At 42.9% G+C, this 144,179-nt stretch overlaps 3 protein-coding genes across 11 annotated transcripts in view; 1 reads left to right on the forward strand and 2 right to left on the reverse strand.

Annotated features, from left to right (window-relative positions):
• Window positions 1–19,936: 19,936 nt before the first annotated feature.
• tagln (transgelin) lies at window positions 19,937–25,903 on the forward strand. Of its 2 annotated transcripts, XM_060905699.1 has the most exons (6): window positions 19,937–20,130; window positions 22,511–22,553; window positions 23,289–23,480; window positions 24,206–24,377; window positions 24,540–24,642; window positions 25,333–25,903. In XM_060905699.1, exons 2-6 carry the CDS (start codon window positions 22,542–22,544, stop codon window positions 25,478–25,480), a joined length of 627 nt encoding a protein of 208 aa, XP_060761682.1. In that variant the 5' UTR covers window positions 19,937–20,130; window positions 22,511–22,541; the 3' UTR covers window positions 25,481–25,903. The 2 variants fall into 2 exon arrangements, with proteins under 2 accessions (XP_060761682.1, XP_060761683.1); XM_060905700.1 differs by lacking the exon at window positions 22,511–22,553 and having other exon boundaries at window positions 19,938–20,130.
• Window positions 25,904–29,744: 3,841 nt separating this feature from the next.
• pcsk7 (proprotein convertase subtilisin/kexin type 7) lies at window positions 29,745–115,635 on the reverse strand. Its single transcript, XM_060905701.1, has 16 exons — window positions 115,537–115,635; window positions 102,818–103,275; window positions 92,288–92,422; window positions 92,034–92,199; window positions 90,827–90,917; window positions 87,187–87,241; window positions 80,590–80,728; window positions 80,396–80,496; window positions 68,632–68,799; window positions 58,554–58,658; window positions 58,341–58,443; window positions 39,485–39,641; window positions 38,900–38,994; window positions 38,715–38,808; window positions 38,501–38,618; window positions 29,745–30,678 (listed from the first exon to the last, which is right to left on the reverse strand). The coding sequence occupies exons 2-16, from the start codon at window positions 103,223–103,225 to the stop codon at window positions 30,487–30,489; spliced, it is 2,127 nt and encodes a 708-aa protein (XP_060761684.1). The 5' UTR covers window positions 103,226–103,275; window positions 115,537–115,635; the 3' UTR covers window positions 29,745–30,486.
• A 28,365-nt stretch (window positions 115,636–144,000) lies between these two features.
• The window catches only part of LOC132871503 (muscleblind-like protein 1), a 298,894-nt gene continuing 298,715 nt past the window's right edge, over window positions 144,001–144,179 (reverse strand). For all 8 annotated transcript variants that reach the window (XM_060905710.1, XM_060905703.1, XM_060905704.1 and 5 more), the window contains one exon: window positions 144,001–144,179. This exon is cut by the window's right edge and continues 4,064 nt beyond it. The gene's annotated coding sequence lies outside the window, so the exon portion shown is untranslated.

Here is a 144,179-nt window from a genome sequence, read left to right on the forward strand (position 1 = left end):
CTGTCATGAATATTTTCCGTAAAATGTGTTTGTAAATAATCCCATGTTATTTAAAAAAAAAAGCAAATTAACATAAGCGCTGGATAAAAACCCATCTATCTTATGGAAATAAAGATACAACTTTCATTTCTAGTGGTCAAGTATTTATGACATACTGTACATTGCCTTACACTTACGATCGGGTTCCCTGTGGTGGAACACATACGCCGTTCCATCAAAAATCAGGTCAATGCATTAGCTACCATATTATCTTAAGTAGAGCGCTCTGCTCCACGCACACTGTAATTAAATTAATTTCATTGAATTTAATCTTAAAATATCAAAGCAAGACCAAAACCGGACTCCTGTATATTAAAAATTGGGAAATAAATGAATCTAGGCAAATTTGAAGCGAAAAAGATAGCGTTTCCCTAGAGGGCGCCAAAATCAATAAAAATAAACCTGAAACCGACAAGTTTTAAAACTTTTGATTCATATCAGCATTTCTCAACTGCAATTCTCATCATCTCTAGCCACTTTATCCTTCTACAGGGTCACAGGCAAGCTGGAGCCTATCCCAGCTGACTACGGGCGAAAGGCGGGGTACACCCTGGACAAGTCGCCAGGTCATCACAGGGCTGACACATAGACACAGACAACCATTCACACTCACATTCACACCTACGGTCAATTTAGAGTCACCAGTTAACCTAACCTGCATGTCTTTGGACTGTGGGGGAAACCGGAGCACCCGGAGGAAACCCACGCGGACACAGGGAGAACATGCAAACCCCGCACAGAAAGGCCCTCGCCGGCCACGGGGCTCGAACCCGGACCTTCTTGCTGTGAGGCGACAGCGCTAACCACTACACCACCATGCCGCCACTGCAATTCTCAAAAAAAAAAAAAAAAACCTTTCAGTGTACTGATGTAAAGATTATACAACTTACAATAACTAAACCAATAATTTGTCATAATAAATTAATTAGGCTTTGATTTAAGAAAAAAGAAATTAATGATTGCTATGTGATGCAAAGAGTCTTTAGACACTACAGCACAGTTCATATTTGGGAAAAACTGAATTTTTCTTGAAGCAGATGCTTATTTAATATTTTTGGAAGGGGTTTGCAGTCTTAGCGCTTTGTAACAGTCAGAGGTGGAGCCGTAACCTTGCGTTAATCCATAGGAAAGTCGTCAAAAAAGAGTGATTTGTGAACTAACTTGATTGTACACTCACTGGACACTTTAATAGGAACTTCTTGTTGATTCTAAGGATTCCTGTTCTTGGCTGCAGGAGTGGAACCCAATGAGTGTGGTCTTCTATCTGCTGCTGTATGCTGAGATGCTTTTCTGCTCACCACGGTTGTAAAGAGTGATTATATGAGTTGCTATATGAGTCCTTCCTGGCAGCTCGAACCAATCTGGCTAGTTTCCTCTGACCTCTCTTATAAACAAGGCGTTTATTTCCACCCACAGAACTGTCACTCAGTCATTTCAGTGCTTTTTGTTTTTGGCACCATTCTGTCTGTGTAAACTCTAGAGACTGTTGTATGTGAAATCCCCAAGGAGGTCAACCGTTTCTGAAATACTCAAACCAACACCCATGCCACAGTGAAAAAAAGTCATACTTTGAGATCACAATTCTGATGTTTGAAGTGACCATGAACTGAAGCTCTTGATTTGCATCAAATCTGCATGATTTGATGCATCGTGCTGCTGTCAAGGGATCAGCTGATTAGAGAACTGCATCAAACAGCAGGTGGATGTATGGGTGTTCCTAATAAAGAGGCCAATGAGCGTAGACATTCATTCAATAGAATTCATGAAATGGATAAACAGTATGACAAGAAGTGTTGCTGTGGTACTCGAGGACTTCAGAACACGCTGTTCTTGGAAAATAATCAACTTCAGGGTGGTAAGAATAACTCTGCTTTGTGTCTTGGACATCACACATCCATCGCTGATCATTTTCCTCGAACAGTACATCCGATCATAATATATTCCTGAATTAATACAGCCGTATTCTGCTATTTTACTAATCACATCACTGTAATTCCTAAAAGCTCATAGTTTTAATTTTATGCACATTTGAAACTTTATATGTTAAAAAACCCTCTGTCATTTTCTTCTGGTCCCAAGAAGTATTGCGAATAAGTAATAATTAAAATAAGTTAGTGCGGATCATGGCGAATTTCTGTCGGCTATATCCGTGACCACTCGGCGCGTGACGTCATTTAAGCCAAACAAACCGCTCGAGTTGAGTCCACTTCTGTTTACTTACAGTACATTGCCGTTCGGCTTGAGTGCAGACGTGCGTTCGGGAATTTCCAAAAAAAAAAACCATGCCTTATTGTTGTGCAGTGAACTGTAACAACGGGACCGGTTCAGGAAGAATTTTTTATCTTTTTCTGAGAGAGGAGAAGAGGAAGAGAGAGTGGATTGGCTTTTTCCGGAAAAGGAGAAGAGGCGGAGTGAGAGGATTGGCTTTTTCCGAAAAAGGAGAAGAGGCAGAGCGAGTGGATTGTGTGCATGAAGCCAGAGGGTTGTTGTTTTTTTCCGGAAAAGGAGACGAGGTGGAGCGAGTGGGTTGGCTTTTTCCAAAAAAAGAGAAGAGGCGGAGCGAGTGGGTTGGCTTTTTCCGGAAGAGGAGACGAGGCGGAGAGAGTGGATTGTGCGCGTGAAACAAAATCAAGCAGTCAGAGAAGAAATGGAGCAGCAACGCTCAAGCAAAAAGGAGAAGATTGGAGGGAAACATTTTTACTTTTGCTTGCAATTGACAAGTCAAGAATCCTGAGGGATCCTGTACAATCATTGTAGAAATGAGACAAAGGGATATTTCCTCGCTTAGAGTCGGCTATAAATAGTATAATGCCGTGGATGGCAGGCTAATGTGGCCTACCGGCGCGCTGTCCAGTAATCGTTCCCTATATCCACTAGGGAGGGTGGTTTCATTATTCTTCAAAAGGGCTCTTATTTAGTATTATGACAAAAGTAGGAATTTATCATAACTACCAGGATAAATCGTTTGGGCGCGAGTCTTGTTGAGGTCCGGCGTCACCGCGATCAGAGCCGGCCGAGTCGCTGTCCGATTCCGAGGCTGCACGGTCAAACCAGTGAGCCACATTCACCGATTGCTTCACAACGGCCACAGGTTCATACATATACGGTTTCACCTCTCGATATTTAATTTGGAGAGTTCCTACTTCAAAATCACTTTCAGACATTTTACACAAACTCTCAGGACCAAAGTCCGTACACGTGTGCTCGGTTCACAAGTAAACACAGAACTGCTTCCGGTCTGTTTGCCTTGAATGACGTCACGACGACGGTCCCCTGGCGGTGAAAGTGCGCATAAGTGAGATGGAAACAAACCTTCGGAAACTGGGCAAAACAGTATATTTTAACCGTTTTATTCAATTTAAGCGTGCAAATTAGACACTAGGAAGATTGAATTCGCTTTTTGGGTCGTTCTTCTAGACAATAAAGTTGATATTTTACGTTTCACCTCCGACCGTTGCCTATGACCTTTAAGACTACGTTAACATTAATACATTTTAGTTTTGCTATGATTATTCCTGGCGTCCACATTATTCCACAGTTTCCGAAGCCCAAAAGCAGACTTTTTCCTCACAGAGGAAATGCTCCTGGCTCTGTTTTAGTTTGAAAACTCCAGGATAGCATTTTAGTGTCGATGAGCAAAAACAGAGATGTTCGGAAACGATGATGCAGACATCCATGATTGCTTCGTGATTGCGTCTTATCAGTCACAACATATCCTTCCTCCTATTGTGTGACCGTTTTCCAAAAGAAAATGAACAGCATCAGTTGTTTATACGCACGTGTGTGTGTGTGTGTGTGTGTGTGCGCGCGCAGTGTACGTGAATGTGATATACGGTTTCAGGTGTGTTAGTATGGACAGAAATTATTTCTCATATAGAGCTAAAATGTTCGTCTGGATGGAGATCATTTTTGTTTTAAAACTAAAACGTATTAATTTGGATGTAATTTCCACAATGAGAGAGAAGCAATTATAAGTTTTTCTTCCTTGGAGCTCTTGTGCCAGACTAACAAAGCAAACATTGGGTGCATTTTGGCCGAAAGCCGTTTCTGTAACATTAACTGGCTATTAAAAACTGTAATACTACAACCCTGATTCCAAAAAAGTTGGGACAAAGTACAACTTGTAAATAAAAACGGAATGCAATAATTTACAAATCTCAAAAACTGATATTGTATTCACAGTAGAACATAGACAACATATCAAATGTCGAAAGTGAGACATTTTGAAATTTCGTGCCAAATATTGGCTCATTTGAAATTTCATGACAGCAACACATCTCAAAAAAGTTGGGACAGGGGCAATAAGAGGCTGGAAAAGTTAAAGGTACAAAAAAGGAACAGCTGGAGGACCAAATTGCAACTCATTAGGTCAATTGGCAATAGGTCATTAACATGACTGGGTATAAAAAGAGCATCTTGGAGTGGCAGCGGCTCTCAGAAGTAAAGATGGGAAGAGGATCACCAATCCCCCTAATTCTGCGCCGACAAATAGTGGAGCAATATCAGAAAGGAGTTCGACAGTATAAAATTGCAGAGAGTTTGAACATATCATCATCTACAGTGCATAATATCATCAAAAGATTCAGAGAATCTGGAAGAATCTCTGTGCGTAAAGGTCAAGGCCGGAAAACCATACTGGGTGCCCGTGATCTTCGGGCCCTTAGACGGCACTGCATCACATACAGGCATGCTTCTGTATTGGAAATCACAAAATGGGCTCAGGAATATTTCCAGAGAACATTATCTGTGAACACAATTCACCGTGCCATTCGCCGTTGCCAGCTAAAACTCTATAGTTCAAAGAAGAAGCCGTATCCAAACATGATCCAGAAGCGCAGACGTCTTCTCTGGGCCAAGGCTCATTTAAAATGGACTGTGGCAAAGTGGAAAACTGTTCTGTGGTCAGACGAATCAAAATTTGAAGTTCTTTATGGAAATCAGGGACGCCGTGTCATTTGGACTAAAGATGAGAAGGACGACCCAAGTTGTTATCAGCGCTCAGTTCAGAAGCCTGCATCTCTGATGGTATGGGGTTGCATTAGTGCGTGTGGCATGGGCAGCTTACACATCTGGAAAGACACCATCAATGCTGAAAGGTATATCCAGGTTCTAGAGCAACATATGCTCCCATCCAGACGACGTCTCTTTCAGGGAAGACCTTGCATTTTCCAACATGACAATGCCAAACCACATACTGCATCAATTACAGCATCATGGCTGCGTAGAAGAAGGGTCCGGGTACTGAACTGGCCAGCCTGCAGTCCAGATCTTTCACCCATAGAAAACATTTGGCGCATCATAAAACGGAAGATACGACAAAAAAGACCTAAGACAGTTGAGCAACTAGAATCCTACATTAGACAAGAATGGGTTAACATTCCTATCCCTAAACTTGAGCAACTTGTCTCCTCAGTCCCCAGACGTTTACAGACTGTTGTAAAGAGAAAAGGGGATGTCTCACAGTGGTAAACATGGCCTTGTCCCAACTTTTTTGAGATGTGTTGTTGTCATGAAATTTAAAATCACCTAATTTTTCTCTTTAAATGATACATTTTCTCAGTTTAAACATTTGATATGTCATCTATGTTCTATTCTGAATAAAATATGGAATTTTGAAACTTCCACATCATTGCATTCCGTTTTTATTTACAATTTGTACTTTGTCCCAACTTTTTTGGAATCGGGGTTGTATTAAAGCTAGACCGCCTTTCAGATTTTTCAAGTGTAGGTCATAAAAAGAATTTTCCCCTCCGACACCCAATTATTTTTGTTTAGTGGACCACAAGCTACTGAATTCAAATCACAGACTTCCAATTTTATTATTATTATTATTATTTTTTAAATAGAACAATTAATGAATTTAAGGTGTGTGGTCCTAAATTCTCAGCTATTTTTTCCTGCTTCACCATGACCCAATTCAAGATACTACGTCATGCATCACGTAATGGGCTTTCCCTGTTCGTGCAAGGCATTGTGGGATACAAATTTGAAACAGGAGAGAAACATGGAGGACGTGAGTGTGCGAATGAAACGTGAAAGACCGACTACAGTAACGGAAAGCGAGAAGAAAAGACGTTATGTTATATACGAAGGAAAGGAAATGCAGGACCAAACTAATAAATATCGGCGGTCAGCGAGCACCTCGGCGTGATCAGCTGTTCATTTCCTGACAGAATGACGGAACTGTCAGTCAGTGCATGGTCAAAGGTAAACCTGCACATGCGCGCACACACAGACTTCCTCTGTCTGCTTGACTGCGCAACGCGAGCGATTTCATGCACATTATTTGCTTTAATCCCCTCAAATTAAATATCTTCCCAGCCACAGAACAGAACGGCCTGATATTTTGTGAGATATTACAGAAATAAACATATATCACAATGACCACATTTCAGAGAGAACTAAATTTCACAGATTTTATGAAATCGAAAGGCCGACTAGCTTTAAATTGCCGCATCACAATTAGCAATTTCAAAACATACAATACTGTTTTCACCTGGAATTGCACCTTTTGGACTCTTTTGAATCATATTTCACAAACTCCGTGTCGACTTATTTGCTTGATCACAGCTTCTCAATATGCTTTGTGTCTGTGCGGTTGGATCTGCACAGCTGTGCTTTCTGGCTAACCTCCGTCCTTCCATATGGCGGAGCATGAAACCCAGCTCATTATTTTATTTATTTAGTTATTCATCCCCCTGAGAAAAGGCTGTGTTAATTAAGGATTCTGGCCCCATCTGTACCTCTTGACTGGTCCAAATGGAGCTTTTTTTATTATCTCATCTCATCATCTCTAGCCGCTTTATCCTGTTCTACAGGGTCACAGGCAAGCTGGAGCCTATCCCAGCTGACTACGGGCGAAAGGCGGGGTACACCCTGGACAAGTCGCCAGGTCATAACCACTACACCACTGTGCCGCCCTACACGCCATAATAATTTGGCATAAAATATTTATATTGGGGCGGCACAGTGGTGTAGTGGTTAGCGCTGTCGCCTCACAGCAAGAAGGTCCTGGGTTTGAGCCCCGTGGCCGGCGAGGGCCTTTCTGTGTGGAGTTTGCATGTTCTCCCCGTGTCCGCGTGGGTTTCCTCCGGGTGTTCCGGTTTCCCCCACAGTCCAAAGACATGCAGGTTAGGTTAACTGGTGACTCTAAATTGACCGTAGGTGTGAATGTGAGTGTGAATGGTTGTCTGTGTCTATGTGTCAGCCCTGTGATGACCTGGCGACTTGTCCAGGGTGTACCCCGCCTTTCACCCATAGTCAGCTGGGATAGGCTCCAGCTTGCCTGCGACCCTGTACAAGGATAATGCGGCTAGAGATAATGAGATGAGATATTTATATCTACATTAATTTTTATACAAATTTTGTCCAAGAGAATGCACATTCACCTGTTCGTACGTCATGTTCAGGAACAAACTAACCTTAACGGCGCTAAAATGCCTGGACAGAACGGCTCTAGGATTGTCCGCTTTGCTTATACAGACTTCTCGTGCAGTGGGAAAAAATGCACTGCGATGTGTTCCATATGTAGAAGAACTATCGAGGAGACGACGGGGACAACCTCGAACTTCAATCGCCATTTGGCAAGACTCCACCCAGAGAAGGAAGTGACACGCTATGGTTATTGCTGTGTTGATAGTGGGCAGGGCTTGCTTGCTGAGCGATGAACTAGCTAGTGTTAACCCTCTGTCATGTTATTTGCCCTGTTGATAGTGGGTGGGGCTTGCTGAGCGATGAACAAGCTTTTTATCTGTTAACTAAAATGGGGCGGTTGAGCAGGAACGTTAATCCAACACAGTAGCAGAGACAGTTTCATATAAAGCCAGCAACAACCATCGTCAAATGGTGCAGATGGAGTCTTGTTCTCAGACTCGACTCGAAATGTTCTTTAATGACTTGGACTTGAACTCTGCGGACTCGAGACTGGACTCGGACTCTAAGTTTAGTGACTCGACTACAATACTGCAAAGAATACATTATTTTGGATTTTTGTGGAACCAAGTGCAACGAAAAACACCTCAGTAAAATATCTAAAATTGTATAACGAAGCATGGAGTTGGGTGGCACGGTGGTGTAGTGGTTAGCGCTGTTGCCTCACAGCAAGAAGGTCCTGGGTTCGAGCCCCGTGGCCGGCGAGGGCCTTTCTGTGTGGAGTTTGCATGTTCTCCCCGTGTCCGCGTGGGTTTCCTCCGGGTGCTCCGGTTTCCCCCACAGTCCAAAGACATGCAGGTTAGGTTAACTGGTGACTCTAAATTGAGCGTAGGTGTGAATGTGAATGGTTGTCTGTGTCTATGTGTCAGCCCTGTGATGACCTGGCGACTTGTCCAGGGTGTACCCCGCCTTTCGCCCGTAGTCAGCTGGGATAGGCTCCAGCTTGCCTACGACCCTGTAGAACAGGATAAAGCGGCTAGAGAGAATGAGATGAGATGAAGCATGGAGTGAGGATGGGGCTGATTTCTCAGTGTCACCAATAGTGTCACAAACGTCTACAGAAATCAGCTGCCGGTCTTCCTCTAACTGTGTACAAGTTTATTCTGCCATCAACATGACCTTATCATCTCATCCATAATCCATCATCCATAATCCAGCTCAATGCTAATAGCTAGTCAAGCAACTGATACAGTGCTCAGCGTAAATGAGTGCACCCCCTTTGAAAAATAACATTTTAAACAATATCTCAATGAACACCAACAATTTCCAAAATGTTGACAAGACAAAGTTTAATATAACATCTGTTTAACTTATAACGTGAAAATAAGGTTAATAATATAACTTGGATTACACATTTTTCAGCTTTACTCAAATTAGGGTGGTGCAAAAATGAGTACACCCCACAACAAAAACGACTACATCTAGTACTTTGTATGGCCTCCATGATTTTTAATGACAGCACCAAGTCTTCTAGGCATGGAATGAACAAGTTGGCGACATTTTGCAACATCAATCTTTTTCCATTCTTCAACAATGACCTCTTTTAGTGACTGGATGCTGGATGGAGAGTGATGCTCAACTTGTCTCTTCAGAATTCCCCAAAGAAAATAATTTCTTTACACCACAAAGGTGAAGGCTACAAGAAGATCAGCAAAGCTTTACTTATCAGTCAGAATACTGAAGCAAAAGTGGTACAAAAATTTAAGAAAAATGGAACTGCAGCCATCTCACAGAGACGTCCAGGTCGTCCACGGAAGTTAACACCTCGACAGGAGCGTCTTCTGATGAGAAGGATTGAAGAAAATCGGCATGCAAGTTCACTGCAGTTATCTAAAGAAGTAGAAAGCCAAACTGGGGTGACTATTTCCCGTGACAATACGGCGTACACTGCAGAGGAATGGCATGCATGGATGCCGTCCACGAAAGAAGCCTCTCCTAAAGCCCAGGCACAAAAAAGCCCACCTAGAGTTTGCCAGGGCCCATGCTGACAAAGATGAAGACTACTGGGACTCTATACTCTGGAGTGATGAGACCAAGATAAATGTTTTTGGAACTGATGGCTTCAAAACTGTACAGCGTCGCAAAGGTGAGGAATGCAAAGAAAAATGCCTGGTGCCTACAGTGAAACACGGTGGTGGCAGTGTCCTTATGTGGGGCTGCATGAGTGCTGCTGGTGTCGGGGAGCTGCATTTCATTGATGGCATCATGAATTCACAGATGTATTGCTCTATACTGAAAGAGAAGATGCTACCATCACTCCGTGCCCTTGGTCGTCGTGCACTTTTCCAACATGACTAAACACACATCTAAGGCCACTGTTGGATTTCTGAAGAAGAACAGGGTGAAAGTGATTCAGTGGCCAAGTACGTCTCCTGATCTGAACCCAATCGAACACCTATGGGGAATTCTGAAGAGACAAGTTCAGCATCACTCTCCATCCAGCATCCAGTCACTAAAAGAGGTCGTTGTTGAAGAATGGAAAAAGATTGATGTTGCAAAATGTCGACAACTTGTTCATTCCATGCCTAGAAGACTTGGTGCTGTCATTAAAAATCATGGAGGCCATACAAAGTACTAGATGTAGTCGTTTTTGTTGTGGGGTGTACTCATTTTCGCACCATCCTAATTTGAGTAAAATTGAAAAGTGTGTAATCTAAGTTATATTATTAACCTTACTTTCACGTTATAAGATGTTATATTAAACTTTGTCTTGTCAACATTTTGGAAATTGTTGGTGTTCATTGAGATATTGTTTAAAATGTTACTTTTCAAAGGGGGTGCACTCATTTACGCTCAGCACTGTACATTAGATTTCAGTCCCCCATGACCCAAGCATGACTGTCGAAAATGATTATAATTCAGAAATAATTGTACACGTCTTTCAAACGTGCAGTTCATTTCATCCCCGATAGATGGCGATAAGTAACTTTTATTGAAGCAGGATGTCTCGTTTAAACAAGTGTGAAATGAATTGTGGCTCTGGATATCTGGAACGAAAACCTGCAACTACTCTGAACCTTTTATGGATAAGACTGGACAGCCCAGGCCTTCGGTTATTCTGATTAAAAAAAAAAAAAATGCTGAATTCGCAAATTATTCTCGATTAGCCACCATTTTGTTAATGCAACACGCATGCGTAAACAGTGATTTTTCTTCTAACACACAAAATCCAGCCCATGAAGTTCTTTATACTTGCCTATGACCAAGCACTTTAACTTGGTTAGTGTTGAGGTGGATGTGGACCTTATCCCAAGGCGAGAGAACTCACGCCCAAATGGGACGCCATACGTACACTCACCGGCCACGTTATTTGGAACACCCATCCATCCATCCACCTGCAGCGGTTTGATGCAGTTCTCTAATCAGCCGATCCCTCGACAGCAGCACAATGCACCAAATCATGCAGATACAAATCAAGAGCTTCAGTTAAATGTTCACAATGTTCAAACATCAGAATGGGAAAAATTTGTGATCTCACAGTGTTCTTTCACAGTAGTATGGGTGTTGGTTTGAGCCAGATGGACTGTTTTGAGTATTTCAGAAATGGCTGATCTCCTGGGGTTTTCACATACAACAGTCTGTAAAGTTTACACAAATAGAATGGTGCAAAAAAACATCAAGTGAGTGACAGTTCTGTGGGTGGAAACAAACGCCATGTTGATAAGAGAGGTCAGAGCAACTCATATAATCACTCTTGGTGGCACGGTGGTGTAGTGGTTAGCGTTGTCGCCCCACAACAAGAAGGTTCTGGGTTCGAGCCCACTGGCTGACAGGGGCCTTTCTGTGTGGAGTTTGCATGTTATCCCCGTGTCTGCGTGGGTTTCCTCCAGGTGCTCCGGTTTCCCCCACAGTCCAAAGGCATGCAGGTTAGGTTCATTGGTGACTCTTAAGTTGACCGTAGGTGTGAGTGTGAATTGTTGTTTGTCTCTGTGTGTCAGCCCTGCGATGACCTGGTGACTTGTCCAGGGTATACCCCGCCTGGGATAGGCTCCAGCTTGCCCGCAACCCTGCACAGGATAAGCGGTTACGGATAATGGATGGATGAATAATCACTCTTTACAACCGTGGTGAGCAGAAAAAACATCTCAGCATGCAACAGCAGACAGAAGACCACACTGGGTTCCACTCCTTCAGTCAAGAACAGGAACCTTAGAATCAAGAATGAGTTCTGATTAAAGTGGCCGCTGAGTGCATATTCACACCGAGAGGCAATTTACCAAAGGCAGTCTGCAGGGTTTTAGACATTGGAAAGAAACCAGAATTTCCAGATGAAGTCCATGGGAAAGTATCAAGAACATGCAAAGATCTCGACAGTAAGCCGAGCTCAGGATTGAACCAGGAACCCTGGAACTGTGACGTGGCAACGCTATCTGCTGTGTAACCACGTTCTCCGTAAGTACAGTAATGTAATCATATCACAGTGTGTGACGTAAACCTCCAAGTTTGCAGCAAAGGATACAATCGTTTAATCAGAGCTCATGTTTTATTACAGACACCACTTTCAGAAACGAACACTGTGAATAGAGCTAAACAGATATTCTCCTGTGAGCTGTTATATACCGGCGTCGGCGAGGAAGTTACTCGACCACGAAGCATCATTAAAACAATCAACTTGCTCTGTTTTTATTGCCAAACTCGCACTTAAACAAACAGACAAAAAAAAATAGAGGCTTGGTGGTTAGCCACAGTACTGACTTGATGAGGGAAAAATCAGCAGGAGCGACAAAACCCACCAGGCTACCATAAAACTGTGAAGACAAATGAGCATAAAACAAACATCAAGCAAAGAAGTACATGTACTGGCACAAATATGAGCAGCCAAGGGGGCTCATGGGTAAGAAGATTGGACTTGCATGGTGAACATGCCTCGTAATCTAAGAATAATAATAAAAATCACCATCATCATCACTATCTAAAAACGTATCGTTACTGAACGAAAATAAAAACTAGAATTGTTACTATTTATTTAACATTTATGGAAGGAGTCTCCAGTGTCAGTGATTTGTAGCAGTCAGAAGTAAAGCTGTTTTCCACCACAGGAAAGTCTTCATAATGAACAATGTCGGTGTTTGCTGTTTCTTGGTAACAAGTTGCATTTTTTTTGTCTTTTTACCCTCAAAAGAAAGAGAGAATGATTGTTTATAGCCACTGTAACATAAGAGATAACAGGAACGAACATGTTTGAGGTTACATGTAACTATCAGAGTCCAGGACTGGGACTCGAGTCCGACTTGTGCCCTAATTTTAAGGACTTGACTTGGACTTCAGCACTGATCACTCAGACTTGGACTCAGACTCGTACATTAACTGCATTCGGACTCGTAAATTGTAGACGAGGACTCAGATTCATTCTTTATTTTTTTGTAACGTGCCATAATAATTTGGCAAAAGATATTTCTCTCATCTCATTATCTGTAGCCGCTTTATCCTGTTCTACAGGGTCGCAGGCAAGCTGGAGCCTATCCCAGCTGACTACGGGCGAAAGGCGGGGTACACCCTGGACAAGTCGCCAGGTCATCACAGGGCTGACACATAGACACAGACAACCATTCACACTCACATTCACACCTACGGTCAATTTAGAGTCACCAGTTAACCTAACCTGCATGTCTTTGGACTGTGGGGGAAACCGGAGCACCCGGAGGAAACCCACGCGGACACGGGGAGAACATGCAAACTCCACACAGAAAGGCCCTCGCCGGCCACGGGGCTCGAACCCGGACCTTCTTGCTGTGAGGCGACAGCGCTAACCACTAGACCACCGTGCCGCCTATTTATATTTATATCTACATTAATTTTTATACAAATTTTGTCCAAGAGAATGCACATTCACCTGTTCATACGTCATGTTCAGGAACAAACTAACGTTAACTGCGCTAAAATGCCTGGACAGAACAGCTCTAGGATTGTCCGCTTTGCTTATACAGACTTCTCGTGCAGTGGGGGGGGAAATGCACTGCTGTGTGTTCCATGTGTAGAAGAACTATCAAGGAGACGACGGGGACAACCTCGAACTTCAGTCGTCATTTGGCAAGGCTCCACCCAGAGAAGGAAGTGACACGCTATGTTCATTGCCCTGTTGATAGCGGGGCTTGCTTGCTGAGCGATGAACTAGCTAGTGTTAACCGTCTCTCATGTTATTTGCCTTGTTGATAGTGGGCGGGGCTTGTTGAGCGATGAATAAGCTTTTTATCTGTTAACTAAAATGGGGCGGTCGAGCAGGAACGTTAATCCAACACAGTAGCAGAAACGGTTTCACATAAGGGCAGCAACAGCCACCGTCAAATGGTGCGGATGGAGTCTTGTTCTCGGACTCGACTCGAAATTTTCTTTAATGACTTGGACTTGACTTGGACTTAAACAGTGGAGACTTGAGATTGGACTCAGACTCGAGGTTTAGTGACTTGATTAGAACACTGGTAACTAAAAATGGATAAAAAGGATGACATTCACAAACTGCTGTATTATAAGAGGAAACAAAACTCTGGGATGTACAGCTATGAGAAAGTAATTAACTTTGACGTGGTAACAGGAATAGGAGATCCTCACACCACTCCGTTGTTGATTACTTTCCTATATTAGCACGCCTCCAAGTGTTTTATTCCTTGCTTAGCACTTTGTTAGACTTGCAGTATAACAGGGTGCACCATACCCTAAAAGTGATAAGTATACTTATTTATTGTAGTGTTTCTATATGATTTTGATGACAAAAGTATTTGAAATATATTTGTATTTTTGCAAATACCTAAAAGATTAAGCCAGTTTTGTCAGCCGGGGATCAGTACCAGTATGCCAGCGCCTCTGCCTTTGGCTGTCACCTGATCCACAGTGCACCAGACCCTTACAGCACCTCCTGCAGGCGGTGGGTCCACAGAAGAGCGGTTCCATGTTGCTCATCCAGGCCCCACAGACATAGGCCCGGCCACCAGGCGTTCGCCGACAAGCCCCTCCCCCAAGCCTGGCTCCAGGGTGGGGCCCCGGTATCCCTGGTCCGGGCGAGGGTACTCGGATACCTGTTTTTCTTTTCATAAGGGTAATTTTGAACCACGTTTTGTCTGACCTCTCATCTAGGACCTGTTTGCCTTGGGAGACCCTACCAGGGGCAAATGCCCTGACAACATCTCATCTCATTATCTCTAGCCGCTTTATCCTGTTCTACAGGGTCACAGGCAAGCTAGAGCCTATCCCAGCTGACTACGGGCGAAAGGCGGGGTACACCCTGGACAAGTCGCCAGGTCATCACAGGGCTGACACATAGACACAGACAACCATTCACACTCACATTCACACCTACGGTCAATTTAGAGTCACCAGTTAACCTAACCTGCATGTCTTTGGACTGTGGGGGAAACCGGCGCACCCGGAGGAAACCCACGCGGACACGGGGAGAACATGCAAACTCCACACAGAAAGGCCCTCGCCGGCCATGGGGCTCGAACCCGGACCTTCTTGCTGTGAGGCGACAGCGCTAACCACTACACCACCGTGCCGCCCCCTGACAACATACCTCCTAGAATCCCTGAGGCACTCAAACCCCTCCATCACGTTAAGGTGGTGATTCTAGGAGGGTCTGTTGTTTCTCAGTTTCTTGGACATTTCATCAGAAGGCTTGAACACAAGGCCGTTCCTTCAGTCCATTTGTTCCCAGAGTCAGGAGATTTATGAACAAAAAGAACACAGTTCTTTCTTTCTTTTTTTTTTTTTGAGGTTGATCATGTTTAAGAATCAAGCACCAAGGAACTGTGGTTAGTGCAAAAATAGAACAACTTTTTTTTTGTGGCCATAAAAATAATAAGTGTACAATCAAATGCTAAATAAACAGTTCTCCTCTTTGGTAACAGAAGGGGATTGATAAATGTATGGGGTCGTGACTTCCAGATTGCTGGAGCATCAAAATTAAATGCTCTTTCAGCAAGCAGCAAAGAAAGTTTGGTGATTTTTGGATCTTGCTTAGACAGGCCATAGTATTTTCAAGATAAATGACAATCCCACTGTTGAGTCAGAAGGTTTTAGTGGGTTTGAGCAGCAAAATATTTGCCTGCGTTGGAACTGGGTTTGTGTTGTTAGAATGCTATAGTGGTACAGCTTGATAAGAGAAAATGTGAAAAGGTTATAGTGTACGTAAAATTAAACTTATCGATGACAACTTCGGAACAATGTCATTTCCAGCATGCAGTGTACATTTAAAAGAATGTTAGCGTAGTAAACAGGAAAAGTATATAATCGGAGTTAAAAGGACAATTGTGAGCATTTCATTTTGGGGTAAATGGTTTATTCATGTCATGCCATAACCATGTGTTGTATAGTAAAGTCTATGACTTTAGGAATCAGTTAAGAGGGTGAACGGCAATCACTGGGTTAAAATAAATTTCTTAGACTTACTGAGTAATGGTGGAAGTATATTGCTTATTTAATGTGACTTATGAAACTTGAATATGGTCATAATTTGATCTATATATAATATATATATAATATCCTATTGGGGCGGCACAGTGGTGTAGTGGTTAGCGCTGTCACCTCACAGCAAGAAGGTCCGGGTTCGAGCCCCGGGGCCGGCGAGGGCCTTTCTGTGCGGAGTTTGCATGTTCTCCCCGTGTCCGCGTGGGTTTCCTCCGGGTGCTCCGGTTTCCCCCAAAGATATGCAGGTTAGGTTAACTGGTGACTCTAAATTGACCGTAGGTGTGAATGTGAGTGTGAATGGTTATCTGTGTCTATGTGTCAGCCCTGTGATGACCTGGCGACTTGTCCAGGGTGTACCCCGCCTTTCACCCGTAGTCAGCTGGGATAGGCTCCAGCTTGCCTGCGACCCTGTAGGACAGGATAAAGCGGCTACAGATAATGAGATGAGGGCCCTAAATTCTCTGCTATTTTTTCCTGCTTCACCATGACCCAATTCAAGATACTACGTCATGCATCACATAATGGGCTTTCCCTGTTCGCGCAAGGCATTGTGGGATACAAATTTGAAATAGGAGAGAAAAATGGAGGATGTGAGTGTGCGAATGAAACGTGAAAGACCGACTACAGTAACGGAAAGCGAGAAGAAAAGACATTATGTTCTATACGAAGGAAAGGAAACGCAGGACCAAACTAATAAATATTGGCGCTCAGCGAGCACCTCGGTGTGATCAGCTATTTGTTTAGTGACAGGATGATGGAACTGTCAGTGTACGGTCAAAGGTAAGAGGTAGAAGGTAGACGGGATTAATGCAGTAAAGGTAGAAGGCAGTAATGCAACACCGGATGCCAGTTGCTATAAAATCCAAAAGAAGAAGAAAAAGAAGGAGGCTTCCTCTGTCTGCTTGCCTGCGCGAAGCGAGCGATTTCATGCATGTTCTTTGCTAGAGAATCGCCTCAAATTAAATAACTTCCCAGCCACAGAATGGCCTGTTTCTTTGAGATACTGCAGAAATAAACATAGTGTATCACAATGACCAAATTTCAGAGGGAACTAAATTTCACCGATTTTGTGAAATCGAAAGGACGTACAAGTTTAATATCTGTGCCTAGAAAGACTGGACAGAATTTACGAATGGTTTCTTGGATGGGCAGATGCTTGGATGGATGGATGGATGAATAAATTAATGAATGAATCAATGAATATTGATCAGTGGCATGGATGGATAGATAGTGGGTTGATTGCTGGTCTGGATGGATGAATGGATGTAAGGATAAAAGGGTGGATAGATGTATGGATAGTTGGTTAATTGCTTGAAGGATGGATGGATGCTTACTTGCTTGGATTAATCAATCAATGGATGGTTGAATGAATGGTGTATCCATATTTGACCAATATGAGCAATAGTGGATTAACGACTTGAATGGATGTATGCATTTCTTCTTCTTTCAGCTGCTCCCATTAGGGATCGCCACAGTGGATCTGTTCCACATATTTGATTTGGCATAGGTTTTACACCGGATGCCCTTCCTGATGCAACCCTCCCAAATCTATCCAGGCTTGGGACCAGCACTAATGGATGGATCTAAATGGTTGGATGGGGGGATAGTTAGGCTACGTTTACATTAGACCGTATCTGTCTCGTTTTCTTCGCGGATGCACTGTCCGTTTACATTAAACCCCCTGGAAAAGCCAGGAAACGGGAATCCGCCAGCGTCCACGTATTCAATCTAGATCGTATCTGGTCCGGTGCTGTGTAAACATTCAGAATACGCGAATACGCTGTGCTGAGCTCTAGCTGGCGTCTCATTGGACAACATCACTGTGACATCCACCTTCCTGATTCGCTGGCGTTGGTCATGTGACGCGACTGCTGAAAAACGGCGCGGACTTCCGCCTTGTATCACCTTTCATTAAAGAGTATAAAAGTATGAAAATACTGCAAATACTGATGCAAATACTGCCCATTGTGTAGTTATGATTGTCTTTAGGCTTGCCATCCTTCCACTTGCAAGTAATAAGTGATCTGCGCTGGGATCACACACACAGCGGCTCAGTCCCGAATCGTGGCTTGTTCACTTCACTCGCGCGCTGTGTGAGCTGCGCAGGGCCGGAGTGCACACCCTCCAGAGGGCACTCGCTGTTCAGGGCGGAGTGATTTGGAGCGCAGGATGCCTGCGGAGCCGAGCGTATCCGCGTATTGGCGTTGCTATGTGCACGGCTAACGGTTTTAGTGTAAACGCGAATCGTTTTAAGAACATTAATCTGATGATCCGCTGATTCGACGTAATGTAAACGTAGCCTTAGTTAACTGCCTGAATGGATAGCTGGATTAATCAATGAATGGATGTATGAATGGATGGTTGAATGGCATCCATATATGACCAATAGTGCATTAACGACTTGAATGGATGGATATATGTATTGCTGGATGAATGGTTGGATGGGGGAATGGTTAGTTGATTACCTGGATTGAAGAAAGGATGGATGGATACTTCCTTGCTTGAACAAATGAATTATCATTATCTCATTATCTCTAGCCGCTTTATCCTGTTCTACAGGGTCGCAGGCAAGCTGGAGCCTATCCCAGCTGACTACGGGCGAAAGGCGGGGTACAGCCTGGACAAGTCGCCAGGTCATCACAGGGCTGACACATAGACACAGACAACCATTCACACTCACATTCACACCTACGCTCAATTTAGAGTCACCAGTTAACCTAACCTGCATGTCTTTGGACTGTGGGGGAAACCGGAGCACCCAGAGGAAACCCATGTGGACAAAATGCAAACTCCACACAGAAAGGCCCTCGCCGGCCACGGGGCTCGAACCCGGACCTTCTTGCTGTGAGGCGACAGCGCTAACCACTACACCACCGTGCCACCACAAATGAATTAATGGATAGCAAATTGGTTGGTCTTATGAATGGATGGCCAGACAGGTAGATGAATTGTTGATTAATTGGTTGGACCGATTATTACTTGTTTGGGTTCTTGATTGATTGAATGGATGGAGAGATGAATTGATTGTTTGAATGGATGAATACCTGAAGATGACATGTTAACCAAGTGGACAAAGGTAATATGCTGAAATAAAGACTACCCTTTCAATGTGGTAATTTGATTCATGGCCAGCTTTCTTGTCTGGATGGTAAATTGGTATGGATCACTTTTCATTTGTCAGGGTTCTCCAGCTGCTAGTTTTCTTGGTAAGTGGCATGAGAGGTTGCACTAATGACAGAATGAGAGGAAGTCCTTCTTATCTTTTTTAACATCAAGTCATTTATTTCCGCAAGCTGCAAAGCCATGTCGTGAGTAATTTCAGATCCTGGGGACAGAGAGCCAGGGAAATGTTATGAACGTTACTCCAAATGGTCTTTGATAGATTTTATGTTCTTGTTCTTCTCAGGAAAGAGTTTTTTCCCCCTGCTACCAAAAGGTTGTACAGTACTTGTGGAATTCCAGTGCCCTGGGATACATTTCTGGCTTCTTTGTCATTCAACACATGCATACTGGGTGGGAGTATTATGGACATAAAAGGTCTTGTTAGCAACCGTGTCAACAAGTAGTCACCAGTAATTCATCTCAATCACGTCTTCAGTGTTCCCTTTTCTTCCCTCCCTGTTTCCTTGTACAACCCAAATCACACTTCTTCCTCACACACTGATCTGCTGACATCTTCTCTTCCTTCCCTTCCAACCTCTTTTTGATCCTCTTTTGCGGCCTTTGTACGAGTCCTTCTTGACTTTTTACTCTTTCTTTTTGTCCATCCTGAGCCCTACATGCCTGCCTTGTTCAAAATCTCTTCCTGGCATAAGCTGATGAAGTGGTGCAGTGTGGTATTTCGAAAATTCCTCTCCCTGACCAAACCAGAAGCCTCTTGGCTGAAGTCTTCTCTACTTCCCGACCTCTTCCCAAATAAGGCTTCCCTTCTTCCAGCAGAGGAGGGAAAAAAAGAGGCAAAGGGCAATGTGGATAGAGGGAGGGACAGCCTGCTGAAGAGGAAGGCGTAGAGGAAAAAAGGACATATCCTTTTAAGGCCACGGTTTCCTTTTCTCCTTCACTCTCTCCATCCTCTTTGCGGCTAGTTCTCGAATGGTGAAGTCATTGCAGCTCTCCTAGTTTTAAGCCTGCTCTTTTCAGAGGGAGGACTCTCCTGCTGCTGCATAAAACACCCACGCCCAGAGATCCACACGCGCATACTTCCTAACACACACTCCTTCCGAACTGTCCGGAGGACCTTCATCCTAAAACTTATACACAGTGAGTACATCTTTCATATCTTTTTCTTTCTGCCATCTTTCCAAAGCACCATAGAGATACTCGAGTAGAAGTTTTTGACTTTGTGGATCACATGCCATCATTAATAATCTTGAAAATTTCCAGAAAGCCAGGTCTGTCTGAGGGATGTCTTGAACCGTTATCAATTGTGCTGGTCCTCACAAGTCCTTATTGAGTCTGCAATCCCTAACGTTGTGTTTTGCTGTGATGTTATGTCTGTTCATGACTTGAAACCTAACTAGAAAAAGCTAACAAAGACGAATAAAGAAAAAAACAACCTCCCCAAAAACAATGGTACATGCTTGGAATTCCACTTCAGTGAGTCTGGAAGGTTAACCACAAAAATTCTTGGATCTTATTCATACAGTGTGAATTAGTAGGCTTGAAAAAAAAAAAAAAACAACATATTCGCTCAACTTTGAAGTACAAACTGCACTTATTGTAATTTTGCACATCTTTGCTTGTTCAAAAGTATGGAACAGACTTAAAAGTACAACATTGCCATCCATGGCAGATCTCTGGTTCTGCTACTTTTGTAACATGGATGTGATAAACGCCTTTCAGTGTTTCATCACATATACAAATGATTGCCATAAAAGGCTCTAACCAGGAGTTCATCTACCACCAAGGCCCATTCCAATTCATCAAAGTGTCACTACTGATTCCTGGACACACACACACACAAGCTCACAGGCTTTCAAACACTCAGTCATCACCACTAGACATGCAATAAACAGAACGCACTTGTTAAAGTAAGCCTTGGAACATTTTACAACCAGACCTCCAAAGATTTATTTGGACCATTTGAGGTAACCTTGAGCATCATCAGACGTATTCAGGAATTCATCAGGAAATCTACTTTCAATACAAGTTATTACATTATGTTAAGGTTATTTGTCTGCAATGCCATAGTAGAACCATCTTTAGGTTCCCAAAAGAATTAAATGATTCTTCAGTTCAACAAAATTGTTCATCAAAAGGCTAAAAGTTGGTTCATCTTTGATCTTGCTGTAAAGAACTGTTTCTGGCAGTAATACCTGGAATTGTCAAGCAGTAGCTAAGTGGTAGAACCGAGCTGATAAAGATGTCTGCATAGCATTCCAGCTACCCTTCAGAGCTGATGTTATTACATCATAACATGTGTTCAGTCATTCCGCAGATCATCGCTCCAGAATTTTCTTCACAGCTGCTGTGGCAACATTGGAAAAAAAGTGATGGAATTTGGAGTTCAAAACCAGGGAGGGAAGAAAATCTCAGACATTTGTGTCTTCAGAAGATTTTCCAATCTCACCAGCTCAGACAGCAAACTGGGATCAGTGAGGAGATTAGAGACATTTTTCCACCCTGCTTGTGCCTCAAAAGTGCAAATAAGCAAGTATGGATAAAAGGACTTTGACGTTGGTGCCAGCTGGAAGGCAAATCTGAAGTTTATATGAACACTTTTGCTCTTACATACCATAGCTGGTATAAACAGAAACATTTCACATCATTAAATGTTACTCGGCAGTATGGTGGTGCAGTGGTTAGCACTGTCACCTCACACCAAGAAGGTTCTGGCTTCAAACCTTGTGGCTGACTGGGGCCTTTCTTGTGGAGTTTGCATGTTCTCCATGTTCCTGAGTGGGTTTCTCCATGTACCACGGTTTTCTCCCACAGCCCAAAGGCATGCGGATTCGGTCAACTGGCTAATAAACTCTAAATTGTCCGTGAGTGTGAATGGTTGTTCGTGTTAGTCCTGTGATAGGCTGGCAACCTGCCCAGGGTGTACCCCGCCTCTTGTGCGAAGTCATCTGGGATTGGCTCCATGATGGATGGATAAACGTTACTATAAATGGATAAGGAATTCTGTCTTTAATTAATAAAAATTTGTAATTGTTGGGAGGTTGCTGTGGTAAAAGAGGAATAAAACTGTTCAGGATGTGCTGTGATTGGAAAATGTTCAACGTTGGGCCGCACCACATCACTCAGTCATTGCACTGAATAAGAGAGTAACAGTTATGGCATGGTTTGTCTTGGACAGGATGGGAGGGATTTTATATGGTGGAGTTCCTGTGTGGTTTCAGGCCAGCACTGGGTCAAGCAGAGTCATGCAGTGTGTCCTGAACATCCATCCATCCATCATCTGTAACCGCTTATCCTGTGCAGGGTCGTGGGCAAGCTGGAGCCTATCCCAGTTGACTATGGGCAAGAGGCAGGGTACACCCTGGACAAGTCGCCAGATCGTCACAGGGCGTGTCCTGAACATCCACATTGAAAACGAAATGGCCTCAAACCAAGTTGTAGAGTGTTTTATCTGTTAACCAGGGTGTGTACAAACTCTAACAGTTTGACTTCCATATTCTTACCCACTTCTAACCTTCAGGCCCAGAGCGTGGTCGTGTCCAGACATCAAGATGGCAGCACAGGTGACAGTGCTGCTGACTCTACAGAGTTGCTACTGTGTGTGGGCTTGGCACGTACAAAATTACAAATGTGCTTTTGCAGCCTTTAGAGCTTCCTTTAGCACAGTCCTTCAGCTCAGGTTAACTCACTAAACAACTGATTTCAAATTGGATTTTTTTTTCACAACTTAAAAAAAAAAAAAAATCAGCTGTGCACAGATGAAGACTCTTAAGGGCTGCTACAAATCGGCTTAATTTTATTTTCTGCCAGGAACGTGCATGATTTGGAAATAAATTTGGATGATGTCATCACAATTGCACTGATTTCTTTATGTGGCAGCTTGTGTCCACAGTATTGGTTGTTGGCTGTTTTTCACTGGTTTGGTTGGCTTGTGGCTTCAAGTAACATGTTTCAGCAGAATTGGACAGCAGACCAGGACACTGCTCATGACACACCATCTTAAACGGATTTTTAAAAAGTGATAATATTTGATAGTACATGGAGTAGTACATTCAGATTCAGTGCAATTTTAACTGATGTACATGATGCAGTGTCAGGTAAGTAAAAAAAAAGGAGACATGAGACTGTAAATATTTGCTTATTGATGTTTTAAGCTTCATAGTCTGAGCTTAGTAGATCAAATCCCCTAAAACCCCCTTCATCCATGAACAGCTCAGAACCTACCCTAGAAAATAGCACACATTCTTTCTCCTTTCCCATAATCCTAATTTCCATTTGTATGCATTTTTATGGAACAGGGAACCCCAGGTATGGCCAACAAAGGTCCATCCTACGGACTGAGTCGCCAGGTGCAGGACAAGATCGATAAGAAGTACGACCCCGAGCTTGAGCAGCGTCTGGTGGAGTGGATTATGGCCCAGTGTGGTTCTGGAGTGGGGAAGCCTGCAGAAGGCAAGCAGGGCTTCCAGGATTGGCTGAAAGATGGATGCGTGAGTGATTATGTCCCTCCTGCTGATGCTAACTATGATTGCTTCAAAGACCTTCATCGGAATACCTGGTTGACCTTGAGATACTCAGTAATGATAACAGAAGCTATGGACTCCAGTTTGTAGATCAAGTTTGTGTATTGTTGACAGGGTCTTACAAGGTTTCATTCCTAATTAGAAACTTTAGTATTTGGGGCAAAGTATTACTTCAACAAACAAACATTGTCGAGTGCCTGACTGCAAGTTTTTTCAGCGGGGCCACTTTTGCAACTCTCCAGGATGCTACTTGATACATTGGACAGATTGAGCAAAATCATTTAAGAATATACTGATTATAAACAGTACTAATTACATATGGATGGCTTCCTCAGTGGTACAACGACTGTGAGTTTGACACGATAGCCAAGAGAGCACCTTTTGCCCCTGCTCTCTGGTTCAGAAGGAACCCGTCTTGAAAAATCAGATGCACATCAGCAAATCATAGTCATCTGTTCGATTTTTAAAATGAGGATAGAAGTATTTCCTCCAGGCGTGTTAAGGAAACGTACACCTTACCACTCCTACATTGGTAGCTGTTGCATGAAAGGGAAAGAATGGGAATTGGCTATACCTACATGGGAAGCCCCAACACTATTAAATACTGTGTGAAATCCATAATACTGCCTTCTTTTTACAATGGTCCAACACTATCCGACTTGTCATTTAATAGTCTTCTTGGTGTCTCTCAGATCCTGAGCGAGCTCATCAACAGCCTCCACGATGCAGACAAGCCTGTAAAAAAGATCCAAAGCTCATCAATGGCCTTCAAACAGATGGAGCAGGTGTCTCAGTTCCTTAATGCTGCAGAGGCATACGGCGTGACCAAAACCGACATGTTTCAGACTGTCGATCTCTGGGAGGGTGAGTAAACCAAGATGTGGTTCATCACGTCATAAAATGGTTCATTTAAGACAGCTATATTAAGTCCCAGGAGGTGCCCCAGAAGCCATCATCTTTATCTTTCTGCTTGTGTTTTCTGGCTTCTTGTGGTAAAACAATAACTCTACTCTTCTATGCCCAAAGGAAAAGACTTGGCTGCAGTGCAAAGAACATTGATGGCTCTTGGCAGCATTGCAGTAACAAAGAATGATGGGACTTTCCGTGGTAACCCTGACTGGTTCTTCAAGTGAGTAGTGGTTAAAGCTGTAATATATACAGTACACTTGTAGGAAAAAGGGTTCCTCACGGGTTAGTTAAGGGTTCTTCCTAGTGAGTGGATACTGGTCCCACTGTGATAATGAACCACTTCATTCTCCATGAAACTCTTCGAGGGACAAAGCAAAGAACCTTTTAGGTTCTCGATTTAACTGGCTTTCCCCCCTAAAAATGCACGGTCCAATGGTCCGAGTTCCCCACCAGGAATTAGCGTTTTCAAAAATAAATGACGTGTTTTGTATTTTATTTGATGTGCACGGACTGGGAATACCACTGGATCTCGCTGTGGCTTAATGCTGCTTATAACATACTGTGAATGTCTTGTGTTATTTGCCAACTGTTGTGAACTATATTAGGTGATGAATGGTGGAAAAATGGACGTTGTGACTGTGCATTATTCTTTCATTCCTAATAGACGAAACTAGGTGGTCTTACTTCACTATGCACGTTAACATTTCTAGCTTTGTAAAGGGGTTTAGCTTGAAACCTTTCCTAAAAGGAAAACCTCGTTGTAAGGTTTAAGGTGTTCCCAGACCAGAAAACCTTAGACGTCATAGGAAAACATGATTCATTAGGTGTATCTACACATGTACCTCTGTGATTATTACGGTGTATGCATGGAGATGATGTGTGCAGCATTGCTATTCTTTGCCTGTTACAGGAAAGCTCAGGAGAACCGGAGGGACTTTTCTGAGGACCAGCTGAAATCAGGGAAGAATGTTATCGGCCTGCAGATGGGCTCCAACAAAGGGGCATCCCAAGCTGGCATGACAGGCTATGGTAGACCCAGACAGATCCTAAACCCTTAAATCCACTCATTTCCAAACCCCATCCCCTTTCCACGTCCCCTTACCACTCAAAACATGCGCCAAAGTATTAAATCTGCCACACCAACAGTATACAAACAGCAGAAGGACATATGCACTCATGCACTCATACACTGCTCACATATGAAATCAGAAGCAAGCCAACATTGCTGTTGTACATCTGGCACAATGGATAATGAGTTGACGAAAACATTGAACGAATTCCCAAAATATGGCACAGGAATGATGTAAATTTGATAAAGTATGGTCTGATGTTCTAAGTGATTTTAGTACCAATGTAATAAAGAAGGTAACTGACTGATAGAAGATTTTAATCATTTGGACGGCTGCGATAACACCTTTATTTTAGCAAACGTGTACTTCTATGGTCAACGTTCTATGCAAATAAAGGTATGCTAAAAACAAGTTATTGGAATAAGATTGGAATTTCTAAAATGTGAGTCTGATTTTTCCTGTCTGAAGCACAGCACAGGTCCAGCCTTGTATTTTTATATTTTGTCTAATTAAAAGATGACGAAAAAAGAGGTTCGATTTCTGTTTCTTGAAATGGGAGAATCCAAAACCAATTTTAAAGACAATCTAATGCTTCATATTCTGAGGACGGTCAGTCCAGATTGAATAACTACATCCTTACGTTGTTGGACGTAGTTTCCTTAAATATAACATGCTACGTAATTGAATCTTGGTTCTGAATTAACTGCAGCAAGGAGTGTGGTGAGATTGTTAATGGAGTCTTAGCCAATGGTCGTGCACCTGAATTGAAAGTATTCCTAATTTGGGGGGAAAGGACAAAAAAAAGAAGACTTTAGGCTGTATGGACAGAACATTCTGGTTAGGGTTGCAATCACCTTCGATTCCACACACCAAAGTAGCAAAGTAACTAATTTTTTTTTCCCATTTTCTCCCCAATTTGAGGAGGCTAACACGAGACGCACCAAGCTGGACAACCGGATCTTTTCAAACTGCCGCTCATATAGCATCAAGTGGCAGCAGACGGTCATCTACCCTCTTCCACATACACTACCGTTCAAAAGTTTGGGGTCACTTTGAAATTTCGTTATTTTTGAAAGAAAAGCACTGTTCTTTTCAATGAAGATCACTTTAAACTAATCAGAAATACACTCTATACATTGCTAATGTGGTAAATGACTATTCTAGCTGCAAATGTCTGGTTTTTGGTGCAATATCTCCATAGGTGTATAGAGGCCCATTTCCAGCAACCATCACTCCAGTGTTCTAATGGTACAATGTGTTTGCTCATTGCCTCAGAAGGCTAATGGATGATTAGAAAACCCTTGTACAATCATGTTAGCACAGCTGAAAACAGTTGAGCTCTTTAGAGAAGCTATAAAACTGACCTTCCTTTGAGCAGATTGAGTTTCTGGAGCATCACATTTGTGGGGTCGATTAAATGCTCAAAATGGCCAGAAAAATGTCTTGACTATATTTTCTATTCATTTTACAACTTATGGTGGGAAATAAAAGTGTGACTTTTCATGGAAAACACAAAATTGTCTGGGCGACCCCAAACTTTTGAACGGTAGTGTACATGAACGCACAGGTGCCAACGATTGGTTGGAGAGACACAGTGTACCATCCTTCCCATCCAACAAGCATGGCCAATCTGGCTTCCTCACGGCTTGAACTGTCAGACCTTCGTCCATTAGACCACTGATCACACGGAAATATATCTGGACAGTGACCTTATGCAAGTTTGGATGAAAACAAGTGTTCAACAAATTTATTTACCCTTATATTTAACAGTTATTCCACTAAATCGAGTCGTACGTGAGCCGATAGCCGATGAAGCGCGTAGCACCGAGTTGCCTATAAGCCATGCATGACGAGATTGAGTGGAATAACTTTTCCACATTCACTGGATTTGGAGAAACAGAGCATTTTTATTTAAATTTTTTGCAAATTTGATAAAAACTTTACACAAAACGTCCAATAAACTAATTTCCGCTTAGAACATAAACGAAATGACAGCAGCAATTTGTGAAAAATGCTATAATAATAATTCTTGAAAAATTAAAAAAAGGTACATTCTTACCATGAAATATTTTTATTCCATATATTTTTTGTACTTTTTGGTGTTTTTATTTCGTCCTCGGTTGGTTCAGCAAAACACTCCGCCATTTTCTTCTTCTTTAGGGTTTTTTTGGTGGTTGGCAAACCAACTTAAAGGTGCATTACCACCACAGACTGGGCTGGAGTGTGGAAATAGGAGATATTTGGGGCGGGGCAAACAAACAAACTTTATATTCTTTTAGCTATTCCTGTTTCTTTTAAATACTTGATAAAGTGATATCTGACTTGATCTGCTCCACCAGTTTGTTTTTCTCTACTCACAGTATATGAGCTGATATCCTAGTAGTAGAGGAGCCAATCAGAGCGCGCGATTACTCATCCAGTGAATGTGGATAGAATAAACTGTAATATTCTTATACGATGAGAGATTGTCTTTTCAGTGTAAGTAATTCTGTATTGCAGTCAGTGATCTATTTATTAATTAGGTCAAGTTGATAGTTGATTGAAATGCTGGAAAGAAATACTTACAGTTGTGCTCATAAGTTTACATACCCTGGCAGAATTTTTGCTTTCTTGGCCTTTTTTCAGAGAATATGAATGATAACACAAAAACTTTTTTCCCCACTCATGGTTAGTGGTTGGGTGAAGCCATTTATTGATAAACAACTGTGTTTTCTATTTTTAAATCATAATGACAAAAAACATCCAAATGACCCTGATCAAAAGTTTACATACCCCAGTTCCTAATACTGTCTATTGCCCCCTCTAACATCAATGACAGCCTGAAGTCTTTTGTGGTCGTTGTGGATGAGGCTCTTTATTTTCTCAGATGGTAAAGCTGCCCATTCTTCTTGGCGAAAAGCCTCCAGTTCCTGTAAATTCCTGGGCTGTCTTGCATGAACTGCGCGTTTGAGATCTCCCCAGAGTGGCTCGATGATATTGAGGTCAGGGGACTGAGATGGCCACTCCAGAACCTTCACTTTGTTCTGCTGTAGCCAATGACAGGTCGACTTGGCCTTGTGTTTTGGATCGTTGTCATGCTGGAACGTCCAAGTACGTCCCATGCGCAGCTTCCGGGCTGATGAGTGCAAATTTGCCTCCAGTATTTGGTGATAATGTGCTGCATTCATCTTTCCTTCAACTGTGACCAAGTTTCCTGTGCCTTTGTAGCTCACACATCCCCAAAACATCAGCGATCCACCTCCGTGCTTTACAGTAGGAATGGTGTTCCTTTCATCATTGGCCTTATTGACACCTCTCCAAATGTAATGTTTATGGTTGTGGCCAAAAAGTTCAATTTTGGTCTCATCACTCCAAATTACCTTGTTCCAGAAGTTTTGAGGCTTGTCTCTGTGCTGTTTGGCATAAATTTTTGTTGGTCTATCTGACCGTGGTTTGGTTTTAACAGAGCCCCTGATTTTCCATTTGTTAATCACAATCTGAACTCTGCTGACTGGCATTATCAATTCCGTGGATATCTTTTTGTATCCCTTTCCTGTTTTATACAGTTCAACTACCTTTTCCCGTAGACAATTTTTTGCTTTCCCCATGACTCAGAATCCAGAAACGTCAGTGGCTGGATGAAAGATGCAAGAGTCTGTCTGGATCCCAGAAACTCACTCAGCTTTTATGCACACACACTGATTACAAGCAAACAGATCACAGGTGAGGATGTTACCGTACCTTTAGTAGCCATTCAAACCCATTTGTGTCAACTTCTGTGCATGTTATCAGGCCAAAATCACCAGGGTATGTGAACTTTTGATCAGGGTCATTTGGGTAGTTTCTGTTGTCATTATGATTTAAAAAGAGAAAACACAGTCGTTTGACAATAAATGGTTTCACCCAACCACTAAGCATGAGTGGAAGAGATGTTTTTGTGTTATCATTCATATTCTCTGAAAAACGGTCAAAGAATCATAGATTCTGCCAGGGTATGTAAACTTATGAGCACAACTGTATTTTCATATTTAAACGCAACTAAGTATCCCTCCCCCCCCGAAATAGAATTGCGTGATTCACAACAGCACTAGTACCAATACATTTGGCCAGGAAACATGGAAACTAAATGTCTCGTGCTGCTGATTAGTGCAAAAAAACGCAAATTTAAAATGTTTCACGGCCTAACACCCTGCTGTTTAATAGAGAGATCTTTCAAAATAAAGACCGATATTGATGATTAATAGAACACCAGTAAGTGAACTCGGAGAAGCGATTCAGCCAAAATGACTTTACTGACTTTATTCAGACCAGCTGTTGAACATATTTTTGTCTTTGGATTGTCAAACAGGTAAAACACTTCACCTCGGTAAAAAGACTCGTGTCTCAAAAGGCATCCATTCTTATAGAAACATCTGTACATCACACGTATTGCCAAATTAATTGCACGTTGTTCCCATTTTTTTTTTAAAGTTTAAAGCTTTGGAGCTCTGGGAAAGAAAAAAAAAAAAATACTGGACGCATTGCTTTAATTTGATCCAGTCAATATACAAATCTAAAGAATAAAACCGGCAAAATAGGTATAATTTAATAAAAATATAGCACTCTTCTTTCTCTCTGAAAAGATCACACACCCCTTCTGTTCATTCATGTTCACACACACACACGCACGCACACATTTAAGAGGGAATATCCACAGTACCAGGAATATCAAGTAATGTGTTAGTTTCCAAAGCAGGATTCTTCTCCTGCTGTAAACACTTTCATTCCTGCGAATATATTGTTGAGTTAAACCCCGATGTGCCCCAATGGAACAGTGTGCAGCTTTACAATCAACACGAAAAGCACATTATGTGCTGAAAGGTCCACGAAACCCTAATAAACAACATCAAAGTTAGTCACCTTACAGTTCTGGATTGAGCTCTTGAAGCTCGCCAGTGTGTATACAGCGACTAGCTCTGTTCGGTTAAGGTGCGCTAATTATACCACTTCCTGTTTTCGCTTCGCTGACCCGAGTGCTACGTGTCATTGTTTCCGATGAGGGGCATTTTGGCCTCCAAGTCCGTCAGCTGTTGCATTTCCAGAATCTGTCTGTCTTTGACAGTGGCAGCCCCACGCCGCAGCCTGTGCCAGTGCACGTGGGTGAGCATCAGCTCCAGCATATAGTACAGGGACCAGCAGAGCAGAAAGCAGCCCAAGAGCAGCAAAATCTGCAACGAGACCCAAACAGAGCTTACTGAGACAACATGCGTGTAATACGACATACAGAAATCTGATCTGATAATTATTAAACAACCCTCAGCGATGTGATAGAACGTGGCAAAATAATTCGAGTTTATTTTCTACTGAATGAACGCAGTCGCTTTTATTTAAACCTCCTGATTTTGCCGAGTACAGTACAGCACAGTACAGGCATCATCAGCTAGATGCTAAGCTAAATAGTTAGACCAGTGCTACATTCCACTGGCTGGTGAGCTTAGGGGTCATCCATAATTTTCATCATTATCATGAGTCTACAAAGAGTAGACTTTTGAGCAACCCCCCCCCAAAAAAAAAAGTGTACATTAGCGGACAAAAAAAAATGATGATGGATCTACGTGGAATAGGAATTCAAAATAAAGCCATGTCTTGTATTACTTTTTATTAAAATCGGATGACAGGACAATACAAAGATTCAGGCCCACTTTACACGGGGACGGTCTGAAACAAAAACGCAAAAGTCCGTTTTCGTTCTCACTTTTTTCCGCGTCTACACGACCGTTTTCAAAGAGGAAATCTGCGTCTATACGGTGACGCATAAATGTGTGGAATTCAATTGGATGTGCATGCCAGGCGGCTAGGTGGTGCTGTGAAAGACCTCCGCTATGTCTGCACGCATGCGCAACGTCTTCCGTCTTGTCTGATCTGCACATCTGCGCTGCGAAAACTTTGACTACTCTGGCTATGGTAAGTAAGAAAGTAAGAGCATACTATACCCGCCTCTGTTCATTAAAGGCGTCACGCAGTGGCGATAAAAGTCGCATTATTCTGCACCAGAATGCTTTTGAGATTCGAAATAAATTGACCGTCAATTTTTCAAAAGCTTCCCGCGGTTGTAATCGGTCCTTATGTGGTCATGCCCATCACTTGAAATTTCCCGCGTTCGCAGCGCCCCCTCTCGGTCAATGGAACAGCTGCGTGACGTCATACCAGTAACCACTCGGTGCAGTTGCAATGGCGGACACACCAGAAAATAGGAGCGATGCTGAGGAAATTAGCTTTGATTTTACCGATACAGAAGAAGAAAATGGCCCACAAGTAGAGATTTTGACAGCTGAATGTCCTGGTGGTATCCAGCCTTACAGATTTGAACCTGAGCGCTCATCTTCAGAAGAAAATGAGGACAGTTCTGACGACGACAGAAACGAAGACGAGAATGAAGAAGACCGTCGACTTGAAGACTTGTTTTGGTTGGTTTCTCTGACTAAATCACTACTTGTATGTATTTTTAAAGACCATTTTCACTTGAATTAGAATGCTGTGTGATTAATCTATGATTATGTGTAATACTGATAGCTGTAGGGGGTGAAAGTATAGCTAGAAAGATTGAATTCTAGCAACTTGACAGCTTGCGATCTCGCGGAATGCAGTGGGCCTTCTGATACAGTAGACCCCTTGATATTCCAGTTTTCATCATTTTCCTTTTATTGCGGTTGATTTTAACTTGATATTCAGTATGTTATAGGCTGGGAGTATTGAGCTTTGTATTGTATTGTTTAGTAAACGTACAATCGTCAGTAATAAGTGATAATTATTAGTTAAAGGCAGCTCTGTGGCATAAATCACTGTAAAATTTGGACACAAGTCCAAATTTGGCCTTTTGGTTTCTATCCTATAGATCTATTTTGCTCTCCCATGATGATCTTAGACCTATTAAAAGCGACATGGGGTGTTGTACATAATATTGCAAGATCATGGAGGTTTAATTGGAGTTTTGTGAAAATGTTTTTAAAAAGCTAGTAAAGGTGGCTTGGGAAGCTGGAAAGCAGACATTATAAACAAACAAAATTTATAAAACTATCCACAAACTGAATAAATCCACAAAATCCACAATGTAAACAACTCTGGTAAACGCACGCTATAGAGAAAACATGGCGACAGGCCAGCATCACCCAAGGGAGGTTACTGGTATGACGTCACACATAAGTTGACCTAGTTAACGGCTGGCTGCCTAAATTTGGCTGTGCGCGTCAACTTTAAATGCTTGTAGCGGGCGCATCGTGACACTGAGATTGCGGGAAACCGAGGGGCTTGAATAACCCACCAAACCCGACATTTTGACACATGATATAGCCCGATTGCTGAAATTACCGCACGACGCCTTTAACGGTATATGTGCAGATTCGGTATAGATGTTCGAAGGACTCCTGGACGTTTATTAAAGCTGCCAGAGCAGCTTGAAGGTCCGTTGGATCGATGTAATCAGACATGCTCTTACTTTTTTACTTCCCGGGCTGGCACGTACAGTATATGACATATGTATGACGTAAACGCGTACCCGACGTGAGCAGATCCGAGCAGGGTTTCGCGTATTGGGTTGTTTAGACGGATATGCAACGGAGGCTGTTTTTAACTTATCCACTCTGGAAGGCGTTTTCAATTTTTTCCATTTTTCAGCCTCGGAAACGCCGTCCCCGTGTAGACGAAAGGCACTTCCGATAAAATATTTAGTCGTTTTTACCCGACAGCGTCCTCGTGTAAACGGGCCCTGACAAGAGAAGAAAAGACACAAGACGGGTCCAGAAGTTTTCATAGAAAGCAGGAGATTCATTTTTGAAAATTAGGAACTGTCTTTTTAAGGGGAGCTGTTGCCTTTTGGCTTTGAAACGTTCGTATTTGATTCTTTCCAAGCAGCCTGTCCTGCCCTAACTGCCTCCTGCCGCTTCTCAGATGAATGCAGGAAACAATAAATGTTTAAAAACTGCTCGTACTCGTTTGAAGGAGTCTTGTGATTAGCAGTATTTCTGCTATTCACGAATTTGTAAATGCGGTCAAAATCTGGGTCAGCCATTATTGTTGTACTGAAGAAAGAAAGCGTGTAGAGCTCGCGGGCAACACCGATGTGGCGCGAAATTTTTAACATGGCAGCCGCCGATTCGCACATTGATGGATCATTTTTTCATTTTTAAAAAGTGTACGCCTGGTCATTAACCCCCTCCCCACCGCGTACGGTTTGTACGCTCGTGATAATGATGAAAATTATGGATGACCCCTTAGCTAAAAGCTGCTAATTTAAATTAAGGAAAACAGCGCAACGTTTCGGTGCCGCTCAGACACCGTTAAATCAAGCGAGTCTTCGTAAGCTAAGGCAATATCAAAACATACCTGTATAAAAATAGATTAGCATAATGCTAAACAAAAGGTTTGGCCTGTAAGGAGTCCGATTGCACGTTTAGAGTTGGTCTTCTTTCTCGAACGTAGAGCAGGGGTTCTCAACCGTTTCTACTTGAAGGCCCACCTATTCATACTTGTACCGAGTCGGGCCCGTTAAAAAAAGATCCCCAATTATTTTGGCTCGTCTATTCTATTAGAATCTAATAATCTACTGTAAAGTGTATTAACAGGATGCGACGTCACTGTCTGTTACAGATGGGAGCCCAGGAATGAAATAAATTGCATTTAAAACTGTATGGATGTGCCAGAAGCCAAACCATTCGCACAGGGCATTCTCAGTCAAAAGGGATTAATGATCCAAAAGTGGAGTCTGGTTCATTAACACAAGAACTTATTGCCATGTTTGTGTTCAGCAAACAAGCAAGTTATTAAAACCAAGAAGTACACTCAAAAGAAGCGGATACAGAAACCACTGAATGGGATTCGATCCTTACACACTAAGGGCCCGTTTACACGAGGATGCTGTCGGGTAAAAACGACTAAATATTTTATCGGAAGTGCCTTTCGTCTACACGGGGACGGCGTTTCCGAGGCTGAAAAACGGAAAAAATTGAAAACGCCTTCCAGAGTGGATAAGTTAAAAACAGCCCCCGTTGCATATCCATCTAAACTACGCAATACGCGAAACTCTGCTCGGATCTGCTCACGTCGGGTACGCGTTTGCATCATACATGTGTCATATACTGTACATGCCAGCCCGGGAAGTAAGAAAGTAAGTAAAAAAGTAAGAGCATGTCTGATTACATCGATCCAACGGACCTTCAAGCTGCTCTGGCAGCTTTAATAAACGTCCAGGAGTCCTTCGAACATCTATACCGAATCTGCACATATACCGTTAATGAACAGAGGCGGGTATAGTATGCGCTTACTTTTTTACTTACTTTCTTACTGACCATAGCCAGAGTAGTCAAAGTTTTCGCGGCGCAGATGTGCAGATCAGACAAGACGGAAGACGTTGCGCATGTGTGCAGACATAGCGGAGGTCTTTCACAGCACCACCTAGCCGCCTGGCATGCACATCCAATTGAATTCCACACATTTATGCGTCACCGTATAGACGCAGATTTCCTCCTTGAAAACAGTCGTGTAGATGCGGAAAAAAGTGAGAACGAAAACGGACTTTTGCGTTTTTGTTTCAGACCATCCCCGTGTAAAGTGGGCCTAAGAAAGAAGGATTTTTCCTAGGAAAGAAAAATTTACTACCTAAATTTGACATTAGTAAAATAAATTTTGATCCATTTGTAGCCGTAACTAAATACAGACAATAGTTATGCATACTATTAATGAACTTAATGTGAAGATAGTTAAGAGATTTTAAGTTTTTTTTTTTTTTTAGATTGTGTTTATTTTTAGTCTTTTGTATTTGTAATTATTTGCATCTGTACATGCACGACCCCACCAGCTCTGCTGATCAACTTATGTTTAAATAAAGTCATTCATTCATTCAGAATTGGAAAATCATCCATCTGTTGAGTTCCCCGACATCTCAAACTACCTGGTGCTGCAGACATCATTCTACACGGACTAACAGATGAAAACCTGGAAGAGCATCGAGAAGAACAACTTTTTATATGTGACTAGGTTAAAGATCTGGGCACCAGGACACAAGATAAATCCTGGATCGTTTTTGCCCGGGTAAGGAGGAATTTCTGGGCTTTTGTATGCGTCTTTGCGATGGTTGCTAGGACGCTACAAGTTTTAGTATCAGGTGTAAACAAACCACAGTTGTTCGATTCTCAATCCTCCCTGCTCTTGTCTTCCAGCAGGCATCACAGATGCATATAATTTACCCACAAACGTATTTATTTATTCTGCCCACTGCGCATGCGCAGGAGGAACGTGACAACAATAAAGACTTGTTCTTCTTAATTTACCCACAAATACATTTATTCCACTTGAAAGGTGTACGTCAAACCAGCTACTAGATTTGGGACACTGCGACATCCTGGACTATTTAGTATTTGGCTTCAAACTTAAAAATATTCGCAGCCCACGAGATGGTGCTTCGAGGCCCAGTGGTTGAGAAACACTGACGTACGGTAGAGCATTTTGTACAACAAGCATTCGAATTTACTCGGACACTTTCTTAAGACAATAAAGTTCTTATGAATGTCTTTAGGTGCAATCTTGTGCGCCATCTTATAATGTTTACCGATGCTTGAAGACACACCTTTATATTCTTTGACACGTGCATGCAAGAGTCTCCAGTGTAACCAATATAACCAGGGTTTTTTCTAGAAAAATTTAGTATGAGGGCGCTCACCATGGCGAGGGAGCGAAGCGGGGGGTTGGGGATGGTGCCGGTTGTCCTCCCCCCAGCGTGCGAAGCCTTTGAAAAATTGAGGCTACAATGGGACATTCTGAGGCTATCTGAGAGGCTGTCTGTCAACATTGAAAAAGAAAGAAGTAATCTTCTTCTGCCCTGGACAGTCTTTGGCTTTCTTCCGTTTTGTGCCGCGGGATGACATCTTTAAATGCCCAAGTGTCAACAAAAACAGCTCGCGAACTACTTCTGTCAAAAACTCCCGCGCCGGTGGGTGAAAGGTCATTCAGTCTTGAGAAATCTCGCTCTACAAGTCAGCTGACCTTGTATGTAACCCATATCAAATCTCGCGAGAGCAGCCGCAACAAGTAAACAAACAACATGGCGCCTCAGTCTGGAAAACGCCAATTCGGATCGTTTTTGCACCGCCTGGCGGTGTATCTACTATGATTGGAATATTTTTGGAGTAATTATAACGTATTTGATGATCAGACACATTGTCACGTGGTGTTGCTGGGATGTTTTCACGGAGAAAAGATCGTTTTGAGAAAGATTGCGTGTTGTGCAGTAGCATACAAGTGCATGGCCTAAGTGTGACTTGGAGTTCAATTGGCATTTCGGTAAGGGGGCGCACGCCGAGAGTAAGAGGGCGCAGCGCCCCTGTTCCCCGGTTTTGACGAAAGCCTGATAACTCTCATTACAAGAGTCACATCTGAAACTATATACACCACCTGCTGCTGATTGACAAATTGGTGGTTTTTCCTCTTGCAGCTTTCGTGCATGGTTACGTTTGCGGCTCACGAATCCCGACTTTGTTGTCTTAAGAAAGTGTCGGAGTAAATTCGACTGCTTGTTGTATGAAATGCTCTACGTTAGAGAAAGAACGCCAACTCTCAACGTGCAATCAGACTCCTGACAGGCCAAACTTTTTGTTTAGCATTACGCTAATCTGTTTTTATATGTTTTGATATTGACTTAGCTTACGAAAACTCGCTTGATAATGGTAGCAAAGAAAATTTTGTTACAAAAAAAAGCAACATTTATTTTCCTATTTTTTTTTATCAACTTAAGCATTCATTTTGTTAAATAATAACAATAAAAAACCTCACTTGCTTAATTTTCTTAACAACCAACAATCATTTGTAAAGGTTGGAGTAAAATGCATAGCCTTTTAACTAAAATGTTCCTTTCATTAAAAATGAAAAACTTTAATGAACATTTGTACTACCTCATTTTCTTCTCTTTTCCTTCTCATTCAGCAGTCCGTAAAAAGAGAGCTCTGATTTCTTGCTCAGTCTATTTGTACAGTCAATCGCACAGCAGCTCCTTCCTATTTTGTATCTGTTTTTCCTGTGTGTTTTCGGCATTAGAGCTGTGCGACTTCCACCTAGGGTGAAGTCACATGTATTCCTGCGCTTGTCTGTCTAAACCAGCCTCTCAACCGGGGTGCTGCGGCACCCTGGGGTGCCATCTGGCTTCGTTAGGGGTGCCGTCAAAAAATTATATATTCTAACATTGAAATAAATAAAATGAATTAAAATTCCAAAAAACGATAGTTACACTAATGCAGATCATTGCCGCCTCATGCATCATTAAAATTTGTCTCACGGCCCCCTTTCCCATGTCACGACGTCATTGCCGGGGTCAGCATATGGTCAGCGTGACTGGGTATATTTTATATGGGGGTGCCTTGAGAATTTGCATACTTCTGAAGGGTGCCGTGACTGAAAAAAGGTTGAGAAATGCTGGTCTAAACAACGCAATTACAGCTAGGAGAAACAGATGACGCAGCTTGACTATAATCACGATTCGTTTTTTATTCATCGAATTGGTTCGTTATAAATTTGTATCGCGATTTATCGTTACGTGATATCGTGACATACCTAGTACCTACTGCGCCGCCATGTCGAATTCAGCTCGATTGTTTGACTCGGAGATATCTGGGACTTTGCAAAAACCAGAATCTGCTTGAAATATTCAAATTAATTCACTAAACTTATTTCTAAACTAAAAGTTTGTTGCTTTACTGACGTGGAACTTGCTGACCTTCATAATATTAATATACAGAGTGAAATTAGTTGATAATTAAATGGAAATATCTCAAGGCAGCCATTCTAGAACCTTTAACCATGCGGCTTTGAGCTTTTCTGACTTTTCAGCTACGTTTTGCGAATGCTATCTGCAGCAACAGTGCAAAGGATGTTAAATGTTGGAACATCTGGAATGCGTTTAACTCGGAGCTAAAATGGATCAGGAATGCATTTTTATAAGGTGCTGCCAATTAAAAGGAGAGAGTGTGTGAGTGTGTGGGTGGCAGAGACCCAGACATGCAGTACCTTGAGGGTGTTTGAGGTAAATGGGATTTCTACTTCAGGAGGAATGTCCAAGCCAGGTGGACACGGCAACGAGAAATTGCTGTTCAGAAACTGGCCACTCATCGCCTCGTCCACAAGCCTGTCAATCAACACAACAACCAATCACGGTTCAGCTATTCCTTCTCTTAATTAATCAATCAGTCTATGTACAGTAACAGTGGGTCATCCACCACACCTCTGTCTGTCCAACACTTCCTGCAAGGTCATCTCCGAGCCATACAGAGCGAGCTGCCAGTGCTTCAGAGTGCCCAAAGAACACAACGTGTCTCCTGCGACAGGAAAAAAAAAATGCAGACGAGACGAGTTAAAGGCTCAGGCCCATCTACATTTCAAAATTGCCACATCTAAAAAGAGGCTTACTGTGGTCCGTGACGTGGAGGCTGTACTGGCCTACAGCTTTCTCCCCCCAGCACCGGACAGTAGAGAAAGTCCAGTCTGTGAATCCAGTTTTATCTCTGTCTCAAAAAAAAAAAATTTTTTTTAAACTACACTAATGCATTCAGAGTGGAGATTATGTTTTGCGGTGTTCCAGGGGTCTTGACAACACTTTTCTCAGCCTACAAACACAAAACAGCAGTGTTCAAAAGGAAAAAAAAAAGTTTAAAGAAGCAGTCTGTAAGTTTTCGAGTATGTTAACAATCAATATTGACCAACAAGCCTTCTTCCTCTTGTTTCTCAATGACCATCTGCACTCAAAAATGTTCAGTTAAACAGAACGAGATTAGATTGAATCCTGTTTCTGGGCCAGAAAAAAAACAAAAAACAAAACATGTATCCTTATGTAAAGAAACTATTGAGGCAGGGAAATATTGATCTCTGCTATCTCATCTGCTCCTTACATCATTATTAAAAGGTTGAGAAAAACTAGGAAAAAAAAAATACAAACCACACCTTTAATGCCTGGACAAGATCTGTATGAGAAAGCGTTAGCAATATTGAGCTTACATGTCCAAGGCCCTCTTGGCTCCGATGAGTGAGGTCATTCCGCTTGGGCAGACGAGCACGATCTCGACATTTCCACGCCGTGAGTGAGTTATTGTGACTGTAACAGCCACGTGCTCTAAGGTCTCTAAGCCTGATTGTCCGAGGTCTCGAGCTGTGACTGAGAGAGAGAGAGAGAGAGAGAGAGAGAGAGAGGAGAGATTAAACTATATTAGAGCTTGTAACCTTGTGTTTTACAAATCAGTGATATTCATTATTATTCTAGCCACATTCACTGGGTGTAAGTAATTGCGTGCTCTGACTGGCTATTCTACTACTAGGATATCAGCTCATATACCATGAGTAGAGAAAACCAAAATGTTGGTGTGCATCAAGTCAGATACATCACTTTATCATCAAGTATTTAAAAGAAACAAAAATAGCCAAAAGAATATAGTCCCCCCCGCCAAAAAAAATCTCCTGTTCCACACTCCAGCCCAGTCGGTGGCGGTAATGCACCTTTAAGTTGGTTTGCCAATCGACAAAAAAACCCTAAAAAATGGAGCGCGTTACTGAACCAACCGAGGACGAAATAAAAATTCTACTCGAAAACAACCCCCCCCCAAAAAGCTGCAAAATATGGAATAAAAGTATTTCATGGTAAGAACGTATCTTTTTTTATTTTTTAATAATTATCATCGCATTCGGCGGCACAGTGGTGTAGTGGTTAGCGCTGTCGCCTCACAGCAAGAAGGTCCGGGTTCGAGCCCCGTGGCCGGCGAGGGCCTTTCTGTGTGGAGTTTGCATGTTCTCCCCGTGTCCGCGTGGGTTTCCTCCGGGTGCTCCGGTTTCCCCCACAGTCCAAAGACATGCAGGTTAGGTTAACTGGTGACTCTAAATTGAGCGTAGGTGTGAATGTGAGTGTGAATGGTTGTCTGTGTCTATGTGTCGGCCCTGTGATGACCTGGCGACTTGTCCAGGGTGTACCCCGCCTTTCGCCCGTAGTCAGCTGGGATAGGCTCCAGCTTGCCTGCGACCCTGTAGAAGGCTAAAGCGGCTAGAGATAATGAGATGAGATTATCGCATTCTTCACAAATTGCTCCCGTCATTTCGCCGGTTTGTTGACATTCTAAACGGAAATGATTTTGTCGGACGTTTTGGATAAAGTTTTTATTGATCAAATTATCTGGTAGGTTCAGGCGAAATTGTCTTCGCACTGGTTGGGGGAAAACTCAGGCCTTCCTCCGCACCACTGGCGTGGCAGCTTCTGTGAACCGCGCCCCCCAAACTGTGAGCCACCTACACGAACCCTGTCCTGTCTTCGGTGCCCCCGACGGAATCCTGGGGCTGAAGACTCTTGATGGCCCCCACTGTCAACTGGCTCTCTCGCCCCGACCTCCCACTGTGACTTCTGGCTGGTTTGTACGAACGACGACAATTTATCGAATTTGCAAAAAATAAAAATGCTCCCTTTCTTCAAATCCAGTGAATGTGGGTAGAATAAAACAGTTATTCTACTCAATCTCGGTGCTTCGTGCCTCGTCAGCTATCAGCTCATGTACGACTCGATTTTGTGGAATAACTGTTAAAATGTCACGTTCTCAAAAAAAAAAAAAAAAAAAAAGCTCGATACGTTCTTCAGGTCAAAAGAGTTATTTGTGGACGGCTTGCTGGTCTCCCACTGAAACGATTCCAATGCAAACGTCTGCATTCAAGTAACACTTAAACTGATCTGAAAAGACGACAAAAAAAAAAAAATTCCTGGTGCACAGCAGGGGTTATGAGAACCAGCAAGCAAAAGCAAATCAAATCAAAATCAATTACTCCTGCTCATATTCTAGAAGATAAAAAAAATATCTGAAATGTACTGGCTGTTACACAACGCATGCTTTCTTTTTCTAGAAAGGAGGAAACAAACAAAAAATCCGAGCTGACCCTTGTTAGCGGTGTGTGTGGTGACTCTGCAAAGAAAAGAAAAAAAAAAAAACACTTTTGCAGGGAAAATGGTTGGACGCTTGTCCTCGCCTTCCTGAATTCCTGCACTGGTGTCCAGCGAGCTGTAATTCCTTGGCATTTCCTCAAACATTATTTGCTAATATGCTCCCCCACACACCTCCATATAGGGAGGGAGAGAGAGAGAGAGAGAGAGAGAGAGAGAGAGACACACAGACATGGCCCGAGTCTATATACATCTTACATTTACAGTTTGCTTATTTAAGCTTATAGCTAAATGACTGAAATATTTTACCTGCTAGTCATACGAGAACAAGCCTTGGCTTTAAATATCATTCAAAATTTTAAACGCTCATAGAAGAGCGCATGCATTCTTATGGAAGAAAAACAAGCAAACAAACAACAGTAGTATCATGGCCAACCATGCACAATCTAAACAGCAACACACACACACGCCAAGCATAAACAAGTGACGAGCATCTGAGGAGCTCAGAAATCCATGACGAGAGTCATGCTGCAGTTAACTGCATACTGAAACTCCCATGAGGCAGAAACACACACACACACACACACACACACACACACACACACACACACACACACACACACACACACCCAACTAAGCAGGACAGCTGAGAAAGAGGTTACACTTTTTTTTCCCCCTCCAATTACATTTTTCAGAATGGTACTCGACACGTTGACACATTGCACCTTTTCATAAAACAGAACCACTCAATTTGTCTTGTCCGTTGCTTCTCTCGAGACTAGAGGCATTTACAGAGACTCGATCAGCCACGCCAGAGCTGTCACACACACACTGTGTGGGAGATCGTATCTACACTTGTAATACCAAGGTATATTCTACTGTGTCGCTAAAAAGGGAAGAAGAAATTAAAGCCTGGTCCTGAGGTCAAGAATGATCTACAGTCCTGTGCAAAACTCTTAGGCACCATATATATATTTCATAAAACTTTGTTATAGAGTTCTATTTTATGACTTCTACATTATCGAGTCAGTACCAAACCATTTTCGAGTTCCAAACGTTGTATTTTTTTTTTACCCAGCACAAAATTAAATGTTATAGGAAAAACAAGATCAACTGTGAGCTACTGCTCATGAAAGTATCCCTCCCCGCTCTCGCTTATATCAGAATGCAAGGAATAGGACACTTATGGGCCTTTTCCACTACCCTTTTTCAGCTCACTTCAGCCCGACACAGCTCGTGTTTCGACTACCTCAGAGCAGCACGACTCAGCTCGCTTCAGCCTTACTCAGCACCCAAAACTCGCACGGTTTTGGAGTGGGGCTGCAGTGAGCCCAACCGAGCCGAGTGGGGCTAGGGGTGTGAGGAGACAAGACACTCCCCTGTGCACTGATTGGTGAGGAGGAGTGTCCTCACATGCCCACACACGCCCCACGAGCACGCTGGGATCTGTAAACACCGTAAACCCGGAAGAAGAATTACGACAAAGAAGAAGCCTTATGCGCCTCGCCTCATCTATACGCTCTTGCCAGTATCTATTGGCGTTGTCGGTAACAACAAGCCACAGCACCAAGACCAGCAACACTAACGACTCCATGTCCTCCATGTTTATTGTTTACTATCCGGGTCGTGAGACTACCGCTTAAAAGGTCACTGATGTCACTGTTTGCACTGCCTAACGACATCACGTGACGTCCACCCACTTTCGCTAACTCCACCCAGTGTGTCCACCCACTTCCAGCCAGCACGGTTCAGCGCGGTTGTAGTCGAAATGCAACTCCAACAGCCCCACTCAGCTCGACTCAGCCCGACTCAGCACCGCACGGCTCAGCCCGACTCAGCCATGTTGGTAGTGGAAAAGCCCCATTATTACAAATGTTGACGGCAACAAATAATTAACCCTGAAACAAGTAAGTAAAGAGCGGTGTTCTCTCCAGGGATTTCAAATAGCATCCTGGTAAACTGTCATTTTGAAATTGCATTTTGCTTCTTGAAATAGCGTCAAAATCTGCCCTACAGAACCCAGTTAAACAAATGAGACAAAAATATTATACTTGGTCATTTATTTATTGAGGAAAATGATCCAATATTACATATCTGTGAGTGGAAAAAGTATGTGAACCTTTGCTTTCAGTATCTGGTGTGACCCCCTTGTGCAGCAATAACTGCAACTAAACGTTTGCGGTAACTGTTGATCAGTCCTGCACACCGGCTTGGAGGAATTTTAGCCCGTTCCTCCGTACAGAACAGCTTCAACTCTGGGATGTTGGTGGGTTTCCTCACATGAACTGCTCACTTCAGGTCCTTCCACAACATTTCCATTGGATTAAGGTCAGGACTTTGACTTGGCCATTCCAAAACATTAACTTTATTCTTCTTTAACCATTCTTTGGTAGAACAACTTATGTGCTTAGGGTCGTTGTCTTGCTGCATGACCCACCTTCTCTTGAGACTCAGTTCATGGACAGATGTCCTGATATTTTCCTTTAGAATTCGCTGCTATAATTTGGAATTCATTGATCCATCAATCATGGCAAGCCGTCCTGGCCCAGATGCAGCAAAACAGGCCCAAACCACGATACTACCACCACCATGTTTCACAGATGGGATAAGGTTCTTATGCTGGAATGCAGTGTTTTCCTTTCTCCAAACATAACGCTTCTCATTTAAACCAAAAAGTTCTATTTTGGTCTCATCTGTCCACAAAACATTTTTCCAATAGCCTTCTGGCTTGTCCACATGATCTTTAGCAAACTGCAGACGAGCAGCAATGTTCTTTTTGGAGAGCAGTGGTTTTCTCCTTGCAACCCTGCCATGCACACCATTGTTGTTCAGTGTTCTCCTGATGGTCGACTCATGAACATTAGCCAATGTGAGCGAGGCCTTCAGTTGCTTAGAAGTTACCCTGGGGTCCTTTGTGACCTCGCCGACTATTACACGCCTTGCTCTCGGAGTGATCTTTGTTGGTCGACCACTCCTGGGGAGGGTAACAATGGCCTTGAATTTCCTCCATTTGTACACAATCTGTCTGACTGTGGATTGGTGGAGTCCAAACTCTTTAGAGATGGTTTTGTGACCTTTTCCAGCCTGATGAGCATCAACAACACTTTTTCTGAGGTCCTCAGAAATCTCCTTTGTTCGTGCCATGATACACTTCCACAAACATGTGTTGTGAAGATCAGACTTTGATAGATCCCTGTTCTTTAAATAAAACAGGGTGCCCACTCACACCTGATTGAAAACACCTGACTCTAATTTCACCTTCAAATTAACTGCTAATCCTAGAGGTTCACATACTTTTGCCACTCACAGATATGTAATATTGGATCATTTTCCTCAATTAATAAATTACCAAGTATAATATTTTTGTTTCATTCGTTTAACTGGGTTCTCTTTATCTACTTTTAGGACTTGTGTGAAAATCTGATGATGTGTTAGGTCACATTTATGCAGAAATATAGACAATTCTAAAGGGTTCACAAACTTTCAAGCACCACAGTACATGTTTCGTAAATACATTCAGTTGGTAAACAGGAAGTCGATGTGCGACAGACCTGAAAACGGTCAACACGGTATAGAACCCCAAGCTGAAGTTTGGTACCCAGCGGCTATGATTTGTGGTTGCTGAGAAAAAGGGTGTTTCGGACGGACCGACAGAGGTATAATAATTAAAAAAAAAGTTTGGATCTGAGCAGTATAATTTCATAAGACAGCACTTTTCAGATTAAAAAAAGAAAACATAAATGACGGCTGCTGGGTTTTGGTGCAAAATTAAGAAGCGAGTGTGACAGTCAAAGTGTCCAGAAGAACTGGGGCTGGTTCTCTGAGATGCTCAGAAAACCTACAGCTCATTTCCGCATAAAACTCAACACACTGGACCTGAGACGACTTTTATTTATTTATTTTTTAAAGCAAAGCGTCGTCTCACACCAAATATTGACCGTTTCATTTATTATGGCTTACTGATGGTATTTTTTCACCTTGAAACATTTCATTTCATTATTTTTAAGCCATTTTTGGTCGACAGCATTTCTTTACACGCGCCTAAGACAGTGCTGTACATCTCTCGAAGACAAACCTAATCAATTATTCATCATCGTTTGCTTCTTATAATGCAGTTCATTTGTTCAGGAACACCGGTTTGACACCACAGCGCTGGTGAATGCTCTACTCCAGGGCTTTTCAAAGTGTGGGAGAGTCAGCCCCCCCTCAGAGAGCAAATAAACAACAGCGCCCCCCTCACAATTTTTGTTGTTGCTATACTTAATATTCCATTCGTATTTTTTAAAAAATGGTTGTTGTACACATTAGTTTTTTCTTTTACACATTTAAAACATCTGTGCTTTTCTTTTTAAAAGATCTTGTTTTACACATTTTAAACATCTCATAGCATCGTTAGCGAGCACTTCTTGGCAGACAACACACTGTGGCAGTGGAGCATCTTCAGATCCAGTCCATGAAAATCCAAACTTTAAATAATCGTGGTCATACTTCCTTCTTTTTTCAGTCCCCCCAGGATTTCGCGGGCCTTTTTTGTGATTGTTGCGGGCTAAAATGTCTGATGTTGCGGGGGGTTCCAAAAAATTGCGATGAAAGTTGCGGTGTTTTTTAGATTTTTGTTGTGATTACATTGCGGGAGGAAGTGAAAGTTGCGAGAAATTGTTGCGATTTTCTCTTTTTGTGATTAAAATTGAGTGATATGTTAAATATTAAGTTATTACCGAAAAACTATTGATTAAAAAAACAAAGACACTGAGAAATGGTCCTATAAACATCTTTACCAATATAAAAGATTACCAGGACTACAAAAATGCAGAAAAATAGGCTTTACTTATCCAAATGCACCTGTTGGTTCAAAAGTTAACGTGCATAGAACCTCACAGCACAACATGAAGTTACCTTAAAATATAATATAAATGCCTCAGCTTTCATGTAAGAAAAAAAATAAACTATTAATACTAGTACTGTGTGCAGGCAGTCTCTCCTGAAGACTAAATTAAACAATAATTATAAACTAATAAAATAAATGGCTCAGGCTTCATAGAAGAAAAAAACAATTTGAACAGAATCTCACAGTATGATGCTGAAGCTGCCTAAACAATGGAAAATAAAATACCATTTTGGCAAAAATGTTGGCATCCATTAATTTCTTGTATTAAGTAAAAAATAATGTAAAGTGCACACAGTCCTTCACTGCAAACATAACACACTTTCAGTAACAGAATTTAAGCCTACATAAACACTGACTCGCACACAGTGTTGCCAGATACTGCTGACGTTTTCCAGTCCAAAATATGTTCAAAACCCGCCAAAATGCACTTAAAACCGCCCAATCTGGCAACACTATGCGCATGCTGCTTCTCTTGAACGTATACACGGAAGTAAGGCGGAAGGTAGTTTGTTGACGTCACCTCAAGACGACGCCAACGATTGGTCAAATTTGCGGGAAGGTTGCGGTGATTGGATATAATTGCAACACCGCCCTGAATTCGCGGGGATTGGTTGAATTTGCGTTGAAGCTGCAAATCGCAACATCGCGAAATCCTGGAGGGTCTGGTTTTTTGCTTGGCCCAGACTCTGTCTCCTCACTCACTGTAGCTTTAGGTACTAAAAATCGATCCATTTTGTCTCTGGCAAAGGCTAGCTGAAGTTCGCTAAATGTCCACAATAGTAACTTATTCTGGTTTATGTTTCCTCACGTTGCGCCCCCCCGAAGAACTCTGGCGCCCCCCAGGGGAGGCGCGCCCCACACTTTGAAAAGCCCTGCTCTACTCTATTCTGATTGGTCAGTAAGTGGTGATTATTATACGGCACGAGCTATGTCCGGTAAACTCATGCGCTCTGATTGGTGCCTTGGTTTCTGATTACAGACTTAGTTTCTTTCCAAGGTGCCGGCTTTCAATGTTGCAAAAAAAAAAAAAAAAGATTGATTGGAAATCAAAAACGGCCGAAAGACAAACAAGAGTTGGCGAGTTATTCAAGAAATGAGCGACGAAGAGCGTTCGGAAACCGCCAACTGCGAACAGTTGTTCAATTTTGAAACCACTAGCTGTTTATTCATACCTGACAAATATGACGTGACTGAAAGCAGCGTCACGCTTCATTATAACGACTGTATTTTAATCTTAGAAAAAAACGGCATATAATAAACTCATTAACCTCGCTTGCTCGCTCTTTATGGGAAAATATCATAAAAAAAAAATTTAATTGCTGTAGTATACGAAGGATGAAACACTTCAGAGGAGGAAAACAAGTTTGGCGTCGTAACTGCAACTCTGCTTCATCGCCCCGCCATTTTGTCATGGATTGGTCTTTAAGTAATCAAGAAAGCATTGTTGCTTGAACGGCTCTACCTCTCTAACCCGTGCTAATTGGGACTTCTTAAAACAGCACAACCCTTTCCCCCCCGCCGCTGGAGTTCTTTGCTCTAAACACTGTTATGAAACGATCTCCTACTGGGACGGCTTCGGCTTAGACGTGCTACTCGATGAGAACCAGACGTGCGCGGAAACGCTTCGTTCTGAATGAAAGTCGTGCGTTTTTGGGCCGATTCATGTCCGTAAGCGTGCTGCCTGTGTCTGTAACGTCATAACTGCGGCGCTTTCTTGCCAAAGCAGGTCTCTGATGTTTTCTTGGGCACCGAATGAAGTGAAAAATATTCCCGTTCTTTCTTTTACACTCCTGCGAGCGCGCGCACACAATCACGGAGACTGGTAGAAAATATCGTCCTGCACTTTCTCAAAAGTGGTTTAATAAGAGACTCGACTTCGAGAGGCGACGTTTGCGGCGGATATGTTGGAATCTGAATGTAGACGGTTCTACAATAGTGCCTCAACGTTTTCGGAGAGAGCAAATGAAGACAAATAGAAAGACAGGAAAAAAGGGGATGAGAGATGGATGGACTGGCTTCGCTGTGCATTCAGTGACACAGATGTTGCAAAACATTGCCTAATAAGGGCAGATTGGTGATTGCCAGTTGGGAGGGACTAGCTGAACTCTCCCTCTCGCTCTCTCTCTCTCTCTCGTAATCTCAAACACACACACAGTGCATTCAGCTTCCTCAGTAACGAGTAGCAGGATCTGGACGACAAAAACAGACTGATCAAATTTAACTACAAGCCACAAGAGACTTGCCCTTTTATACATGGAATAGAAGGTAGAGCGTCACTCGAGCGGCAAATATGTTTTTACAAGCAATCTGTAGATCTTAGTCATTTTTTTTTCTTGTCTCTCCTGAAGCAGGGCAAAAGTGATTTATATGCAGGGCGAAAAAATGTGTCTTGTGCAACAATGCTTACTTCTGAACACACACACACACAAAAAAAAAAGATCTCGTCTTATACCGTAAGACGAGTCGAAAGTGGTTCCGGCGCCATGCCCTGGTCTTCCCAGGCAGTCTCCTGTCCCATTACTAACCAGGCCCTTAAAGTGCATATCACGGGTAAATTCAGGAGCGAGATCAGTGTAATTCTCCTATTTTATATTAAACTTTGGTCAAATATCTGTCACATTTTGCATTTTGTGCAATTTTTTTTTACCTTGTACAATACCAGAAAAACTCAGTTGAAATCAAGCCATTTGAGGCGAATTGGTCCGCCTCTGAAAAAACTTGCCATTTGGATTTCCCGGCAAACATTGATTTTCGTGACGTCGCGTATGTGCGGGACGCCTCCTTCTGAATCCTACGTCCGCGCTGGTTTGTTTATGAGAAAACGACCTGGTGGTTTTCTGCAAATTTCTTCAACGTTATCATGTAATTATTAAAATGGTTAACAGATGTATCGTAGGAGGGTGTAGCAACACCAATCTTAATGGGATTATAGAGATGAAAGTGGAGCAAAGAAAAAAACCTGAACTTTTGAAAGTCAAACTAAGATTTGGGGGGGGGAGCAACATCCCCTGAAAATATTTTAATAACATAACACGCAAAACCCTGCATTCTAGTGCATTTTAGTACTTATTTTCACTAAAACAAATTATATATGAAGTGTATATATATATATATATATATATATATATATATATATATATATATATATATATATATATATGGGTATTTATGAAGTGTATATGTGGTATATCTATTATATATATATATATATATATATATATATATATATATATATATATATATATATATATATATATATAAATAAAATAGATATACCACATATACACTTCATAAATATCTATATAAATATATAATTATAAATAAATATAAAAAAAATCTCCTTCTCACCCCCGGCGGGGGGGTGGTATCCATGTCATCCTCAAGCTCGGGTCCTCTACCAGAGGCCTGGGAGTTTGAGGGTTCTGCGCAGTATCTTCGATGTTCCTAGGACTGCGCTCTTCTGGACTGAGGCTTCAGATGTTGTTCCTGGGATTTGCTGGAGCCACTCTCCCAGTTTGGGGGTTACTGCCCCAAGTGCCCCCACTACCACGGGGACCACGCAACCCTTGACCTTCCACATCCGTTCCAGCTGCTCTTTCAACCCTTGATACTTCTCAAGTTTCTCATGTTCCTTCTTCCTGATGTTGGCATCAGCTGGGATCGCCACATCTATCACCACCACCCTCTTCTGCTCTTTGTCCACCACCACTATGTCCGGTTGGTTAGCCAGGATCTGTTTGTCAGTTTGGAAGCTGAAGTCCCACAGAACCTTGGCCCTGTTGTTCTCAGCCACCTTCTGTGGTATGGCCCATTGGGACTTGGGTACTTCTATTCCATACTGGTTGCAGATGTTCCTGTATACTATCCCAGCCACTTGGTTGTGCCTTTCCATGTACGCTGATCCAGCTAGCATCTTACACCCTGCTACTATGTGCTGGACTGTTTCAGGGGCTTCTTTGCACAGTCTGCATCTTGGGTCTGATCTACTCTGGTAGATCCTGGCCTCTATGGCTCTTGTGCTTATGGCCTGTTCTTGTGCTGCCATGATTAGTGCCTCTGTGCTGTCTGTCAGTCCTGCATTATCCAGCCACTGGTAGGATTTCTTGATATCAGCCACTTCCTCTATCTGACGGTGGTACATGCCATGTAGGGGTTTGTCCCTCCAGGTTGTCTGTTCCTCCTCCTCCTCTGCACTCTCATCAGGGTTCTGCTGCCTGAGACATTCACTTAGCAGTTCATCCTTTGGGGCCATCTTTCTGATGTATTCTCGGATTTTCGATGTTTCATCCTGGACCGTGGTCTTGATGCTCACTAGCCCTCGGCCTCCCTCTTTCCGCTTAGTGTATAGTCTCAGGGTGCTGGACTTGGGGTGGAACCCTCCATGCATGGTGAGGAGCTTTCGAGTCTTGATATCTGTGGCTTCTATCTCCTCCTTTGGCCAGTTTATGATACCAGCGGGGTATCTGATGACTGGTAGTGCGTACATGTTGATGGCTCGGACCTTGTTCTTACCATTCAGCTGACTTTTCAGGACCTGCCTTACTCTCTGGAGGTATTTGGCTGTGGTTGACTTCCTTGTGGCTTCTTCATGGTTTCCATTAGCCTGTGGGATGCCAAGGTACTTGTAGCTGTCTTGGATATCACCCATGTTCCCCTCTGGTAGGTCAATCCCCTCAGTCCGGATCATCTTGCCTCTCTTTGAGACCATCCGGCCACACTTGTCCAACCCGAATGACATCCCTATGTCATCGCTGTAGATCCGGGTGGTGTGGATCAGCGAGTCTATTTCTCGCTCGTTCCTGGCATACAGCTTGATGTCATCCATGTAGAGCAGGTGGCTGATTGTTGCCCCACTACGGAATCGGTACCTGTAGCCGCTCTTCGTGATGATCCGACTGAGGGGGTTCAGGCCTATGCAGAACAGCAGTGGTGATAGCGCATCTCCTTGGTATATGCCGCACTTGATGTTGACTTGGGCAATGGGTTTTGAGTTGGCCTCTAGGGTTGTCTTCCACATTTCCATTGAGTTCTGGATGAAGGTCCTTAGGTTCCTGTTGATCTTATATAGTTCCAGACATTCCAGTATCCATGTGTGTGGCATTGAGTCGTAGGCTTTCTTGTAGTCAATCCAGGCAGTGCACAGGTTGGTCTGTCTCTTCTTACAGTCTCGGGCGACTGTTCTATCGACCAGTAGCTGGTGCTTGGCTCCTCTGGTGTTACTGCCAATTCCTTTCTGTGCCTCGCTCATGTATTGAGCCACATGCTTACTCATTTTTGCCGCAATGATGCCTGACAGGGCCTTCCATGTTGTGCAGAGACAAGTAATTGGCCGGTAGTTGGATGGGATGGGTCCCTTCTGGGGGTCCTTCATGATTAGGACTGTCCTGCCTTGGGTTAGCCATTCTGGGTGGGTTCCATCCCTCAGCAGCTGGTTCATCTGTGCTGCTAGGCGTTCATGGAGTGCAGTTAGCTTCTTCAGCCAGTACGTATGGATCATATCGGGGCCTGGTGCTGTCCAGCTCTTCATCTTTGACACTCTTTCTTGGACATCTGCCATTGAGATGGTTACTGGTTCTTGTTCTGGGAGGTTGCTGTGGTCAGCTCTTAGGTCCACTAACCATTGGGCATCGGTGTTGTGTGATGCCTTTCTTTCCCATATGTCTTTCCAGTATTTTTCCACCTCAGCTCTTGGTGGGTCTGACCAGTTGTTGTTCCCCTGCCACTGAGAGTACACCTTGGCTGGTTCAGTGGAGAACAGCTTGTTTATTCTCCTGGCCTCTCCCTCCTTGGTGTATCTCTTCAACCGGGTGGTCAGAGCTGTTAGTCGCTGTTTGGCAGTTTCGAGTGCCTCTGGTATGGAGAGTGAGTTGTACTTCCTGGGTGCCCCTTTATTCACCATGTTCCCTTTCTGTAGTTCAGCTAGCTGGCTAACTTCTCTCCGTGCTGCCTTTATCTTGGCCTCTAATTGTCTCTTCCATGGTGGATACTGTTTGTTATGTCCCGAGCCCACCTTGTGTCCAAGCATCTCCATGATTACTGTTGCTGTACTGTGTATCAGCTTGTTGGTCTCAGTGATGGTTCTTGTGGAGATTGTCTTCAGAGCAGCATTCACGTCTACTAGTAGATCTTCTGAAGGTACTTGGCAACTCAGCTTCGGTATTCGTCGGGGGCTCCAGGTTTCCAGTTGGGTCACGATCTTCCTTCTCAGGTCAGCAGCTCTTATGTTGAGGCTTATGTTGAGGTACCCAATCTCTGGTTGTGGGGATGATGATATCTCCCTGCTGACCATTAATCTCTAGTTGTGATAGTAGATTAGATAGTAGGAACACTGGGCTAATAGCTGTTTATTTGTTAGCCTTGATTGTGGGTTTCGAAGTATCCAATGGTCCCACATTCGCTGCATGTATCCCCTCTCTCTGGGATTGCTTGTATAGTAGCATTCCAGCAAATCCGTATTTTCTGTCCTCGTCCATTGATGTCTTGTTCCAGTAGCCCATTTCTCATCAGTTTGCCCTGGTTCCCTAGCAACTGACGCAGACCTTGTTGACCCGGGCGACGTCTGAGCCGGTATGACTATCAGTTATGTCTTCACTCATTCCTGAGGTAGGCTGATATATCATGAGGGGTTTTTGCCTAAGGACCCTTACTGGATGATGTTTTGCCCCGACCGGGATTCGAACCCCGATCTCCTGCGTCGTAGTCAGTGAGCGTTACCACTGTACTATCCAGCTGATAATTTTATATATATATATATATATATATATATATATATATATATATATATGGGTATTTATGAAGTGTATATCTTATATTTATATCTAATATATATTTATTTATTTGTAATTATATATTTATATAGATATTTATGAAGTGTATATATTTTTTTGTAATTATATATGTATATAGATATTCATGAAGTGTATATATGGTATATATTTTTATAGGTGTATTAATGTAGTTTGGATTTTGGGGTAGTTAAAAAGGGGTGGGAAATTAAAAAAAAAAAAGTATTGTACTTCTTCCCACTCCTTTTTCGAACAATGTGCGGTGTTTTGTAATGTCTTAGCTCTTTATGTTATTTTAATTTAGTTATTTTTTTGTCACTTTCTCGTTGTCTTTCTTTTGTATGTACAAATAGTTACATACATTTTTTTATCCATGTTGGAAATAAAAAATTTCATGCATAACTTTTAAGCCTTTTTCTTTCATGTACATTAATGATTAACATGTCAGAAATATCAAATTTAATTCCCCTCGTTAGTGAGTGATTTTCAGGAGTGCATTTAGAAAGCGGGGTGATTTTCCTGCCTACACAGTTCATTACTTTGAAAAAAATCAGACAGTTGAAGGTAAACTCAGCAAAATCCCAAAACAGTGCTGTTAAAAAGTAAAGGTCTGTTAGAGTTTCTAGAGCTTTCAGGTTTCAGTGTTGGGGACGTTGAGCCTCGTTTATCAATCTTTTAGTCGAGTTGTGCGTTTGCAGAAGCTAAAGTGAACTAAACATTTCCAATTCAGATTTATGCGAGTTGAAGCCAATTGTTTACATTAGTTCGTATTGTCTGTAAATTTAAACACACCAATGAATACCACATTTCTCATGTAAATCAGGGGCGTAGTGTGGATTTTTCAGGGTGTGTGCGTCACACACTGACTGGCAGCCTGAATGCATTATGTAACAAAAAAATAATTACCATTGCTAGTTTTAGGCAGCTTAGAAACCGGCTCTTCCATTATTGCTGTTTCTTCCACGTTTTCTTGATGTTGTGATCTAGAAACGGCACTAAAACTTAGCTTCCAAGCCACAAAATGCAACTTTGATAGGAATAAAAAAAAAAAAAAAAAAAAAAGATATATATATATATATATATATATAAAATAAATTGCTGACCTCTCTTCACGTCAAAAGAAGGAGGAAAGTTTTGCTTGTTTTGACATGGCCAATTATTAACACAAGAGGAAATACTCGTAATTTGCAACTAAAAAGACTGCAGCTACACTGGCAGCTTGAACATGCTTTCTAGTGCGATTGTGTTGCGCTTGCGCAGAACAGTGTCAGTCCTGCACACCTTAACACGTGCACCTGAAGGCACACCTTGGGCGCGCCTAACGAGCTCCGGCACACGTGCCGTTAACAAAGAACACCTGTCTTTAATCAATGAACTACGTCTGGGCTATTTAAGGACTGCGCCCAGGCAAGGACGATGCGAAGTATTAGGCCGCATCTAGGAACGCGAAAAATCCAAAAAATAAATTTCTCCATTTGGGAAACCGGAGATTTTCAAGAGTTTTGTCAAATATCCAGATTTCCGGGGATTTCCGGAAGACTTGTCATTAGCAGAAAAAACCCGGAGGAATTTTCATGAAAATCTAAAAATCCGGAATTCCGGGAAAATCCGGAACACTTTCATGACTAGGATTAGTACTCAGCGTTTCCCAAAAGACCGGACAATGAGAGAGAAATGGGGGCGCTTGGTTTACACAGGCTGTGCACTGAGACTGCGCAAAGCTCACGCAGTCTGCTGGCGCTTCCGCAGGTAACGTCACGAATCTGGCTCCAGACTCCTTTGGGATTTTTCCAGACGCGTTTTGTTATTTTATTTTTTTCTGCTGTAGACAGATGGCCTTGTGAAAAATTACCCTTCTGGACGAGTGTGTAAAGGGACATACTTTCATATAAAAAAAAAAACGAAATTGGTCCAGGATATGCACTTTAAAGAGCACCGGGTGGCGCCGATCTCCGCTTCCATAGCCCTCGGCCTCTCGCTAGGGTTACAGTAGGGAGGGAGGCGGGTCCTCTGGTAACCGCAAGCGTTTGACTCCCTACGCGCATCTGTATTGCGGCGCACCTTGCCAGACAGCAGTAGGTACCATTTTTATGACGGTCTTTGGTATGACCCGACAGCGAACAGAACTCACGATCTCCCGATCGAGAGGCGGACACGCTCACCACTTCTTATACCATAATGAGGTTAAATTCTCAATTCCGACTGGATGATTACTTTTTCACAGTTAAAGTTTGTTTGGACGCTTTATCGTTTCTATAGTAACGATTAACGCACAGACTTGTATGGTGGTGCTCTTGACCTTTTGGAACAGTCAAGATTGTGAGCAAAATCTTACACTGCAGCGCAAACCTGCCATCCGGCTCAGGTGGAAAGAAGTAATCGGGCGAAAACAAATACACGCCTGTCAAAGGTATTATGGCTACATACCATCTTCCTTTCACCTTATGTACGTTAACTGCCGTTAATTAAGTCGTTAAATTATTTTAGCCTGGAGGTTTATGAGCAACCAAAACAAGAGCGTGAGAAGCATGCAGCACTTTCCCAGAGGGCAAGGTAATCCAGTTACGATTTTTCAATCCCTGTGTCTACTGAAACCAATAAAGCGAGACTGCCAAAGAAAGACAGACACAAAAAGGGGGAAAAAAATGCAGAGAGATAAATAAAGAAAAAGTACTGCTTGAGAAAAGCTAAATATTTTCAGCTTTAGTTTCCAGAGCCAGTCTGGGGTTTGGAGCCTTGCATGCTTTGCTAAATATGTCTACCGGTGATGTCACCATGTCTTTGAGATGGTAATCAAGCTGCTGAGAGACAACAAGCAACGCTGAAGAATAAGATTTCGTCCCAAGAAACCTTAAATCACTGCTCTATAATACCCCTTTTCCACCAAATCAGTTCCAGGGCTGGTTCGGGGCTGGTGCTGGTTCACAACTCGTTCAACTTGCGAGCCAGCTGAGAACCAGTTTGCTTTTCCATAGCTCGTGGTGCTAACGGAAGCCACATCAGTTACGTCGCTGTATACGTCAGTTACGTCGCTACGTTTACATAAACCTTGGCGCGAATATCGAAGCAAAAACAACACGGAAGAAGCAGCAGCAACAACAACAATAATAATAAATGACTTCGCGTTTGTACAGCTGCTGCTTCTCGTCGCTTAAAAATGGCGATCTTGTTATTGTTGTTGGTCTTAACAACTCCGCCCCCTGCTGATGTAAGCGGTTCTTTCGTCTGGCCCAGCAGAGAGTTAGTCTGGTTAACACCAGACCATATCACAAGTGAAATATGGTCTGGAATCCGCCTATTGAATTTCTTGTAGGGGAGGTGTGGTTTACGATTGTCAACGGCCGTTTATTGGACGTTGCGAATGTCTATCATTTGGCGTATACGTAGCCCATGGCCAATCATGGCAGTTGTACCCGGTGACGTAGTTAGAGCGATGAAGAGGCGAAGAAGAGAAGGAAAGAGAAAGAGAAGGCAAAACAAAAATAGGAAAACAATGGCACCGAACGATTACTGCCGTTTGTGCAAGACAAATATGAGAGAAGCTGGTTTGGTTAGTTTGGTTCGTATCGCTCACCGCCATGTTAAATGTGATCCGTAAACAGTCCCAAATAAACTACAAGCTTCCGTTTGTCGAGTGGTACGCGTCACCGTCTTTCCACCCCTCCCCACTCTCTGATTGGCTCCCTAACTCAGGCGAGCCTTTAGACCTTGGGTGGCCAACCCGCGGCTCGCGAGCCGCATGCGGCTCTTTGCCCGGTGTCATGCGGCTCTTACGTTCATATCGAAGTTTGTGTTTGTGTTTTTTTTTTTTTTTTTATGTGCGTGTGCGCTTTGCTTGAGTTCAGTATGGTATTTTCGTCAAATGCATCTTCGCTTTGCTTGGGCATATTACGGTATGTCAAATGCGCATGTGCGTGAGATAATCGCTAAGTTTTTGGGCAAGGTGTATCTTGTGTCAAGTAGCCTCTCAAAATGGCAATGAAAAAATGCACAGCAAAACGAAAATATGAAGACGAACATAGGACATTTTTAACAGAGTGGGAGAGTTTATACTTTTTGTTGAACGTAATGGCAAGCCATTCTGCCTTATATGTCAGTCATCATTAGCTCATTTCAAAGCTTCCCGCCTCCCTGAATAAGCAAGGAGCCAGATATGCGACACTAATTGAAAACCTGCACGAAAGCTTTGTAACCCGGTTCCGTGATATACAACTGAAAAGGCCACAGGTTACGTTCCTCGTCGACCCATTCAATGCGGAGACGGACTGTTTGAAAGCCCCGCTAGTCACAGATGAAGCTGCGGCTGAGTTGGAGATGATCGATCTTCGTGAGGAAGACCAACTGAAACCTGTTTTGAGGGAAGGCACCATTGAGTTTTGGAAAAGTGTGCCATTGGAAAAATACCCGAATGTGAAACGGGCTGCGCTTAAGATACTGTCAATGTTTGGGTCAACATACGTCTGCGAGTCTGTGTTCTCTACCATGAAACACGTGAAGTCAAAGCATCGCTCTGTTCTGACTGACACCCATGTGAAAGAACTGCTTCGAGTGGCAACGACGGAATACAAGGCAGATTTGAAGAGGATTGTTCAAGGCAAGGAATGTCAGAAGTCCCACTAAGCAACATGCATAGTAAGTGCACACAATATTGATTGCTGTAAATGACTGGCCTGTGGTATTAGTACTGACTGAAGGAGTAAATTTCTCTCATGTTGGCGTGTGACATTTACTATTAATCTGGCTGAGCAGAGGTGTGTGTGTGTGTGTGTGTGTGTGTGTGTGTGTGAGAGAGAGACAGAGACAGAGAAAGGGATGGGTGATGTTCGTGTGCCCATGTGTATGATGTGGCTCTTTGCGGTAATGCAGTAAAAAATGTGGCTCTTGGTCTCCAACTGGTTGGCCACCCCTGCTTTAGACCATAGTTTCCATGCTGTCTTTTCAGATCGGAACGATTGTGCAAAGCAGCATGGGATTTCCCAGGCCAGCAGAGAGTTGGTGCTAGCCTGGAACCGGTTTTTCTGGCCCCAGAGCCAGTTCTTTGTCAGTGGAAACAGAAAACCCGGTTCCAAACTAAGCACTGGCCCCGAACCAGCCCTGGAACTGCTTTGGTGGAAAAGGGGCATAAGAGAGATCTCAGGTACTGTTAAATCAGGCTGTGTAGCTTGTGTATGACTAACCCGTTTGTACCTACAGTTGTCGTCATCTGTTGTAAATTTTCATTTTATATTCGTTTCGTGTTCCACGTAACCATGTTCACACAGGTCTTACCATTCCAGGTGAGGATAAGTTTGTTCGGAAAGGCTGGGATTGTTTCTCTCTCTTTTAAAACTGGGCTCTGATAAGACGCCTGGGGTGGCACGGTCTCCCAGATCTGTGCACACACACACACACACACACACACACACACACACACACACAGAGAGTTACTTCTCATTCATGTATACCTGTAAAGACTCGAGCACACATGAGAGCAGGATGTACCTGGGCAGCGTTGACCAGTCTCCAGGCATTGAGCAGGCCGAACCCATGCTTGTGGCTGTGGTGGAAACCGGCGCCGTTGGTCTCCCAATCGGCATCAGCGTCATACTAAAACACACATCATTTGTCGATATGATAAAAAGCATTAACAGGAACACGGTCTATAACTGTAACTCCATTACTGTTAGCGTATATTAGTTGTTATTCTATCCACATTCACTGGACATGAGCAATCGCACGCTCCGATTGGCTACTCTACTACTGGGCTATCGGCTCATATACCGTGAGTAGAGAAAAACAAAAACGGCGGAGCGTGTCGCTGAACCAACCGACGACGAAATGTCGACAATGGTAATATTTCTCAGTTGTCAGCTGTCAGGGTTATAGTCCGATGAAAATCCATGACCTTGAGTTTGACATTTCAGAGCCAGTCATTCAAGGTCAAAAGGTCATGGTGCCAAATGAAAGCCCATATGACACTTCCTCTAAGTTGATAATGGTAAACATCTGTCTAGCATCAACCGTTTTCAAGTTACAGCCCTCTGAAAATACGTGACCTTGACATACCTGCCAACCTTGAAAAAAATTTTTGAGTCCGATTTTACAATTTCATGAGTACCCCCCTCCCTCGCGTCAACCTCACCCCAACCCGGCGCGCATGCGCCCCCACAGACCACAACCAGCAGACCAAAAACACACTTTCAATCCAGTTTTATTGATTGACCTTGGGAACATAGTCCAGTTTTGTAAAACATTCCTAGAGAGATCTTGCATGTGACGTCACAGCCGATCCAGATTGTGACGGACGCCATCTTGTCGGTCAAACGCCATATTTCCGCCTTCTACTTCTGGTTCTACTTCTGCTTCTACCTTTTCTTCTGGAAAACCCTACTATATACAATTCTACTACAACGGCTGCAACTACAAGCTCTCCCTACCTGTGCACGTTTTTTATGTTTTTTGTGTGTATTTTTGCGTGTTGTTCGTCAGTATCGGACTTCAATATCCACTACAACCGTATGGACTTACTGGACATTGGTTTCCAGCAGAAAATGACGGTTTGTAGCGATTTCCATCGCATGCACAACATTCCGGACGAGATAGCGAGACCAGCGGGGTCTCCGTGGATTGTTATCGGAAGCAAAGTGAAGGAGGCGGCGTCGGGAGCGGAAGCAAAAGTGAGGCTGCAGGCAGAGCCGGCCTGTTGACTAAGCTCAGAAAACAGCTACTCAAACCTCCACTGCCAAGCCTCTACCTCTCCAACGCCAGATCCATGGTAAACAAGACGGACGATTTGGAATTACAGCTGGAATTACCTTATTCTATTCTATAATCGGCTGGTCAGTGCTATACTAGATACTACTGATATATCTAGTATCAGTACTAGTAATACTTAAGTGACTTACCCGTCCAATGAGGATTGTTATTTTCTTGTTTACAAGATGCCACATCTGAGTCGCTGACAAATCCTGAATTTCTGTAGAGATAACTGTCCAGAGATTTATAAGCACGCAGTGCTTCACCACTGAACAGCGAGGGAAAGTTGATGAGGTAATTCTACACGTCTGGGTATTACACGTCTGGGTATTCCACCTCTGGCAGTTCAAAATCCACCGACACGGTCGTGAAAACTCCGTCCGGTAAGCCATAAGGGTCACTAATCTGTAGATCGTTTATTTTAGACATATATCTAGTTACCTGTTCATCAGAAAAATGAGCCGTGTAGTCCGTCGGTTGAAATTGATCCATTCTGTACACGAGTGCAGCAGTATTCAGCTGTATTTTTTACCGACAAGATGGCGGCTGTTAACTTTCCGGTCACGTGACTGCAAGATCTCTATTGATAGACTTTGGGAAACTGTTATTGATGGCTCTTGGGAACTTCCTTCCGTTTTGAAAAGCAGAACAAACATTAAATACATGTGCAAATGAAATGAAATTAAACCAGAGCCACTCTTTCAAAATAAATAAAGACATTAAATTAATGTAGTATGTAAAAAAGGCACTTTCAACACAAAACATGGTCTGCACAAATTTCCCATGCAATAGGTTTAGACTCTTGCATTTTTTAACATGTTGGAAGTATATTGCATTATACAGTAAAAATATTGCATTATACAGTACACTGCAGTATTTTGTAGTATGCCTTTCTCATGTGCAAACTATTGCATTTGCATTCAAAATATTGCATTTACTGCAGTAATACTGTATAAAAAAAGCATTTGATACTGCAGTACCACGCAGGTTTTTTCATAAGAGGGATGACCAATTTTCGACTTCACATCATCTGCAAACATTCTATGGAATCAATTTTGTGCCAAAATGTTCATACAATACTTTTGAAATATCAAACAAAAACGACAAATCAAAAAAAGGAAAAAAAAAAGTAATTTTTTTTAGACTGGCAAACAAATTATTCGTGTAATGGTGCGAAATATCAGTCTATTACTCTTCAGAAACCTTTTATTTTTGTTCTGCGTCTTTCTCAGTTTTGCTTGACGTAATTTATTTTGGTTGCGATTCCAGCTTTCTCGTTTGCGCTCCCTGACTTTTTGCTTGCAGTTTTGGCACAAACTTCACGTGTGGGTGGGCTGTCCAGGAATGCATTCCCATTGGCTAACTTGTGTTTGACTGGCAGCTACGCTCAGCCATTCCCTACTCGGATTCTGGCGGACTGTTTGACGAGTGACCGATCCATTGACGGTAAACAAGGATCGAGTGGACTTCAGTGGCAACTATGATATTGAATTTACACTTTGTTGAATTAATTCAGTATCATAGTCGCCACTGAAGTCCACTCCATCCTTGTTTACCGTCAATGGATCGGTCACTCGGCAAACAGTCCGCCAGAATCCGAGTAGGGAATGGCTGAGCGTAGCTGTCAGTCAAACACAAGTTAGCCAATGGGAATGCATTCCTGGACAGCCCACCCACACGTCAAGTTTGTGCCAAAACTGCAAGCAAAAAGTCAGGGAGCGCAAACGAGAACGCTGGAATCGCAACCAAAATAAATTACGTCAAACAAAACCGAGAAAGACGCGGAACAAAAATAAAAGGTTTCTGAAGAGTAATAGACTGATATTTTGCACGATTACACGAATAATTTGTTTGCCAGTCTAAAAAAATTCACTTTTTTTTTCTTTTTTTGTATTTTGATTTGTCGTTTTTGTTTGATATTTCAAAAGTATTGTATGAACATTTTGGCACAAAATTGATTCCATAACATTCTAGGCTACCATTGACAGAAGTTACCGACTGCCCTTAAGATATACAACACGCTACGTTTTGTTGAGCACATCAATAAAGTGGTACTTATCATAGTGATTCAATGAGAGCGCGAGAGGAATTGTAATCAGGTTTCGTTGGTTACCGCATCGAATATGCAACCTCGAGTGACGGCTTCGAAGTTAAATGAAGAACTAGCCTGTACTGTTGGTGTTGTAAATGCACAAAATAACGTGAAACACAACCGTTTCTGTTACAAATATAAAAACGACGTCTCTAACCGACGTTTCAATCCCCGACTCGCTCTAGCCACCTGGCTGCACCGCTGCACTCAAGTCAGAGATGCAAAGGAGGAAGGGGAGGGGTGAAGAGGGACGGGGGGATTGGGCAAAGCGTTCCATTCTGGCTTTGAGTTTTCTCACAGATCAGCGGTATCAACTTCAGCGAGAACCTGACTGAAATGCGAGTTCGGACGATATGCGTACTTTTTAATGTGAAAACATACAGTCGTACAATGAGGTAAAAAGTCGTAGCGGCTACGCAAGATGCGTACAGATTGGCAGGTATGCCTTGAGTTTTCAAGGTCACAGATCATGGTGCCAAATGAAAGGCCATATAGGAGTTCCTATATGCTCAGAACAGTGAACATCTATCTATCAGCAACTGGTTTTGAGTTACAATGGAAAATGCGTTATTTTGACCGAAAGGTTGACCCTTCTGGTGACCTTGACCCGATTACCCCCAACATTTAATCAGGTAATCTATAGACCATTGCCCGCCCGCCCGCCCACCCTGAAAATTTGAAGTCAATCGGTGCAACCGTCTAGACGCTAGATTGTTAACAGACACACAAACAAACCGCACTGATTACAATACCTCACCCCGCTTACTCCGTCACAGGGGAGGTATTTAAAAAAAAATATGGAAAAAAATGTCTAATTATTTTTCAACAATAATAATAATAATTATTAAAGTATTTTTCACAAATTGCTCTCATCATTTCGTCGGTTTGTTTACATTCTAATTGGAAATGATTTTGTCGGACGTTTTGGATAAAGGTTTTTTTTTTTTTTTTAAATCGAATTTGTCCCAAAAGGACAAATCGAAAGGAGTCAGTTGAGGTGATTCGGGCACCTTGTCAGGATGTGCCCTGGAAGACTCCTGAGGGAGGTTTTCTGGGCGTGCCCCACCGGGAGGAGACCCCAGGGCAGACCCAGGACATGCTGGAGAGCTTACATCTCTTGGCTGGCCTGGGAATGCCACGGTGTTCCCCCGGAAGAGCTGGTGGAGGTGGTTGGGGAGAGGGAAGTCTGGGCTGCTCTGCTTAGGCTGCTACTCCCGCGACCCGGATCCAGATAAGCGGTAGAAGATGGATGGATGGATAATCGAATTTGCAAAAAATAAAAATGCTCCGTTTCTCAAAATCCACTGAATGTGGATAGAATAAAACAGTTATTCCACTCAATCTTGTTGTACACGGCTTATAGACGACTCGGTGCTACGCGCCTCGTCGGCTATCAGCTCATGTACAACTCGATTTCGTGGAATAACTGTTAAATAGATAAACTATTAGATAGTTTGCTTCTTGTTGCAAGATCACAACTGACATCTAAAAATCAAAATATTAAATTAAGCCTGGCCAACATGATGATCTCTGTAAAGCAAGGCTTTGAACCGGTTCAAGGAACGAAAACGAAAACCGGGAACTTTTTCTATTTCACATGGAACAGAAACGAAACCAGAAACTTTATTATTTTTTATGTTCCGGAACAGAAACGCTTATTAAAAATAATGGTAACCGGTTAATACCGGTTTTTATTTCGTTCCTCAAAGTTTCCGTAGCCTACAAATAAAAAAAGTCATTCTTCTCCTGCGCAAGTTTCTATGATCCGCTGGGGTTCACTTCCTGTGTGACGGTCGCTGACTGAATGGAGAGAGCGGGAAGGTGGACTACTATCACGTCTCCATGTGATAATAAGTGAGTAAGTGCATTACTCAGTAAGTGCATTACTGAGTGTCTGAGCAAAGAAGAGCCTGAACGTTGCAACCTCCCTATTGGCTGTTTGTAAAAATGTATCAGTTGTTGCCCTTCCCACGGGAATCATTGCGGGCTCGAGAGACGAGACCTGACGAGTTAGTTCGTTGGTAGCAGAACAAAATGTCTGGACACAAATCGGGTTTTCAGAAAAGGAAAGAAAATAAACGGAGGGTTGAAAATACAAAAAAGGAGGCAGAAAATGCAAAACGAGTTTTAAGGTAGGATAAATGGTTACTTCTCTGAGGCAGCCCGCCGTGGCTGCAGGCTTTCAGTTGTGTCATTGAATGGTTACTTTTCTGAGGCAGCCCGCCGTGGCTGCCTGCAGGCTTATTTATTATAGCCCATTTAGTTAAAATAGTTGATATAAAATGTTTATAGTTATAGTTATGTGATGGTTGTCCTGATTTAGACTGGTGTGTGGTGTTTTTTTTTTGGGGGGGGGGGGGGGGGGGGGGGGGTGTTGCACCCGGGTCCAGATTAGGGCAGAACCGGCCCTGGCTACATTTCAAGTGTAGTTTGTTTTATGTATGTATGTACTTGCATAGATGTGTACTTGGTCTTCCAATATGGCGCCTAACAAAATCTCGCGGCGCGGTGACGTCATGCGGTAGCCCTCTATAGGGCCTGACTAGCCTTTGGTAACACACTAAACGAATTCTCTTTCATTTTTGGCACTTTTTCTGTTTGTGTAGATGGGAAGACATACTGAGAATCCAAATCGCCAACATTTGAAATAATAATTGTTTTGAATTATTTCTTGTCTTATTTAATGAAGGTTGTAATAGAATTAGCCTACATTTGGCTTAAGCTGGATGAGACACAGACATAATTTTATAGCCATTTGTTAAACAGCTGACAGGGAACGTAATTAACCGTTCCGGGAACGAAAATTTTTTGTTCTAACCGGTTCGGGAACGTCTATTTAATGGTGGAACCCAAAACCGGAAACGTTAAAATTCCGTTTCTGTTCGGAACGAACCAACAGGAAAAAAATTCTGGTTCAAAGCCCTGCTGTAAAGTGATATCGCTATACATTTTGACGACAGTATTGTAGATGGTGTCCAATTAGCACTTTTGTACGACTGGATCATCTCCATTTCATTGTTCAAAGTGTTCCAGGGATTAACCAGTGTCTGGATTCCTCTCGTAAAATAATGAGTCTAATTTATGTCTCACTTTTAAAGATGTCCTGCTGGTGTTAATATTGACAAACTTATCATTTATATATAAAAAAAAAAAAAAAAAAAAAAAGTTGAAAATGACTCAAAACGCCATCTAGTGGTCAAAGTCACCCTGAACCTTTCAAGGCCGATGCTGATATGGAGTTGGTGGAGTTCTCTACACCAGCGGTTCCCAAACTTTTTTGGCCGCGCACCCCCTTCTATACTCCAACCAGGTTGACGCACCCCCAGTTCCCCAATTTCAAAAAACACACGCTTTCTTATAAAGGCAGCATCTTTAATTGTGCTAAAATGATAACAAACATCGTTTGCCACACCTGCAGGAAACCACAAAAGTGAAAAAAAAAAAACACCACCAAAGCTTTCTTACAAAGGCAGCACGTGCTCGAATGAGAACATCGAATCACATTAACATATTATGCGCTCTCGTATTTGAATTAGGTAGAATTTGATTGAAATGTAACAGTTTTAAAACGTTGCAACATGGTAAATGTGCAAATTCATTACAAAGGGAGATCACATCGAGGCATGTAGTCTACCAGCCAGATACGAGAAAATATATGATTTTCTACCGTGTTTAAAACACTAGCAACACAACCCTGTCATTACAAGGTTATGAAAATGAATTGAGAATGAATTTAATTTGCAAAAAAGTTGACATATGAGTGATTCCACGCTTATGGGTACTGAAATGGGGACATGAACTTATTTTTAAAAATTCACCTAAAACCATTTCTTTTTTTTACCATCAGGTCACAAAACATGTAATCTTTAATGAATGATATGTTAAAAGATAACTTTAATTTTCTGAGATGTAATAAAAACATATTTATATGCCAAAGTCAGAACGTAACAGAAGTGTTGTGGACATATATATTCTCAATTTTAACAATGTAGAATTACTTTTTGAAACATAGGAAGGTGATGTTTTAGCAAATATAATTAATAAACATGTGTAGTAGAATAAACATACACATTCTTTCAATAAGATTAACATGGTATATAGCGAGATTGTAATTAATTTGTAACAGACGCGAGATGGACAATCGTAACAGAAGTAATGGAACAGACATCATTTTGGAACTCATAGGCTTGACTTTGGCGCATAAATATGTTTTTATTACATCTCAGAAAATTAAAGTTATCTTTTAACATATCATTCATTAAAGATTACATGTTTTGTGACCTGATGGTAAAAAAAAGAAATGGTTTTAGGTGAATTTTTAAAAATAAGTTCATGTCCCCATTTCAGTACCCATAAGCGTGGAATCACTCATATAATAACAGTAAAAATAGCAAATGATAATTATGAACATATGCATTTTAAAGAGATACAACAATTAATCCGCTGCAATCCCGTCTCCCTCTCTTCTCTCCTCCTCACCAACTGCCCCTGATTCCTCCCTATCTGTTGGGGTTTCTCCTCCTTCATCCCTGACTTGTGGTGGCGCATTTAGTTTTGCCGAATTCAACCAGTTGAGCATCACGAATGAATGAATGAAGCCACAAACTACTGCAGAACCGTTACGGCGTAGAAGAAGAGTTAAAAATCGCCATTACATTTTTTATCTTGCGCACCCCCTAGTGGCAGCTCGTGCACCCCCGGGGGTGCGCGCGCACCACACTTTGGGAACCCCTGCTCTACACCATGAAATATTTATGTGGGAGGGAAAAGAAAAAAAAAAAAAGTTAACGTCCCCTAATCGGATGTGGACGGCCCACCTCGCCTAGCCCCGCCCATGAGTGAGTCTTTTGCTGTGTTCACACTTATACCGGTACGAAAGTGGTACAACTGTATCGATACAAAGTATACCAGTACAGTTTAGTGCATCTGTCCACACTAGCGAGAAACGTTTGCGGTTTTCTTTCACGGAAGTTGAAATGCGCGTGCGCGAAATGTTTCCGTGGTTACCGAGTAACTTCCTTCCGAGAATATGGCGGATGAAACAACGTGTGTGTGCTTTTGGTTGTCAGTGTACAGTCTGTATTTCTGGTGGTCATTTATTCAGTCGAATCGTATAAAATGCGTGAGGCAGTTGAGAAAGAAACAAAGAAAACGAATCTCCCTTTCTCCCCCTCACTTTCTCCCTCTTCCCCTCCCCCCCCTTTCTTTGCTCCATGTAGCTCCACGGTCGTTTTGAGCCATTTTGACGTTTTATTTACAGCTGGAAAGCGCGTGCGTATTGTATTGTATGAATAACCCGGAAGACGTAGGAATGGTTCATTGCGCTTGCGCATTATATTTGTATCGATACAGAGCCGCTTCATCTGTCCACGCTACAGCGAAGCGCTACAGTACTGATACTGTACCGGTACGAAACCCATACATTTGTGGGTTTCGTACCGATACAGTTATACTGCTACAGTACCGGTATAGTTGCTAGTGTGGACAGGTGTTGCGGTACGAAAGTAGCTTCGTATCGGTACAAAATCCCTAGTGTGGACAGGGTATTTGAAACTGTGATCATGTTCAAATGTGTGCTGCTTGAAGGCCAATTTATGCTGACAACCCAGTCCTCGCAGATGGCGTCGCAGATGGCGTCTGCGTAGCCCCCCACCTTCGCAGACACTCTGCGCGCACCTCCCAAAAATTGTGACCACCGCAGAAGCCTCGCAGACAGCGTCGCAGACAAGAGGGCTCCGATTGGTCCACTCTACATCCGCTGTACACGCACTTCCGCTTCCCTACTTTCCCGGTTTGGTTTGTTTTCACGACCGCCATTTTTAAAAACACGAGTGAAGATGGAGCAGCACGAAGAGCGGTTGATCAAGGAAGTGAGGAAGTACGTACATCTATACGACTCCAGTTCTAGTCATTATAAGTAACCGGAGGATAAACACTCCACTAACCACACCCACCAACTACTCCTAGCGATTTCGCGCCCCTTTGCGTTGTGGCGGTGAATAACATCACGCACGCCTATTACTCCCCGCTCAACAATAAATTACAACTGTCTGCGAAAAGCTATCTGCGAAAGCCTTGTCGCAAGAGCATGCAGAGGCCCTGAGACTCGTTCATAGGAGACTGCGCCATTTCACCACCCCACCCCGACACTCCTCAGCTCCTCCCCCGCCAACTATTTTCGCATTTAAAATGACGGACCAGGGCTCAGACCTGAGGGTGAGTTTTATTTGACTCGCTCTCATAATAATGACCGACTCCAGTGATTCTTTCTGACTTTTATTTTTCCCTCCGGTTTATTCTTTGTGCACGCTATTACGTGTCGTGAAAACGTCACCCGGCTCTGTATTTAATCTGGGTTCTTACTCTTGTCCTTGTTAAAAGTTTCCAGACCTTTCCGGTTTAGTTTTCTGAAAATCTTTAACACATCGTTCGAATGAAAAGAAGACGTGAAACGATTAGATTACAAGAAAGCGTGCCAAAAGAAAACTGACTGGGAACGTACTTTCCTGTGTTAATCAAAATGCCTCCGCATTCCCAGACCTGTTGGAATTAACCGTGAGATTTATGACATGCTGAATGCAATGTACGAGCCTGGGATTTGACCTCACAGCCGCTAGTGCAGAACCCGAACATCTGTACTACCCCCGGTATTTTGTGCAAGATGAAAGGATAGAAAAGGACTACCAGCCAGAACGTGTGGGGTTATTTGTGTGTTTTAGATGCAGGCCATACCTGTGTAGCTGTGTACGTGACGATGTGCTGAACGTCTCGCCAGGTTAAACAGGGTCGCACCTGCAGCATCAGTGCCACCATGCCAGCTGCCAAAGGAGCTGCAGCAGATGTACCCGTGTGGCCTTCAGTGCAGCCCGTCCCCTGCTGGAGTGACCAGTCTGATGTCACCTACACACAAATGCATCACTGTTAGGAAATTCAGTGTACACACACACGCGCGCACACCACAGTGCTGCCGAATTCTCCACTACGACTGGTCAGAAGTCGTGCACTCCTCTAGTGCACTTAAGGACATGCTGGTTTGGAAAATAAATAAACTTCGGCGTGGTAACAGTGACTACTGAAGTCAAAAGATCAGAGTTCCATTCTTTAAGCACATTCTCATTCGAAAAAAAAAAAAAAGAATGCAAGGAAACAAAGCAGTTAAAAACAGCACTTGTGTTTGGAAAAGGAGTTGAGGAGTGATGCAGACTGATGGTTATGCAAACAAACCGAAGAGGCTGGTACATGACGAACGTCTAAACAACTGTCCAGAGCGCACGGTGTTCGTGTGCCAAAATGTCTTAAGTGATATCAGACACGTCTTATAGATTGCTTTGACGAGTGCGCGGAAAAATAAAACGCGAGCTAATTTAGTCAGAATGAACGACTGCTGCAAAACCCAAATGCTGCACTGTTCTTGACTTTCAAGTGATGTTGGAGCAAAATATACTACCGTAAAATACCAAATAATAGCCGAGTTCCAATTAACCGCCGAGTTCCCTTTAACGGCCGGGTGTACGCGTGTGTTGTGACAAATAAAGGCCGGTTCCGAATACTCGCCGGGGTCTAAAAAAAAAAAAAAAAAAAAAAAAAAAGCGTCCGAACGTTCTATCTAGAATGTTGAGGCCCAGCACTTTTCTGGTTTTCTGGTGTTTAAACGATTTTGCATTGCATAGTTTTCTACCGAAACAATATGAATGAATGAATGAATGAATGAATGAAATTATTTCTATAATACTGTTTACAACATTTTGTTACGTGATAATAAACATGCCATTTCAATGTTATAATCTTGGTCTACCGTAATATTTCTTGAGGAATGCAACTCCGTAACTTTTGACAGATGTCTTAGCCACCCGTTTGGGTATACCCAACGAAAGCCAGCGTGTGTGGGGACATTGAGGACTGCGGGTTTCCAAGGTTGGACTGCTGCTTCTGTTAAACGACCTAAATTGCCAAATGCATGCGTCAAAGCACACACTGAGTTTTATTAAAGACCTTATACCATTTCACTTGCCCTTACCCATTCGGATCTGGAAGACGCTTTACAAAAAAGGTGAGAGCGTTCTAACATGCATTTCAGTCTGCTCGCGGCCAATCTAATCCAAGGGGCCTTTTCAACAAGTAATCTGTCGTGCAAGTTGGGCAGAAGCACGCGTCAGGCAGGCAACATGTAGGCCTACAAGTCAGTAACCTATTCAACTAACTTTCATCCGAACTTTAAGTTTTCTACGGGGTCGAGCCACCGTACCAACTCACTCGGGGAATAGGCTCATATCGGCCAAATAGGGAGACGTCTTGGAGAGAAACGTGAGAATGCAAGATGACAGTATGTAGCCACTGCAGGTCACTTATTTTTCAGCATAAGAAAAAACCCTTTGGTTTGACACTTCGCACCCTAATTATGTTGCTTCAACGTCGCGCCCTCCATGCAATTTCAGATTGACAGACATCGCGAAGCGCAAAGGGTGGAGGCTGCATGGGTGAGGGTGATAGCAAGTGACCATAACTTTGCAGAGTAATTAAATCACAGTGCTGCGCACAGACAATGGTGTGGTTTCTTGATTATTTTGTAAAGCATGCGCTTAACTAGTCATTAACAGGAAAAGGTGTGTGATTTATCCTTTATCCACCCCGACTGTGCCATGCGAAGATGCATTCTGCGTCTTCAAAATTCCCCGAAGTCGGCACCGTGCTATCTGTAATCTAACTCTAAACAAACTGTAAGTTATACTGGTTAAAAGTAGGCCTATCTGAGAATGATTTTTTCCCCGTTTTGAGGTAGATTTTGGGGAAGGTGTTTGTGAAGAAGGAATTAATCGCCTGTTCCAAATAGCCGCCTAGTCTCTAATACGCGCCGGGTCTCTTACGCGATTGAGACAAATAATCGCCCGGGCTATTATTTGGTATTTTACGGTAAGTAACTTTAAAAACGCACAATGGAATTCAACACGATATCACTTTAGATCCATGCATATATTTGAAATGTATGATATTGTATGTAATGCACACACATCTTGAAACATCGATAAAGGACATTTATTGTCAAACTCAAGAATTAATTCACAATAAAAAAATTCAAAGTGACAGTTGGTCCATGTTCGGACCGTCATGCTGGAGATTCTGGGTCTGTGTCGTCCAGGGGTCTCAGCGGCAGTGACTGAGGGTGTCAGGAATCTGTCACGGAGGTGAGCTAGCCTGATGTGTTGATCCTGAACTGGCGTCGTGACTCGAGGCTGACCAGGGCGTGGACGATCCCTGGTGCTCCCTGTCTGTCTGTAACGCTGACTCAAACAGGAAATGGTCGAATGATGAACACCGAAGTGCCGGGCGACCTCTGTCTGTGTACTTCCGGCACGCAACATCCCGATGGCCTGTTCACGTTGATTTTGGCTTAGGGGTGGCATCTTCAATAATGACAATTTTCCCATCATTTCCCCCGGGTATTTATAGGCAAGATTGTGTGTGTACAGTGTATGCAAAATTTGTTTGAAAATTAAAGCCTGTCCATGTCATTGACTACCCGAGTCATATTGTACATTACTGAGTACAACTCCCTTAAATTCTGATTTGAGCACAGATTTGGAACTTATTCGGGCGGAACGAAGTTATTTTTCCATTGTGATACGTTTCTTTTCTTCTTGAGATAAACTCAGCACGAATTCAGCAAGTTTTATCAATGTGCGTTTTTAAAGTTACTTAGTGTAGAAACGCGGATGGCGGCCATACTGGTGGAGATACAAACGCGGGTTCGAGCGACATTCCATACAAAACAGTCACACGTGCGCGACCCTGTTTTCCCGCTGCTTTAAGTGTTCTTTTAGCTCTGCCGTATCTTTGTGCTGTGTATGGTCGTAGTCACAGCAGGACTCATGACCGTAGCACGTTCTGATTTTTTTAGAATTCCATCCGTGATTCAGAAAGAGGGTGAAGAAACTCTGAGGCTTAGTACGGAGAGGAGACGAGCCGAGCATGGCTGAACAACATCGGCAGGGCTGATCGAACTGAGGCAAAAACCAAAACGGCTCGTGTTTGCAGTGATCGTTTTATCTCCGGTGAGATTCTAAAGCTTTCTCGATAACATCACGGAAGAATTTTATTTCGTGTTGCTTGAATTTTGCTATAAAACAAGTGCTCTCTTGTCGTGGTTCGCTCGGTCGTTGTTATAATTTTAACGTGTTAAAATTTTCCATTTCACTTCGAGAAGTGCCAGCGAAACTATACGACAGAAACAATCCAGACTGGGCACCCACTCAGAACACGGGCAATGTTTCGTCCGAGGTCAGACTTGATTCTTCGGTAGCCGAACCAGACAGAATGCGATATCTGGGTACTCGATGGTCGGTAGAAGCGTCTTATCTTCAGAAAACTCTGACTTTTTTAAATAATACAGGTCAAAAGCACACACATCTATCTTCTCTTTGTATCGAATCGTTGCTCGATTGTTCAAATCGTGAGAAAATTCAGCATTGTTCACAGACACGCTTTCAGCGGCTGCCATCCTACAACCCCGATTCCAAAAAAGTTGGGACAAAGTACAAATTGTAAATAAAAACGGAATGCAATGATGTGGAAGTTTCAAAATTCCATATTTTATTCAGAATAGAACATAGATGACATATCAAATGTTTAAACTGAGAAAATGTATCATTTAAAGAGAACAATTAGGTGATTTTAAATTTCATGACAACAACACATCTCAAAAAAGTTGGGACAAGGCCATGTTTACCACTGTGAGACATCCCCTTTTCTCTTTACAACAGTCTGTAAACGTCTGGGGACTGAGGAGACAAGTTGCTCAAGTTTAGGGATAGGAATGTTAACCCATTCTTGTCTAATGTAGGATTCTAGTTGCTCAACTGTCTTAGGTCTTTTTTGTCGTATCTTCCGTTTTATGATGCGCCAAATGTTTTCTATGGGTGAAAGATCTGGACTGCAGATTGGCCAGTTCAGTACCCGGACCCTTCTTCTACGCAGCCATGATGCTGTAATTGATGCAGTATGTGGTTTGGCATTGTCATGTTGGAAAATGCAAGGTCTTCCCTGAAAGAGACATCGTCTGGATGGGAGCATACGTTGCTCTAGAACCTGGATATACCTTTCAGCATTGATGGTGTCTTTCCAGATGTGTAAGCTGCCCATGCCACACGCACTAATGCAACCCCATACCATCAGAGATGCAGGCTTCTGAACTGAGCGCTGATAACAACTTGGGTCGTCCTTCTCCTCTTTAGTCCGAATGACACGGCGTCCCTGATTTCCATAAAGAACTTCACATTTTGATTCGTTTGACCACAGAACAGTTTTCCACTTTGCCACAGTCCATTTTAAACGAGCCTTGGCCCAGAGAAGACGTCTGCACTTCTGGATCATGTTTAGATACGGCTTCTTCTTTGAACTATAGAGTTTTAGCCGGCAACGGCAGATGGCACGGTGAATTGTGTTCACAGATAATGTTCTCTGGAAATATTCCTGAGCCCATTTTGTGATTTCCAATACAGAAGCATGCCTGTATGTGATGCAGTGCCGTCTAAGGGCCCGAAGATCACGGGCACCCAGTATGGTTTTCCGGCCTTGACCCTTACGCACAGAGATTCTTCCAGATTCTCTGAATCTTTTGATGATATTATGCACTGTAGATGATGATATGTTCAAACTCTTTGCAATTTTACACTGTCGAACTCCTTTCTGATATTGCTCCACTATTTGTCGGCGCAGAATTAGGGGGATTGGTGATCCTCTTCCCATCTTTACTTCTGAGAGCCGCTGCCACTCCAAGATGCTCTTTTTATACCCAGTCATGTTAATGACCTATTGCCAATTGACCTAATGAGTTGCAATTTGGTCCTCCAGCTGTTCCTTTTTTGTACCTTTAACTTTTCCAGCCTCTTATTGCCCCTGTCCCAACTTTTTTGAGATGTGTTGCTGTCATGAAATTTCAAATGAGCCAATATTTGGCATGAAATTTCAAAATGTCTCACTTTCGACATTTGATATGTTGTCTATGTTCTATTGTGAATACAATATCAGTTTTTGAGATTTGTAAATTATCGCATTCCGTTTTTATTTACAATTTGTACTTTGTCCCAACTTTTTTGGAATCGGGGTTGTAGTTGCTTTGTATATCCACCATCATGGCAGACGCTCATGACGTAGCACATTCTGATCACGTGGTTGCGGTTTCTCCGTTACACTTATCACACCTTAGTTCCAAGGTTGAAAATGGAAATGGCAGTATACTGAAATAAATGAGATGCTGACTGAATGCTAATAAGCATGTAATGATTCACTCAATTCATGATTCGATATTTTGAAAAAAAAAAAAAAAAAGATATATTTTCCTATTCATCAACTTAAATAGGGCGGCACGGTGGTGTAGTGGTTAGCGCTGTCGCCTCACAGCAAGAAGGTCCGGGTTCGAGCCCCGTGGCCGACGAGGGCCTTTCTGTGTGGAGTTTGCATGTTCTCCGTGTCCGCGTGGGTTTCCTCCGGGTGCTCCGGTTTCCCCCCACAGTCCAAAGACATGCAGGTTAGGTTAACTGGTGACTCTAAATTGACCGTAGGTGTGAATGTGAGTGTGAATGGGTGTCTGTGTCTATGTATCGGCCCTGTGATGACCTGGCGACTTGTCCAGGGTGTACCCCGCCTTTCGCCCGTAGTCAGCTGGGATAGGCTCCAGCTTGCCTGCGACCCTGTAGAAGGATAAAGCGGCTAGAGATAATGAGATGAGATGAGATCTACTTAAATATAACAGCCTACAAAACATGAATTTTATTAAAAATAATAATAGGTCTTTTCTGAATAAACGTCTGAACATTTTGTGAAGGCTGTAGTCAGACTAAAACAAAAACAACAACAAAAAAAACCAACCATCTTCATTTTCTTCAGCAGTCTGTAAAAAGAGAGCTCGGATTTCTTGTTAAATCTATTTGTACAGTCACACAACAGCGCTCTCTCGTTTTAGATCTATATTTTGTGTGCTTTCACTGCATTAGAGCTGCGTTACTTCCATCTAGGGTAAAGTCAAGCGCCCTCTGCTGTCTAAATAACAATAAAATGCTAGACTTCAGAAACGTAACTGAAATTTAATTTCAGTTAATTTATTTCAGAAGTCATTGTTATATTCATTAGGGGTGTTCACACGGCATATATTTGCATTGATGCTGCACCGATGTATTTTGTTGCGATATCTCTTACACCGGTGTAAATTTTGTGGAGCGTTCACACGTCACAACCCTGCTTACTAGAGAGAAGCGTGTTAGCACCGGTGCAGCCCCACTGGCGTTCACACGGCAGTTTTTGTGACTGTGCTATACGATAGTACAACCCCTGGCAAAAAGTATGGAATCACCAGTCTTGGATGAGCACTCATTCAGACGTTTTATTCTGTAGAACAAACTCAGATCACAAACATGATACAATAATAAAGTCATTCCAAAGTGCACCTTCTTGGCCTTCAGAAACACTAAAATAAACGAAGAAAATACATTGTGATAGTCAGCAAATGTTACTTTTATAGACCAAGCACAGGGAAAAAAATATGGAATCACTCAATTTTCAGGTAGAAAATAAAGGACTCACCCAGTCAATTTCCTTTCCCTAAATTGACACCTGCCTCAGATTAGATCTGCTCGTTAGTCTGCAATTAGAAACAGCGCAGTTATCACACCTTGGAGGGCTGCTGGACCAAGTGGATTGGCAAGAATCATGGCTCTAACAAGAGAGATGTCTCTTGAAACAAAAGAGAGGATTGTCAAACTTCTTAAAGAAGGTAACTCTTCACGCATGGTTGCCAAAGATGTGGGCTGTTCACAGTCAGCTGTATCTAAGATATGGACCAAGTACAAACAGCATGGGAAGGTTTTTAAAGCCAAGCGTACTGGTAGACCAAGGAAGACATCAAAGCGTCAAGACAAAAAACTTAAGGCCATATGTCTTGAAAATCGAAAAAGTACAACAAAACAAATGAAGCATAAATGGGAGGAAGCTGGAGTCAATGTACAAGTATGTGACCGAACCGTAAAAAATCGCCTAAAGGAAATGGGATTTTCATAGCCTAGTAAACTAGACCCACCCGCCTAGCGGCCAAAAATATTTTTGCCTAGCGAACGGGTCTAGCCTCGCACCATATCAACAAACACACCCCGGGCATCAAATCGTGCCCGCCAATCACAACGCAAGGTTTTTGTTTGGATTCTTTGGGCGGGCTTTTGCAGGAGTGGCGACAAAGCTGCGCGACGCTGGAGAAAGAGCAGCAGGAAAGCTGGCTACGGCTAGTGAGCAGCGCGCGTTTGACTCCGCTTTGGAATCAGTTTTAGAAGAATTAGACTTGGAGTTTTCGTTGAAACATGAGCAGGAAGAGGCTCTCCGCTCATTCCTTTTCAAGAAGGACGTTTTCACTGTTTTGCCGACCGGCTATGGCAAAAGTCTGATCTACCAGCTGGCTCCGCTCGTAGCCAAAAGGATGGGGCTAGTTTGTGCAGTACGAAGAATTAATAAACAGCTTTGAAACATTACTTTTTGATTGTTTCTTATTTTCCTGTTATTTTAAATTTAAGGGAAATTATTTCACCAAACACCACTAAATAAAAACTCTCAAAAACAGTTTAAGTAAACCCTTGAAAAAAAAAAAAAAAAGTGTATGTTAAGTATGTGGTACAGACTCCAAACTTGTGGTCATTATCTCCAAACTTCTTAATATCTAGAACCTGTTTATTAATTAATACGCATTTTGAAAAATTATTTATTTCAAGGTCTCCCCCACTGCTTTCTGTCGCTCTGACTACATCACAGTCACAGTTGCGCTGATTGGTCAGAGCGTTGGCCTATACGCACAGAGACAGTTTGAAAGACAGCGGTTTGTTCCTCCCACACCCGTCGGAAATGTCTACGGATCGAGGCCAGACTAAATATTCACATTTAGTCTGGCTTGCCAGGCTAGGATTTTCATATAGGAAAGCTAAAAGAAAACCATCATTGACACCTAAACAGAAAAGAACAAGACTACAATGGGCTAAGGAGAAGCAATCATGGACTGTGGATGACTGGATGAAAGTTATCGTCAGTGATGAATCACGAATCTGGATTGGACAAGGTGATGATGCTGGAACTTTTGTTTGGTGCCGTTCCAGTGAGATTTATGAAGAGGACTGCCTGAAGAAAACATCCAAATTTCCACAATCCTTGATGATATGGGGCTGCATGTCAGGCAAAGGCACTGGGGAGATGGCTGTGGTTACTTCTTCAATAAATGCACAGGTTTACATTGACATTTTGGACAGTTTTCTTATCCCTTCAATTGAAAAGATGTTTGGGGATGATGAAATAATTTTCCAAGATGACAATGCATCGTGCCATAGAGCAAAAACTGTGAAAGCATTCCTTGGTGAAAGACACATCCAGTCAATGTCATGGCCTGCAAATAGTCCAGATCTCAACCCAATAGAAAACTTGTGGTGGAAATTGAAAAAAAACGGTCCACGACAAGGCTCCGGCCTGCAAAGCTGATCTGGCAACTGCAATCAAAGAGAGTTGGCACCAGATTGATGAATACTGTTTGTCACTCATCAAGTCCATGCCTAAGAGACTGCAAGCCGTTATAAAAGCCAGAGGTGGTGCAACTAAGTACTAGTGATGTGTTTTGAATGTTCTTCTGTTTGTCTGTTTTTCATGATTCCATATTTTTTTCCCTGTGCTTGGTCTATAAAAGTAACATTTACTGACTTCCACAATGCTTTTTCTTCATTTCTTTTAGTGTTTCTGAAGGCCAAGAAGGTGCACTTTGGAATGACTTTATTATTGTATCATGTTTGTGATCTGAGTTTGTTCTACAGAATAAAACGTGTGAATGAGTGCTCATCCAAGACTGCTGATTCCATACTTTTTGCCAGGGGTTGTAATAATGCGGAAATGAAATATGCGCATGCGTGAAAATGTACTTCCTTTTCCCGGTTGTCATGGCATCACCAAGCGCCGGGAAAACAACATGGATGAAGACGCCAGTGTTGCCAGATACTGCTGACGTTTTCCAGCCCAAAATATGTTCAAATCCGCCAAAATGCACTTAAAACCGTCCAATCTGGCAACACTGGAAGACATGTATGAGCTGATATCCTAGTAGTAGAGTAGCCAATCAGAACACGCTCATATCCAGTGAATGTGGATAGAATAAAGTCAGATATATTCCATTCAGCGACTCATCTTCGACTCGTTCAACAGTGGTGCTTGAAAGTTTGTGAACCCTTTAGAATTGTCTACCGTACATTTCTGCATAAATATGACCTAAAACATCATCAGATTTTCACACAAGTCCTAAAAGTAGATAAAGAGAACCCAGTTAAACAAATGAGACAAAAATATTATACTTGGTCATGTATTTATTGAGGAAAATGATCCAATATTACATATCTGTGAGTGGCAAAAGTATGTGAACCTCTCGGATTAGCAGTTAATTTGAAGGTGAAATGAGAGTCAGGTGTTTTCAATCAGGTGTGAGTGGGCACCCGGTTTTATTTAAAGAACAGGGATCTATCAAAGTCTGATCTTCACAACACATGTTTGTGGAAGTGTATCATGGCACGAGCAAAGGAGATTTCTGAGGACCTCAGAAAAAAAGTGTTGTTGATGCTCATCAGGCTGGAAAAGGTTACAAAACCATCTCGAAAGAGTTTGGACTCCACCAATCCACAGTCAGAGAGATTGTGTACAAATGGAGGAAATTCAAGACCATTGTTACCCTCCCCAGGAGTGGTCGACCAACAAAGATCACTCCAAGAGCAAGGCATGTAATAGTCGGCGAGGTCACAAAGGACCCCAGGGTAACTTCTAAGCAACTGAAGGCCTCTCTCACATTGGCTAATGTTAATGTTCATGAGTCCACCATCAGGAGAACACTGAGCAACAATGGTGTGCATGGCAGGGTTGCAAGGAGAAAGCCACTGCTCTCCAAAAAGAACACTGCTGCTCGTCTGCAGTTTGCTAAAGATCACGTGGACAAGCCAGAAGTGTATTGGAAAAATGTTTTGTGGACGGATGAGACCAAAATAGAACTTTTTGGTTTAAATGAGAAGCGTTATGTTTGGAGAAAGGAAAACACTGCATTCCAGCATAAGAACCTTATCCCATCTGTGAAACATGGTGTTGGTAGTATCATGGTTTGGGCCTGTTTTGCTGCATCTGGGCCAGGACGGCTTGCCATCATTGATGGGACAATGAATTCTGAATTATACCAGCGAATTCTAAAGGAAAATGTCAGGACATCTGTCCATGAACTGAATCTCAAGAGAAGGTGGGTCATGCAGCAAGACAACGACCCTAAGCACACAAGTCGTTCTACCAAAGAACGGTTAAAGAAGAATAAAGTTAAAGTTTCGGAATGGCCAAGTCAAAGTCCTGACCTTAATCCAATGGAAATGTTGTGGAAGGACCTGAAGCGAGCAGTTCATGTGAGGAAACCCACCAACATCCCAGAGTTGAAGCTGTTCTGTACGGAGGAATGGGCTAAAATTCCTCCAAGCCGGTGTGCAGGACTGATCAACAGTTACCGCAAACGTTTAATTGCAGTTATTGCTGCACAAGGGGGTCACACCAGATACTGAAAGCAAAGGTTCACATTTTCCTCAAAAAATAAATGACCGAGTATCATATTTATGTCTCATTTGTGTGAAAATCTGATGTTTTAGGTCGTATTTATAACTTTCAAGCACCACTGCATTTATTACATTCTTTTACAACTACCTTCATGACTACTCACGAAGCACTCTATATGACTGTGTACATGACAAATACATTTGACTTTGATTTGAACTAACTGCGAGCACCATTTGAGTGTGGTTGAGGTTTTGGGCAGCTCTAATGGCGAAAACACAGTTGAGGTCTGAACCCGGGCTGCGAAAACCATGTCGCTATGGACACGGTGATAAATAATGCCAAACAGAGCTGCATGGTACAGGCTTTTTCAAAGCACGCCTTTTCAAATGTTCTCCCGACACGCTATTGTGCGAGGATTTGAAAGTACCTTTCCTGAGGAACTCATCTTACTGTACGAGAGGGTTGTTACTGTACTCCTGCTGTTACTTATACAGTTTATAGAGTGAGAGTATACAGAGCTATGGATAAAGAGTGGACCTGTCAGACAAACTTGCAGCGAGTGTCACAACATTTATGATAATTGATAAAATAGGATACAATCAGGTGCATTGGAGCTTGAATTATGGAAAAGAGCCGCCGTGACGTACGGTATGAATCCGAGGTCGCAGGCCTGCTTCCAGTTTTCTGCATGCTTGAGCAATTAGACACTTGTCTCGCACACAATAATAGGCTGCATTTCTGATTTTACCACCGTGTGTACGTTTTAATTACAGGTTTAACCTGAATTAACCTGTTTATCCTCTAAAAGTCCCCTTCTTTCATTCACAGCCTGTTAACGAGTCGTAAAACGCGACTCGAAACTTTTTGTTTACGGTGTACGCCTTGGAAAAGACAGTACAGGAGTTACACTCACGATGCTGCGCAGCTGTTGTCCTCCACTGCTGAAAGTCACGGCCAGCATGGAGGCGCACTCTTCTGCGTAGAACGGCATCTTTCCGTTCTCATCGACAGCCCCTACAACACACACACACACACGTGGGAATATAATTCAGGCTTAGAGCACACAGTAACAGAACCAGCAATCACTTAGACGTTATTTTTTTTTACCAACAGTGACTGTGTAGATCGAGTTAGCATAGCCGTCATAGTTGCAGTTGTCACTGTACAAGCCTCCGTTTCCGCTGGCAACAACAAAGATACTCCCGAAGCCTCTTCTGCCAGATTGAACGCCATGTTTTAGCGCTGCCTGTGAAGACACGTGGGTTTCCCCCCCCCGTTAGAACCAAGATTAGACAAAATACAAAACACACAGTCAGAGTTATACCCCGATGCATTACCTGCAATCGGAGTAAGTCGAAAAACAGAACGTTTCAGCGGTACTTTACAGCTAATAAGAACGTCCTACTGGATCTTTATAAAACACATGCACATGTGGTATCTAAAACTCCCAGACCAGAACACTGCATGTTCTGCCTTTCATCCGAGTCAGGAAACATCTCCCCACGGAGCCAATTCATCTCCTGTACTCCGCCACGCTGCTCAAGTTCTTTAACGGGTTTCTGGTTTTCCGATTCCTCGGAATAAGCCCGTTGTTAAACGCTGAACAGTGAGTTTCCTTATCGTTTTCTGAATAAGCGTCTACCATTACAGTGCTCATCTGTTTTCCAGACTTCGGAGCTGGAGGTTTCATAAGAACGTCGGAATACAGGCTAAAACGCAGCCAGGGGTATAACTCACGGTTCATTTATGAATCCAACTTCCTCATATTAACGGAGGACAAACCTCAGGAGCTTTGTAATAAGTGCTTGCAGAGAACAGCAGCTACTGCGATTGGGTTTACAGGGCCACTGAGACGGACTGAAATAAACGTTACTAAACGCTTTCCATGATGCACGCCAAGTTTGTGAAGGGATACAGCAGGACATGTTGCCTAGTGATTTTTGAACACGTAATGAAGTGCGAGCTATGAACATTTGAATTTGCTTGAATTCAGCGTGGGCTATGTGGATAGGATATTCTTTTACTTGTGGGGGGGGGAAAAAAAATCTCAACTGCCGTAAACACACACACATTCAAGCCCTTGCGTCTAGGTGATAACGGCAGCTTGTAATGCTCGATTCAGTCTGATTTATATGTTTGGTTAAGACGAACACTCTGCCTGCTGATTTGGCGAAACGTACGTGGATGTGGTTCGAATCGGAACAGAACGGATCAGATTCCGTGTCGATACACTGATAGAAAAGTGGAGGAAAATAACTCCGAGGACGGAGAAATCTAATCAAAGCTTTTTCGCCCTGTGTATAAAATGGCACCGATTCCTAGCCACTGACTGCAAAAACATCTGGATCGGATACAATTTCACTGTGTAACCGAGTGGATGGAAAGCCGACTATTTGGATCCAAAAATACTTGACTGACAGGAAGCTAAATCCCGCTGCATATTAATCCCGTAGTCAGGAAAGCCAGCAATAACAAAACAAAACATTCGACTAGATTGAGATTTCATTTGAGAATCTGGAACTTTCGTGTCAATAAACATAACCGAGACCTGGGAAATTTGATTGACATGGCAGATGACCACCAACAGGCCTTTTACTCGCGTTGTCCGTCGCCAAATATACGAGTCTATCATTTATACACTACCGTTCAAAAGTTTGGGGTCACCCAGACAATTTTGTGTTTTCCATGAAAAGTCGCACTTTTATTTACCACCATAAGTTGTAAAATGAATAGAAAATATAGTCGAGACATTTTTCTGGCCATTTTGAGCATTTAATCGACCCCACAAATGTGATGCTCCAGAAACTCGATCTGCTCAAAGGAAGGTCAGTTTTATAGCTTCTCTAAAGAGCTCAACTGTTTTCAGCTGTGCTAACATGATTGTACAAGGGTTTTCTAATCATCCATTAGCCTTCTGAGGCAATGAGCAAACACATTGTACCATTAGAACACTGGAGTGAGAGTTGCTGGAAATGGGCCTCTATACACCTATGGAGATATTGCACCAAAAACCAGACATTTGCAGCTAGAATAGTCATTTACCACATTAGCAATGGATAGAGTGGATTTCTGATTAGTTTAAAGTGATCTTCATTGAAAAGAACAGTGCTTTTCTTTCAAAAATAAGGACATTTCAAAGTGACCCCAAACTTTTGAACGGTACTGTACATATTAAAAGACTGGTTCCGTTAACTTTTTTTCAATCGGTGTCCTGTTCTGAAGAGCTCACCGTGTTGCTGGATTCAAAAGTTTTGCTTTCCTGCTGGAACCTGGCATGGACACGTGTGCACACACGAACTGCAAACTTTAGGATTCTGAAGCTTGTGGCCAGAAAAAAAAAAAAAAAAAGTGTCCAAAAAACTCTTTCTTAAAGTGCCATTCCACCATTGGATGTATTCTTTGGCATAAAATACAATATATTTTGACAGCATATATAAATGGTATCACTAGATAGAGAAATCTTTTAGCTTCAAAATGACATAAACATAATTTTTTGACAACGACAAGTATATTAATTTTGCGACCAGTGTCACCTACCCTTTTAATTTCCGCGCGTGATGTCATCGGCGGGCGGCACGGTGGTGTAGTGGTTAGCGCTGTCACCTCACAGCAAGAAGGTCCTGGGTTCAAGCCCCGGGGCCGGCGAGGGCCTTTCTGTGCGGAGTTTGCATGTTCTCCCCGTGTCCGCGTGGGTTTCCTCCAGGTGCTCCGGTTTCCCCCACAGTCCAAAGACATGCAGGTTAGGTTAACTGGTGACTCTAAATTGACCGTAGGTGTGAATGTGAGTGTGAATGGTTGTCTGTGTCTATGTGTCAGCCCTGTGATGACCTGGCGACTTGTCCAGGGTGTACCCCGCCTTTCGCCCGTAGTCAGCTGGGATAGGCTCCAGCTTGCCTGCGACCCTGTAGAACAGGATAAAGCGGCTAGAGATAATGAGATAAGATGTCATCGGCAGGTTCCCCTTCTTGTGTACCATGTGACGTGGCACATATTATCAGCAATGGCGGATAGAATGCGATAAAAATAATACCAATAAATCTAGCTAACTGAAAGATTAACTCAATTTTTCGCAATTTTTTTGGCCCCCATATACTGTACGAGGAGAAATGACTCTCTCACTTTGGGGGTTTCCTGGTCTAAAAATAGACCGACACGTGGTACACAAGAAGGGGAACCTGCCGATGACATCACGCACGGAAATTAAAAGGGTAGGTGACTTTGGTTGCAAAATTAATATACTTGTCGTTGTCAAAAAATTATGTTTGATATATCATTTTGAAGCTAAAAGATTTCTCTGTCTAGTCATGTTGTCATAAAATATATTGTATTTTATGCCAAAGAATACATCCAATGGTGGAATGGCACTTTAAGACAAGTCTAGGTCTGATCTAGATCTAGCCTTGGCCTCTAGACAGAGATGCACTTTGAGCCGTCTTCCTTCAAGTAACATCTGTTTAAATCTAGACGGAATGGACCAAGTAAGACACCTGCGAAGTATTTTATTTCTTTTATATACGACAGCAATTTGCAGATTACAATTTTTATTTCCTAAAGAGTGACGAGTCATACTTTTGATCCATTTCTCACATTTAATATCCAGTACCAGTCAAAAGTTTACTGTACGCGTTCATAAGTGTTTCTGTATTTTGACTATTTTATACATTGTAGAACAACGATTTAAAAAAAAAAAAAAAAAGACGTTTCATATTTTAGATTTGCCAGCGTTTACCTTGATGACGCTTTACACGCTATTGGCATTATCTTAACCAGCTTCATGAGGTCATCACCTGGAACGGTTTTTAATTACCTCGCCCGGGACGGAGTCCACCGGGGGCAAGGTATTGTTTTTGGTCAGGTTTGTTTGTTTTTCTGTAAACTATGTTAAGGGAAAACGTCTGGACCAATCTTCACGACACTTTCAAAAAAAAAAAAAAAAATCTGAGCTTGGACTGTAGGAGCGCTGGCTCGGAAAGACTCCGCCCACAAACGTGCTGAATGAATCCTTACCTGCCTCATTTGCATACACTGCTGTCACTGGATGGTTTCTTGGTTTGTTTACATGCGCAAATGAAGGGGTTTTGGCCACACCCACTTTCAAACCCCACTGATAAAATCTTTGTTGATTTATTATTATAAATATAAATGATAAATAAGTGGACTAGACTAAAGAAATCGCTTTCAGACATGTTCATGCTTATTCCAGAGGGAAAGTGCGTTCCATTTCCTGTACTTTATATTATTCTACATTATTACCTCTTACAGTTTTCAAAACTGAAACCTCCGAAATGACGCTGTCACAGGCGACGACAGACTCAGAACCATGTTTACTGGCCACCCACGAGATCAAAATAAAGATCAAGGTCACCAAAAGGTCAAAATTGTTGTTTTTTTTTTTTTTCGCAATATCTTCCTTCATATTCATCATAAATGCTCCTGGGCGAGGTCTGTTTTGCTTGGCACGACTTGTTAACAGGTGTGTCTCGTCAAAAGTTCTCATCTCATTATCTCTAGCCGCTTTATCCTTCTACAGGGTCGCAGGCGAGCTGGAGCCTATCCCAGCTGACTACGGGTGAAAGGCGGGGTACACCCTGGACAAGTCGCCAGGTCATCACAGGGCTGACACATAGACACAGACAACCATTCACACTCACATTCACACCTACGCTCAATTTAGAGTCACCAGTTAACCTAACCTGCATGTCTTTGGACTGTGGGGGAAACCGGAGCACCCGGAGGAAACCCACGCGGACACGGGGAGAACATGCAAACTCCGCACAGAAAGGCCCTCGCCGGCCATGGGGCTCGAACCCGGACCTTCTTGCTGTGAGGCGACAGCGCTAACCACTACACCACCGTGCCGCCCTCGTCAAAAGTTAATTCGTGCAATTTTTTTGCCTTCTTAATGCATCGGAGATCAAACAGGAGATAGTAAATAATAAAAACACAGTAAATCGCCCTATTCCATTCACAACTGTAGTAATCTATACTTATTAGGTCAAGAACTGCTGAACTAAGTAAAGAGAAATGACATCCATCATTACTGGCATGACTTTTAATGAAGAAAAATAAACAAAAACCATTGAATTCGAAGGTGTCCAAACTTTTGACTGGTCCTGTATAGCTGGGATTTGAAACACTGATATACTTCAGATCATCATACTTCAAACTTGGATAAGAACAGCTGATCATTCCTAAAGCATTTTCTTTGGAAGATGGGAATTTCTATAAAGTATTGTTTACACACATGACAGGAAGAACTTCATGACAGTGCCCTCTGCCGGTGAAAGAAGTAAATACAAAAAAAAAAAAGCCTGGCCTGTTTAGAGGGGTGTTCACACGGCACATATTTGCATCGATGCTGCACCGATGTATTTTGTTGCGATATATCTTACACTGGTGTAAATTTTGTGGAGCGTTCACACGTCACAAACCTGCTTACTAGAGAGAAGCGTGTTAGCACCGGTGCAGCCCCACTTGCGTTCACACGGCAGTTTTTGCGACCGTGCTATACGATATTAATAATGCGGAAATGAAACATGCGCATGCGTGAAAATGTACTTCCTTTTCCCGGTTGTCATGGCGTCACCAAGCGCCGGGAAAACAACGTGGATGAAGACACCAGTGTTGCCAGATACTGCTGACGTTTTCCAGCCCAAAATATGTTCAAATCCGCCAAAATGCACTTAAAACCGCCCAATCTGGCAACACTGGAAGACACGCAGTTCTGTTGTTGTTGATATTCGCCATTTTGGAAGCGCAAAATACCAGGATGCAAATTATGCAATGCCCGTATGTAATCAACTCTCGTCACGCGTAGCGAGTCTACCCCTGTAGCGTTCAGACGTAGCCTGGCTAACGTGACTTCAAAGCTCTCCGAGCTATTGGTCTTGCCAAGATATTAAGCCCAACCGTTTCCCAGAGCCCGTGGTTGACCCGCCTCCCTGAAATGCCTCAGTTTGCTACTGGTCGAAGCCAGAAAAGGCTGTGACGAAGCTTAAACCAATCACATCACTCTTTCCTCTGACGTATGCGACGCGACGGGGCTAACTGGTAGATTAAACTCTTACCGAAGCCGGTCGGGAGCAAGGTGAAAACGTCCTTCCTTTCAATAAATCCCTCCAGGGCTGCTCTTTGCTCCGTTTTCAATGAGAACTTCCCGTTGAATGCTTTCAATACAGCATCTATGCGTAATAGATGCGCAAGCGTGAATGAAGCGCTTCCGGCATAGATTCTGTAAACAATCTATGGCTTCCGGTCGCAGTTCTACTACGTCAGTGCCTTGAACACGCCTCTACCCAGGGCCGTTGGAGATACTCAAAGTTGATTGGTTCCCGATTTTTCGGGAGCTTGGAAGAGCTGTCGATAGCTTGCCTGGCCAGACTAAGCTCACAACAGGCCCTCGTGTTGCGTCACGCTTAGGATGGGCGGGCCCAGGCTAGTTCAGACGTCCCATTTTATATCGGTGCTGCCCCGCAAACTAGCATTTACTCCGGAGTAAATTTCTTAAACCACCTCCCAAGCAGGGTTAGATTTGCACCGGTTTAAGCAGCTTTCAGAGGCGACACCGGTATAACTTTGTACCGTGTGAACGCTCTACCGGGGCAGCCCCGGTGCTACACCGGAGTAAAAGTTGCCGCGTGAACACCCCATAGGTGAAACCTGAAGTTAAATTATGCTATAAATAGCAGGAGCTAAAGCACAGACCTGACCCAGGGGATGTGGTCCATCAACAGTCCGTCCATCGTCATCTGGTCCCCAACTACAACAGAAATGACATGTGGGTGGAACAAATCTCTGGATAAAGCAGACGCTAAGGTGGTATATGGCAACAGGTTGCATGTTCTAGCACTACTCCATACAGTATGTATACACTGCGTGTCATACTTAGCAGCTCTACTGCACTACAAAAAAAAAAGCCAGATGTATATCTAGATGTGATGTATTTTAGTAGATCTAATGCTTGGCTCGACTATCAGCACATTTATTATGCACTGATAACGCAGACTTGGCTAAACATCATAAAACACGCAAGCTCTAAGCCCTGGCTTGTTTATGATGATTAGAAGTCCATGTCTGAGCTTACCTTTGTTAGAATAAGCTATTTTCTTTACCAGGAATTTCCTGACATTCCAGCACGCACGAAAGCTGCCTCGAAATACTGGTCGGCGTCTGTACGTTTTGTGTGATGCCTTTAGCATCTCCGACGCGTTTAGAAGTCGTAGTGTCCCAAATCCGGTAACCGGTTTGCTGGACACTTTTCAAATACATTTGTGGGTAAATTATATGGATCTGTGATGCCTGCATGTTTCAGCTTTTGGATGCAACACGATCTGCTGGTCCAACCCCAATTCCATCACAGATGCTGGCTTTTGAGCTGTGCGCTGAGAACAAGCCGGATGGTCCCTCTCCTCTTTAGCCTGGAGGGCCATGATTTCGAAAAAGAATTTCTACTTTTGATTCGTCAGGCCTTCGCCTTCACCTCAGTCCATCTTAAAGGAACAGTCCACCGTATTTCCATAATGAAATATGTTCTTCTCTGAATTGAGACGAGCTGCTCCGTACCTCTCCGAGCTTTGCGCGACCTCCCAGTTAGTCAGACGCAGTCCGACGCGCTGTCACTCCTGTTAGCAATGTAGCTAGGCTCAGCATGGCCAATGGTATTTTTTGGGGCTGTAGTTAGATGTGACCAAACTCTTCCGCGTTTTTCCTGTTTACATAGGTTTATATGACCAGTGATATGAAACAAGTTCAGTTAAAAACATTGAAACGTAGCGATTTTCTATGCTATGGAAAGTTCGCGCTATAATGACAGGCGTACTAACACCTTCTGCGTGCTTCGGCAGCACATTGATACGGAGCTCAGATATCAATGCGCTGCAGAAGCGTGCAGAAGGTGTTAGTACGCCTGTCATTATAGTGCGGACTTTCCATAACATAGAAAATCGCTACGTTTCAATTTTTTTAACTGAACTTGTTTCATATCACTGGTCATATAAACAAGAAAAACGCGGAAGAGTTTGGTCGCATCTAACTACAGCCCCAAAAAATACCGTTGGCCATACTGAGCCTAGCTACATTGCTAACAGGAGTGACAGCGCGTCGGACTGCGTCTGACTAACTGGGAGGTCGCGCAAAGCTCGGAGAGGTACGGAGCAGCTCGTCTCAATTCAGGTAAGAGCATATTTCATTATGGAAATACGGTGGACTGTTCCTTTAAAAGAGCTCAGGCCCAGAGAAGGTGGCGCCGTTTCTGGATCTTGTTTATATCTGGTTATACGCCTGGAATATAATGCGGGGGAATATAGCGATCGCTCTGTCCGCCTGTCCGTAAACGTTTTAGTTTCCGGAGCATAACTCGACAACTATTAGGAACTTTTTCACGAAATCTGACAGTGACTTTTTTTTGACATTTCTGCAATTTTTATTTTTTCCATATTTCCATGGCAACTAGTTCAACTTAGGGAAATCTAGAGTGGGGTTTCATGTGGGGGCCGGGGCAATACGTTATCTCCCGATTACTCGGTTTTTTAACTTGCGTTTGTGGATGCAGTAATGAACTGTTTTCACAGACGATGGTTTTCTGAAATGTTCCTGAGCCCATACGGTGATTTCCGCTACAGACACCTGTCTGCTTTTAATGCAGTGTCGCCTGAGAGCCTGAAGATCACAGGCATCCTGGGCCAGTTTTCAGCCTTGTCTCTTGCATACAGAGATTTCTCCAGATTCTCTGAATCTTTTAATGATATCATGTACCGGAGACTACATGATCCTGAAATCCTTTGCAATGTTACATTGAGGAACGCTATTCTTAAATTGTTGCACTGTTTGTCTTTCACAGAGCGGTGAACCCCTCCCCATCTTTACTTCTGAGAGACTCCGCCTCTCTGGAATGCTCTTTTTATACCCAATCATATTACTGACCTGTTCCCAATTAACCAAATTAGTTTTGGGGGTTTTTTTTTCCCCCTGCACAACTTTTTCAGTCTTTTGTTGCCCCGTCCCAACGTTTTTGAAACATGTTGCTGACATCAGATTAAAAACGAGCATTAGGATGCATCAGTTGCCCCCTAAAAATGAAAAGTTCCTCCGATCATGATGCATTTTTGTTTTTATGTTCCTTTTGGTAAGAAAACACACTGGGTGAAATATTTTGACAAAATTCAAAAGTTTAATGGTGGCACCAGGAGCTCAAAGTTATGGAAAAAGCTGCTATTTTATGACTTTTATGACAAAATTTCGATCACTTTTCATGAAACATTATGGCACCTTATAGAGTATACCAAATATCTTAGATACACATTTTTAGTCTCATCTCATCTCATTATCTGTAGCCGCTTTATCCTGTTCTACAGGGTCGCAGGCAAGCTGAAATGGGGCTTTCTCCCAGGAAGCTATATCTACGTCCCGAGGGTTCATTTCGAGAAAGGCTGCGGATATAACATCCGGTAACCTCCACGAGCCCGTTTAAAGCATCAACAAACCACCATGCCATGGGACCTTTAAAAGACAAGTTTTCCACCAACATCAAGCCCAGCAAACTAATGGCCTGCCCTGTAATGTAAAGTTGGGTCGAGGAATGAAACCAGGCAGGGTTCTGGGAAAAACTGTTTTAGCTGTCTTCTCTTAAAGAACTTAAAAGAATTTAGATTGAACTGAATAATCTCAAATGCTTCTTGTAGCTTTAAAATAGTCCCAGCAGGTGACTGAAGAAAAATACTGTGTGTTTGAACACCGCCTGCTGTAAACACTTTGCATACACCCCAATGACCGACTCCACCGACCGCCACGACACCACCGTGCACGATTCCCTCATCGGCACAGTGGAGCACCACAAATTGCTACCCGGTCTGTGGGAAACACTGAGAGAGAATGTACTGACTGCAGTTGTCGAGTTTCATCATTAACTGTCGCGTCTACAGTAGGTTTCTTTGTTTGAATACTGGGCAACAAACAAAAATCCGTGACGTTAGTGAAAAGCCCTCAGTGAGCTAAACCTGTTTTACTTGGCTGGTTGTTTGTGGCCATTTGCCATAATTAAAACTATTCAGAAGCGAGTCGTGTTCTTAATCTGTCACCCAGCTGACATATCCCTTGACACCAGATGAAAACGGTATGCACTTACGTGATGACAGCTAAAACAATATGTTCTGCTACTCCAGTTAGGTCATTAAAAAGCAGCAATTCTCAACCTCGATGTCAGAACAATTACGCACTTGAGCAGTTTTTGCCATCTTATCGTGTCGCAGTGTCCCAGTTCTGACTTTCATGGGAACCTTGACTCTATCCGTGTAGAATCGGTACTTCAGGAATAAACGGTATACCATTAAAAAAAAATAAAAAGTACCTGCAGCTGTAAACATCATTGACCTGGTAATGTTTATTAAAAGCCACGGCCTCCATGCTGTCAGTGAGGGGTCCGTCCAGGACTCTGATACCTGAAAAGGAAACGTGTGACATTATGAAGCTACGCCAGCAGTCCGTATCCATCAAACAGCGCTTTTTGAGCTCTGACGCTCACGGATGTGATGCGTAAGCAGACTTTTGGTTAACATCTGGCTCTAATGAGCAAATAATTCACGGATTTGTTTTGCTATCAGTGGTAGCGCCTCAGAAAACAGGCGTTATGTAGCTATTTTCGAGACAGAATCATGGTTTGGAAACAGACGTGTCATTTCCGCCATGCTTTTGTAAGTTCTCTAAACACGTGGCTCCTATTGAAACAGGTTTCTTTCACTACGTTCAGACTGCAACCTGAAACGACCCATATCCGATTTGTTGTGAAATCCGATTTTTTTGTTAGGCCGTTCACATTACCAATTATATGAGACTTGTATGCGATCTCCAATATGAACGGAAAACGACCCAAAAGTGTCCCGCATGCGCAAATTGACACGTAATAAGCACATCGTGTGCTGTGTGTGTGAGTGAGTGAGAGTGTCTCTGCGTGACAGAGAGAGAGAGAGAGAGAGAGAGAGAGAGAGAGTCTCTGTGTGCAGACATCCCAAGTCTCCCGGAAGTTCCGGGAGTCTCCCGCATATTGATAGCGGCTCCCTGATGCCCGCAAATTCGAGAATATCTCCCGGAATCTAGAGCAAGTGAGCAAGAGCACGCACGCGAAACATTAATGTCTGCATCGCGCATATGACAGAGTGCGAGAGAGACTGTGTGCGCGCCTGTTCATGTAGCGCATTATGTCATTGTTGTTTTCCACCAAAGAGGCGGGATTAGCCAACGCAGAATAGTGACGTTTGTCTCTTGTTGATGACGTGTAGGTCGCATGAATGCGACCTGTCCGGTCAGACTGCAGTCGCATGTGAAAATAACGGATATGAATCGGATTTAGGACCGCATATCCAAGCGGCCTGGGTCGCATGTGAAAAAATCGGATCTGTGTCGTTCAGATTGTCAATAACAAATCGGACACAGGTCGCATATGGGCAAAAAAATCGGATATGGGTCGTTTCAGGGTGCGGTCTGAACGGAGTCTTTGTTTAAATGTATTGTACAGGAGTTTTTTTTTTTTTTTAAATGTTACGTTTGTCATCACCGACCTGCCACCTTACTGCCGTATGCAACTCCGACAGCGCAGAAGCTGTTGTTAGACACTGCAGCGATCTCGCCTGCACAGCGTGTGCCATGGTGGTTATTGCTGTTCGAATCCGGGTGTGGCATGGGATCCGGATCGTTGGAATTCAGATCATAGCTGCCTTCAGGAGACTGGAACAAAGCCATGGTTTAATGAATGAACGAACATTTTGTTCACGCAACAAGAGAGAAAAGAGAACGGGAATGCTGATGTGCTCACGTAGTTGGGCTGAATGTCCTCCAGTGTGTGCTGCAAGCCGTCGTCCACGACGACCACGGTGACACCTTTGCCGGTGATGTTGTGCTCCCACACGCCGGTCACGTTGATGTCCATGCCGCGCCTCACATCGTTGTGCTGCAGCAGAGAACCAGATAGGGACAGGACCGTAGAATTAACATCGAAGTAGTGATCATTTAAATCTTGTTAAATGAGAAAATGCTTTGGAATAGAGCTCGGACGCTGCTTTCACACGCCGGTCGCTCTGTATTCGTGCAGCATTCACACGGCAGTCACTCTATACAGTCTGCGAAAAAAAAAAAAATCTCCCAGCCTCAAGCAGCACCCAAAACATACTCGCCTGAAAAGCAATTCCACTTGCCCAGAGCTTTATTTTATTTCGGAGAGGACAGAATGCAGTCGATTTTTTATTTTATTTTTTTTAAATAGGTGAAGCAGCATAATTATCATAAATCTACAAAACCATAACACATTCAGAAAGAAAGAAGCTCTAGTAGTAGAGCAGACCTGGGCATTTTCCGGCCTGCGGGCTGCATCCGGCCCTTTGGTTCATTCTGACCGGCCCGCGTAAGGTTAATTAGAAATTACAAAATAAACTTATTTTCTAATTTTACCTCATGCATGGACTGAATGTGCATTGCTTTTATTTTGAAGTTGTGTTCAACAAAAACACAATGCGCGCGACATGAACATGACATGAAATCCCACAAAACCTAATCCCGCGATAACGACTTCCGTAATTTGTCCAGACCAACCACAAACTTGTACATCATCCTTCAAACGGTCCAGCCAATCACATAGTGTGACGTCACCAGCAGGCGCCGGAGCCCGAGCCGATCTGTAGATCTGATTCCTACACCGAATGGACTGATGATCATGTGTCAGCTGTGCTTCGCATCTCCACCTCAGACATTCAACCTGACTCTGATGCACTCGCTAAAAACCAACAGAGACTAGATTTCTCTCACTGAACAAATAAAAAACACCAAATGAGGTGATTAGACTACAAATGTGGGCATCATTATTATAATATGATGTATCTTGCTTGATATTTGGAGTAGAAAGACAATATTGTGATGTCTTTATTGTGTTTTGGGGTGAATGTGACTGAAAAAAAAAAAAAAAGGTACAAACGTTCACATTTTGTTAACCATTGTTTTGGGAAATTTGATTGAATAAATGACGTTTTTTGTAAGGCAACCTCGTTTTTTCCCCCATACTCTTACCAGTCTTAGCAGCTTGTAAAAACAATGATATTTATTGCTTTATATAAAGAAATACAAATAATATTATGCAGAATTTAGTTCAGCCTTATGGTCCGGCCCTCCACAAAATTTTGTTTCTCATGTGGCCCCATGGAAAAAATAATTGCCCACCCCTGTAGTAGAAGAATGAATAATTTCAGGTATATTCAGCTGCGGAGAGCTCTGAATGAGCATCATAATAATAATAATAATAATAATAATGCTGGAGCTGGGGCGGCGCGGTGGTGTAGTGGTTAGCGCTGTCGCCTCACAGCAAGAAAATCCAGGTTCGAGCCCCGTGGCCGGCGAGGGCCTTTCTGTGCGGAGTTTGCATGTTCTCCCCGTGTCCGCGTGGGTTTCCTCCGGGTGCTCCGGTTTCCCCCACAGTCCAAAGACATGCAGGTTAGGTTAACTGGTGACTCTAAATTGAGCGTAGGTGTGAATGTGAGTGTGAATGGTTGTCTGTGTCTAAGTGTCAGCCCTGTGATGACCTGGCGACTTGTCCAGGGTGAACCCCGCCTTTTGCCCGTAGTCAGCTGGGATAGGCTCCAGCTCGCCTGCGACCCTGTAGAACAGGATAAAGCGGCTAGAGATAATGAGATGAGATGAGATAATGCTGGAGCTTTGTTTCCGTTTTCAAAGGAACCCAGTCCTATGCAAAATGTCTCCATGGAGCCAGAGTGTAGAAATGAACCTACAGTTCAACCAAGTTCTACATACACACACACACTGAACTTTACAACAGCTGCACAGATGTGAAACGGAAAAAATTCGACGAAGGCAAGAAAAACTATTTCGGATCAAATTGTTATTGTCCGTTACACACTGATCAACCACCTGTGAGACTCGGTTGTGCCTTCTGAATCGAGAATAAATGAAAAGGGAACTGAGCATTAACCATTTCCTGAAGTAATTATTACAAGAATGATCATAGTTACTGTATGACTACAGCTACAGCTGGAACATGCGGATTCTGTTAGCGTTTGTAATTACTGTACCATCCACTATCAGATACAATTAAAATAAAATCTTACAATATTGTTTCAATGTCTAGAGCAAGATATTTTGTTATTTTACAAATAACACTTCAGATATTGTTTTAACAATAATAAGAATCACTGTATAAATGACAGAGTGCAAATAGCTGTGTAACTAGTGCCGCTTTTCCACTACCAACGCGGCTGAGTCGGGCTGAGTCGAGCTGAGTGGGGCTGTTGGAGTTGCATTTCGACTACAACCGCGCTGAACTGTGCTGGCTGGAAGTGGGTGGACACACTGGGTGGAGTTAGCGAAAGTGGGTGGACGTCACGTGATGTCGTTAGGCGGCGCAAACAGTGACATCAGTGATCTTTTAAGCGGTAGTCTCACAACCCGGATAGTAAACAATAAACATGGAGTCGTTAGTGTTGCTGGTCTTGGTGCTGTGGCTTGTTGTCACCGACAACGCTAACAGATACTGGCAAGAGCGTATAGATGAGGCGAGGTGCATAAGGCTTCATAATTCTCGTAATTCGTAATTCTTCTTCTTCCGGGTTTACGGTGTTTACAGATCCCAGCGTGCTCGCGGGGCGTGTGAGGACACTCCTCTTCACCAATCAGTGCACAGGGGAGTGTCTGCTCACGCCCCTAGCCCCACTCGGCTCGGTTTGGCTCGCTTCAGCCCCACTCCAAAACCGTGCGAGTTTTGGGTGCTGAGTAAGGCTGAAGCGAGCTGAGTCGTGCTGCTCTGAGGTAGTCGAAACGCGAGCCGTGTCGGGCTGAAGTGAGCTGAAGCGAGCTGAAAAAGGGTAGTGGAAAAGGGCCATAGATGTCCTTGGGGTTGTTGAGACATGGAGGGGTGGGGATACAATTTAGCCCACAGTTCAGGTCGGAGTCCTTTGAAAGTAAATCAGGGATGAGAGTGGGTGGTCATCAAAAAAGCAGAAAACAAGATGGCGCCCGAAGCCAATGTGGGGGGCTTCAATATGCCCCCCCGGAAATTTTTGAAAAATAAGGCCTTACAAACCACTTGTCCTGCAATCTGAGCTGTAGTAGATAAAAAAAATATATATATAGCTGTTGTCTTTTTTATACATTTACATGAAAATATGTTTCAAATCAATAGGAGTATTGTTTGAATTCAAGATAAAATCACATTCTACATTCAAGACTATGGTTATAATTCATGATCAACAAAAACGACAAACTAAATTCACATTAAACTTAAGTTTTATTAATTATCAAAATGTTCATATATTCAATAAAATTTTAGGGTGACTGACCTTTTCTCCCCATGTCCTCATTAGTTGCATATGATTTCTTCAAAAAGTCTTTTGAAATATTTAAGTTTTCAAAACTGTCAGCATTAATTCAGATTTACTGACTATCAATCATATACATGTTCAATGTACTAAATCAAACGAATGCTAAGTTTATGGGATAATGTCTATGTACACTTTATACGATTATTTATAGTTCACAGTCACTTCTCATTTTCATTTGATCATTTCGACTTCTTCAGCTTTTTGGCCAAAGACAAGAGCTTGTCAGTCCTCTTTGTTTTTTATACCAGCATCGATTTCACGTACCTTCGCTTCGTCTCGCTTGTCAATTGCAGGGCTTTGAACCGGTTCAAGGAACGAAAATGAAAACCGGGAACTTTTTCTATTTCACATGGAACAGAAACGAAACCAGAAACTTTATTATTTTTTATGTTCCGGAACAGAAACGCTTATTAAAAATAATGGTAACTGGTTAATACCGGTTTTTATTTCGTTCCTCAAAGTTTCTGTAGCCTACAAATAAAGTCATTCTTCTCCTGCGCAAGTTTCTATGACCCGCTGGGGTTCACTTCCTGTGTGGCGTTCGCTGACTGAATGGAGAGAGCGGGAGGGTGGACTACTATCACATCTCCACATCTTAAATAAGAGGTAAATATTGCAGTCTATCGTTATTCAAAAACGTCAATTTCAATATATTTGTCCACGTTAATGAGAGGCTCGCGAACATTAAATGACGTTAACCTCTGTTAGCCTATCAATGCATAGGGCCTGACTAGCCTTTGGTAACACACTAAACGAATTCTCTTTCATTTTTGGCACTTTTTCTGTTTGTGTAGATGGGAAGACATACTGAGAATCCAAATCGCCAACATTTGAAATAATAATTGTTTTGAATTATTTCTTGTCTTATTTAATGAAGGTTGTAATAGAATTAGCCTACATTTGGCTTAAGCTGGATGAGACAGAGACATAATTTTATAGCCATTTGTTAAACAGCTGACAGGGAACGTAATTAACCGTTCCGGGAACGAAATTTTTTTGTTCTAACCGGTTCGGGAACGTCTATTTAATGGTGGAACCCAAAACCGGAAACGTTAAAATTCTGTTTCTGTTCGGAACGAACCAATAGGAAAAAAAATTCTGGTTCAAAGCCCTGGTCAATTGTATTCGGCATTTTGAGTAAAGAGAAAGAGAAACCTATTTTGAAGAGCAGCAACGATGAACATGTGCAAGTTTCGATAAAATAGAACAGATGCGGGTACTTTTGTAAGAACTGTTATGATTGGCTTTTGTTCTCTCCCACACTCTTGTAAGAACTGTTATGATTGGCTATCATGCTCTCGCCAGCGATGTTTTGGTCAATTACATTGTAGATAACACGTATTCTACCGCGAGACTTAGCGAGACTAAAGATGGCGAAAATGTAAACATGTAACATCATCGTAGGAATGAATTACGCTTGAGTATCACGAAGGAACATACCCCAACCCCCCTCAATAAATGAAAAAAAAAAAAAACCTCAACGGATTTGGCATAATATAAAAAGGTTGATTTTTTACTCAGAAAAAGCAGAAATCCGCCGAAAAGCGGAAAACTCTCATCCCTGGTAAATGCTTTGGCTTTCGCAACATTCTGTTCCCAAAAGCTGATGTCGGGAAAAAGTCTTTACACAAAGAAGGTTTTTCTCGCTTTTGTAGTCTTTAACCGTTCTTCCGTGTCGGGGCTTTTCAGGAAAAAGAACGTATATTCCAACATGTAGCTAATGCTAACGCTAGGCCACTAATCTGCATCGTCACGCCAGTCGTTTCGAGGAATTCTGTACGGGTCAGAACCGCTAACAAACTAACACTACGTTCACACTGCAGGCTGAAGTGACTCAAATCCGATTTTTTCGCCCATATGTGACCTGTATCCGATCTTTTATTGACAATATGAACGACACAGATCCGATTTTTTTCAAATCCGACCCAGGCCGTTTGGATATGTGGTCCTAATTCCGATTCCTATCCGATCTTTTCATATGCGACTTCAGTCTGAACCGCCAGGTCGCATTCATCCGACTTACACGTCATCAACAAGCCACAAACGTCACTATTCTGCGCTGAAGTAGGCGGCGGGTCTCTCAAAAAAAGTTACAACAACATGGCTTTGATGTTCCTTTGAACGGAGGTTGCAGTCACTACCCCGCAGAACGCCTGAGCCGAAACCCTTGCCCTCTTCCTTCTCAACCCCCTCCTTAACATCAGGCTATTGTGCATGTTCTGGCTCTGTCGCAACAACAACTGCATCATTGCCAGGTACTCCATGCTGGCTACCGTCATACACAGGAAACTTTAGGTTACTTCCGTAAACACTGGCCATGCTCACTGCGTGTGACGTCGTCGTATCCTGCAATGCGCATGCGGAACACTTTTAGGTCGCTTTTCGTTCATACTGAGGATCACATACAAGTCGCATATATTTGTTAATGTGAACGACCTCACAAAAAAATCGGAATTGAGCATTAAGCCTTGCAGTGTGAACGTAGTGTAATTTCCGTGTATATCTATCCTTCGCTTCTTTCTGACTAAGATTGCCCAAGTAATCCGGTAGTAGAGCTTTTTTAGCTGTAGTTTTCTTTAGACAACAGCGACAGACGCCGGACATCTCCGCTTGGCTTCACAGGGTTTTTTCTAGAAAAATTTAGTATGAGGGCGCTCACCATGGCGAGGGAGCAAAGCGGGGGGGATGGTACCGGTTGTCCGTCCCCCCCGCCGTGCGAAGCCTTTGAAAAATTGAGGCTCCAATGGGACATTCTGAGGCTATCTGAGAGGGAAATTGTAACAAATTGTCTGTCAACATTGAAAAAGAAAGAAGTAATCTTCTTCTGCCCCGGACAGTCTTTGGCTTTCTTCCGTTTCGTGCCGCGGGATGACATCTTTAAATGCCCAAGTGTCAACAAAAACAACTCGCAAACTACTTCTGTGAAAAGCTCCCGTGCTGGTGGGTGAAAGGTCATTCAGTCTCGAGAAATCTCGCTCTACAAGTCAGCTGACCTTGTATGTAACCCATGTCAAATCTCGCGAGAGCAGCCGCGACAACAACATGGCGCCTCAGTCTGGAAAACGCCAATTCGGATCGTTTTTGCACCGCCTGGCGGTGTATCTACTCATCTCATCTCATCTCATTATCTGTAGCCGCTTTATCCTGTTCTACAGGGTCGCAGGCAAGCTGGAGCCCATCCCAGCTGACTACGGGTGAAAGGCGGGGTACACCCTGGACAAGTCGCCAGGTCATCACAGGGCTGACACATAGACACAGACAACCATTCACACTCACATTCACACCTACGCTCAATTTAGAGTCACCAGTTAACCTAACCTGCATGTCTTTGGACTGTGGGGGAAACCGGAGCACCCGGAGGAAACCCACGCGGACACGGGGAGAACATGCAAACTCCGCACAGAAAGGCCCTCGCCGGCCACGGGGCTCGAACCCAGGACCTTCTTGCTGTGAGGCGACAGCGCTAACCACTACACCACCGTGCCGCCCCGGTGTATCTACTATTATTGGAATATTTTTGGAGTAATTATAACGTATTTGATGATCAGACACATTGTCATGTGGTGTTGCTGGGATGTTTTCACGGAGAAAAGATCGTTTTGAGAAAGATGTGTGCAGTAGCATAAGTGCATGGCCTAAGTGTGACTTGGGGTTCAATCGGCATTTCGGTAAGGGGGCGCACGCCGAGAGTAAGCGGGCGCAGCGCCCCTGTTCCCTGGTTTAGACGAAAGCCTGCTTCAGTATCTGAACAGCCAATCAGCGGGTCCCGTATGCGTTTATGATTTTTATGTCACGATTTACAACCAATGGCAGACACCTTTTGTCAGCTGTCCACCAATCGCAGGCTCCCGTACCACAATGGTGGTTTGTTGATAAATATTTAGAAAATAAAAATGATATCATTACGAAATATATGAAACCATCAAAAGCAATAAAAAAAATCGTAATATATACTGTATATACACACTGGCTAGAAGTAAGGAACATTATTCAGTGATGTAATTTATTATTAACTCGAATCGTGATACAAAAGTTCCGGGTCTCCGCTTTAACCGCGCTGCTGGCACACGATGTCCTTGACCCTCGTCGCCCTTAGCCAACTGGTATAATCACGTCATTACGTGGATGTATTGAGCCGAGCTTTTCCAGTACACTCGAACACACACGTACTTCGACGAATTATAAGCAAAAACCAGGAAATTTTAATGATTTCTTCAAAATAGTTTTTTTTATACTTTTATATATTGTCGTGTTGATGGATAAAACTTTTTAATGCATTTCCTGTGAAACAAGACGAGCTACTTTAGACTGGTTCCCTGCTCTCTTAGCGCAGAGTGAGAATACAGTCAATGTCTCTGACGCTTGGTAGGATTCATTTTACACAGGAACCAGTCCAGGAAAACAAGATTTTCAAGAGACACAGGCGAACTTTGTTTTGACAAGCAGTCAGATGTCACGACGCGTGATTCACTTTGCAAGATAACAACAACAACAACAACGGAAACATGTTACTGCCAGACTGACAGATCAGGTCTGCTTCACAGAGCGGTTGCTTGCTTTTGTCGTCCGATCGGATGATTACCGTTAAAGTTTTACTCGTTCTTGCACATACTTTAGTTGTCTCGGACGATCGGTTTTTTGAGCATTGCTCCATTCGTTCAGCGTTCACATGGGATTCACGCGGCAGTCACTACGAATTCATGCGGCATTCGGGCGGCGATCGTAAAGCAGTCGCTCTGACTCGTTATACGGCATTCGCACTGTATTCGTGCAACATTCGCTTTGAATTCACACATCCATGCATCAGGCTTTCGTCTAAATGGGGGAACAGGGGCGCTGCGCCCTCTTACTCTCGGTGTGCGCCCCCTTACTGACTCCGTGAAAACATCCCAGCAACCAGGGCTCGAAATTAACTTTTTTTCTTTGTGTCCCCCAGTGGTCCCGAATTCTGCGTTGTATTGTCCCGAATGGAAGCAATAGTGTCCCCATTTTTTTCCTCTCTGAAATAACCAGTGGTTAATATTATCATATGAAGTTACTATTATATTTGTAACTATGCGATTTTGAACCCTTTATATCATTTTTACAATAAGTCACAAGACACAAGCGACAAATGTCCTATACATCATCTACTTCAAAATTACAGTTATTGCATTTTCAGTTTATTAAACTTTGGCGATCTCACTGTATGAATAGATACCCGTTTATTTAAAGGGGCCAACTAGCTCATTCAGAAAATGTTTCAACTCCCTACATCTGCAGTACACTTTAGTTGAAAATAAGACCCCTTTTATGTTCATTTCATCTACTTATACCTTGAATATCTGTTGGCACTTATAAGGCCAACTTATAATTTTCACCATTACCGTTATCCATTTTTATGAACTTTCCGTTATCCATTACCGTTATCCATTTTTATGAACTTTCGCTGCCGAAACGTGGGTGCAAATGTTAGCAACATCAGCATAGTGCCAGGTCCGAGCCTAGTTGTGCTGCTGACTGACTAAACTTTCTGAACTAGAAAGACACCAAGAAAACTCACTTATTCTGTTGAACGGTATCTTCCGTCAATATCATCCACATCATTCCTGTTGTATTTTATAACGTGTCTAACAGTGTTCATCAAGTTCATTCAGTTGCTAGCGTTGCCTGCAGAGCAGGCGAGGACACTTTGGATCCTGAAGGTCCCGGAGACGTTATGTCTGGGCTTTCGGTTTCTTCCCCGCGGTCGGTCCGCTTCAACCACTTAAGCATTTTTGTTCTGGCAAGAGTCGGCGCAGCGTGTGCGCTAGCAATTCCATTCCAAGTCCATATAATGCGGACTCCGGCCGAAGATTCTAGAACAGAATGCGCTGCTCTGTAGCCTACGGATGCAGGTGCATCGAAAGTGTAGCCACTATGTATTTTTCGCTGTTAACGTTTTAAAATTAAAATTGACAAATTAGGTGAATGTCTACGTATGTGTTACGGCTTTGTAAATAATATTAATGTAGAACTTTTTTTCTAGATCTATTTTTTTCCATTGTCCCGGGATTGTCCCAGATATGATAATTTTGTGTCCCGATGACATTTTTTATGGTCCCCGGGACGTCGGGACACCGTTAGTTTCGAGCGCTGCCAGCAACACTACGTGACAATGTGTCTGATCATCAAATACGTTAGAATTGCTCCAAAAATATTCCAATCATAGTAGATACACCGCCAGACGGTGCAAAAACGATCCGAATTGGCGTTTTCCAGACTGAGGCGCCATGTTGTTTAGTTGTTTACTTGTCGTGGCTGCTCTCGCGAGATTTGACATGGGTTACATACAAGGTCAGCTAAATTGTAGAGCGAGATTTCTCGAGACTGAATGACCTTTCACCCACCGGCGCGGGAGCTTTTCACAGAAGTAGTTCATGAGTTGTTTTTGTTGACACTTGGGCATTTAAAGATGTCGTCCCGCGGCACGAAGCGGAAGAAAGCCAAAGACTGTCCGGGGCAGAAGAAGATTACATCTTCCTTTTTCAATGTTGACAGACAATTTGTTACAATTTCCCTCTCAGATAGCCTCAGAATGTCCCATTGGAGCATTTTTCAAAGGCTTTGCACGGTGGGGGGGGGGGGGGGGGGACAACCGGCACCCCCCCCCCGCTTCGTTCCCTCGCCATGGTGAGCGCCATCATACTAAATTTTTCTAGAAAAACCCCTGACGCATCATTCGCACGCACCGACACTGCACTTGCACGGCATTGAAACTGCAATCGCAATCGCGCTCCACGTGACGTGACCCGTGTTTGAACTGCTTAATATACGTTCAGTAGGTTTGAAATTGTAGAACGAATTCCTCCCGGCTTATTGTTGAATTAATCCTCACCTGATATGAAATAAAACTATTACTCGGCTGTTGCAGCTTTAACAGAAAACTTCTGAAGCGCCCGTCGGTTAAAAACGAGACGAAGCTCAGCGTCCGTTCACGAACTCACCAAGTGCCACTGGCTCGGGTATTTAGGATCGTTGAAGACCAAGCTCCTCTTGGACCGGCGCAGAACGTTCTCCTTCGAGTGCCAGACCACATGAGGGTGGTCGTCCAGTGTTTGGCGAGCCGCTGCTGGGTGCTCCTCCTCGTCCGTCACCTGGCAAAGCAGGTAGTGGCCATGGAGTTGCCCGATCTGCCCGTGGCTCTCGAGACCAGCCTCTAGCGCCACCTGTTTAGCCAGCTCATCGAGTGAGTCTTCATGTGGCTCAGAACTGTGGCTCAGCTGCACCGCCCACGAGCGTCCGGGCTTGCAAGACGGCAGGGGAGATGGAGATTCGAGGACGGAAAAAGAGTGCAGAGGGGGCGACATCAGAAGCAGCAAGGCGGTGAAAAGGGGGAAGGGTGATGAACCCATAGCAAACAGGTTCCACTTTCAACGCAGCAGCACCACATTAGCCCCAAGCCCTGAAATGGAAAAGAAAAAAAAAAAACCACTTGAGTGAGTGCTGATGATCGGTTTTTCCCCCTCAACAGCACGTCCTGACGTGCTTTATTCCTCTTGCATCACATGTACTGTACTCGAGCTGAGTAATACGTGACCTTTTTAACCAGTTATACTTGCATGAGTCATGAATAAGCCAGTTCCTTCATCACTTACACGTGTCCTGAAGACTTTCCGGTAGCAGAAAACATAATTACCGTGAACATACAGTACTAAGTAACAATACTTAGTTGCGAAATTCCGTTAATAAGATTTTGAATATCAAAATACAGGGAAGAACACATTCCAAGGTGTGCAGTTACAGGAAACTAATCAGCGGTGTGATGCAGCTCGCCGCAAAGCAGAGCTACTCTCCCCATCCTGAAGTTGATTATTTTCCTACAACATAATACGTCTTGGTGTTTTATTCTTTGTCTAAAGGGGTGTTCACACGGCACATATTTGCATCGATGCATTTTGTTGCGATATCTCTTACACCGGTGTAAATTTTGTGGAGCGTTCACACCTCACAAACCTGCTTACTAGAGAGAAGCGTGTTGGCACCGGTGCAGCCCCACTTGCGTTCACACGGCAGTTTTTGCGACCGTGCGATACGATAGTAATAATGCGGAAATGAAATATGCGCATGCGTGAAAATGTACTTCCTTTTCCCGGTTGTCATGGCGTCACCAAGCGCCGGGAAAACAACGTGGATGAAGACACCAGTGTTGCCAGATACTGCTGACGTTTTCCAGCCCAAAATATGTTCAAATCCGCCAAAATGCACTTAAAACCGCCCAATCTGGCAACACTGGAAGACACGCAGTTCTGTTGTTGATATTCGCCATTTTGGAAGCGCAAAATACCAGGATGCTAATTATGCAATACCTGTATGTAATCAACTCTCGTCACGCGTAGCGAGTCTACCCCTGTAGCGTTCAGACGCCCCATTTTATATCGGTGCTGCCCCGCAAACTAGCATTTACTCCGGAGTAAATTTCTTAAACCACCTCCCGAGCAGGGTTAGATTTGCTAAGCAGCTTTCAGGGGCGACACCGGTATAACTTTGTACCGTGTGAACGCTCTACCAGGGCAGCCCCGGTGCTACACCGGAGTAAAAGTTGCCGTGTGAACACCCCTTACGACAGCAATGTGGCAACGATTCAAATTTTTCTTCGTTCACAAATGACACTTTTTTTTTTTTTTAAATCCATTTATAGTTACTACTTTTATTGCTGTGGAAATTCATGAGACTAGTCGGCTCCTGTTTTCACTTACGCTACAGCAGCTATAAACAGATAGGTTCCGAAGTTTATCAAGAAGTAGAACGGGGAATCGAACTCGATCGGTCACGAAGTTCTTACATTCTTGTGCATCTTTGATAACGCGAGATTAACTGTTCGTATCGCGAGATCATGATTCGCCGTTCTGGTGATTGAAACGCGCATGCGGACGCATGGTGCGCTATTGTTGCATTCATTCTTACAGCACGACGACATAGTGGGTCCGCCTCGATGAGGCAGTGGCCACAAAAACTCATTTTATCAACAAAAAGAGAGAGAGAGAGAGTTAGATTACATGGAGCGTCTGCCACACTGACTAAGTCCCTATAATATAAATACGGAGGTGATTAGAGAAAACCGTGGACGCTGATTGGTCGAGAGATTCGGACTATTTCTCGATAATCGCCTCGGCAAAATGTCGGCCGATTGCTTCGTTACCGGAAGCGATGAAAGAAAGCGCTGTTCCTAAAAGCACGAAAGCTGCTCCCAAGTTTGGTCTAAAACTATTCAAGGGTAAAGTGGAACCGTGATTTATTTTATCCATTTCAAAACAAGGTATTTTATATGACTCGACCCTGCGCCACGCCGTTATTAGATTTGCGGGACGCTTTTGAAGTCTGAAATCATTTTTTAAATACGATTCTTAAAAAAAAAAAAAAAAAAAAAAAAAAAAAAAGCACTTGTGTATTTATACTAAAACAATTATCCGCCTCAGACTCCGTGAATAATAATTTCAACAAAGTCGCCTTCAGCTGGGCTGCCAACTCTCACGCAATGAGCGTGAAACACACGCATTTGATTGTCTTCACATGCTCACACGCCATACCTCCGATTTCTCATGCTAGAAAAAAATCTAGTTTATCTATCTGATCTAGGCTACCCATTGCGTCGCGCCAACCACTTGCGATCGATCAATTACGCCTTACGCACGGCTAAACAGGCAGAGAGGTGTTCCCTTCTGTACACACTCCCCTATGGTAGGTGGCGCATCTAATGATGCTGCACTCGCCGGAAGTTGGATAATTGCCTACTGTCAATTTAGAGGAAGAGGAGAGAGAGAAGGTATCCGAGTTGAAGACGGGTGTCTCAGACAGGTTTGTACATATGCACGCCAATGTGTGGCGTTACTGGCGTAATTATGAACTTATATAAAGTTTCTGAATCGTTTTAGCCTATAAGTGTTGTGAGAATATTTAATGCCATTACGAGAGCTGTGTACTAGGCATGCTAAATCATTATAGGCCTACTGCCGTGCCACAGCCTCTATCTTCTCCAACAAGCAGCACGGGAGAGCACCTCCTTAGCACACGTTTATTAAGGCGCATTTTTAGTTTGTTTACTGTATGTTATCATACTTTATGACTTTATTTGAAGCCATACTGGAAATGTTGTAAAATAAAGCAAGTAAGAGATAATATTACAAATGCAAGAAGAGCCATTAGCCACCATACCTATTGTTTATTTACAGGGTATTTATTTTTAATTATTTATGATGTATGTCATTGCTCAGTTAAAATAAATAAAGCATGGTCACCTGTAATATCAAATAACTTGAACTTGTGAATAATTAAAAAAAGACAGAGAACAATATACTGAGGAGACAGGGTTTCAAAGAGGGCAAGACAGGTAGAGAATATTTGTCAGATAACAGGCCCTGACGAATGCTCTATTACTAATAAGAAACATAGATAAGAAATACATTAATAAGAAATATATTAATATAGCTTATTTAAGTATGACCAAAATTTTTAAGCCCAACTTTGTGTGCACATTCCCACCTGTGGCCAAGGTTCAGCTTTTTGTGTTTCAATACTGTTCAAACTTAATCATTTTAATGTTTCTTGTAGCACATGCACATTTTGCTTACTGTTTAAGCATTTTATTTGTTCTTTTGCTGTTGATATTTTTCCCCATGCCAACCTTCTGCTGAACCCAGTGGTGGGGAAAGCCCTTAAATGCATAATGAATAGTCAGTGAGGGACAATCTTATTTTTTGCAACAGTTATTAAAAACTTAACATTTAGTTTCAATTCAGAAGGTGCTTAGGCTTAGCTGATGAAATATTTTCAAACATGAACTTGCCTTTAAATCTGAAACACAGGTCTATAGGGCTACAGGAACATTGTCAGTCATCTGTAGTTTTCTAGTGTGGGGGCTTTTAAGCCAAAACTTGGTGCTTTTGTTGGCCACAAGCTGAAGGCCTGGCAAGTCAGGGTGTGTAAGAATGTAGGTATGGCACAGCAGGCCACTCCAAAAATCCACCAGAATGCAGGAACATCTAAATCCAAAATCTCAACCCCCCCCCATTGTCCATCTCCAGCTGGATGACCCACAAACAAAACACCAGAATGCAGGGGGACAAGTGAATATCAAACTGAATACAAAATTCCCACTTACTACGTGGTGTGCCGAAAAATTTTGCTGTCAACCCCCCCCCCCCAAAAAAAATCTCACTCCAAGGAATTTTGAAAAGTTGGCAGCCCTGCCTTCAGCGAATAATTGTTAAGTATAAGCTGTTACTATAGAAATGATAATGTACTCGAAGGATCAGGTTCTGACCAATCAGAACTGAGAATCACAATTTCAATGATTTGGTCAAACATTTACAAGTATTATTCTTACTAAAGTCTCACTTTTATTTCGTTTGTGTACAATTATGTTCATAGCCTGCGTTTTTGTCATTTTTGGTTACTTCACACACACACACACACACACACACACACACACACACACACACACACACACTCCTCATTATCTATGTTATGCTGTGTAATAATGTTCACTACCATGGGCAATAATTCTATTTCTATTCCAATTGCAAGTATTTTATTTCCGTAATACTCTACGTCCATTGAAGTAGAGTGGCAGCTACAATTACCAACAGCCCATCTTTTCAGATTTACCAATAAAAAACAATTTTACAAAGGTGAGTTTCAGTCACAACAGTTATTATTGGTGAATTAATCAACTGGAAGACCCCGCCCCCTCGCCCTTTGACTTGAAAGAGATGGATTTTTTTTTTTTTTTTAGTACGATCAGCAATTTTTCGGAAAACCCGGACGTTATCATCGCAGGTTAACATGGTGGAAAGATCATGGACATGTTTTTACTGATCAAATTCACCGAAATTTCATGATCTCGTTGTCGAAACCTACTTTGTTTCTTACTCTTTCGTTCGACAGCCGCCACTTTGTATCTAAACGCGCGTTTGAGAAGTCACGTGCGTGAGGTGTCGGTAATAGTGATCACGTTCACCGGTGTCCACCATTATCGACATGCTGTGGAATTAAGTGACATTTACAACCATTATGGATCGATCTTTGTGGAACATTGTTGAAGTAGATGAAGTACTTTTAAAAAAATAAATAAATAAATAAAAGTGCTGTGATTTATAATAATTTTTTTTTCTGATTTATAACAGAATGGAATGTTGATAGAGTATTTGGGATCCTATTGCAATAAACAGAATTCAATACCTAGCTAGGCCTGTTGTGATATTCGATATACCGACTTATCGTACGGTAAATGAAAATGAACTCGGTCTTTTTTTTTTTAAACCGCGATTTTGGCATTTACGCGCTGTACATCTACATAGAGAAGTCGCCAGAGTATTAGCTTGACCCACTGACTGAATAAAACACGCTCTCTGTCAGAGGCGGGGCTTCCCAGCATGCAACAGTTATCCAGCCAGGGGATCCACTGAATGGGGAAAAGACAACACCACGTTGCTCCGTTGTACAGACCATAGGCGTAGAATTAGGTATGGACGCGTCGCTACTAATATTGAAGAAGGGGGGAAAAAAAAAAAAAAAAAAAACACGCTCCGTAAACAACAACCAGATGGCGATGTGGACATTAAAAGATGTCTGGGCCACGAACAATCAAATAAAACATTTTCACGTAATAAGCAGAACAGCCTCCGCCTTCTTGATCAGAAATTGGTTCCTCCCGCCTCTCTTTTGAAAACGTCACATACCGAGTACATACATACGCAGAACTGATTGGTTTTTTGAAAGCTGTAGGCTAAAAACTTTTCTCTGTCGAACCCTGTGCCTCCCTCCGCTCTGGGCTCAAGAAGACAACAGAAGGGCAATAATATAACAACCACCAATCAGAATTCAGATACGCTCTGTTGCCAAGTAAAATTGTAACCTTTCAACGTGTCTAAAAAGTTCTAGAGCCCTCGTCCTGTTTTACCGTTAGATCGATCTTAAACTAGCATTCGAAAACTAGTTAAAGATCCCACAGAAGAGAGCCGACTCCCCATGCCAGCCTCATGGAACGCAGTGTTTGAAGGAACAGTCCACCGTACTTCCATAATGAAATATGCTCTTATCTGAATTGAGACGAGCTGCTCCGTACCTCTCCGAGCTTTGCGCGACCTCCCAGTCAGTCAGACGCAGTCAGACGCGCTGTCACTCCTGTTAGCAATGTAGCTAGGCTCAGCATGGCCAATGGTATTTTTTGGGGCTGTAGTTAGATGCGACCAAACTCTTCCGCGTTTTTCCTGTTTACATAGGTTTATATGACCAGTGATATGAAACAAGTTCAGTTACACAAATTGAAACGTGGCGATTTTCTATAATGACAGGCGTACTAACACCTTCTACGCGCTTCGGCAGCGCATTGATATCTGAGCTCCGTATCAATGCGCTGTCGAAGCGCGCAGAAGGTGTTAGTACGCCTGTCATTATAGTGCGGACTTTCCATAGCATAGAAAATCGCTACGTTTCAATTTGTGTAACTGAACTTGTTTCATATCACTGGTCATATAAACCTATGTAAACAGGAAAAACGCGGAAGAGTTTGGTCGCATCTAACTACAGCCCCAAAAAATACCATTGGCCATACTGAGCCTAGCTACATTGCTAACAGGAGTGACAGCGCGTCTGACTGCGTCTGACTGACTGGGAGGTCGCGCAAAGCTCGGAGAGGTACGGAGCAGCTCGTCTCAATTCAGATAAGAGCATATTTCATTATGGAAGTACGGTGGACTGTTCCTTTAAGGCTCCGGATGTGTTTTACTTCCATTTATGAGGGGAAAAGAACATACACCCTCCCGACAGTCAATGCGGTATTCGCTTGTAAAACACATTTGCAAACTGGTAGAATGAGTTAATCACCACATGCAAGATTTGCAATTAATCAAATTAATTGCATATTATTATTCATGAATTACTACAGTTCTGAACTTCAAATTTTAAAAGTCTGGACTTTGGAGAGATGATGGAGACTCCTTTGGTGGAACACAACGGAGCAAAACATTGTGACCCTCTAATGTTGACCTGAAGTTGGCGCCGCTGGGGGTTGGCACTGGGTTTTTCTCCCCACCAGTGTTCATACCAAACTACGCCCTTGCCTGTGTGTTATATAGTTCTAATTGTTGTTACTTTTATCCGAATGACAGCTGGCAACGTGTTGTTTTGCACGTTCTTTATCTGGGTACTAATCTTTGAGAAACTGGATTGGCAGAATGTTGCCTATGAAGAAAAGAATGCCTATTACCCTGTGCCAAGTTAATATTTACTTAAGTGCAATGTTTTAAGAGCCACAGACTGCATTTTATTGATTGTTTTTGTTGTGAGTGGTTTTGTTTGATTGCTGTTTTATTTCTTTAGGTTATTTATTTATATTTTTTACGTTCCACTGTTGAATTGAATAAGTTAATTTTTTTTTTTAAATTTATTTAGCTTTTGCCATAGGAAGATATATATGTGTGTACATACATCATGGCATGGGAAACCACAACAGCTTACGCCAATTACAGTGGCCCCATTGTACCGAATCTGCAAGTCTTTAAACTGTGGGGGAAACCGGAGCACCCGGACACGGGGAGAACATGCAAACTCCACACAGAAAGGCCCCTGTCGGCCGTGAGGTTTAAACCCGGAACCTTCTTGCTGTGAGGCGACAGTGCTAACCACTACACCACCGTGCCGCCCTAATAAGTTGACTGTTCTTTGAAAGGGTGCACTAGCATCTCATCTCATTATCTCTAGCCGCTTTATCCTTCTACAGGGTTGCAGGCAAGCTGGAGCCTATCCCAGCTGACTACGGGCGAAAGGCGGGGTACACCCTGGACAAGTCGCCAGGTCATCACAGGGCCGACACATAGACACAGACAACCATTCACACTCACATTCACACCTACGCTCAATTTAGAGTCACCAGTTAACCTAACCTGCATGTCTTTGGACTGTGGGGGAAACCGGAGCACCCGGAGGAAACCCACGCGGACAACATGCAAACTCTGCACAGAAAGGCCCTCGCTGGCCACGGGGCTCGAACCCGGACCTTCTTGCTGTGAGGCAACAGCGCTAACCACTACGCCGCCTTGCTGCCCTCAACAACGAATGATTAACAAAATTTGTTTGCAAACATTAGAATTACTTCCTTATTTACATAAGCACCGACATCAATAAAATATATTTTGTACTAAATATAAGTCTATTTGAAACACATTTTCAATAAAAACTACGCTTTGTTAACTTGAGACCACATACCGATTATTTTTTATAAATCACCTGGGTGTCGATAACTGTGGAACGGTGTCACGTGACCTGATACGCTACGTAATCAGGAATCGACTCTTTTTTTCCCCCAGTGGAAGTTTGAGTAATTATTCATGCACAATTTACATACTGAAAGCCTTTTCTACTTTTGCAACAGACCAAAGGTTGATAATTGTAGCCGCCGCTCTAGATATATATTTTTTCTATAGGTAAAAAAAAAAAACACTTTTATTGCACTCTATTTTTCGTTACTGTTTATTCCTGACTCTTTTTCTATTTGACAGTTGCTGTAACGTGCAAATCTCCCCATCGAGGGATGGATGAATAAAGTTTCTCTTATTTATCTTATCTTAATTAGCTACGATCACTTGATTTGGTGCATTTATCAGGTCTTAAACACCTCCTTATAATCTTTATCTTTAAATCAGGAGACTAAAATAGGGTTAAGGGTTGTTTTACAATCAGGGTACAAAGTTTGTGTCACAGGGGTCCAAAATTCAAATTGATTCAAACTGGTTCTTGTACCGGTTTTTAAGTGAAGGACAAGTTAAAGAACAGATTTCAGGTAATTTTTTGACGTGTGTATGGTAGTTTTGTGTAATCTGCTATAAGATGGGAGAAACAAATGAAGTGATTCTCGGAGAGGACTTTTTTTTTTTTTGACAATTCAGAATCCACTACTTCCATAGTGCTTTTAAACAGTGCTTAAAGTGCCATTCCACCATTGGATGTATTCTTTGGCATAAAATACAATATATTTTATGACAACATGACTAGACAGAGAAATCTTTTAGCTTCAAAATGATATATCAAACACAATTTTTTGACAACGACAAGTATATTAATTTTGCGACCAAAGTCACCTACCCTTTTAATTTCCACACAGTAGTGAAACGTGATGTCGTCGGCAGGTTCCCCTTCTTGTGTACCACGTGTCGGTCTATTTTTAGACCGGGAAACCCCCAAAGTGAGAGAGTCATTTCTCCTCGTATATGGGGGCCAAAAAAATTGCGAAAAATTTTGAGTTAATCTTTCAGTTAGCTAGATTTATTGGTATTAGCTAGATTTATTGGTATTATTTTTATCGCGTTCTATCCGCCATTGCTGATAATATGTGCCACGTCACGTGGTACACAAGAAGGGGAACCTGCTGATGACATCACGCGCGGAAATTAAAAGGGTAGGTGACTTTGGTCGCAAAATTAATATACTTGTCGTTGTCAAAAAATTATGTTTGATATATCATTTTGAAGCTAAAAGATTTCTCTATCTAGTGATACCATTTATATATGTTGTCAAAATATATTGTATTTTATGCCAAAGAATACATCCAATGGTGGAATGGCACTTTAATTTGTGAAGTGGGAGGTCCCGGAACGCAGGAGGTGGGTGGGTCCGGCGACTCAAAAAAAAAAAGGCGGGGGTGGTTTACTATAACTTTACGCACACACGCCTATTGTGTGTGTCAAAAAAATAATATCAGACATTATGATCTTAGAAAACGCTTTAGTGACGAACAGTTACAGACAGTAATATGTCGTGATATATTATAAAATTATTTTTTATTAGGCTATATATTAAATTTATCTTCTAAAATAGACTGTACTCATATCACAACCGGTTTATTTCACCATTGGAGATCAGATCACACAAGACATGCGTTACATGACTCATTTTAAGGATTTCAGTAGGGTATTTAAAAGCAGTGCCAGCGGGACTTCGTGGCTCAGGTGGATAAGGCGCCATACCATAAATCCGCGGACCCAGGTTTGATTCCAACCTGCGGTCATTTTCCGAGCCCTCCCTGTTTTTCTCCTGCTCATTTCCTGTCTCTACACTGTCCTATCCAATAAAGGTGGAAAAAGCCCAAAAAAGAGAATAATTTAAAAGCAGTGCCAGCAAACATAAGTGCAATCAATTCAAGTAATAGTTAATAAATAAAGGGTTTACAAAACAAGTTGGAGAATTCATTTTAAACATTTTAGTAAGCTTTCTTGTTTTTTTTGCCATTTTTCCCACAGCGCAAGCTAACGGCTACAAAAAGCCCGGTGTTCTATTGAGCGGAAGTATACACCCCCTGTCCCCCACTTCCCCTTCTGCATAGATTTTGTGGATGTCATAGAAGAGAAATCAACAACAGATATCAAAATCAAAACCGAACACTAAACAAATTTTTATTTACTTATTTAATTTATTGTTTGATTTTTTTCCCTTTGTGATGGTCACGGAGGTGATCTGATCCATTTAAATAGCTGCCAGAACACCGAATGAAATGAAAATAGCTGCCGGATCCGACAACGGAGGTTACGGATCTTGTTCCGTCATGTTCCGGCTCAAATTAAGCCCTGATTTTAAATAGAAGGCTGTAAGCTTTGTGTTAATTGTCTCTAATATTTATGTCCCAATATCTTGACCACATTTTAGGATGAAAATAATCGTTTTAGATATATGTTATTTTATATTGAAAAATTAGCTGTCTCGGAGAGGACATTTTTTTTTGACACAATTGCATACTAACTTGATCAAAATAGTCTGAAAACTTACTGGCATTCAACATTAAAACTTAACTATGTTTCCAATGATATGGAACCAAATATTTGTTTTATGGTATAAAAAATGATTTAAGTGCATCCCTTTTGGAGCTACCTGTGGTCAAAAAAGCACTTTTTCTAAATGACATGAGTAATTTTGCTAAATATGACATATATAGAGATCTTGCAGTCACGTGACCGGAAAGTACACAACCGCCATCGTGTCGGTCAAAAACACCGCTGAATACTGCTGCACTCGTGTATGGAATGGATCAATTTCAACCGACGGACTACACGGCTCATTTTTCTAATGAACAGATAACTAGATATATGTGTCTAAAATAAATGATCTACAGATTTGTGACCCTTATGGCTTACCGGACGGAGTTTTCACGACCGGATTTTGAACTGCCAGCGGAATACCCAGACGTGTATAATTACCTCATTAACTTTCCCTCGCTGTTCAGTGGTGAAGCACTGCGTGCTTATAAATCTCTGGACAGTTATCTTTACAGAAATTCAGGATTTGTCAGCGACTCAGATGTGGCATCTTGTAAACAAGAATCCTCATTGGACGGGTAAGTCACTTAAGTATTGAGTATAGCACTGACCAGCCGATTATAGAATAGAATAAGGCAATTCCAGCTGTAATTCCAAATCGTCCGTCTTGTTTACATGGATCTGGCGTTGGAGAGGTAGAGGCTTGGCAGTGGAGGTTTGAGTCGCTGTTTTCTGAGCTTAGTCAACAGGCCGGCTCTGCTTGCAGCCTCGCTTTTGCTTCCGCTCCCGGCGCCGCCTCCTTCGCTTTGCTTCCGATAACAATCCACGGAGACCCTGCTGGTCTCGCTATCTCGTCCGGAATGTTGTGCATGCAATGGAAATCGCTACAAACCGTCATTTTCTGCTGGAAACCAATGTCCAGTAAGTCCATACGGTTGTAGTGGATATTGAAGTCCGGTACAGACGAACAACACGCAAAAATACACACAAAAAACGTGCACAGGTAGGGAGAGCTTGTAGCCGCAGCTGTTGTAGTAGAATTGTATATAGTAGGGTTTTCCAGAAGAAAAGGTAGAAGTAGAAGGCGGAATATGGCGTTTGACCGACAAGATGGCGTCTGTCACAATCTGGCTCGGCTGTGACGTCACATGCAAGTGCTTCATTGCCGTACATTCACCAAAAATAACGTTATCACCAAATTTTTTTTTTTTTTGCATGGTAAATAGAGCTATCACAGGGCTACACGTTTATTCAGTCAAGCCTTTTGATATTGAAGATAATAAAAGTGTTAAATGTGATTTTTAGCTTGATTGTAAAACAACCCTTATTTTAGAAATGTTCCAGGAAATGGATTGTATGGGTATTCTTCTAGAGTCACTGAGAGGATAAATAAAATAAAATAAAATAAAATAAAGAGATGTAGGGATGGAAAAGTGACCCTATTTTCTTTGTACACTGGAAAAACATCACATGGTTATTCGAAATAGGTAGTTAGTATAATTACTGTGATATACAATTACACTGAACTGTATTTAAAAACATGCAAGAGCTGCATTTCCAACACACTCAGCTCCACAATACAACAATGAGCTCATTAACCAGCAGAAAGCCCAACAGTTTCTCTCCAAAAGCCCAACAGATTCCAACATAAAACCTGAAATTGCACAGAATTTATCCAGGCGCTTATTTTCAAACACTAGACACCCGTGTTAGTCTTTATTTATTTATGTATTTATTTATTTATCTATTTACATCCACATTTTGCCGCCTGAGCACGCGAGCTAGCCTGCTAACTTGGAGCTCCGGTTACTAGTTAGCTCTCATTTACTCTTTAATTCCGTTTCCGCATTCGAATACGACCTCAATACTGCACTACAATTATATAAAATATGATATTGGAATGAATATTTCCACCTTACCTTCAAATAAACTTCATACAAAGTTTCCTGCGCCTCGCTGCTTTAAACACACAGCCATTCCTCTGCACTCGCGCGTGCACGCTATCTTGACAGCTTGGCTGTTTATTTCCGGACGCATCCCACATTGCGTCATATCCGGTGGAACAACGGCGCGTGCTAACCACTGAGGTCTAAAGAGCCTGTTCCGTGCTGGAGAGACGAGTGGCCGCCATTTTACCACTCCCATCGCTTATGTGTTAAACCGAGGCAAGCTGGAGCGAAAAGGCGGGGTACACCCTGGACAAGTCGCCAGGTCATCACAGGGCTGCATAGACACAGACAACCATTCACACTCACATTCACACCTACGGTCAATTTAGAGTCACCAGTTAACCTAACCTGCATGTCTTTGGACTGTGGGGGAAACCGGAGCACCCGGAGGAAACCCACGCGGGCACGGGCAGAACATGCAAACTCCACACAGAAAGGCCCTCGCCGGCCACGGGGCTCGAACCCGGACCTTCTTGCTGTGAGGCAACAGCGCTAACCACTACACCACCGTGCCGCCCACAGCAACTTTTAAAAGGATATTAAACATATAAAATTCATAATGGATGATTCAGGGTTCTTATATGGCCCTTTTCCACTACCCTTTTTCAGCTCACTTCAGCCCGACACGGCTCGCGTTTCGACTATCTAAGAACAGCACGACTCGGCTCGCTTCAGCCCTGCTCAGCCCCCAAAACTCGCACGGTTTTCGAGTAGGGCTGAAGCGAGCCAAACCGAGCTGAGTGAGGCTAGGGGCGTGAGCAGACACTCCCCTGTGCACTGATTGGTGAGGAGGAGTGTCCTTACACGCCCACACACGCCCCGCGAGCACGCTGGGATCTGTAAACACCGTAAACCCAGAAGAAGGAGAATTACGAGAATTTCTGAAGCCTTATGCACCTCGCCTCATCTATACGCTCTTGCCAGTATCTGTTGGCGTTGTCGGTGACAACAAGCCACAGCACCAAGACCAGCAACACTAACGACTCCATGTCCTCCATGTTTATTGTTTACTCTCCGGGTTGTGAGACTACCGCTTAAAAGGTCACTGATGTCACTGTTTGCGCCGCCTAACGACATCACCTGACGTCCACCCACTTTCGCTAACTCCACCCAATGTGTCCACCCACTTCCAGCCAGCACGGTTCAGCGCGGTTGTAGTCGAAATGCAACGCCAACAGCCCCACTCAGCTCGACTCAGCCCAACTCAGCACCGCACGGCTCAGCCCAACTCAGCCACGTTGGTAGTGGAAAAGCGGCAATAGACCTTTTTAAAAACTGCCACATTGATAGTCAAGCTTATAAACATATAAACACATACAGTATAAAGGACTGTCTAGATCTTTATAACTTCTGATACCAAGTTTTGAGTGTATTCTTGAGCTAAATTTAAAGACCAAGACAAGATAAGAGCACAATTTGGTGGCCCGGATGCTTATAAACATGTATAAATACAAAGGATTGTCTGATACCAAGTTGGACTACTGTCTTATGTAACTCAACATGAATGCACAATAAGGTGGCCAAAAAAGGCTATTTGGGACAGTTTTGTAATGGTGTTTAGTCGAAGAAAAGAAAAAGAAAATCAAAAACCTCAAACACAAGTTATAATAAGTGTTGCCAGGCAAAACAAACCTCGCCCGGTAGCACTTATGATGAATATGAAGGAAGATAAAATATCGCAAAAAAAAAAAGGTACCCTATGAGTCCATGTGGCTACTGTTTATTAAAAAAAATAGTTTTCTGATCCGGGCGGCACGGTGGTGTAGTGGTTAGCGCTGTCGCCTCACAGCAAGAAGGTCCTGGGTTCGAGCCCCGGGGCTGGCGAGGGCCTTTCTGTGTGGAGTTTGCATGTTCTCCCCGTGTCCGCGTGGGTTTCCTCCGGGTGCTCCGGTTTCCCCCACAGTCCAAAGACATGCAGGTTAGGTTAACTGGTGACTCTAAATTGAGCGTAGGTGTGAATGTGAGTGTGAATGGTTGTCTGTGTCTATGTGTCAGCCCTGTGATGACCTGGCGACTTGTCCAGGGTGTACCCCGCCTTTCGCCCGTAGTCAGCTGGGATAGGCTCCAGCTTGCCTGCGACCCTGTAGAAGAATAAAGCGGCTAGAGATAATGAGATGAGATGAGTTTTCTGATCCCATGTCCATACAATAAATATGGCATATATATATTTACTCTATGAGGCAGTCACCACAAAAATGACGCGTAATCCAAAAATGAACAATTTAAAAATCACAGAAGTAAAATATACCAAGTGTCTGTACTTTATATTATTCTACTCTTACCTCTTACAGTTTTCAAAACTGAAACCTCCGAACCGAGGCTGACATACACACGCTGTTACCATGACCCAAACTCTTATTTCCTGGAAATGGCCCGGCGCTAGAGCTCAGTGGAACACACTTTCCTTCTGTAATAAGCATAAACATGTCTGAAAGCAATTTCTTTAGTCTAGTCCGTTTATTTCGAATGGTGAACTGAATTGTATACACTCACCAGCCATTTTAATCAGAACACGTGTATGTGTAGTGCGCGACTGTTACACTCTTACATTCTTACAGCTCGATGACGTAGTGGCTAGTGCCTCTATATGAGGCAGTAGACACAACAAAAACGATTTTGACCTTTTTGGTGACCTTGACTGGATGACCCTCAAAATGTTGGAGGTCCTATTTGAGACCAATGCGCATCTATTCTGAAAGTTTCATGAAGCTTGATCCAGCCGTTTTCCCGTAATATCTCATCTCATCTCATTATCTCTAGCCGCTTTATCCTTCTACAGGGTCGCAGGCAAGCTGGAGCCTATCCCAGCTGACTACGGGCGAAAGGCGGGGTACACCCTGGACAAGTCGCCAGGTCATCACAGGGCTGACACATAGACACAGACAACCATTCACACTCACATTCACACCTACGGTCAATTTAGAGTCACCAGTTAACCTAACCTGCATGTCTTTGGACTGTGGGGGAAACCGGAGCACCCGGAGGAAACCCACGCGGACACGGGGAGAACATGCAAACTCCACACAGAAAGGCCCTCGCCGACCCCGGGGCTCGAACCCAGGACCTTCTTGCTGTGAGGCGACAGCGCTAACCACTACACCACCGTGCCGCCTCCCGTAATATCGTTAACAAAAAAACAAAGAAACCTGACCGAGGCGAGGTAACAATCAGGTTTGCTATTACAAGTATCTCCTAAAAACAAAAGAGTAATAGCCTTTATTTGTCACATAGCCTATACATTATAGCACAGAGATTTTTTCCCCCTGCATATTTCAGCTTGTTAATTATGAAGCTGGAGTCACCCATGATATATACTCTTTATATTATTGATAGCATACATATTTATATTGTATACTGTATATTATAGATAGATATATGATATATATTTAGATTATAGATAGATATTGTATAATACAGATATTTTAGACATATTGTATGTAATAGGCATTGCATATTATGTATATTGTATATAACAGTCAAACTAGTTATTGTAGATTGCATATTTATTATATTATGCAATGTCTATATTGTTCATATTGTACATTACATATAGATATATACAAATAAAAATAACTTACAAATACATATAGTCATAGTTTTTTTCACTTCTTCTGTATCGCTAGAGAGACACCAACTGCTGGAACCAAATTCCTTGTGTGTGCCAATAAACATAATTCTGATTCTGATTCTGACTCTGATATGACGTACCTGGAGCAGATATGCTTAAAGGGATCCTCCAGAGGATTTATTCTCAAACTTGTTTTAAGAAAAAGTAGTCACAGATTTCAAAAATTAAACTTTCATTTTCAGAGACCAAATAGTGTTCAAGAAAAATAAATTTTCTTTAAAATGTCAAATGGACTTCCTGCGGTGGTGATGTATGCGATGATGTAATGTTGTGGTTGCTTGGAGCTACAGTACTGCTTGAAAGTTTTCTGCATAAATATGACCTAAAACATCATCAGATTTTCACACAAGTCCTAAAAGTAGATAAAGAGAACCCAGTTAAACAAATGAGACAAAAATATTAGACTTGGTAATTTATTTATTGAGGAAAATGATCCAATATTACATATCTGTGAGTGGCAAAAGTATGTGAACCTTTGCTTTCAGTATCTGGTGTTAGTGGTCATTTGTGCAGCAATAACTGCAACTAAACGTTTCCGGTAACTGTTGATCAGTCCTGCACACTGGCTTGGAGGAATTTTAGCCCGTTCCTCCGTACAGAACAGCTTCAACTCTGGGATGTTGGTGGGTTTCCTCACATGAACTGCTCGCTTCAGGTCCTTCCACAACATTTCGATTGGATTAAGGTCAGGACTTTGGCTTGGCCATTCCAAAACATTAACTTTATTCTTCTTTAACCATTCTTTGGTCGAACGACTTGTGTGCTTAGGGTTGTTGTCTTGCTGCATGACCCACCTTCTCTTGAGACTCAGTTCATGGACAGATGTCCTGAGATTTTCCTTTCGAATTCGCTGGTATAATTCAGAATTCATTGTTCCATCAATGATGGCAAGCCGTCCTGGCCCAGATGCAGCAAAACAGGCCCAAAACCATGATACTACCAACACCATGTTTCACAGATGGGATAAGGTTCTTATGCAGTGTTTTCCTTTCTCCAAACATAACGCTTCTCATTTAAACCAAAAAGTTCTATTTTGGTCTCATCCATCCACAAAACATTTTTCCAATAGCTTTCTGGCTTGTCCACGTGATCTTTAGCAAACTGCAGATGAGCAGCAATGTTCTTTTTGGAGAGCAGTGGTTTTCTCCTTGCAACCCTGCCATGCACACCATTGTTGTTCAGTGTTCTCCTGATGGTGGACTCATGAACATTAACATTAGCCAATGTGAGAGAGGCCTTCAGTTGCTTAGAAGTTACCCTGGAGTCCTTTGTGACCTCACCGACTATTACATGCCTTGCTCTTGGAGTGATCTTTGTTGGTTGACCACTCCTGGGGAGGGTAACAATGGTCTTGAATTTCCTCCATTTGTACACAATCTGTCTGACTGTGGATTGGTGGAATCCAAACTCTTTAGAGATTGTTTTGTAACCTTTTCCAGCTTGATGAGCATCAACAACGCTTTTTTCTGAGGTCCTCAGAAATCTCCTTTGTTTGTGCCATGATACACTTCCACAAACATGTGTTGTGAAGATCAGACTTTGATAGATCCCTGTTCTTTAAATAAAACAGGGTGCCCAGTCACACCTGATTGTCATCCCATTGATTGAAAACACCTGACTCGAATTTCACCTTCAAATTAACTGCTAATCCTAGAGGTTCACATACTTTTGCCACTCGCAGATATGTAATATTGGCTCATTTTCCTCAATAAATAAATGACCAAGTGTAATATTTTTGTCTCATTTGTTTAACTGGGTTCTCTTTATCTACTTTTAGGACTTGTGTGAAAATCTGATGATGTTTTAGGTCACATTTTTGCAGAAATATAGAAAATTGTCAAGGGTTCACAAACTTTCAAGCACCACTGTACTCAGCTGTTTATATTCTCTGTTTACATCATAGTTTTGCGAATTTTACAAGTATTTTACTGAATTTATCATTTTTTTTAAAAAGTATGCCTCATTGTGTAGCATATAAATGCCACAATGATGCTTAAAAGAAAGCACAAGCTGGAACTAGACTGCTGGTGCGTTCATGTGCTATGGGAATTATGGTAAATACCAAACGCCGACATGGAAAGCACACATGAACGCCCCCTCTTGTGGTATTTTCCACTGGGCAACTCGTAGAAAATTTTGATACACGAGTTGCCGAGATGAGATGAACTTTAACCTTTTCAGCATGGCGGCGAGCGGTACAAGACTAGCTTATGAACCAAGAAAGAAGTGGTTTTCACCTACGGAAAGCTGACTCTCACCTTTTAAACGAGTCATGTTATGTATATTATATTATTATTATATGTATATTATAGCCTAATACAAAATATTCTGTGGCTGTCCAAAGAACGGCAACAATGATCTAGATACTGGCTACTCTCATTGTGGCTACAGCCAAATTTCCAAAAACTGCGTGGCATTCAGTGTGTTAAGAAAATCTCTACTTGTCATGATCAGGAAATATTCAGCATTATTTACCTTTTGACTTTTGATAACTCATATTCCTGCTGCAGCTGATGAACAAGGCAATCTATAATTGTTTTAGCCAAATAACAGGCCTGATTCTGAATCTGGTCCACCATCTTTAATTTGTCAACAACAACAAAAGCATGTGAACACAACACATTGGTAAATACCACTTCCCAACTGGAAAATATCATCTTCCCATAGCACATGAACGCAGCATGCATTTCCACAGAGAAAATGCAAAGTGTGCTTGCTCAGCTGTAGCAGAGGGTCACCAACAGTAACGGGATCAAACATGAGACCTTGCGCTGCAAAATCTTTTTTACATGATCTACATTTAGTTTGTGTGTGTGTGTGTGTGTGTGTGTGTGTGTGTGTGTGTGTGTGTGTGTGTGTAGTGTATGTGTAATGTGTATGGCTGCGCGGTCTAAAATCTCACTTTAAAATGGTTCAAGTCACAGCGCGACATGACGCTTCATGCTCTAAAATCTTTTTTGATACAATCTACAGTGTCCTGAACTGGTGTAGTGTGCTTGTATACAGCTTTTGGATAGACACACCTGTTCTCTCATTTTTGTTTTCCTGTCATTTTTTCCCCATAAAAAATGAATAGGGCTCACAAATCGAACTGTCCTGCTCAGACACGCTTCATTGGAGACCCACCAAACTTCATGTGATACCTCAGGCTAACTCCCCTGACACATACATACAATCAGTTCTGACCCTCACTCGTCTTTTCCGTTCTTTTCACTGATCCCTTTTTCCCTCATTCACTTCCATTCATTTTTCCCCGATTCAAATGAATGGAGTTTTGGGAGAAAAACTTCGTGTCATGTCACGCTGCACACTTCGTGCTCGAAATCTCTGTTTTAAATCATGCCACACTTTCTGTTAATCTACCCAGCACCATGTAGATCATGTAAAAAAGAAAAAAGTTTTTAGAGCACAAAGTGTCATGACATGCTGCAAGTTGAGTCATTTTAAACTAAGATTTTAGAGTGCACAGCCATACACACTATATAAAGTGGTGCTTGAAAGTTTGTGAACCCTTTAGAATTCTCTATATTTCTGCATAAATGTGACCTAAAGCATCATCAGATTTTCACACAAGTCCTAAAAGTAGATAAAGAGAACCCAGTTAAACAAATGAGACCAAAATATTAGACTTGGTCATTTATTTATTGAGGAAAATAATCCAATATTTGTGAGTAGCAAAAGTACGTGAACCTCTAGAATTAGCAGTTAATTTGAAGGTGAAATTCGAGTCAGGTGTTTTCAATCAATGGGATGACAATCAGGTGTGAGTGGGCACCCTGTTTTATTTAAAGAATGGGGATCTATCAAAGTCTGATCTTCACAACACATGTTTGTGGAAGTGTATCATGGCACGAACAAAGGATATTTCTAAGGACCTCAGAAAAAAGTGTTGTTGATGCTCATCAGGCTGGAAAAGGTTAAAAAGCAATCTCTAAAGAGTTTGGATTCCACCAATCCACAGTCAGACAGATTGTGTATAAATGGAGGAAGTTCAAGACCATTGTTACCCTCCCCAGGAGTGGTCGACCAACAAAGATCACTCCAAGAACAAGGCGTGTAATAGTTAGCGAGGTTACAAAGGACCCCATAGTAACTTCTAAGCAACTGAAGGCCTCTCTAACATTGGCTAATGTTAATGTTCATGAGTCCATCATCAGGAGAACACTGAACAACAATGGTGTGCATGGCAGGGTTGCAAGGAGAAAGCCACTGCTCTCCAAAAAGAACATTGCTGCTCGTCTGCAGTTTGCTAAAGATCACGTGGACAAGCCAGAAGACTATTGGAAAAATGTTTTGTGGACGGATGAGACCAAAATAGTACTTTTTGGTTTAAATGAGAAGTGTTATGTTTGGAGAAAGGAAAACACTGCATTCCAGCATAAGAACCTTATCCCATCTGTGAAACATATTGGTGGTAGTATCATGGTTTGGGCCTGTTTTGCTGCATCTGGGCCAGGATGGCTTGCCATCATTAATGGGATAATGAATTCTGAATTATACCAGTGAATTTTAAAGGAAAATGTCAGGACATCTGTCCATGAACTGAATCTCAAGAGAAGGTGGGTCATGCAGCAAGACAACGACCCTAAGCACACAAGTCGTTCTACCAAAGAATGGTTAAAGAAGAATAAAGTTAATGTTTTGGAATGGCCAAGTCAAAGTCCTGACCTTAATCCACTGGAAATGTTGTGGAAGGACCTGAAGTGAGCAGTTCATGTGAGGAAACCACCAACATCCCAGAGTTGAAGCTGTTCTGTACGGAGGAATGGGCTAAAATTCCTCCAAGCCGGTGTGCAGGACTGATCAACAGTTACCGGAAACATTTAGTTGCAGTTATTGCTGCACAAGGAGGTCCCATCAGATACTGAAAGCAAAGGTTCACATACTTTTGCCACTCACAGATATGTAATATTGGATCATTTTCCTCAATAAATAAATGACCAAGTATAATATTTTTGTCTCATTTGTTTAACTGGGTTCTCTTTATCTACTTTTAGGACTTGTGTGAAAATCTGATGATGTTTTAGGTCATATTTATGCAGAAATATAGAAAATTCTAAAAGGATTCACAAACTTTCAAGCACCACTGTATACTACACACTACACACAGTACACACACACACACTATATGTAGATCATGTAAAAAATATTTTGCCGCGCAAGGTCTCATGTTTGATCCCGTTACTGTTGGTGACCCTCTGCTACAGCTGAGTAAGCACACTTTGCATTTTCTCTGTCGAAATGCAGTCTAGTTCCAGCTTGTGCTTTCTTTTTCATGACTGTGGCATGTATATGCTACACAATGAGGCATACTTGTTTAAAAACTGATAAATTCGGTAAAATACTTGCAAAACTATGATGTAAACAGAGAAATTTGAAGTTCTTTATGGAAATCAGGGACGCCATGTCATTCGGACTAAAGAGGAGAAGGACGACCCGAGTTGTTATCAGCGCTCAGTTCAGAAGCCTGCATCTCTGATGGTATGGGGTTGCATTAGTGCGTGTGGCATGGGCAGCTTACACATCTGGAAAGACACCATCAGTGCTGAAAGGTATATCCAGGTTCTAGAGCAACATATGCTCCCATCCAGACAACGTCTCTTTCAGGGAAGACCTTGCATTTTCCAACATGACAATGCCAAACCACATACTGCATCAATTACAGCATCATGGCTGCGTAGAAGAAGGGTCCGGGTACTGAACTGGCCAGCCTGCAGTCCAGATCTTTCACCCATAGAAAACATTTGGCGCATCATAAAACGGAAGATACGACAAAAAAGACCAAGACAGTTGAGCAACTAGAATCCTACATTAGACAAGAATGGGTTAACATTCCTATCCCTAAACTTGAGCAACTTGTCTCCTCAGTCCCCAGACGTTTACAGACTGTTGTAAAGAGAAAAGGGGATGTCTCACAGTGGTAAACATGGCCTTGTCCCAACTTTTTTGAGATGTGTTGTTGTCATGAAATTTAAAAATCACCTAATTTTTCTCTTTAAATGATACATTTTCTCAGTTTAAACATTTGATATGTCATCTGTGTTCTATTCTGAATAATATATGGAATTTTGAAACTTCCACATCATTGCATTCCGTTTTTATTTACAATTTGTACTTTGTCCCAACTTTTTTGGAATCGGGGTTGTACAGTGACTTACGTCAGAGACCCATCTCAGCTAGGTAGCGATGTACAGTTATGGGGAAAAAGAAAGTACACCCTTTTTCAGATCTATGTTTTTATTTATCAGTGTTGAAATAACAATTGTATGGTCCTCAACAGCTTCTACGAACAAATAACATCAGGTGACAGCAAAAAAACCCACAACACATGTCAATATGTAGCTGTTTTTTTCCAAAAACGTAAGCCAACATTCAGAAATCAGGTGGGAAAAGATAAGCACACTGTATAACTCAGTAACATGTTGAGTAAAAATTACTTGAAGTAAATGTTTTCTGTCGGAGTTTATCAGTCTGTCACATGTTTTTGGAGAAATTTTGGTCCATTCTTCTTTATAACATTTCTTAAGTTCATTGATATTTGACCGCATTCATTTATGCACAGCTCTCTTAAGATCCCACAACAGAATCTCAATAGAGTTGAGGTCTGGACTTTGACTTAGCCATTCCAACACCTTGATTTTTTTCTTCTCTATCCATTCAGATGTCACTTTGTTGCTGTGCTTGGGATCATTGTCCTGTTGCATGACCCAATTTCAGCTCAGCTTAAGCTTCTGAACAGATGGCCTCATATTTGTCTCAAGAATATTCTGTTATAAAGTTGAGTTCATCGTTTCCCAGGTCCCGTAGCTACAAAACAAACCCAAATCATCAGCCCTCCACCATCATGCTAGACAGTTGGTATGAGGTGTTTGTGGCAATGTGCTGTGTTTGGTTTTCACCAAACATGGCACAGTGCACGATGACCAAACTTCTCCACATTGATCTCATCAGTCCAAAGGATGTTGTTCCAGAACTTTTGTGGCTTGTTCAGATCTAATTTTGCAAACCAAAGTTATGCTCCATATTCTTTTTGGAGAGAAGGGGCTTTTTCCTAGTCACCCGTCCATGAAAGCTATACTTGTTCAGACTTTTTTTTTATGGTGTTTTTATGAATATAGATGTGAATGTTTAATATGCTTACAGAGGACTGTAGATCACATGATGTAGCTCTTGGGGTTTTCTTGATATCTCTGAGCATTAAACAACCTGACCTTGTGGTGAATGTCAAGTCAAGTCAAAGTCCCTCTCACATCAGAATCTGGTCTTCCCAGGCAGTCTCCTGTCCCAGTACTAACCAGCTCTTTGAGGCGTATGGGTGTGGTGCTGATCTCTGTTTTGATAGCCCTCTTGCCAAGTGGGGGGCTAGTCCTCTGGTAACCAGGAGAGTTTGACTTCCCCACTCACATCTGTATTGCAGACGGTAGTAGGTACCATTTTTTTGATGGTCTTTGCTATGATCCGACCATGAGCAGAACTTGGTCGAGAGGTGGACATGCTAACCACTAGGTCAGCTAGCAGTCTTGTACTGAATGACTATACTATATATTGAAATCTGTTGTGGTCTGTTTTTGTTGTTGCCTGAGGTTATGTATTTGTTTATAGAGGTTGGTGAGGACCACACAAGGATTATTTAGACCTTCGTAAATCGAGACATAGAACTGAATGAGAGTGTACTTACTTTTTCCAATGACTGTACAGATGAGGAGGTGGGAGAGCAGGACATACTAAAGGACTAAAGCGCCATGATATCACTCTCTTTAGGTAAAGAAGAAGCAAGGGCTAAAACCCACTGGCACTACTATCCATCCATCCATTATCTCTAGCCGCTTATCCTGTATAGGGTCGCAGGCAAGCTGGAGCCTATCCCAGCTGACTATAGGCGAGAGGCGGGGTACACCCTGGACAAGTCGCCAGGTCATCACAGGGCTGACACAAAGAAACAAACAACCATTCACACCTACAGTCAATTTAGAGCCACCAATTAGCCTAACCTGCATGTCTTTGGACTGTGGGGGAAACCGGAGCACCTGGAGGAAACCCGTGCAGACACAGGGAGAGCATGTAAAGTCCACACAGAAAGGCCTTGTCATCCTGGGTTCAAGCTGGGCTTGAACCCAGGACCGTCTTGCTGTAAGGCAACAGTGCTAACCACTACACCACCGTGCAACCATCTGTAGGTAATCAAACAGCATAGTGGGTAATGTGAAAAACGATTAACCAACATGATAATAGGCTAACATGTCGAGAGACCAAGTTTTTAAAAAAGTCAACCCAGAATTTCATCCATCCATTATCTGTAGCCGCTTATCCAGTACAGGATCGCAGGCAAGCTGGAGCCTATCCCAGCTGACTATGGGCAAGAGGCAGGGTATACCCTGGACAAGTCACCAGGTTATCACAGGGCTGACACATAGAAACAAACAACCATTCACACTCACATTCACATCTACAGTCAATTTATCCATCCATCCATTATCTGTAGCCGCTTATCCTGTTCTACAGGGTCACAGGCAAGCTGGAGCCTATCCCAGCTGACTATGGGCGAGAGGCGGGGTACACCCTGGACAAGTCACCAGGTCATCACAGGGCTGACACATAGACACAGACAACCATTCACACTCACATTCACACCTACGGTCAATTTAGAGTCGCCAGTTAACCTAACCTGCATGTCTTTGGACTGTGGGGGAAACCAGAGCACCCGGAGGAAACCCACGCGGACACGGGGAGAACATGCAAACTCTAAACAGAAAGGCCCCCATCTGCTACTGGGCTCGAACCCAGAACCTTCTTGCTGTAGGGCAACATTGCTAACCACTACACCACTGTGCTAACCCTGGAATTTCATTAGAAAATAAATCTTGAATGCCACTGGAAACCACTGTGACGGCCCTGCTTTGCCGTGCCAGGTCCATCTGTCTCTCCCTACCTTGTTGTGCTTTGTTTGCTCTTCTCTCGTCTTTCACTCTACTGGCCTGTAGGTCAGGTTACGAAGTTCCACGCAGGTGTGGTCCAATAACGGATTATGAGGAGGAGAATAAAAAAGCAGAGTTGATCAACTGCTGGAGGGCTCTGCTGCACTCACTCCCCGCATTGCGTAACCTTTTTTCCACTACACTTTCACTTACTGACTATGCACTACACTTTTGCTTTGCTTCTCACTGACTGACTTTTTGCAAATCTCATTCATCTCATTATCTCTAGCCGCTTTATCCTGTTCTACAGGGTCGCAGGCAAGCTGGAGCCTATCCCAGCTGACTACGGGCGAAAGGCGGGGTACACCCTGGACAAGTCGCCAGGTCATCACAGGGCTGACACATAGACACAGACAACCATTCACACTCACATTCACACCTACGGTCAATTTAGAGTCACCAGTTAACCTAACCTGCATGTCTTTGGACTGTGGGGGAAACCGGAGCACCCGGAGGAAACCCATGCGGACAAAGGGAGAACATGCAAACTCCGCACAGAAAGGCCCTCGCCGGCCACAGGGCTCGAACCCGGATCTTCTTGCTGTGAGGCGACAGCGCTAACCACTACAACATCATGCCGCCCCTTTTTGCAAATATTTTCATTTAATAAATTCTTTTTTCAGGTGGCATGGTGGTGTAGTGGTTAGCACTGTCACCTCACAGCAAGAAGGTTCTGGGTTTGAGCCCAGTGTTCGACGGGGGCCTTTCTCTGTGGAGTTTGCATGTTCTCCCCGTGTCTGCGTGGGTTTCCTCCGGGTGCTCCGGTTTCCCCTACAGTCCAAAGATATGCAGGTTAGGTTAATTGGTGGCTCTAAATTGACCGTAGGTGTGAATTATTGTTTGTCTATATGTATCAGCCCTATGATGATTTGGTGACTTGTCCAGGATGTACCCTGCTTCTCACCCATATTCAGCTGGGATAGGCTACAGTTTGCCTGCGACCCTGTAAAGGATAAGCGGCTATGGATAATGGATGGATGGAAATACCTTTTTCATTCAAAGATACTTTTGTGTGGTCTCTCCTTCATGTTGCTTCCACCTTGAGCCAAGTGATTGTGACTTCTGGGGGCTTGTCCGGGATAAAAGGATAAATTTAATATGTAAGTTTTTTACAGACTTGAGGTCAGACTTGGAGTGGCAAGGATTTTTTCAAGGGTGGCAGCTACTATCCTGTGGACCCCCCGTCATATGGCCACACCCCTGTCCAAGAGCAAAGACAGAACCTGGACCAGGAACATCCAAAAAAACCAACTGGCCATTCATATGCCCAAGAGTGGCTTGTTACGAAACATTTGAGCATCTAGGAGAATGCTGTCAATATACGTTATCTCATTGGCAGAATGTAGAGAAATTACTGAAGATTAAGAAGAAGGGTTTTTTTTTTTTAGACAGAAGAATCCACTTAAAAACAGAATGGTCAAATAGGAGATGGATATAATTCCTTCGTCTCGTACATTTCACGCCAGTATGAAGTAAAGTAAAAAAGATGCTCCACTGAAGAAAAGCTGTATCTGAGAGAAATGCATTACAAGTCTGTGTTGGGCCTGAAGCTGTTGTTGAAATGAACAAGTGATCTGTCAAATTTAAACTTGTGTGAATCAGGCATGAGAATTCATTATGAGTCGAGGAAGTTAGGCGAATATAATATTAACGTTTTAACGGGAATTATTGGCAATTCAAATGACTGTGTTGAAAATCCGTTTATCTTCAGGCAGACCTGCACAGCGGAGCTTAAACAGCTGAAAGAAAAAATGGACAGTGAGGGAGAGAGGCCCGCAGTGCTGTGCTAAAAGATGGAGCAAGTCCATCACTGCAGGCTTCGCATACCATATTTAAACTGCTGAGTCTCTAAACACTTGAGTCATCTCATGCTGATGTTTTGAGTTCATTCCCATCAGCCTTTGAGGCATGTGGATGACAGGTGCTGCAAGGTATATCCAAATGTCCAGGTTCTGTTGAGGTGCTCTTTTTTTGTCTTGTCGACAGAAAGGAATGAAACACACACACACACACACACACACACACACACACACACACACACACACACACGCACACAAAACTGACATCTGGCAACATTTATCAGCTGCCTGCAATGGTTTATAAAATGATTTTGATTTTCTGCCTCTGTCGTAGATGTAATACATCTCAGCACAGCCGGTGGAGTCAACAATCGAACAGGCATTAAATCACTGACCATGAAGAGCCTGAGGGATAAAAATAAAGAAATTAATACAATTACTCATTGGCCGCATGGTGGTGTAGTAGTTAGCAATGTTGCCCTACAGCAAGAAGGTTCTTGGTTCGAGCCCAGTGGCTGATGGGGGCCTTTCTGTGTAGAGTTTTCGTGTTCTCCCCGTGTCTGTGTGGGTTTCCTCCGGGTGCTCTGGTTTCCCCCACAGTCCAAAGACATGCAGGTTAGGCTAATTGGTGGCTCTAAACTGACTGAGTGTGAATGGTTGTTTGTCTCTGTGTGTCAGCCCTGCGATGATCTGGCAACTTGTCCAGGGTGTATCCTGCCTCTCGCCCATATTCAGCTGGGATAGGCTCCAGCTTGCCTGCGACTCTGCACAGGATAATCGGTTACGGATAATGGATGGAATTACTCATTACTGATGGCTGTAATTTACAGCTTTTACACATACATTCATTAAGCTAGAGAGATACGGTGGTGTAGTGGTTAGCACGGTCGCCTCACAGCAAGAAGGTTCCGGGTTCGAGCCCCGTGGCCGGTGAGGGCCTTTCTGTGCGGAGTTTGCATGTTGTCTGTGTGGGTTTCCTCCGGGTGCTCCGGTTTCCCCCAAAGACATGCAGTTCGGTTAACATGGGGCGGCCTTGGGCTGAGGTGCCCTTAAGCAAGGTACCGAACCCCTGACTGCTCCCCGAGTGCTCTGGTGTGGCTGCCCACTGCTCTGCGTGTGTTCACTGCTTCAGGTGGGTTAAATGCAGAGGATGAATTTCACTGTGCTTGAAGTGTGCACGTGATGAATAAAGGTTTCTTCTTCAACATGGCTGCTCTGACTTCCATCAGAGTTTCAAGGGACAACTGCAGTAGTGATTTCCTGTTGCCTTTTACTGGATTATAATAGAGGTTTTTGCCTCTCAACCATTCGCACACTTTGGGAGGAAACCCACGCAGACACGGAAAGAACATGCAAACTCTACACAGAAAGGCCCCCGTCGGCTGTGAGGTTCGAACCTGCAGCCTTCTTGCTGCGAGGCAACAGATCTAACCACTGCACCGGCCCTTTGTACTGTATATACAACTTTAAAACCATATTTACAAAATGCTTTTCCTAGAAAGAGAAAAGTAAAATATAAAATATAGAAATGGCAGACGGGGCGGCACGGTGGTGTAGTGGTTAGCGCTGTCGCCTCACAGCAAGAAGGTCCGGGTTCGAGCCCCGTGGCCGGCGAGGGCCTTTCTGTGCGGAGTTTGCATGTTCTCCCCGTGTCCGCGTGGGTTTCCTCCGGGTGCTCCGGTTTCCCCCACAGTCCAAAGACATGCAGGTTAGGTTAACTGGTGACTCTAAATTGACCGTAGGTGTGAATGTGAGTGTGAATGGTTGTCTGTGTCTATGTGTCAGCCCTGTGATGACCTGGCGACTTGTCCAGGGTGTACCCCGCCTTTCGCCCGTAGTCAGCTGGGATAGGCTCCAGCTTGCCTGCGACCCTGTAGAACAGGATAAAGCGGCTACAGATAATGAGATGAGATGAGATGAGAAGTTGACTCCTCCGTCTGGAGCAGGATTTCTGGAATAACCAACGAAATGCTGTGTGATAAGTTGAGTAATATAGCCTGAAGATATCTAACAACCTTTTCCCGAAGGTAAGCGCAAGAGCATAAAGTCGTTGAAAAATTAACAAAAGAATGTAAAAATCGATGATAAAGTATATGGAGACTAACAAAAGGATTTAAGAGTTGGTGTATGAGAGAGAGAAAAAAATCTGGCATCAGCATTGTGAATGTGCTGTCAATTAGCAATAGTGTTCTTGGATGAGTCATTTCAAAGAATGCTACAGTTGTCTCATCGAGTTCACACAAAAGCATGTATTAAAAAAAATCACAGTTAATAAAATTCTCTCAGGATCAGAAAAAAAAATGCCTCTGAACCTGAGGATATTATGGAGATACGCTGCTTCGTGTTACTGACGGAGTTCTTAAAACTGAGCTCACTGACGAAATTCATTCCTGGATATTTTATCTGTGTAATTATGACTTTCATAAAGCCGTATTTATGTTGGACGAGTTTTACTTGAGGAAGTGTAGTTTCTTAGTGACATGACAAGCTGCGGCGGCACGGTGGCATAGTGGTTAGCGCTGTCGCCTCACAGCAAGAAGGTCCTGGGTTGGGGCCGGCGAGGGCCTTTCTGTGTGGAGTTTGCATGTTCTCCCCGTGTCCGCGTGGGTTTCCTCCGGGTGCTCCGGTTTCCCCCACAGTCCAAAGACATGCAGGTTAGGTTAACTGGTGACTCTAAATTGACCGTAGGTGTGAATGTGAGTGTGAATGGTTGTCTGTGTCTATGTGTCAGCCCTGTGATGACCTGGCGACTTGTCCAGGGTGTACCCCGCCTTTCGCCCGTAGTCAGCTGGGATAGGCTCCAGCTTGCCTGCGACCCTGTAGAAGGATAAAGCGGCTAGAGATAATGAGATGAGATGAGAATACTAATTACTTCGGCCGGGATGGAGTCCACCAGGGGGCGAGGTACAGTGCCTTGCAAAAGTATTCATACCCCTTGAACTTTTTCACATTTTTCCACCATACAACCACGAACTTAAAAGTTTTTTATTGAGATTTTATGTGATAGACCAACACAGAGTAGCACATAATTGTGAAGTGAAACAAAAATGATAAATGGTCTTCAAAATTTTAAACAAATAAAAATCTGAAAAATGTGATGTGCGTTAGTATTCAGCCCCCCTGCGTCAATACTTTGTAGAGCCACCTTTTGCTGCAATTACAGCTGCAAGTCTTTTGTGGTATGTCTCTACCAGCTTTGCACATCTAGACACTGAAATTTTTGCCCATTCTTCTTTGCAAAATAGCTCAAGCTCAGCCAGATCGGATGGAGAGCGTCTGTGAACAGCAATTTTCAAGTCTTGCCACAGATGCTCAATGGGATTTAGGTCTGGACTTTGACTGGGCCATTCTAACACATGAATATTCTTTGATCTAAACCATTCCATTGTAGCTCTGGCTGTATGTTTAGGGTCATTGTCTTGCTGGAAGGTGAATCTCCTTCCCAGTCTCAAGTCTTTTGCAGCCTCCAACAGGTTTTCTTCCAGGATTGCCCTGTATTTAGCTCCATCCATCTTCCCATCAACTCTGACCAGCTTCCCTGTCCCTGCTGAAGAAAAGCATCCCCATAGCATGATGCTGCCACCACCATGTTTCACAGTGGGGATGGTGTGTGCAGGGTGATGAGCAGTGTTAGTTTTCCGCCACACATAGCGCTTTGCATTTAGGCAAAAAAGTTCAACTTTGGTCTCATCTGACCAAAGCACCTTCTTCCACATGCTTGCTGTGTCCCCTACATTTCTTATGCCTGTCTTTCAACAATGGCTTTCTTCTTGCCACTCTTCCAAAAAGGCCAGATTTGTGGAGTGTACAACTTATAGTTGTCCTGTGCACAGATTCTCCCACCTGAGCTGTGGATTTCTGCAGCTCCTCCAGAGTGATCATGGGCCTCTTGGCTGCTTCTCTGACCAGTGCTCTCCTTGCTCGCTCTGTCAGTTTAGGTGGACGGCCATGTCTTGGTAGGTTTGCAGTTGTGCCATACTTTTTCCATTTTTGAATGATGGATTGAACAGTGCTTCTTGAGATGTTCAGAGCTTGGGATATTTTTTATAACCTAACCCTGCTTTATACTTCTCCAGAACTTTATCCTTGACCTGTCTGGTGAGTTCTTTGGTCTTCATGATGCTGTTTGTTCTTCAGTGTTCTTTAACAAACCACTGAGGCCTTCACAGAACAAGTGCATTTATGCTGAGAGTAAATTACATACAGTAGGACTCTATTAACTAATTAGATGACTTCTGAAGGCAATTGATTGCACTGGATTGTATTTAGAGGTATCAGAGGACAGGGGGCTGAATACTAATGCACACCACATTTCTCAGATTTTTATTTGTTTAAAATTTTGAAGACCATTTATCATTTTCGTTTCACTTCACAATTACGTGCTACTCTGTTTTGGTCTATCACATAAAATCTCAATAAAAAACTTTTAAGTTCATGGTTGTAAGGTGGAAAAATGTGAAAAAGTTCAAGGGGTATGAATACTTTTGCAAGTCACTGTTGGGCAACAACAGACAACATGACTATAACATTAACAGTCCTAACATAAAGTCAGCTTCGTTGATGCTATAAACCCCCCACCGACAGAAACCCGAGCGCAAAACCGTTCACGACAACCGTAGTCCCAAAGTCAGCAAGTCAACTGCAGTCCCCAGCCACAAAAGCACCACTGCAAGAGTCCAGAGCGTCCAACCAGACACGGGGCACCAGGATGGATCAGGCAGGTCCGAGGAGCAGAAGAGGTCAGCGTCTTGATCCCAGGACCGACATGTAACTCAGAGGGACAGATTTTTTTGGGGGGGGGAGAAGAGAGAGAAAACACAGGTTGTTAGGTATGCCCAATGTCACCTGAATAAGTAGGATCAGTATACATATTGCACTGAGTACAAGCAGGGACTCCGGCAACTAACTTTGACAGCATAACTAAAAGGGGAGAGCCAGAAGGTAACACAGGCAACTATATTACGGGAAAACGGTGGGATCAATCTTCATGAAACTTTCAGAATAGATGCGCATTGGTCTCAAATAGAACCTCCAACATTTTATAATATAAAATATAGAAATGGCAGACGGGGCGGCACGGTGGTGTAGTGGTTAGCGCTGTCGCCTCACAGCAAGAAGGTTCTGGGTTCGAGCCCCGTGGCCGGCGAGGGCCTTTCTGTGTGGAGTTTGCATGTTCTCCCCGTGTCCGTGTGGGTTTCCTCCGGGTGCTCCGGTTTCCCCCACAGTCCAAAGACATGCAGGTTAGGTTAACTGGTGACTCTAAATTGACCGTAGGTGTGAATGTGAGTGTGAATGGTTGTCTGTGTCTATGTGTCAGCCCTGTGATGACCTGGCGACTTGTCCAGGGTGTACCCCGCCTTTCGCCCGTAGTCAGCTGGGATAGGCTCCAGCTTGCCTGCGACCCTGTAGAACAGGATAAAGCGGCTAGAGATAATGAGATGAGATGTTTTTGTTGTGGCTACTGCCTCATATACAGTAGAGGCGCTAGGCACTATGTCATCGTGCTGTAAGAATGTAAGAGTGTAACAGTCGTGCACTGCACATGCGCATACACGTGTTCCGATTAAAATGGCCAGTAGTGAGTGTATGCAATTCGGTTCACCATTCGAAATAAATGGACTGGACTAAAGAAATCGCTTTCAGACATGTTTATACTTATTACAGAAGGAAAGTGTGTTCCACTGAGCTCTAACACTGGGCCATTTCCGGGAAATAAGAGTTTGGGTCCTGACAACAGTGTGTGTATGTCAGCCTCGGTTCGGAGGTTTCAGTTTTGAAAACTATAAGAGGTAAGAGTAGAATAATATAAAGTACAGACACTTGGTGTATTTTACTTCTGTGATTTTTAAATTGTTCATTTTTGGATTACGCGTCATTTTTGTGGCTACTGCCTCATAGAGTAAATATACCGTATATGCTATATTTACTGTATGGACATGGGATCAGAAAACTATTTTATTTATAAGCAGTAGCCACATGGACCCATAGGGTACCTATTTTTTTTTTGCGATATCTTCCTTCATATTCATCATAAGTGCATCATATGGTAAGGGCGAGGTTTGTTTTGCCTGGCAACACTTGTTTCTTCTGTTTTTTTCCCCAAAAACCTGAATGACCCGAACCCATAACGACGTCATCGCTTGTTTACCGCAATGCATTACGGGCGATACCTGGGGTCAGCTCCGCCGTATTGTTTACTTTCGCCTTTGTTAAACACTGCATTGTTCTGTCTAACCGGTTTTAACCGTGCCTAAAGTGAATTGCTATGTGCCTTACTTTGTCTCCACAACACAGAGACCACCTCATTTGAGCTTTTATCAGCTGCCAGTCGAGAAGAAGAGAAGAAAGAAATGGATAAGTTTAATCCACAGTGAAAACCTTTGAACTGAATCGAAATGGACAAGTGTTTGTAGATTACATTTCTTTGGTGGGAAAAAGACATGTGACCCAGCAATAATTCCATGGTCTGCGGAATGGCCTTCGGATATAGAAGATTATAACAATCGACACTGTTCATCATCTGAAACTAGCGATATTCCAAAGCCTGGAAAACAAAGACACGTTCTTCGGCCTTTGCCTTTCAACATACCAAAGCACTCAGCAGCCGAATGAACCTGTCGGACCGATAAAACTCCCAAATCATGAATAGTTCTCTTTCGGGTGTGTATAATGTTCAGTGTACCTCACTAGCGGCGTTTACTGAAGAAAATGCATTTATACTGAACATGACATGGCAGATCAGCGGGTTTCCAAAGTTTTTTTTTTTTAATGTTCTCTGATATCAAGTTTTCTCATCTCATCTCATTATCTCTAGCCGCTTTATCCTGTTCTACAGGGTCGCAGGCAAGCTGGAGCCTATCCCAGCTGACTACGGGCGAAAGGCGGGGTACACCCTGGACAAGTCGCCAGGTCATCACAGAGCTGACACATAGACACAGACAACCATTCACACTCACATTCACACCTACGCTCAATTTAGAGTCACCAGTTAACCTAACCTGCATGTCTTTGGACTGTGGGGGAAACCGGAGCACCCGGAGGAAACCCACGCAGACACGGGGAGAACATGCAAACTCCACACAGAAAGGCCTTCACCAGCCACGGGGCTCGAACCCAGACCTTCTTGCTGTGAGGTGACAGCGCTAACCACTACACCACCGTGTCGCCTCTCCACGTCTTTAAATCACCAATTTCATTGTCTTCCATGACAGAGCACGGCAAAATTGCTCCTCTCACTTCGCTCTAACGTAAAATTAATCTAACATCTGTCATATCGCTCAACTCCCGACCCCGGCTATCCCCCACAATGCATTACAGTAAACAAGTGATGACGTAGTTACGCTTGGGCGCTATTAAGTGCCATGTTGGCATGGCACTTTTTAGACTGACTTACATCAACTGACTTTTAACGTTTAAGGACCAAAGCTATTAAAGAAGAATTGAAGGCAAATTTTTTGATCCTCAAAATTTTATTTATCTCATTTTATTAAATATCGGAATGCATTTTTGATCGCTATTTTGTCGCTGCTATAGCAAGTTATGAGTGTTTGAAATATGCTCTGTAATATATCAGTCCGTATGTCAAAGCAACAGCCGTGAACGAGATTTGTCGAGACCTGTGCGAGACATCGTAGGACGGAAGTAAAACGTACAGCGGAAATCAAAGTGACCGATATCTGCCAACGTCGTCAAAAGACGCGCGCGCCCTCTTTCGAATGCTGATGTGATCAAGCCGGAAGTTTTGTTTGTTTTGATAGCAATCAGGAAAGTTTGAAAAAAGTAGGCAGTAATCGGCATTTAAACTCGTTTTTGTGCAATACTTCGTTTGGAAAACAGTTTTCAAAATGGCGGCACTGACACCTGGCTGTTGCTTCACGTTTTGAAGTCTCGTGAAGATCGCGTGGATAAGCGACGCCTGCCGTGGACCAAATGAACTAAATTCAACACGGCTAAAAACGGAATAGGCTGATAAGTATAATATTTAATTGCGATTAGTTGCCAATACGAGTCACGATATAAGGTTACTAAAACCGAAAACGTCATTGAATAACACGTTAATTAAGAAATAAAGCAAATTTAAAAATGACTTCAGTTCTCCTTTAAAGCTAATGTTGTGGTACTTGAGATTGGGCTTGGTCTCAAGACCACTTTTTGAAGGTCTCGGTCTCATCTCGGACTCAACCACATTTTCACTCGGTCTTGTCTTGGGATCAGACAAAGAGGACTCTGGATTTTATTTCAAAACCGGTCAAGACCACAACTATAGGGATTTCACTCAACTGCCTGTGTATTGTCTGATTTATTTGTTCACATTGTTACTGTGATTAGATGTAAAACTTCCTGCTTCAAATGCAACCAATAATGTGACTCTGTGCTAATTTGAATATTTGTTACTGTTCACAGCCGTCACCTCTCCCCCCTACTGGTCTGGTTCTGGTCTTGACTTGGTCTCGCCCTGCCTTGATCTCAACCCCTCAAATTCTTGGTCTCTATAGAGAGCGTGCATGTGACGTCACGAGGTCACGTGATATTTGTTTATCTGCCATCTTGGACGGCAAGGCCGCGCATAGAACTTAGACGAACCCGTTCTAATTATCAAGTGTGTGGGAGTAGATCTTTCGAGAATGGTTATATCTTGTTCAGCATTTGGTTGTACCAATAGACAGGGCCAAAAGGAGGGCCTGTCATTTTATAGATTCCCCGCAGACGAGGAGAGACGTGCAAAATGGGTGTCCGCTGTGCGAAGAGAAAACTGGTACCCCAGTTCTACCAGCCGAATTTGTAGTGAACACTTCATATCAGGTAGGTGTAATCTTCTAATTCAATACTCCTAGTACATCTGTTAAGTTGATTTTCGAATTGAATGATAACTGCATCCTTAGAAACTAGACAGTCTCTAACGTTTAAAATGGCTATGCCTAGCCCTACTACCCTGGCCTAGTCTATGACAATGTTTTATCTTTTTGGCTCATATATGCCTTTGAAAGGCCAATCCATAGTAGGGATGGCGAAAACTAAAAAAAATCTTGACCGACCACCGAGCCTCATTAGCCGGTTAAAGTCGGTTAACCTATGAGTTTAAACAGGGATGCAAACAGCGGATGCCGCCTTTTTCACGGCTGAATCGTGCAGATCCGATTTTTTTTTTGGGGGGGGGGGGGGGGGACGTTGGAGTGTCTGAATAATTTCATCAGAGTAAATTCTGTATTAAAATTACTAAATAAGCAAATGCCGTTACAGTCAGTCCATGAAACAGGAAGTATGAGAAGAAAACAGTAAATCAGAAAGCTGCGCACGTTTTCGCGGAAGCTGCGCAAATGTGCGCAGCTTTCTGATTTACTGTTTTCTTCTCATACTTCCTATGTTTCATGTCCCCCTTGTATGTATGTAAACATACCGGTACATATTTACAACCCTGTCATTATCTGGAACTGAGTTTAGATTTCGAACATTCCTACGATAAAACGTCCTGCATAGTCTCTTTATGATAAACGTCTTAATGCCACTTACCCGTGAGGTTATCAAGTAGACATTCTTCTTCGGAACCTTCCAGAGGTATAGTTGGGATACCCATCCCGCAACAAAATATTTATAATCTTCCAGGCTCTTGTAAGCTTTGAGGGCTTTGCCAGTGTAACACGATTCACGATTAACAAGAAAATTGTAAATGTCGTGGTAGGCCAGATCGGGCAAATCGCCGGCACCGCAGCTCCGAATTTCCCTGAACAAGGATTGCGGCAAGTTGTACGGATCTGCAATCCCCAACCTGGAACACTTTTCCATGTAACGCTGCCTCACGTCACCTTCAAGATGCTGAACAAACTTAGACAAGTTATCACGCGATGTACAGTAGATGGGGTATTTTCCGAATTTTCTTGGGGATTACTCCTTGGATCCATTATGCTCGCGCAAGGTAAACAATCCTGATGCCGTCCAATATGGCAGAGTACACACGTGCGGGTCACGTGACTGCACATCCTCTATACACTTTGGTCTCGGTTTCGGTGGTCTTGACTACAACACTAGTTGTCATCATAACTGGAGAGTTGAAGCCTGGAAAAAGACCAAGTGATGTTTTTCCAATCTTCAGCTGTCCAGTTTCGGTGAGTCTGTGCCCATTCTAGCCTCAGATTCCTGCTCTAGGTTGAAAGGATATGTTCGTAGCCCATCCACCTTGATGTGTTGTGCGTTCTGAGATGCCTTTCAGCTCACTACGTATGTAAAGAGTGGTTAACTGAGTTACCAGTTCCCACAGCCTTCCTATCAGCTCAAACCAGTCTGGCTATTGTCCTCTGATGTTTCTCATCAACAAGATGGAGCAGAAGTGGATTAAAACCTTTTTTTTTTTGGTATTTCGCACCAGTCTGTGTAAATGCTTGAGTAGAGGTGGACAGTAACGAAGTACACTTACTTGAGTACTGTACTTAAGTACACTTTTTGAGTATCTGTACTTTACTTGAGTATTTTTTTTGGAAACTTATGACTTTAACTTCACTACATATGAAAGACAAATATCGTACTTTTCACGCCACTACATTTCTATCAAGGTCCTCATTACTCGTTACTATGAAGCGGCTTTGAAAGTGGATGATTTTTTCTTTTCTTTTCTTTTCTTTTCGTAGGTGACACTGAGACAGCCGATCAGTAATCACTAGGGTCACGTCACGTCCATAGACTGTATAAAATCAAGCTCAATTATTTCTCAGCAGTGTTATTTAACACAATCAGTTGATGGCAGAATGGAAGGAAGCGGCTCTTCTGGGGAATGCATGCACTCATGGCTTTACCTAGAACCCGTGTTTCAGTTTTCTGAAAGGATTAAAGATTCATTTCGTTTGAAATGTTTGCTTTGGGGCGGCACGGTGGTGTAGTGGTTAGCGCTGTCGCCTCACAGCAAGAAGGTCCTGGGTTCGAGCCCCGGGGCTGGCGAGGGCCTTTCTGTGTGGAGTTTGCATGTTCTCCCCGTGTCCGCGTGGGTTTCCTCCGGGTGCTCCGGTTTCCCCCACAGTCCAAAGACATGCAGGTTAGGTTAACTGGTGACTCTAAATTGACCGTAGGTGTGAGTGTGAATGGTTGTCTGTGTCTATGTGTCAGCCCTGTGATGACCTGGCGACTTGTCCAGGGTGTACCCTGCCTTTCGCCCGTAGTCAGCTGGGATAGGCTCCAGCTTGCCTGCGACCCTGTAGAAGGATAAAGCGGCTAGAGATAATGAGATGAGATGAGATGTTTGCTTTGTTTGCTGAAAATGAACCACATCACGGCCTAGAAAAACTCGCCGTCCAACCTGCGGAAGCATATTGAGGTATATAAACGTTTTATTCCAAGAGAAAGCTTGCAACGAAGTTGTCTGTGTTTTTAGAGCTAGCGATAACGTTGCAAACATAGCTATACAGTCTGGTTAGTCAAATGACTTTCTATGGATTTTCCCGCCAAGTTGCCGTAGCCTTGTCCACGGCTAATGCTAACACATAGCTAGTTAACTTGGACACTGTTAGTTAGCATGTAAAAGAAGAGTTGCGCTAAGATGAATAATGTTAACTTATCTGAAGTCCTTTCAGAAATATTCATTCATTCATTCATTCATTCATTATCTCTAGCCGCTTTATCCTTCTACAGGGTCGCAGGCAAGCTGGAGCCTATCCCAGCTGACTATGGGCGAGAGGCGGGGTACACCCTGGACAAGTCGCCAGGTCATCACAGGGCTGACACATAGACACAGACAACCATTCACACTCACACCTACGGTCAATTTAGAGTCCCCAGTTAACCTAACCTGCATGTCTTTGGACTGTGGGGGAAACCGGAGCACCCGGAGGAAACCCACGCGGACACGGGGAGAACATGCAAACTCCGCACAGAAAGGCCCTCGCCGGCCCCGGGGCTCGAACCCAGGACCTTCTTGCTGTGAGGCGACAGCGCTAACCACTACACCACCGTGCCGCCCCCTTTCAGAAATATGTTTTAGCATAATCTTGCCAAATAAACAAAATGTAGAAATCTTTCTTTTCTAGTAGCGTTAGCTACCTAATATGATTTCGAGTTTGAAAAGTGTTTGCTAGCATGTCAGGTGGAGTTTCGCTGGCTAGCTAGCTTAACATTAAACCACCATGATGGCACAGCATGCGTTCATTTTGTGAATTCACATTTCTGTCTTTGGTAATGGCGTTAGGTTTTGTAAGCGTTGTGGCAATAATACAACGATGCGTTGACAGAAAATGTACTTTTAAAAGCAAGTACTTCAGTACTTTAACTTAAATAAAAATTTGACTGGACAACTTTCACTTGTATCAGAGTAACATTTGACCAGCGGGATCTGGACTTTGACTTGAGTAATGAAGTTGGGTACTTTGTCCACCTCTGTGGCGTGTTTGTGAGATCAAGAACCATGCCACTGTCATGCCAAGTCACTGAGATTAAATGTTGAGATCAAACTGGCATGTTTGACTTGAACTTTACCTAAAACTCTTGACTGTATCTGCCTGATTTTATGCATTTCTCTGCTGAAATACGATTGGCTGATTGGATAATTGCATCAATCATGACATTACAGGCGTTTAACAGACACTCTTATCCAGAGCGACGTACAAGTAGATCCTGACACAGCAGCCCAGGGAGCAGTTGGGGGTTAGGTGCCTTGCTCAAGGGCACTTCAGCCATGGATTTTCCTGCTAGTTCAGGGAATTGATTTTTTTTTTCTCTCCGTGCTTCCACGGAAGGCGGTCGCATTTTCTGCTCTCCCTCTCCCTCCTTTTTTTCCCTGCTTGTGCTTCTGTGTCTTGTCTCATCTGCTGTACTTTTTGAAGAGACTCTTCCTGCATTACTTTCTAAACAAAAAAAAAAGCATGGAATTGATAAACTGGTCTCCTAACGAAATTGACACAGTTTTCTCTACGAGTAGTTTGGGTTCGGGGGAACCCGTCTGTCCTGCCGGAACATTTGCGGCTGGTTACACGATGGACACGTGGGAGCGGTAGCGGGTCGTGTGCCTGGCGATTCTTTCTGTGGAGGACATTGAAGATATCTACCTATTCGGAACCATGATTACAGGACTTTTGCTGATTGGATTAGGCATTGCCCTGGTATATCGAGGAAATCAGACAACGGTGACAGCTGTTCAAAGCCCCACAAAGCTGCCCAATATGATTGGAGTGGTGGGCAAAGCTGTTGGCACTCAGACTGTGGACATTCAGAACTTTAACCACAAAATGGTTGTTATCTCGGAGCAGCTTTCAGCTTTGCAAGGAATACGTTTTTCGGAGATCAATTTGAATAGAATGGACAGATATGGACGAGCGGTGTGGATGTGCAAAGACTGCGTCTGGAAAGACCAAACAATTCATATCTTATCGACATTTGGCACCCTGAGACAGCACCGGCCTTGGTTTAGGCTGTTGCTGAGGCAACATTTCCCCCTGAAGGTCACTGCCGGGAGACACTCTCGCCCTCGCATTCCTTCTCTAACTCTCCGCGGTCGCCATTTTTATCCCCAGTGTGACAAGCGGGTGCGTGACCAGCGCCGTCATGGCTGCAGGAGCGGACGGCTGCTTGCTTGCACTGGATTACCTCCTCCCCTCCCCCTCCTTACCCCTGATTCCTCCCGTCAAGTCCCGTGTTTAAAGTGTACTTGTGCTGTTGTGTGCTTATGTGCAAAGGTTTTTTAAATGTTCCCACACTGTACTCCCGACAGGAGCATAGTGGGCGGGTGTTCTTTTTTTCCTTATCTCTCCTCATGTTGTGTTTCCTTTTTATCTTTATCCCCGTCTTCCTGTCCTGTCTACCCTATGTCAATTGTATGTTGTATATGTATGGACAGGTTGACGGCTAATTTCGCTGGTACATGTGACTAGTGACAATAAAGGGCATCATCATCATGAACCGACAACCTTTTGGTAGTTGGTTCCAAAGCTGTTTCTCTAAATCCGTGACCAATCATCAGGTGTGCAGGGTTTTTCGATTTAACATGGAAAACTGTATAAAATTGAACACAACCAATCACTGAGATTCTTCTTACAAACAAAAAAAAAGACAAGAATTTGTTTGCAAATCCACTTTTATTTAAGTTCATTTATATATTTTCATTAGATTTTTTTTCCATAACAGCAAGAATGAAATCAAGCATTAAAAGCCACTTTAAGGTCTTTGTAATGTAGCATTCAGACCCAATAATGACCTGCATTGAAAGATTTGACCTTTCTATAAACTGGGTTGGCA

This window comes from Neoarius graeffei, chromosome 23 (assembly GCF_027579695.1).
Source record: "Neoarius graeffei isolate fNeoGra1 chromosome 23, fNeoGra1.pri, whole genome shotgun sequence".
In the NCBI taxonomy this organism is placed as follows: domain Eukaryota; kingdom Metazoa; phylum Chordata; class Actinopteri; order Siluriformes; family Ariidae; genus Neoarius; species Neoarius graeffei.

Coding starts and splice junctions, on each gene's coding strand:
- pcsk7 (XM_060905701.1), bottom strand. CDS start 103,225: ATGGGTTCATCACCCTTCCCCCTTTTCACCGCCTTGCTGCTTCTGATG. Junction 68,800..80,395: donor GACAACAGCTGCGCAGCATC/GTGAGTGTAACT, acceptor ATTTGTGTGTAG/GTGACATCAGACTGGTCACT. Junction 38,809..38,899: donor CCTCCACGTCACGGACCACA/GTAAGCCTCTTT, acceptor TTCCTGTCGCAG/GAGACACGTTGTGTTCTTTG.
- tagln (XM_060905699.1), top strand. Junction 23,481..24,205: donor ATTGGCTGAAAGATGGATGC/GTGAGTGATTAT, acceptor GGTGTCTCTCAG/ATCCTGAGCGAGCTCATCAA. Junction 24,378..24,539: donor GACTGTCGATCTCTGGGAGG/GTGAGTAAACCA, acceptor CTATGCCCAAAG/GAAAAGACTTGGCTGCAGTG.